At 38.2% G+C, this 126,903-nt stretch overlaps 11 protein-coding genes, 1 long non-coding RNA gene and 1 pseudogene across 18 annotated transcripts in view; 8 read left to right on the forward strand and 5 right to left on the reverse strand.

Moving 5' to 3' along the window:
• Positions 1-17,230: 17,230 nt before the first annotated feature.
• On the reverse strand, positions 17,231-21,534 carry LOC148911620 (uncharacterized). Of its 2 annotated transcripts, XR_016119553.1 has the most exons (3): positions 21,190-21,534; positions 17,860-18,206; positions 17,231-17,629 (listed from the first exon to the last, which is right to left on the reverse strand). It is a non-coding gene; the product is annotated as an uncharacterized LOC148911620 (long non-coding RNA). The 2 variants fall into 2 exon arrangements; XR_016119552.1 differs by lacking the exon at positions 21,190-21,534 and having other exon boundaries at positions 17,860-18,574.
• A 404-nt stretch (positions 21,535-21,938) lies between these two features.
• Positions 21,939-24,058, forward strand: LOC116307908 (N-acetyltransferase 8F1). Its single transcript, XM_031718235.2, has 2 exons — positions 21,939-22,093; positions 22,714-24,058. Exon 2 carries the CDS (start codon positions 22,719-22,721, stop codon positions 23,589-23,591), a length of 873 nt encoding a protein of 290 aa, XP_031574095.2. The 5' UTR covers positions 21,939-22,093; positions 22,714-22,718; the 3' UTR covers positions 23,592-24,058.
• A 1,178-nt stretch (positions 24,059-25,236) lies between these two features.
• On the reverse strand, positions 25,237-28,770 carry LOC116307913 (N-acetylaspartate synthetase). The gene is made up of 2 exons (XM_089028863.1): positions 28,701-28,770; positions 25,237-27,698 (listed from the first exon to the last, which is right to left on the reverse strand). Exon 2 carries the CDS (start codon positions 27,658-27,660, stop codon positions 26,995-26,997), a length of 666 nt encoding a protein of 221 aa, XP_088884989.1. The 5' UTR covers positions 27,661-27,698; positions 28,701-28,770; the 3' UTR covers positions 25,237-26,994.
• Positions 28,771-29,035: 265 nt separating this feature from the next.
• Positions 29,036-47,423, forward strand: LOC116307909 (replication factor C subunit 1). Of its 2 annotated transcripts, none has more exons than XM_089029070.1 (24): positions 29,036-29,110; positions 29,181-29,375; positions 31,535-31,616; positions 31,889-31,922; positions 32,295-32,365; positions 32,938-33,131; positions 34,335-34,442; positions 34,712-34,747; positions 36,014-36,152; positions 36,417-36,565; positions 37,348-37,527; positions 37,941-38,211; positions 38,670-38,816; positions 39,215-39,433; positions 40,173-40,267; positions 41,274-41,411; positions 42,137-42,232; positions 42,565-42,663; positions 43,173-43,324; positions 44,066-44,183; positions 45,021-45,166; positions 45,269-45,350; positions 45,818-45,955; positions 46,849-47,423. In XM_089029070.1, the coding sequence occupies exons 1-24, from the start codon at positions 29,105-29,107 to the stop codon at positions 47,122-47,124; spliced, it is 3,171 nt and encodes a 1,056-aa protein (XP_088885196.1). In that variant the 5' UTR covers positions 29,036-29,104; the 3' UTR covers positions 47,125-47,423. The 2 variants fall into 2 exon arrangements, with proteins under 2 accessions (XP_088885196.1, XP_088885197.1); XM_089029071.1 differs by having other exon boundaries at positions 38,673-38,816.
• Positions 47,424-47,642: 219 nt separating this feature from the next.
• On the reverse strand, positions 47,643-51,124 carry LOC116307910 (G2/mitotic-specific cyclin-B2). Its single transcript, XM_089028688.1, has 3 exons — positions 50,549-51,124; positions 48,655-49,202; positions 47,643-48,129 (listed from the first exon to the last, which is right to left on the reverse strand). The coding sequence occupies exons 1-3, from the start codon at positions 50,946-50,948 to the stop codon at positions 48,022-48,024; spliced, it is 1,056 nt and encodes a 351-aa protein (XP_088884814.1). The 5' UTR covers positions 50,949-51,124; the 3' UTR covers positions 47,643-48,021.
• Positions 51,125-53,957: 2,833 nt separating this feature from the next.
• Positions 53,958-59,279, forward strand: LOC116307907 (uncharacterized). The gene is made up of 5 exons (XM_031718233.2): positions 53,958-54,203; positions 56,079-56,144; positions 56,623-56,958; positions 57,433-57,573; positions 58,227-59,279. Exons 1-5 carry the CDS (start codon positions 54,057-54,059, stop codon positions 58,320-58,322), a joined length of 786 nt encoding a protein of 261 aa, XP_031574093.1. The 5' UTR covers positions 53,958-54,056; the 3' UTR covers positions 58,323-59,279.
• Positions 59,280-60,231: 952 nt separating this feature from the next.
• Positions 60,232-64,178, forward strand: LOC116307903 (uncharacterized). Of its 3 annotated transcripts, XR_016119506.1 has the most exons (4): positions 60,232-60,654; positions 62,176-62,487; positions 62,732-63,301; positions 63,538-64,178. XR_016119506.1 is itself a non-coding variant. In XM_031718229.2 (3 exons), the coding sequence occupies exons 1-3, from the start codon at positions 60,508-60,510 to the stop codon at positions 63,116-63,118; spliced, it is 846 nt and encodes a 281-aa protein (XP_031574089.2). In that variant the 5' UTR covers positions 60,232-60,507; the 3' UTR covers positions 63,119-64,178. The 3 variants fall into 3 exon arrangements, 2 of the variants coding, with proteins under 2 accessions (XP_031574089.2, XP_031574090.2); XM_031718229.2 differs by having other exon boundaries at positions 62,732-64,178; XM_031718230.2 differs by having other exon boundaries at positions 60,521-61,098; positions 62,732-64,178.
• Positions 64,179-64,396: 218 nt separating this feature from the next.
• Positions 64,397-73,351, forward strand: LOC116307905 (membrane-spanning 4-domains subfamily A member 8). 2 transcript variants are annotated; one of them, XM_089028596.1, is made up of 7 exons: positions 64,397-64,882; positions 66,251-66,316; positions 67,008-67,319; positions 68,379-68,531; positions 69,434-69,508; positions 71,525-71,619; positions 72,250-73,351. In XM_089028596.1, the coding sequence occupies exons 1-6, from the start codon at positions 64,736-64,738 to the stop codon at positions 71,573-71,575; spliced, it is 804 nt and encodes a 267-aa protein (XP_088884722.1). In that variant the 5' UTR covers positions 64,397-64,735; the 3' UTR covers positions 71,576-71,619; positions 72,250-73,351. The 2 variants fall into 2 exon arrangements, with proteins under 2 accessions (XP_088884722.1, XP_088884721.1); XM_089028595.1 differs by having other exon boundaries at positions 64,399-64,882; positions 71,522-71,619.
• Positions 73,352-73,818: 467 nt separating this feature from the next.
• LOC116307906 (uncharacterized) lies at positions 73,819-86,329 on the forward strand. Of its 2 annotated transcripts, XM_089028597.1 has the most exons (6): positions 73,819-74,064; positions 79,509-79,574; positions 80,489-80,833; positions 81,555-81,707; positions 83,402-83,530; positions 84,070-86,329. In XM_089028597.1, the coding sequence occupies exons 1-6, from the start codon at positions 73,918-73,920 to the stop codon at positions 84,121-84,123; spliced, it is 894 nt and encodes a 297-aa protein (XP_088884723.1). In that variant the 5' UTR covers positions 73,819-73,917; the 3' UTR covers positions 84,124-86,329. The 2 variants fall into 2 exon arrangements, 1 of the variants encoding a protein (XP_088884723.1); XR_016119507.1 differs by lacking the exons at positions 73,819-74,064; positions 80,489-80,833; positions 81,555-81,707; positions 83,402-83,530; positions 84,070-86,329 and adding an exon at positions 77,620-79,140.
• Positions 86,330-93,653: 7,324 nt separating this feature from the next.
• Positions 93,654-99,212, reverse strand: LOC116307914 (uncharacterized). The gene is made up of 7 exons (XM_089029285.1): positions 99,118-99,212; positions 98,254-98,340; positions 97,980-97,999; positions 96,258-96,339; positions 95,130-95,186; positions 94,189-94,408; positions 93,654-93,950 (listed from the first exon to the last, which is right to left on the reverse strand). Exons 2-7 carry the CDS (start codon positions 98,327-98,329, stop codon positions 93,941-93,943), a joined length of 465 nt encoding a protein of 154 aa, XP_088885411.1. The 5' UTR covers positions 98,330-98,340; positions 99,118-99,212; the 3' UTR covers positions 93,654-93,940.
• Positions 99,213-110,541: 11,329 nt separating this feature from the next.
• LOC148911621 (uncharacterized) lies at positions 110,542-113,144 on the forward strand. The gene has a single exon (XM_089028874.1). The coding sequence runs from the start codon at positions 110,659-110,661 to the stop codon at positions 112,246-112,248; it is 1,590 nt and encodes a 529-aa protein (XP_088885000.1). The 5' UTR covers positions 110,542-110,658; the 3' UTR covers positions 112,249-113,144.
• LOC148911622 (uncharacterized) lies at positions 112,379-116,022 on the reverse strand (annotated as a pseudogene).
• A 9,407-nt stretch (positions 116,023-125,429) lies between these two features.
• LOC148911623 (uncharacterized) overlaps positions 125,430-126,903 on the forward strand; it is a 2,352-nt gene continuing 878 nt past the window's right edge. Inside the window, exon 1 of the mRNA XM_089028877.1 lies at positions 125,430-126,903. This exon is cut by the window's right edge and continues 878 nt beyond it. Coding sequence (XP_088885003.1) covers positions 125,549-126,903 — 1,355 coding nt within the window. The 5' untranslated portion in view covers positions 125,430-125,548.

The following is a 126,903-nucleotide window of genomic DNA, read 5'->3' on the forward strand; positions in this document are numbered from 1 at the left end:
AACTTTTGAGTTGACCTTTTAGAATCAAATATCGCGACACTTCTTGTTAAAACAGTATTTGGAGTGGTGCGCCCGGAAGGAAAAATCCACTCCACTCCACTCCACTCCACTCCACTCCACTCCACTCCACTCCACTCCACTCCACTCCACTCCACTCCACTCCACTCCACTCCACTCCACTCCACTCCACTCCACTCCACTCCACTCCACTCCACTCCACTCCACTCCACTCCACTCCACTCCACTCCACTCCACTCCACTCCTTTGCGAAATGCTGCAATTTGTAAGAAAAAAATATAGTGACACAAAGTATAGTGTATTGATAATTTATTCATTCTCCATTGAACCCTTGCAGTGACACCCATCACAAGTTAGAATGACAATTATCAATTACAAGGAGCCTTAGGGTTTAATACACATGAGTACAAATAGACTAATGTAATATTGCAAAATCGTGCGTTCTGATTAGCTTATATATAAGTGTATAACTTTATTCATACCTCATGCTAGAGAAAACTTACTTTATCATCATCATGGTCATCATCATCATCATCATTATCATCATCAATGACATTATCATTATCATTTATTTTTGTTTTGTTTTGAAAAGCACATAATTATCTCAAGGAGAAAGATGAGTACATACATTTACAAAAGCTTTGCGTGGCATGATTTATCTTCCATAATTGATCTCCTGCCATCTCTTTCGTGTTACCTAGCCCTTATGGCCAAGAAATACTTCCTATATATGAAATTTTGCTCAATACCGATATAGGATCGTGAGCTATACCATCACACACTGCGCGTGTCACAATATACATACAAATAATATTTTTCAATTTAAGCTAGAGGTCAGCACACCCTTTCGTGCCAAAGATTGTCATAATTTGATTACGTTCTCGCCAATAATCGTCAAAACAACTCGTGCACTTTGGGAGATTCATTCTGGTGCACAGATTCTTTAATGAGGTAGTTGTCTTTATCCAATGCAATGTGTTTTAAATTCTGTCAGCTATTTTCGATTTTATACTTTATATGTCAGTATATTTTCGTTAGCATTTTACATTAAAACATTTGCTCTAAACCTAATCAAAGCGAAAACAACATTTTTAGATGAAACTATATATGCACTTGGGCATATCCCATGATCGTCTCGTCTGGCTCGAACGCTACTGCCTAGCTGATGCACAACTTAACGTTGCCTCTTCTGTCTATATTTTTGCGCGACGCCGCATTGCAGAAATCCAAGGGCTCAATGCTAACAAGTTTTGTCATACAGGCTTGGTTTCAAAAAAAATCAGCTAGACTAGATAACGGTGCAGTCAATTGACAGTATACTACTCAGGGTATCGGTATTATAACTTTAGCTTGGCTTGGTCCTTTGCCTTTGTCTGCCGTCTTCTAGGTGATCCAAGATGGCGAACCTCCTTTGTATCCTACCAGAAGCCATGACCCTCGATAGTCCACGGCAGTTGGGTTAACAGCACCAACCGATCTTAATGCTGCTGCTGCGTAGCTAACGTAAGTTGAACCGGTGTCTGCTATTGCGATAAGCACAATGCGTTCATTTGGAAGGTTGTTCAAGTAATTTCTCATGTCTACACCTGCATTCCTATCATCATGCGTGTCAAATGCCCTTTTCTCCTGATAAACACCAAACTTGTTCAGGACAACGACGTTGTGACCTCTCGTCTAGAAAAGACAGACAGAAAGTTACTGTACTGACACTCAAAATTACTGTAAGCTTGGTACTTGTTCATATTTTCACGCTAATAACACCAATTTTTTTTTTAATGGCCATTCTATGCTTTTCTGCTATAACTTCCTCGGTCGAAAATTGTATCAATATGTCACTGAAAGAGTATCCAAAAGGGAGTGAACGGATTTTTTCTTTCAAGTCTCTTTTCCATCGACATTTTTCCATTCTCAATTTCTCTTGAGAATTTCTCTCAAATTTAGAAAATATGTTTGTATGATGGGTTTTTGAGGAGAATGTAATTAAGGCACACATGTACAGCGGTATTTTAAGTCTACTTACATTAGGACAGTAATCCACATCATTAACTTTAATGATACACTTTCCATTTTCGCTGGAGACGTCTTCGACCCCTTGTGACAGGACGAAAATTTCCAGAGCAGCTGAAAGATCGAGAAAAAAATTGATTCACAAAAACCAACAATTGACAAGGACATTCTCTACTTTCACATCCCCATAATAAAGAAATATAATGACACCCAGCTTCAAGGCAATATTAGCAATTTATATTAAACTCTTCTAAAATTTCTTCTCGGTTTAGTCACCTTTTTCGCATTTCGCTCCTTCCCATCCAGGTTTGCATTGGCAGCGGTAGCTTCCCTCGTTATTTATGCATGTTCCTTGATTCTGACAGGGACTGGACAAGGCAGTACACTCGTTGATATCTCAAAATAAAAAAATATCGCAACCAAAAATATATGCGAGTCAGAAATTATGGAATAAAAGCAAGCTGAATAGCTGTTGCCAATTTGTAAACTATTCCCCCCTACCCCCCTCTTTTTGCCCAAAAATCGTTAATGTTTGTCGGTTGTTTTTTTTTTTTTGGGTCGGTCGATTGGTACTTAGTTCATGATTTGGTTTGGCTTGGGTTGATTGTTTTTTAAAGCTAGGAATGTTGGTTTGTATATGGTGGTTGGTCGGTTAGTAAGTTGGCTCATTTCTCAATTGACACGGTTTTCTTTGTTATTCACAAGGCTTTATTTTTGTTATAACCCTCATTATAAATGCGAGGTCAATTAACCCGGTTAATAACTATATATAGACCGTTCGCATTTATAATAAGCAACATCTGATAGAAAACCTTCTCAATTGATAAATAAAATACTTAATTACCTCGAACGTCGGCAATAAGCCTATACATCCCTCGGGCCTGCACTCGGTCACTCGGTCACTCGGTCACTCGGTCACTCGGTCACTCGGTCACTAGGCACTCGGTCACTCGGTCACTCGGTCACTCGGTCACTCGGTCACTCGGTCACTCGGTCACTCGGTCACTCGGTCACTCGGTCACTCGGTCACTCGGTCACTCGGTCACTCGGTCACTCGGTCACTCGGTCACTCGGTCACTCGGTCACTCGGTCACTCGGTCACTCGGTCACTCGGTCACTCGGTCACTCGACACTCGGTCACTCGGTCACTCGGTCACTCGGTCACTCGGTCACTCGTCACTCGGTCACTCGGTCACTCGGTCACTCGGTCACTCGGTCACTCGGTCACTCGGTCACTCGGTCACTCGGTCACTCGGTCACTCGGTCACTCGGTCACTCGGTCACTCGGTCACTCGGTCACTCGGTCACTCGGTCACTCGGTCACTCGGTCGTGTAAGTTGTTGTTTGTTTGTTTCTTACCTTCTTGGCACTGTTTTCCTGTCCACCCAGCTTTGCATGTGCAAGTATAGCTCTTTGCAGTACTCCAACACGTTCCGTTGTTTTACAAGGCCTTGAGAAACACATGTTTATATCTAGAAAGACAAAAACAAAACTATTAATTGTATTTTATTTTGCTTAGTATCTCCAATATATCTACAATAAATATTACTAGTCTATGCATGCTAGTAATATAGTAGTAAAATGAACGGACAAAGAACAAAATACAGTGAACTAACATATGAAGACTAATGGGAAATCATAGGAGCGCTCACACTTAGGCCTTGAACAGTACCAATTCATCATTCAATAAATGTTACAAAATAGTACAACTTACAATGACAGTGTTCCCCATAGTATTTTTGTGGACATTTGCAGGTGTACGTGTGGTTTTCATAGTTGGGCAAACAGGTTCCGTTATTTTGGCATGGATTGTTGTGACATTGGGACTGCAAAACAACAAATAACTTGATCGGCGATTGTTACTCCAAACTGTCAAGAATTAATCAAAACTAATAATTGATTTTTTTAGGTTCTTATATTATTCTTATGCTCACTAAGAATTGATTGGACTAATGTTGTAACCTAAAATGTTCTGTTTTGTTTGTTGTTTTTTTTTTTTACCTTCTTTATTTATTTTCAGAACACTTTCGTTTGAAGGCAGAATCTAGTCTACATGGTCTCGACAGTGGATTTCTGGACTCAGCCCAGCTATACCGGATTTGATTCTTGTACTCGGCATCAAAAGGTGAGTAGAGTTTGTTTAGTCTTTCCCTTCGAGGATATTTTTTTCTGGGAGGTTCTCCGGTGCCCTTTTTTCCGAAAAATCAAATGCATGCTGACTGGTCCCGAGTTAGCAACCCTGACTTTTGCTCTCACAATTTGAATGCACTCTTCTTAAAATTGTCTTGAATGCGGGGCTAACATGGAAATACAAAAGAAATGGCACCAATTCCACGATACTTTTGAGAAAGGTCCATTCTTTAGAATTGAAAGTCACCTAAGAAAACACCGATTTTCATTTTCCTTGAAATTATCCTTGTGCAGCTCTATTTATATGTAATTCGCGGGTCGCTGAAAATAAATGGTAGCCTACTAATGGTAGCAGTCTAATAAACAAAGCCCCGGCACTTTAAACTTATGTAAATATCAATCCTATGAATTGAAAACCTGCCGTACCAACCCAATCTTTATACTCTGCCTAGTTCAAAACTAAAAGAATACTTACATAGAAAGTGTAGTAATGATAGTCCAAACTCTTGACAAGGCTTATATTGGAGTGGTACTTATCCGTTGCTAGAAGCTCGCAGTCTCTGAACCCACGGGTGCAAGCCTGAGTTTTAACTTGAAAAGAAATGCAAGATGGCCTCTCGATGCAAAACACGACACAATCAAGCTCATGTCGAACAGATTTCGAAGTGATGGAACGCTCGTTTAGGTAGTGAAAACGGTCTTCCATGATGTTGGCATAGCTAAGATCGTTCGTCCTATCGATTCCTTTTTGGCCAAAAACTTCATCGTAAAAAACATTGAGGGATATTAAAAAGAGCTTCAGAAATAACGCCATCTTTTTATATAGACTACAGATTGTGCTACTAGTGCTACTGCTGTTTACACTATTTCTCCTCGATTCAAATGACCTTTTATAGGATCCCTAGAGAATGTAATCCTTATAACACTCTACAATAAGGAGATAAAAAAGAAGAGAAATAATTCAGTAATTAATTTTTCATTAAGTTTCATTTTATATTTAATAATTACTGGTTTTCAGCTGCAAGGACAACGGTTCATTAACTGTTCATTAACTACCGTTGAGCTATGGAGACATTAAAAACACATCACATCCAGGAGATATAATAAAAACAAATTGTTAATGGAAAACCACCGTACCAAAGTTGTTCTGCCGAATAAAGTGATTATGGGTTTCAACGCCTTCTATGTTTCGACGTCAAGTACTGTTGTTTTTTTATCGCTTGTCAAGGAACAGTAAGCATTTGAAGTCCAAACACCAAAAGTCTTTCCTCATGCGATGCATACCACTGTTTTTCCATTACCGTATAGGGTTGTTTATACCTTGTTAGAGATACCATTAAAAGTCCGTGGGATTCCAAACATTGGTAAAAACTATAAAATAATAGATAAATTATGGCACAGGTATTGTTCAAGTTGCATATTCTTCACATTTAGAATGATTCTGCACTTCAAATTAATTTGATATCAATTATTTATCATTTGAATTTCTTAAAATAAAAAAACCAAGTCGTTTATTTTTAATCCTTCATTATCAGGACTATTTTATGATTTCTTAATTCCAAAAATGATTTTTATCTTTATTATTAATTCAGTTTTACTTTGTCTTTTAATTTTATTGCTAGGAAGTTAAGTTTTACAATACTACTCTTACCTAAAGGTGCATATTTAGTTCAGTACAAAATTAAACAAATCTCACAAATGACTGTGACAAAGTAAGTTAAGGACGTCTGCGGCTCGTGCTTCTTACACTTCTTTCGTGCTTACGTCACTTCCTGCGTGCTTCCTTACCTAACGAGGCACCGAAAAAGCTGTTTTATTTTTTCAAATAATTTCTATAATTTTTAAACTTATGCCTAGAGTCAATAAACCTTATTCGTGGTGTGACAATGTTTTCCCAATTCAGCGTGACGAACCTCCAGAGAATTCATTTTCTTTTGTTTTTACTCTTCGAAAAATTCATGAGTATCCCAAAGTCTACGAAAGGAATAACGATGATATCCCGACGAGTTTCAAAACAATAGCTCTTCATTCCCCCAGAGGTTTGTCACGTTCAATTGGGAAAACATTGTCACACCACGAAAAAGGTCTATTCTAAGAAAACAGGGTAGTTTTCGAGTTAGGCTTGTTACGTGTGGGAAAATCTCTTGTTTCAGTCAATGGCTGGCGTATGCGTAAGGCCCATAGTTGAGGTTGGCAAAGCCTTCAGTTGTTTGTTGCATACCATGCCCGAAATGGATTATAGACAATGTGAATATAATAAGTAATATATTCCAACTGTGAACTCCCCAGCACAATATTACCTGGAGTGATACTAAGTTATGGAGAAATTACCTCTGGGGCGGAAGCGAGCAGGTAGCACGCACTGTAGGAAGCTCGTTCAATTCATCGCCGCGGGGAGGTGGGTGGGGCGTCGACCTGGTCTTTTACTCGAATTCCGAACTGGTTCAAAGAGTTTTATTTTGTGTACAAAAGATAGTTTGTAATCGTCTCAGGCACATGAGAGCCGTGTGAGATGTAATCCCATTGGACGCATTCCTCTAGAGAAATAAATTAACGTGTTATATTTGATCAGGCATCGTGCGCAGTGCTCCCAGTGAGAATAGCGAAGGGTTACAATGATATGGTCGTTTTCCGGTATATTTTGGATTTGCTGACATTGTTCACAAATGAATGTAGAATAGAAAATGATGCAATATGTAACACGCAACATGCAACAAAACCGTCGACGTCGTTTTTGAAATAGCTGTATATAAATGCAACTGCATATCTTTCTTGCATACTGACTAGCTGTATGGGATAACCTTAGGTACGCGGCATGGCACCGGAAAAGGAAAATATGAAGCAAATTTCTAATCGTAAGATAATATCCCTTTTTTCTTGGGGCTTTGATCCAAAAGATACTAGGCTCGATGCCAAGCCAATAACCTTGCGTCATGCCCATTACGAAGCACCATGCCATTTCCTTTAGTATGCTCTCTTTCTTTTTTTGATAATGACTGGCACACAGTTGAAACATATTCAAAACCACAGGCAGCAAGAGACAATGAACTAAGAGAAGGAATTCCCGCGCCCCATCATGAGCACTCTGATGTTATTTTTCTAGAATCATTGATGCAATTTTTCGAATCATTCGTTTGATCGTCTGTTTTTTTTACGCTCGCGCAGTATGCGCACGCAAAACAACGAACGATAAAATGAGTGATTCTAAAAATAGCACCAAAAATTAAACGGCTTCCAATGATTGTTACAAGCATGAATTTACCAGAGATTTCTTTTCTTGGTTCATTTTCTCTTGCAAGCAACATATTCCAACTCAGTTTTGCTTTGCTGAATCCACTTGTCAGAGTAGAGTTGCAAAGAATAGACCTGCATGCGTATGTTGCCTATGCTGATAAACGGATCAAATAACGTTTTCTTTCTTCTCGCAAACGACAAACCAAGTATATTTACAGCGCTTTGCAAAAATTCTGTAAATGAAATGAATATAGATATATCGGGTGCATTATGGGTAATTTTCAGTTTAAAAAACGTTTTAATAAAGGTTCAATACAATGTTTTCGGTGAAATATAATCATAGTGTACATTGTGAGCATTAATACAAGATATTTGGCTAACTTTTGGTTGAAAATCGTTATATCTTAAATCTGGAAATATGCAAATTAGTTTTTATATAGATATATAGATATACTTGACTTTTGCAATAGCGCAGCGCAGCCGTGACGTCATAAAAACGAAGACAAAGGCGAAATTCGGACAAACAAACTTACAAGTTTACTTTCAGCAGATAATTTTCACAGCCGATCGCAGTTGATCTCAGTTTACATGGGTTATTATTGTAACTTTAAGTAAAAATAATAAAATCGGTTCGTATAATCCTCGTAGCGGTTAAACAGAATGCAATGTTTGTCCGAATCTTTAAGCTATTTTTAGAATCAGTGCGCTGCGCTATTGCAGATCGCTATTACTCAAAATAGATAATTAAAACACGATCGAGTAATTGAATAGTCCCGTCGCATGGGTCAGTTAATCGTACTTTGAAAACAATTTCCTTTACGTACAAGTTTCATATCCTGCTTAACTTTTTAATAGAAAAATAAGGTCGTCAACAGTCAATAACTAGCTTTAAATTGGCTTTGGCTTGTAATGCTGATTGCAAAGAACACAGGTCAAAGTGCGTACGAAATATCTTAAAAACACATCAGCGCTGGCGATGTTTTCGGTGCTGCGCGCCATGTGGCAATTTGCTATTTCTGTGTTTTTGATAACCTTATGTCAATACATCTTTACGTTTTTTTGTCTTCCGTAGACCAAAAAATAATGATAATAGTAATAAACTCAATACATTTTTGATGAACCAACGGCAAACTTGCTTCAGAAGACCGTTTTGGAACGGGGTTGTCAATCTCGTAGAGCCGTCAAAAGTACAATAACGTTTCACATAACTAAAAAGGACAAATGTTCATGCCTCAAGACTACCAACTATATTGATCATTCTCTTCACTAAAAACAAGTTAATTAACATAAAAATAACTCAAAAAAAGAGAAAATAGTAAAATAACAGGGACAAAGTAAAACATAATACAAAATCGTATTTTGTAACATGATATCATTCGTCTTTGATTTCTGGATCCATCTTCCTTGAAACTTATGCTCCCAAAAAAATTGTTGACGTTAGAAAAAGCTTGCATTTGCATGGAAAAGGGTTAATTCTCTTAGTGATTATGACTAGATTTTTCCAATCTTTTTTCATTTTCTCAACAAGGAAATCTTCTTCAAGTCCAATAACAGTCAATAACATACTTAAGTTCCCCAGGGGAGAACAACACAACCTTAATTTTCTGAGAAAACAAAGTACTAAGTGCTTGAATGCTTGCCTCCATGAGCCAAGCATTTCTTATCTCAACTGAAAAATCAAGGGAACTTGCTTTTTGACCTCATGATTTGCCCATTTTTTTCACTCATATGTACACATCTTTATTGTTAGGGTCCAGCACCAGTGTCATCAACATGTGCCTGAAGACAGCCAGTACAACGTAGCATCCAATCATTACAATCATCAGACAATATTCTTCTTGACCTCATGATTTGCCAATTTTTTCACTCATATTTACACATCTTTATTGTCAGTGTCCAGCATCAGTGACATCAACATGTGCCTGAAGACAGCCAGTACAACGTAGCATCCAATCATTACAATCATCAGACAGTATTCTACATAGATGTCCTCTTTTGTTATTTTCTTGGACACTCTGGTTGGCCTTAAGGTACTGTGACTGTTGCCTTCGTGTGTTTCCATTGACGAGCAATCCAGTTGTCAGTTCTTCAAAGATATCACTTGTATTTCGATTGCGTTATCTTTCGGAACTGATAAACATCATTAGTCCTTCCTTGTTTTGACATCCGGGAACTCGGAGGTGGAGCACATGCAGGTTACTGGCATGCGTGTCGATTTAATTACGGTACTTGATCTTATTTTCTTTTCTCAGACCTCTAGCCATCCCCTTGAGGCATTCTCTCAATAGTATTCTCTAAATTAAAAGATAAAGTATTAAAACAGTTTTATTTCCATGACAGTCTGCAGGGGGTTATTTTTGCGCGATAGACAATCTTTCTTTCTTTCTTTTTTTCCTTCTTTCTTTCTTTCTTTCTTTCTTTCTTTCTTTCTTTCGTTCTTTCGTTCGTTCGTTCTTTCTTTCTTTCTTTCCTTCTTTCTTTCCTTCTTTCTTTCTTTCCTTCTTTCTTTCTCTCTTTCTTTCTTTCTTTCTTTCTTTCTTTCGTTCGTTCGTTCGTTCGTTTGTTCGTTCTTTTTTTCTTTCTTTCGTTCTTTCGTTCGTTCTTTCTTTCTTTCTTTCTTTCTTTCTTTCTTTCTTTCTTTCTTTCTTTCTTTCTTTCTTTCTTTCTTTCTTTCTTTCTTTCTTTCTTTCTTTCTTTCACCCGATTCAGTGGGATCCAAACAATTCCAAAAACATCATACTCTATATTAGACAAACATTATCAGAGATACCAAATACCTTGATTAATAATCCCCTGATACCAATATAGGGGTACTTTATTATTAGTTGAGTCAGTGGTACTCATTTCCCCCTCTCATTTCGTCCATGAGGTAACATCTCCATCTTTTCGTACAAGTGAAAACCACAAATGCGTCCCCTGTCAACGTCCTACATCATGACCGACATACACTTGCTTCCGCTAGCTGAATTACCTTCAACTTGGTAAGAATTATACTTAGGTGTTTATTCTAGCTACGAAAGAAGTGTTGGCACATGTTTTAGTGTATTATTTGGTATTATTGCTGACCTTTGAGTCTACAAGCGTCAACGCGTTATTAGGCAATCAGGTTCGCAAATGGTCATGGTACGGACAGGAACAATGAGGACTAAGGAATGTACGGAACCCTTTAAAGTGAAAAACTCATATAAAACCTTCTAATTAACCTCAGGACAACATGTGGGCTGATAAAAGCCACGGCACTAAATCGAGGTGTTTTATGTTTTGTGAAGGATGGAAATAAAACACGACAACCCGGCTTTCCCGTATGGTCGAGCAGATTTGCGCGCAAATCTATTTGCCAGGGCATTGCTACATGTCCACGAAGGAAGATGGCAAAAATAATCGGGTCCCTTCCTTCCTTCCTTCCGTCCTTCCTTCATTCGTTTATTCATTTTTTCCTTTCTTTCTTATTTCATTCATTCCTTCCTTCCTCTTCCTCTTCCTTTCCTTGTATATTGTTTTACATGTTTTACATTCATTTCTACCTTGGAACTTTAACAAAACCACGCGCACAGATACTCCAGACTCCATATTCCTTATTCAATGCTTTTATTTCACCGACTATCCAAAGACGCGAACGAGCTTGTTCAAAAATTGATTACATAAGAACACGTTCCGAGTGACTTTAAATACCACAGTATCGATTAATCAAATTATCCACATATTTTAAACACAAAATATACCAATATATACTAGCTCTATATCCTACACAAATTTACACTTCAAACTTAGTCATTCTTTAATCTTTTGATGCATATTTCTATTCCGGGTATTTTTTGTACATTAAGCTTTTTAAATTCCCTTGTGGATTCGAAATTTGCTCTTTTTTACTTTACATTATGGACCTGCAATGCCTATCGGGAAATACTATATACGTCATGTAAGGAGATTTACAAGTTAATCAGAAATATGATCAAAAAACAAGAATGGATCTTTTTGAATTTAATTTTCTGCTCTCTTGTGCAATATCTAACTCACCAGGGTGCCAGCAAAACTGATCCATTAATGAAATAACCCAAAAACTTAAACGATTCTTTTAATATTTGTACATAGTCATTGCATAGTCACGTGGCTAAATTCTTTGCTATCTAGTTCGGGGGTAGGGGAAAAGCAAACTCTTGCTAGGGCCGGGGGGTTCTAGCTTCTTTATCTCAGAACTTTGGCTAGCATACTTTATCCTAAAATTTTATGAAAACAAAAGGGTCTACCTAATATCATTTTTTATCTTTTCGCTACATTATTTTCCACTATTTTTTCACTGTAAGATTTTGACCTTGCACATTCTTTTAGCCATCAGGGCCCGGTTGTACGAAGCCTGGGTAGCGCTATCCGGCGGATAAATCCTTATCCATTGGATAAGTTGATGCTGTTATCCAATAAATTTATCCACTGGATAAGATTTATCCGTCGGATAGTGCTATCCAGGCTTCGTACAACCGGGCCCAGTTAGGTGCTGATGGCATACTCTCTAAGCATCTCTACCCTCCCTGAATATTTTAATCACGTATAGCCAATGCTGTTGAGTGGAATCTGTCCTACCTACGTAGGACCTATAGCCAAGCGTGCAGCTGATAAGGTCGATATCAAGCATATAGCGATATTAGATAACATATCTCATTACTTGAGTATAAAAGAGATGCGATTGTATAAAGTGGTCCAGTCCAAGTGGATATAGCCGTTATCGTCTTAACCATCTCAATTTCTTCTGATATTTTCATTTAACCACTTGTACGTGGAAGGAGTGAGGTGTACTATAAAAACGTTGGAAGGCAGCTGCAGAATCGTACAAAAATGCCTGGCAACCAAAATCAAGATCGAATGGGTAGTTCGCAGTTGCTTGGCTTTCCAGCAGACTCTCCTCGCATCACGATCATGCACACTAAGCACGAAATTCTGTTCGAGTATAGTGTCATCACCGTCGTCTTTGGATGCTTTTTGTTCCTCAGCATTTGCAAAAATCTTCTCTCTCAGCAATTTCCTGGCCAAACTATACATCAGTAACTGGAATATGAACGTAAAGTCTAGTTTATGCAGGACGCATTTGGCGTCAGCTCAAGTAGATTCTTTGGAAACATTTCACGCCGCTATGCCACGAGCACTTAAAAAGTCGTTTTCGAAAATTGGACACCTCATGTAAAGTTCCATCCGGATTATCAGCAAGTGTTGAAAACGCATGTGAAAAGCTTGTCAAAGTAGAAGATAAGGAGCAAAATATTTTTTAAGTCAAGACGTTGGCGACCGGCTTTTAAATTTCTTCTTCAATGAAATTCTGAAGAAGAAGAAGAAGAAGAAGAAGAAAAGCAAAATGAATACAAAAAAAAAAAAAAAAAAAGAAAAGAGTAGAGATCTGATTAACAAGGTGTACAAACATGTGCTTAAGGAGATTTCTCGATGACACCTAGCATATCAGAAAATTAAGGACTGAAAGCTAGGTCTGCACTGTAGTAGGTCTTCAGGCGCGTGGTTGAAAGACATACCCAGTGCCTGCTGCCCTAGGGAAAAGGGCGATCGGAACTCAGTTCTTAAATATCACGAAATTCATCTCTAGACTTCTACAAACTATCAATAGGTTGTGTGTAATTTTTTCAGTTCTAATACTGTTAATTTTTCAGATTTTCTAAAAAAAAAGTTGTGAATGTCTTAAAAATAACAGCGGATGGAAAATAAGTGTGTGACTTCTTTATGCACGATGTTGCCTCTATTAATGGTTTATTGATACTATTTCTTCAAATTGTTATTTAGTTCTATTTAAGTGATTATGAATTCGTTTGAAAAAAATGTTAAGAAAACGTGACTTGAAACAAAACAAAAGCAAACAAAGAAACTAATTGGTGTGGAATAGACCGTGGAATTTGGAAAGAACCTCTGGGTAAGTCTAAGTCAGTTCAAGGGTAAATCACAGACCTCACGTATCCCATGAATTGGGATTCGGCGGTTCAAATGAGCATTTTTTGCCCAAAGAGGCCATCTGGTACCCAAGGAGAAAACTTTCTCCAATATTCGTCAAATGAGATGCCAAGTCCAAGATTTGTGCAAGTGGTTTGCTATCACTACACCGCCCTTTGAGGTTAATACGCATTGCATGAGGTGGAACTTTACATCAATATAAGATTGAATGCCGTCACATAAATACCGCCCTAACAGCGCTAGACACTAGGTCAAACAAGAAAAATTAATCCTGAGATTGCTTGAAACCCGCAAAAGTGAAGTGAGGTTGACCTTTTCTTCGTTCTTTAAATAAAAAACATTTTTGCTAAGGAAAGGAAAGACAGTTCGGGCGAGCTTTTGAAGGAATGCATGATTTGGATAAGAAAAAGGCGTTTGGTTGTCTAGAAGGGTTAGATTTTAAAACTGAAGGGGCGTTTGGTAAGATTTAAATGATAGTCTATATAGACCATTTGCAGTAAATTCCCACTTGGGGACCAAAAGACAATAAAGAACTAATAGCAAAGAGATTTTCCAGTCCTCCGAAGAAGGGAAATTTTTCATCTTGAACCCCACATTGGTGATTGATTAATGCGAGGCATTATAAGCTAGGCTAGCTAGACATCTTAACTCTTAGACTTTAGTGGAATAAAACAGTAAAGATACCTGGAAAATACGAGGCTTCAAGACTGGGAAAAAACTGGGTCGAGTTGGCTGTGCAGTAATGTGGCACTAATCAGTAGATCGCCATCTTGAAAACAGACCCACAATACACTGCAAAGCCAACTTGGCTAACTACAAGAGAAAATGAACTAAGAGAAGGAATCTCCGTGCCCCATCATGTGCACACTTTGATGCTATTTTTAGAATCATTGATGCTATTTTTAACTCGTTACCATGCCGGCGCGATAATCATGCTTCCTTTTAATGACTCGTTTTAGGACACGAAAGGCGCCAAAAACACAGGCTTTTGTTTACTGCAAGACTAGAAGCCGCCTACCCTCCAGAAATCAACCAATCAGGTTCTTCGCTCAAAATATCTCCAAGCTAAAAATAGCATCAAACTGTGCACATGATGGTTACAAGGCTATATAAGTAGGATTCCTTCTCTTAGTTCATATTCTCTTGCTAAATATTTATGTTATAATTCTTAAATGTCCCTTTACAGGACTTAGTTATATACTTACTTACCAACGATATTTTAGATTGCAAAATCTCTATTGCGTGAAATACGAAATGAATCTTAAAGAAGACAAAAACAAAAAAACAAAACAAAAATAAACAAAAAGACAAAAAACAAAACAAAAAAACAAACAAAAAACAACAACAAACAAACAAACAAACAAACAAAATACCCACAATTTCATTTGCATTAAAAATAAAGAACCTTAGTCACAAAAACTACTCAGTACTTTTCTAATCGTGTATATATGCAGGCATATCAACTGTCAGTACGGAGATGGAACAAGATTTTGAGAATTATTGGTTTCTTTCTTACATCCATTTTTCAGAAGAATTGTTTTTAGTTATTCTTGAAGCTGTCACAGCGCGCAAGTTATGTATTACGCACAAGAGGTCGAAATTCACTTGAAGTGAGTGAGAGAGATGTTGTTATTACCTGGGGAACTGAGGGGAAGAGATGCTGTTATCACCTGGGGAACTGAGGGGAGGGGATGTTGTTATCACCTGGGGAACTGAGGGGAAGGGATGTTGTTATCACCTGGGGAACTGAGGGGAAGGGATGTTGTTAGTACCTGACGAACTGAGGGGAGGGGATGTTGTTATCACCTGGGGGACTGAGGGGGGGGGATGTTGTTATCACCTGGGGAACTGAGGGGAAGAGATGCTGTTATCACCTGGGGAACTGAGGGGAGGGGATGTTGTTATCACCTGGGGAACTGAGGGGAAGGGATGTTGTTGTCACCTGGGGAACTGAGGGGAGGGATGTTGTTATTACCTGACGAACTGAGGGGAGGGGATGTTGTTATCACCTGGGGGACTGAGGGGAGGGGATGCTGTTATCAGCTAGGGAACGGAGGGGAAGGGATGTTGTTATCACCTGGGGGACTTACGGGAGAAATGTTATCACCTGGGGGACTGAGGGGAGGGGATGTTGTTATCACCCGTGGGACTTACGGGAGGGATGTTGTTATCACCTGGGGGACTGTTTAGGAATGATATTGAATTGATATCGCTATGAACTAAACCTACGCGCTTTAACCAAATCAAGAATGATTCAAAACAGCTCCGTCTACCTCCTTGTTTGGAATTGTCATTCTGGCCGTAGCGCAGATAGCAATGCAAGAAAATTTATATAAATTTATCCTTGGGATCTAGAAATCCCATCTGGTACAGCTAGTGAGGTTTTCCTCCAATCTTCATTGTAGTCTCATTTTACTTTCTCAGTGGCTGACTTTCCATGTACTTCGATTCCTTCTCCGTTCACTACAGCTTACAATAAACGTCTACCGTAAATTATACGGCGTACTGCAAATCTCTTTTTCTATATAAGAGTTTGTATTTTTGTTTTCATAATTTATTTAATTTTTGTCTAGTTAAGAGTAAAGATTGATATTTGTCAAGTCCTTTCTATGCGGTTAACTCAAGCGGCCGGTCGATCCTCGAAGTGAGTATGATCTTGCAGTATAACGCTTTCTTACACGACGAAGGATTTTCTTTCTTTTTATTTATCTTTTATTGTATTCATACCGCATAGTAGTAAGGAACTGAGAACGCTTCCAATCGATTGGCTCAAGGGATGATTAACAGTATACATTTTAAAAAGTGACACTTGCTCATGCACACTATGCTCACTGTAAGATTAAAAGTTGTTTTTCAAGCTGGAGCTCATGACGATTCTTAGGGAAATCGAGGATAACGCCGAGCAGAAAAGTTGTGTGCACGTATGGCTAGGGTTATATTTATCTCAGGAGTATTTGCCGCCCTTGTTCATGTTCTGTGGATCGATCGAATGGAACATAGGCTCAGCGGCGCAGTTGTTTTGGTCAAGACCAACACGTACGATCATCCATTTAAGCTATAAAACATCTGACATACCCGCAGAGCAGAATTAGCTTGACTTCCTGTCTATTTTTAAACTGAGATAAATCGATTCGTGATAGAAAATAAAGTCTGCGTGTCTGTGAGGTGTACATACATGTTCATGGACTGAGCACTGTGGGATAGAGAACACGAGGGCTAGGAATATACTAGTCAATTGAAAACTCCACCTCAGACCCCTGGGACAGGGCGGGGGAATGTGTCTTCATGTCATATATCAGGGCTGTAACTAGGGGGGAAGCACAGGGTGCACGTTCCCCCCCCCCCCCCCCCCCATAAAAGCTTAAGGTCCGCTCATCCATCTCCTTTTTTCTTTATTGGTTCTGCTTTTTTTTGGTTACCTTTTTTTTTATTATTTTAATTGAATTGAATCGATTTTTTTTTTTTTGTTTTGGTTCTGCTTTCTTAAAAAAAACCATCAATGGTCCGATTTTATTCGATGTGCACCCTCCCTGTAAAAGTTCTGGTTACGGCCCTGTATATCTGTCTTCTCCATTTTATTTTGAAAAAATTGCCCCGCTAAACAAACAAATAATACTCTAGGGAAATGACACGTGGTCTGCAATTAGGAACATTACTTCCCAAGCAAAAATGGTCTGCAGACATTAGTAGTCAATATTTAGTCTTAGTAATTTGACCCTATATAATTTAGATTCACTTATATTGGACTCTTACCGGGACAAGGCAAGGGTTACCCTAGTTTATGGACAAGATCTTTTGTTACGTTGTCCCCAATATTCCAGTTAGCCCTAGAAAGGTTACTCTACTTCATTATTCTGGCTGCTTAGATTTTCTGCAATATTGAGCTTGGACCACACAGTCTTCTGGATTATCTACTTATCATGACACGAGTTACATGCCCTTAGGCAAAGTAAATTAAATAAATGGGGATTTTGTCTGGGCTTATCTTAACGTCACTAAACCCCAAGCCTAGACAAGTCTTGTGGGTCATTAGTAGGCGTAAGAACCCATAATGAATCTACTTTTTTAGTTGTTTACTTTACTACAAAACCAGTGACTATGAGATTTTCATTTACTGAATAAACTCTCAGTTTGGCTTAACCAGAAGGAACATAATCTGCAATGTACTTCTGGATTTTATAGGTTGGGTGTATTGTACGTTTTCCCACTTCAGCGGACATATTGTGCTATACACTGGAGAATAAGATTCTGTGTTTGTGTTTTATCCATATTCATATGTCTTGCTATCCACAACCTTTAAGCAAAGAAATGATACTCTAGAGAATGACATGTATTCTGAAATAATAAAAAAAATATCAGATGCCAACGAATAAGGTCTATAGACCCCTTGCAGCACGTCGGAATGCAGCTCAATTTGGTCGACATAACAAAGGTTTTCTAATTCTCAGGGGATTGAAATGCTTATGGTTTGTCCTTCAAATTGAGCTCTGACGTCACATAGGGGTCTATTGGCCGTCCAAATACCTCTTCCATGAGACGAGAAGTAAAGAATGTCAGCTGCGCTTCAGCACTTTGGACTTTGAGAAGTGATTAGGTCATCTCAACCAAGTGTCCATTACTAACATCTCCTTGCATAAAATACGCTAAGTTAAAGTCATCAGCTACCTACTAGGTCTTGTGTTATTCGACACGGAGAATGTGCACGATTCATGCTGGTTCATTTGGCACAAGTACTAACATATCTGACGATACTACCCCGCAAAAATAATTCAAATACTTGCTGCTGAAAATGCTTAGTAATGCTCGGACCTCGTGATTTGCCGTGGCTCAACTGTTATCCCAGACTGTCGCCGGCGATCTTGATGTTAATCCTGCAGATACCACATGTGACTAGAGTTAAAGTTGCCGATTTTTTTTCTCTCCCTTGTCACGAAGGCTTTTCTACGGGTCTCCGATTTTTCTTGGCCCTTGGTAAAAATTAACTTTTCAGTTGGGGGCTGTATGTATGAGACTGATGAGAATAGAGGTTTTGCACCACATTCTTTGGGAAGCATGGGTGGCGTAAGGCGGTGAGCTCGGGTTGTCGTATGTGAGTAGAGTTGTTTGTTAATTAATGGTTCTCTTGTGCTTCGAGGGTTTTCCGGGTTCCCCGGCTTTCCACCCTCCGCAAAAATCAACTTCTAAATTCCAATTGGAATTACAGTGGATGAAGAGCTACTCTGTAGAAATGCCACTGCTAAATCCCATCATCATTAGAGAGGAGGATGAGGAGCAGTAGGAGCAGGAGGAGGAGGAGCAGGAGGAGCAGGAGGAGCAGGAGGAGCAGGAGGAGCAGGAGGAGCAGGAGGAGCAGGAGGAGCAGGAGGAGCAGGAGGAGCAAGGAGGAGCAGGAGGAGCAGGAGGAGCAGGAGGAGCAGGAGGAGCAGGAGGAGCAGAGGAGCAGGAGGAGCAGGAGGAGCAGGAGGGCAGGAGGAGCAGGAGGAGCAGGAGGAGCAGGAGGAGCAGGAGGAGCAGGAGGAGCAGGAGGAGAGGAGGAGCAGGAGGAGCAGGAGTAGCAGGAGGAGCAGGAGGAGCAGGAGGAGCAGGAGGAGCAGGAGGCAGAGGAGCAGTGAGGAGCAGGAGGAGCAGGAGGAGCAGGAGGAGCAGGAGGAGCAGGAGGAGCAGGAGGAGCAGGAGGAGCAGGAGGAGCAGGAGGAGCAGGAGGAGCAGGAGGAGCATGGATGGAGCAGGAGGAGCAGGAGGAGCAGGAGGAGCAGGAGGAGCAGGAGGAGCAGGAGGAGCAGGAGGAGCAGGAGGAGCAGAGGAGCAGGAGGAGCAGGAGGAGCAGGAGAGCAGAGAGCAGGAGGAGCAGGAGGAGCAGGAGGAGCAGGAGGAGCAGGGAGCAGGATGAGCAGGAGAGCAGGAGGAGCAGTAGGAGCAGATAGCAGAGAGCAGGAGAGCAGAGAGAGGAGAGGAGGGAGGAGAGCAGGGAGACAGGAGGAGCAGAGGCAGGAGAGCAGTAGTAGCATGAGGGCAGGAGGAGCTAGGAGCATTAGGAAGATAGCAATGCAGGAGGAGCATAGGGCATGAGAGCAGTAGGAGCAGAGAGCATATGAGCAGAGGATAGGAGCAGGAGTCATAGATCAGATAGCAAATTATCATATATCAGATTATCATTAGGATCATAGTATCATATATTATGTATGTATCATTATTATCATTATATCATTATATCATTTATCATATATCATTATTATTTTCATTATTATCATTATTATCATTATTATCATTATTATCATTATTATCATTATTATCATTATTATCATTATTATCATTATTATCATTATTATCATTATTATCATTATTATTATTATTATTATTATTATAAGCGCAAAGGGACTATTGTTCCGATATCTAACCACAAGCAGCCAGAGCTGGATTATGGCGCCGACACGTGATGGTTCAAAACCTCTATATTCAATGCAGTTGTAGATTGAAAGTGGACCAAATTAATTGGTATTAGTATTCATACTAGTTTTCACTTCTAACTGAAGTACATATTACAACTGATCTGTCAGTAGAGAGTTTAAGATTCTCGTTTACGGCAAACGTGAAACGTCAGTTCAACCATTGAAAAATTCCTTAAAATTAGTGAAAGGGAATCGCAAAAATCTCCAAGTAGATAAAAATAAGAATATGTGTCTTTGTCGAGAAGGTTTGCAAAAGGTAAAGTGAAATGATAGGGAAACGATGAAAACGTGGTCACGTTTGCCGTTTGCGGTAAGGAAAAACGGAAATCTTAATCTGCCTAGAAGTAACCAAATATCTACGGCAGAATTAGGCCATGTAAATAATAATGCGCGTTGTCCCCAAATTGTTCAGATTTGTCAAAAGGATGGGCACGCGCAGTTAATGTTACGTATATTTTTTTAGTTTGGACTATGAAAGACGTCCAGGGAAATTCCCAACCTTTTAGGGATTTCTCTCGGCTTGGCCACCCGGGCATATGAAAACCAACTGAGCTTTCAAATAACCTACAATTTCCTGGCCTCCTAAAAGCTGCGTGCAACAGCTGATGAGTGTCACATACTTTGCCACAAAGTCCGACCAGGACGACCTGGCCTTTTATGAAAACCTCTTAGTCACGTAACATTTATGTATGCCTTGCACTTATTAGGCATAATCATGTAGCTGGAAACACGAGCAAGATGACGTCACCATGCACTTGCTCACTTGACCGTGAAACTGCTCTGGGCTAAGTAAATATACATTGTACTATCTAAAAAAAGTTTGGGCTAAATATGGAAGTTTGGAAGACGTCTGGACACGGTTGTTACACGTGAACTTAAACGTAAAGTTCCTTTAAAAATTAAGTCATTTCGATCTAGTTCGATTCATATTGATTTATGTGCCTGACTGGTCGTTTTGATACGAAGACATGGCGACATCATCACACGTGGCTGGTCTGAAGTGTCAATGTTTCCCAAACTATGAATGAATTCTTTGACCAGGAAATATTATTTTCATTATTGACTTTCCATTGTCTAGGCAATTCTTTCTTTCTTTCTTTCTCTCTTTCTTTCTTTTTTTCTTCCTACCTTCTATGTCAATTAGGTTGAAAAATTGTACATTGTTTGTCAACATAAAAATTGTCATGTGTTGAAAACTCAAACTAGACTAGGATGCACGTCCTCAAAGGGACTTTCTCCTCTTGTGTTTTCTTTCCTAATGGATTAAATTTCGTCAGTTTACCGTTAAAAACTAGCTCGAAAAATTTACATATCTATATTATGGCAAAATATTTGAGGTAACGCTTATAAATGTCCAAATCCCCTCCTGATACCTTGGCATGATTACATAATAGTTTGTACTCACGTTCTTGCTCACGCTGAATGGAATATTCATTTCCCTCCCCACACGCTTCAGGAACTATCTTTTGTTTGTAGTTGAATAGTGTACTACGACGTTTTCTTTGATGAATAGCCAAAGGGTATAGAAAATAGAATGATCGTGACACTCTGTGACTGTTAGATCCTGGTACGATTCTCATTTTCCTGCTCGCGGTAAAATGGCTCCCGCTGGCATGGTTTCTGACTTATCGTACATCAGCGTAAACAATCATTGACCATAAATACTTTGATGTTCTACCCTTTTGCTACTTCGGCTTATGACTCTATTACACATTTCTACGCCTATGCTGTTCCTTTTTTTAATCTTATATAATTTCATAATTCGAATATTCCCCCTCCCCGTCCCCTATCCTCCCTTATGTACCCTGTGCTCTTCTCTGCAAATTGCGAAAGACAGCAGAGAGCCACGAAAGGACGTTTCCCAGATTTACCAACGAAGGCTGCAATGTCGCTTTTCTTTTGTGTAATTTTTGTTTTTTTATGTATTTTTTTCAGTTGCAACAGAATAAAGATTGGTGTCGTTAATCAAAAATAATATTGTAGTATTCAAGCAATATCATTATACATGATAGAATATACATTCGTGCTTGTGTGATGCAAGGCAGTGCCAAATGTTCCTTCTTTCTTGTAGGGGTCCTAAAAAGTCGACCTCACGTATCCTTAATCATAAGAACGTGATGGCCCGCATGTGTGTGAGTCTGCGAACAACATGATATGCGGACATGGCACGTACTAATAGGGCACGAACCGATATAAATAGCCCATGGTGCGCTGATCTATCGCCAGATCCAGCCACAACACAGTGCAGTTAATATCAACTGAGCCAGAAAGTCAACAGCAGTACGAAACAGAGGACGAAACACTCAAAGGTAAATACACACGAAGAACGAGATAGTAACAATAAAGGCAACTGTTAAAAGTCGGGCATAAAAGTGTATTTTAAACTAGAGAGGCTTTGATTTTGAGTTCTGTCTTATTTCACGCATTTTTGCGCAATGAAAACCATTTTGGACCTGATTACATATTGAATAGCAACTCTATTATTCCGTAAGAATCGATATAAGCATGTACTAATGAAACGGATTTTATCGACGGGTGCTAAAATCTTGGGAAATTACGTTAGACAGACATGAATTGTGCAGTAAGGCTTGAGCACTGCTCATTGGCTTCCAAGTTCAACGCATTTGGAATCGTGGCATCGCTTTTAAACATACATAATCATTTTAGTTGTTTTCCTGTCGTTAATCGTGAGCGAGAAAAAAACTTAATGCGACCAACTGTGCATTTACATTCCTTTGCGAATCCTTTGAGAAACATAAGTAGAAGGATCAACACTCACCTTGAGGTTAGGTCGGCTGATATCAAATTCGTCATGTCCGCCACTAAAAACCTTTCTAAATTTAGATCAATGTTTTGCAGTTCTTCAGGGTACGGGTGATCTGATAGATTAGAAGACAAGTCATTTACCTTATGCTATTTACCTCTTCAGACAACATGGACGCCTTGAACAACAAAGACTCAAGTTTGTCACAAGAAGTGACGATACGCCCCTACAAGCAGGAGGACTACAGCAGATGCCGTGAAATCTTCACTGAAGGAATGCAACAGCTAGTTAATCCTGTAATGGATATTGTTTTTCCAAGATACTTGAAAATTGCAAGCGTGTTTTTGATCCTCGTTTTGGCTGTTGCCTTTCGCTGGTCGTTGTGGATCGTCGGATTGTACATCATACTTTGTGTCATCCTAACAGCTCTTCTTTACATAAACATTTACATTCAAGTCATGAAGTTTGTAAGCGGATGTTTAAACTCGGATTTGCTTGACATTTCTGATAGCTACAAAGGTGATTCCTGCATGTTCATAGCTGAATTTCACGGAGAAGTAGTAGGAATGGTAGGCATGATGCACAGTGACCAGCACAAGCCAGGAGCTGTAGAGTTGCAGCGTATGTCAGTGTCACGATCCGTACGAAGAAGAGGAATCGCTAATTCACTTTGCAAGGAACTCATTGCTGTTGCTAAACGAAAAGATTTCAATAAAATCATTTTGTCAACAACTGGAGCTCAATCTGGAGCCAAAGCATTGTACAAAAAGTGTGGTTTCCAAATAGTTACCCAATTTCCCTATCCACAAAAGGTTCTAGAGGAACTGTCTTTAGATTGCGCTTTGAGCTCGAGATTTAAGCTGCCCTCGATAACAGTTGATCAGATGTCGACAAGAAACTCAAGCGAATGTAATCTGCTCAATTGCAAGTATGGCGGAGATAATGCTGTGACCGAAATGCTTCAAAAAGACCAAAAGATCCAAAGTCCACTGGCCGTTGTTTTTCATACCAAACGTGGCAGTCATACAAACATCAGGTTTTGAATTGAAAAACAATCGAATGATGGCGTTGGCGATTTCAAACTTAGTTTGTCTTCTCTACCGAAGGCAAAGAAGATTGGATTCAAACATGGAACTCATACTGGCGCGGAGATATGAAGAAACAAGTCTTCGATATCCCATCAGAACTTGGTCAACCAAACCTAAGCTGACTTGGCTAACTATCTACAAAGTCTACCTAGACACTGTATTAATGTGATCGAATTTGAACTGTATTTGTTTTTGATTAAATGAAAACAGATGAAAATAAGATGAGTGCATATATTACATGAAACTTACGCTTTGTAAATATATGAGTAATTTAGCCGTCTCAGTATCAAACAATAAACCAATTAGATATAATAGATATATGATTAGATAAGATACAGATGTATATTAGATATAATGATAATTTATATTTAGTATGCTTATAATAGTTTTGAATTTCAAATTAAACCTGGACATGACAAAAACACTGCTTACGTTTCATCACAGACATTGACTGACATTAATCAGCAAAACATGTTGGTACAAGACCCCTGGGCAACTGAAACTTTTGGTTTTCCGTTTTGGGATCATTCTCCGCGAACATATACAGGGGCAATATTACATCCTTTAGTCAACATCCCACTCAGAAAAGATATAATTGTCTAAAGAAGAGTCGACTGGCCAAAACATTTACTGGACAATTTCTAATGAGTCCATAAGGACTTATACGGAAGAGAAAAATCACTTGAGTCCTAGGCCAGTTTAAAGTTTTAAATCCAGTTTTGTACATATTAGTACATATTAGTACAAATATATTAGAGAATAGACCCCCAGCATGATCAAATAAACCCAATTTGGAGGGAATTAAAACAAAAATTCAGCTGTATTCCGAAGTGTTGCAAGGGGTCTATTGTCGTGGTTTGGTACTTCTCACTCATCGCCCCCCCCCCCCCCCCCCCATAGTCCCAGTACTTAGCCTCTGAGGGACCAACGGATGTGTACTGCTAAGCTATTTTGTAGTTGTCTCAGTCTCAAAATCTCGTGCCGGGGCACGGATTTAATCTGAGTACATGAGCAGGAGGGATTTACAGACCGTGCAGTAGCACGAAAGTCACGTGATTAGTGCTCGGCATTACTAGAATAACTGAACTGTTTTTGGCAACCTTTTTCGCAACGGGTCACTGTACTGAATTTCGACAATTTTATGAAGCGTTCTGGAAGGATCTAACTGGTCATACTGAATGTAGGGACGATGGCAAATTAAACGGCAAGTGCCCCAGCATCCCATCTAACGTCTGATACTATTGGCTTGACATACAATCAGATTTGCCTTTTAGAGGAGGGCAGAGGAGAGATTCCAACCAACACTCAGGGTCTTAATAACTGAGGAGAAAGCCATGCTGCCTTTGTAATAAGGATGACAATTTTAAAAGGCGGTCCCGTCTTTCCACTTCGCCAATTCAAATTCATATATGGAACTATATGGAACTATATGGAACTTAAGGTGAATTTGATTAACCATATTAACTCTGGACAGTTGAATATTACTGACGTAAGGAGCATCGCGCGGTCGCGTTGTTGTTCTGAAATTCACGACTCAATGTGAAGCGTCTTTGATTATATCTATATAGAAAGGGCGGTATATAAATAATAAATCACCATCTTATTTCAGTGTAAGTGTATTGTTGTCATTTTATCAAAATTCTATTATTTGTTACGTAATAATCAAATGGATGATCTTTACCAATCTGGTTGTACGAAGGATGGATAGCGGTATCCGATGGATAGATCCTTATCCAGTGGATCAATTTATTGTAGAACAGCATCGTCTTATCCATTGGATAGCGCTATCCACCCTTCGTACAACCGGGCTCTGGTTGTCTACTTAACTGACCCTATCATAAAGCGAAATCCTTTTGTTATTAATGTACATGTCAATCATTTTTCGCCTCGAAACAGTTTAAAATTAGGTTAAAATAATTTATTTTTGCTTTGTTTTGGTTTTCAAAACCACTACTTTTCGCTACTAGTGGTCTATCCCTATTGGACCACTAGCTAGTAACTAAGCCAATCAGAGCGCTGGATTTGTGATAGACCATTAGTAGGTTTATATTAAAGAAATAATAGCCTTAGAGTGCAAAGACTATATCCATTAAACATTACTGTTATCATATAACTATCACTAAAGGCCCTGTTACACTGTACAATTTTCCTAGCAACTTGATTCGCAAAGCCTTGCGAGAAATTGCTGGCGAATTGCACAGTGTAACAGCGGTTGTCTCGCTTTTTTTTTTTTTTTTTTTATTGCGCGCAGCGTTGCACGAAGTAGAACTCAGGTTCTACTGCAACGAATCGCAGCAACGGGCCCCGGGGGGGGGGGGGGGGGTACTCCCATATATGGACTATACGGGGATGATCCGCTGAACAGGGTATGGTTTTTCAAGCTTCTTGTCATAAAGAGGGTATGCAATTTCACTCAAGTTCCAATTTTTTTCCTGAGTTTCTTGTCATATTCAGGGTTTCTACTTTCGTACTGACCGAAACTGGTTATTATGGTCGTAAAAAAACGATACGCGAGATGACATGATAATTGAAAAAGGAACCCAGTGCAATTAATCATATCTTTTGTCATTAACACGGTCTACAAATTTGAGTTTTTTTGTGATAAACAGGGTACCCCTTTTGGAATCCAAGCGGAACACCCCTACCCAAATCCTGGTGGAGCACCCCCCTCTCCCCCCCCCTCGGGCAACGGGCAACGCCATTGCACAGTGTATCACCCCTCTAACTTTTTATCACAAAAATTAAGGCATATTTTTCAAGAGTGCATGCGCAATTTTTCTTATTTCTTTTCAAGGAGCCAAAAATGTTTGCACTCTACTATTCGTTAATAATCCGATGGAACTCAGCAACTAAATTTTACAAAATTTTATCAAGATTGAGGCCACAAAAATAAGCCACCGACTCTCAAATGCTCAACACAGAATCTGTTATGCAAGTTGACCAATTATTTAGAAAATATTTTTACAAATTATGTATATATTTTTTTGTTCTAACCTAAAATTCAACACTTCCTCTTGTTTTCAAATAACATAAAACATAGAATATATTCCTCTTGATCACTACGACCTTTTCCAAAATAGTGGACATGGTGTTTTTTTAAGAAGAGTGTTTTTTATAAGAACAAATCATATATTTTTGTAGTTCAAATATTAAAACAATCTATAAGCATATTGGCTATTTTGAGGTTGAGCTAAAAAACCAGGTCGTGTTGACATTACAGTGTATTGCGGGAATGTTTTGGGGGCATTTCCAAGATGGTGGTTATTTTGTGCCCTAACACAGACCCACAATGCACTGCCTTGCCCATTTTCCCTTAACCTCAGAATGACTAACACCACAGATCCTAATACGTCCTTGTCTAAATATTTTTCTCAAAGTGCAAAAGAATTAGATTATAAAGAAAATAATGAGGAAAACGTTGACTCTTCACAACCTTGAAACCTTGTTTTTTGTACAAAGCAACAGCAGCATACTGAGCACTTGAGGTACTTAATATTATACTACCATACTTCTTTTCTTTACAATAGTCCATGACTTTATTCATGAGAATCCTTCCAATCCCTTTGCCACGAGCTGTTGAGGACACTGACATGCGCCGTAATTCTGCAACACCAGGCTTGTGATGCTCTTTAGTGGCCACACCTACCATGCCAATCACTCTGTCGTCACATTCTGCCACAAACATGCAGGAATCATGACCATCATAATACTTTTCAATGTCCAAGAGATCTGACTTTAGAGAGTGGTTTATATAGTTCATTACACATAGATAGACATAGACATATGCCGCTGCTGTTATTACGAACAACAATACGAAATAGAAAACCAGCAAAGTCCACACTGACCACTTTACAGCAATAGCACTAACCATTACCAGGAAGATGGCGGCAATCTTGAGGAAGTCTAGATAGAATGTCTTCATGACTGGAATGCATAACTCCTTCATTCCTTCAGTAAATAGGGTGCAACATCTGACACTGTCTTCTGGTTGGAAGCAACGCGTTGTAACCTCTGATTTTGTCATAGCAAATTTTGTTAGTAGCAACGTCTTTTTTGTGGTAGCTGAATTAAAAGATGGACAATTAGAAAAGTAATGGTGAAAGGGGGTCCGAGGGTTGGAGGGACATAAACATGAGTTCACCGACACTGCAAATTCCAGGCTACTTCCTTTAGAAAGCCAGAACTAAAGGGTGTTTCCACGCAATCAATTAATTGATCACCCCAACTTTATTTTGTGGCTCGAGTTATATATGTTCCAAGACCCCATTCGTAACGCCACACAGGAAGCCCAATAGTGCTCAATCCAAAACTGCATTCCGGACCAGAAGTCCAATTTTTATCATCTAACTCAACATGCACAGTCATCCCTCATCATTTCTATTTTTTATTTAATAGTCTTTATTGAGGATAGCAAACGTCCCAGAGTGACTTAAATAAGGGTCCTCCTCTTCTGTTCCGTTCCAAGCTGAGGCTGGAGTTTCCGCGCATGATAAAAAGTATAGTTTTGCTATGCGCGGAAACTGCATAGACTAGCAGCATCGGCTAGCAACTATTATTCGTGGTCACTCGAACGGAACTGTAAAATGGAGTATTAAAGTAAAATTCCTTAGCAATTGCAAAACCAGCACAAAATACCACCATGTGTGACTATTAACATCAGTACAAATGAACATTCGATTTCATAAACATTTGACTTCAGTCGATACTCTGCAGTATAGTGCATGCACCTCAAATAACACCAAGTACAAGAAAGTCATTTTAAAAAGTCTCTTGCATGGGTTATCTTAAGTTGATGATTTCGTCTATCGATATTTCTACAAAGGATATCGACAAAGGGACAACTCGAGAACGACGATTTGTTTATATAAAGGCTGTTGAAGCTGCTGTGATCGAAGGAAGTTAAGATATCAATTAGCCTCAAGAGCTCATTTTATTTAATACGATCTAAATATCAATCTGCTATATAAGATAGAAACCATAGTTTGAAAGACTTAAATATAAATTCAATTTAGCCATTATGATGGTACATTATCTATATGTAGGCAACGAAGAAACAAAACTTACCAAAACCAACTCGATCTCCACGTACTTTTTCAAGTGTGCAAACATTCAAGCGATGCAATAATATAAAGCTAAGGTGGAGGCGGTCGAAACAAACAACATGGGTGGTGCTGGGGGTGGAGGGGGAAGTAATGGCCAAGCCAAAGTCAAAAACTTTCAGCTGTGCGGAACATTCAAAACATTTGAATTAAAGATAAATTATAATTGTGCCTAATACTGTAATAAGGATTAGCTACTTCTTTAAAGGCTGCTTCGAGATCTCTATCATTTTGAAAAAGCATATCCCTACCCCTCCCCTGGTGTGATAGAGAGTATGGTCAGCTGACTGTGTTGCGGGCTCAGAATCAAGATGGCGGGAAGATGAGTAAGAGTGCATAACACATAAACAAGAATTGATACAACGAAAAATGGCGGTTAGTTGCTCAGTTTTCTCTTATTAAACGAGGTATGCATAAAATAGTTATTGATCATTTATATGCGCAGGATATAAGGGCTTTCTTCAGCCCTCAGGGAGGTAAACAGAAGAAAAGCACGAGTAGTAATGGCGCGAACGGGACACCATCTCGTGAAGACAAATCTAAACAGAGCGGGAAGAAACCGCGTCCCAGCTCGCCTGAGATCAAGAAATCAAAAAATAAAGACGGTAGAAAAGATGGAAAAACATCAGGAGCCAAAAGGGTAAGATGATTGTGTAAAAACATTAGGTGGTCACCCGACATGTTTAATATCCCTGCACACATGCGTTTAAGCGCACACCAAAAGATCCCCGAAAAATACCAAAAATTAAATTATGCGTACGATTATTTTAACTTTATACAAGTACCTCAGAACTTCTTGTTTATCAATAGTTCAGCGTTTAAAAAAGATATTTTTTGTTTCTTGTTTTGGCTTATATTTGTAAACATTAGTACAACTTACTAGTGAAGTGAACATACTAATTAGTATGTAAAGATCACACAGTGAAATTTACATTGCTTATACTACTTGTATAATAGTGTGCAAATTAGAATCTTGTAGTGCCTGAAACTTTACAGAGGTCAGGGTTTTGATTAAAGGTCGGAGATCTGTGAAGGCTATGGTAACTGAGCTATTTATTCTCTGGCTTAAAAAACCCAGCCAGGACTCTCTGGCTAGCTCATGATCTTCGCCTATTATTTCAAATCTTAATGAAAACCCTGCCAGGACTCTCCAGCTAGTTCATTATCTTCAACTATTATTTCAAAACATGATGAAGATCCTGGAGATTCTGACCATACAGTAATGATCAGATGAAATTGGGCCAGTTTTGAGAACAGATCCACAGACATGGATTGTTAACTGTCTTGGTTGATATTGAGCAGAAAACTGAAATAAACAAGCTTGAACTGTCTAGACGTAGGAGTGACAGTTATATTAGCCACTCCCATGTGGAATACAAGAGAGCTAGTTTGTGAAATACTCCAGTGTCAAGTTCTCTGTTGCACAGGGTTACCCTTCCTTTTGAATACTCATGTACTCCAATGAAGGCAGATCTCTGTAATTCCAAAGTATTCTTAAAGTTGTACATTAATTACTTCACTGTTGGTACTGTATTTGTTAATATTTTGATGCTGATACGAGGCTAACCCTGAGTAAATGAGTTTGTAAACAAGAAACAGCAGTATTGTACGAATTTGAAATTTATGGTCTATTTCATTATTTCACACTGCTTAGTTGAATTTATTGTGATGAATTTTACAGAGGCATTAACTTACTTGTACATATTACAAAGGAATATAACTTGTACTATATGTACTTATGTCTGCTAGGAAGATATAATAAGAAAAGGAGATATCATGCTTGGAATGAAGAAAGAGGATAGTTGTAGCAAAAAAATAAGTGTCCTAGGAGGGAAGGTTGGGTAAACTGGAATCAAATTTTTGCAAGCCATTGACAGTAACATGAATTTTACAATTTCAAGGCTTTGTATTGAAAAATATCTGCTACCAATAATTATATACAATTCTCAAGATTTCAAAAATATATTTATAAGTACAATACACATACTAAAGGTTGAGACATCAGCCTATGTCTGGTGCATTGCATTGGGTTCATGGAGCGGTTTTCGTATGACTGAAAAGTGTGGGGTACAGATGCAGCCATGACACAGAAAGGCATACGCAGACCAGCTTACTCTCCATCCAATCAAAGATCTGAAACACTGCATTGACATAGAGTTGAAACAGTCACAACTAGGTCATTGTACTGCCTTAGTACACAAGACCAATCACAATACATGAAAAAAAATTAGCCAATCAAAATTCAAAAAAAACATCCTGGTAATGGCACTGAGCTTTTTGCAGTCATACAACAACTGCTCTATGCCTTTCCATTTAGATGTATAAATGGGTGCAAACGAACAGCTGGGGAATCCTGGAAAATAGCTTAATTTATGAGATGGACCAGACCCCACCTCAGGGTGGGGGGGGGTCAAGGACAGGGATCAGGAGAGAGAATACTATTTATTTATTTGATTAGCTTAGCAAAACAAATTTAAGGTGACTAATTATGTAATATTATATAAAATTGAACAAAAAAGTACCAGGCAGCTGGTAACTACAACAGCCATAACAAGTCCATAGTAATTACTGTACAGTAATTGCTAATTGCCTAAAGACACTCTTTCAAGAGTAAAAATCTCTTCATGATACAGGAAATTAAAAAAGACACTTGCACTAAATTACACTAACCTGGTAAAGACACTCTTTCAAGAGTAAAAATCTCTTCATGATACAGGAAATTAAAAAGACACTTGCACTAATGCTCTTGTTGGTTCTTTAGCTTGTGACTGAAACAGTTATCCTTGTTTTTACCCACAGGCTATTGTCATCTCAGAGAGTGATGAGGATGATGATTTCGTCAGAAAGAAGCAAAAGAAGCCAAAGAAAAGTTATACATCAGGTAAGCAGGTTTTTATTAGTACATGTACTTCAGTAACTAATAAATTTTACATCACACAGTCATCATAAATGTGCATCATGAAAATTCAAATGATTTTTCTAAAACAACAACAACAAAATCTCAAATGCATTTACCAATATAACTTTTTATCAAAAACTAAAATGTTTCTTCTATTTGTGATTAGATATTTTTTGTATCCAAACTTTTGGGCCACATGGCCCATCATCAGGGATTGAATGAAATTATCAATATCACTATTGTTTTTACTGTAGATTCAGATGAAGATCCAATCCCCAAAGACATAAGGTTAGTGATTAATGATAATTGATGATGATTAATGATGAAGGAATGAATGAATGGGTGAATGGTGAGTTAATGATGAAGGAATGAATTAAGGAATGAACAAGCGAATGAGTGATCGAGTGAACGAACAAAGGAACTAACGAATGAATGAATGATTGAACGAACGGATGGAGAAATGGATGGACGGACAGAGGGAGGGAGGGAGGGAGGGAGAGAGGAAGGAAGGAAGGAAGGAAGGAAGGAACCAACAACAGACCAATAGACAATGAAAAGAAATTAAATGAATGAAAAACCAGTGAGTCAAAATTCAATCTTTCAATGATTTTATTTTTTTACTGAATAGTTTTGCTTGCATTATGTATTTTTCTTATCTAGGAAAAGTGCAACAAAGGCTAAAAAGCAGAAATCAGGAAAAAATAAGCAATCTTCATATTTTGATGAATCAGGTAAGCATTACTAACTACCTTGGGGTACAACAGCTGTATGTAAGGAATATAAAGCGTTTTATTTTGCTGTTATTAAATATTTTTGAATGATTATGCGGAAGCACGTTTCTACAGGTCATCTGATATGAACACCGTAGCCAGCCAATGATTGCGCAATTGTTATATTGTAATTCAAATATTTTATTGATGGATGTATGTTTCCAACTCATGTTGTTCGATAGCATTTACTGTACATTCCTTACTATACAATGGACCATAATAAACAAAACAACACATTGGCACACCATCAAGGCTAAAGTCCAGCAAAGGCAAACTCGAAATGGTGGTAGCATGTTGAACTGTGTTTTGTGCAGGACAGAAAAAAAATCCTCTTGGAAAGGGGTTTACAAACTCTCATGTGATGCCAAATCCATGAATCAAACCCAAGTCCCCAGAGGCAAGAGGCGAGTGCACTACTTCTACCCCGTCCTTGATTCCCAAAGTATCAAAGGGGAAGGGAGGGCTGATGGGTGTGTGGGCACTGGGGTAGTAGGGCTGTGTAAAATTTAATAGTGAATATTTTTAATTACTAGATGATGAAGAAGCACCAATAAAAATTCCGAAATCAGCAGAAAAGGCAACCAAACCACCAATAGTCAAAAGTACGAAAGAAACACCCCCAAAACAAGAAACACCTGTTAAGCAATTCACTAGTGTGGATGCTTTCTTTGGTTCTGTCCCTGTGCATCGGTCTGCAGGGAAATCACTCTCAACCAAGAGAAAACAGGTATGCCAACGACCTAGGGACTGATGTTTGTACTGACCACTAACCAACCATTACCAACAACTTACTGACCACTTACCAACCATTACCAACAACTTACTGACCACTTACCAACCATTACCAACAACTTACTGACCACTTACCAACCATTACCAACAATGTACTGACCACTTACCAAGCAATACCATCAACTACTGTAACTGACCATTTACAAACCTTTACCAACAACTTACTGGCCACTTACCAACCATTACCAACAATGTACTGACCACTTACCAAGCAATACCATCAACTACTGTAACTGACCATTTACAAACCTTTACCAACAACTTACTGGCCACTTACCAACCATTACCATCAACTACTGTAACTGACCATTTACAAACCTTTACCAACTACTTACTGACCACTTTCCAACCATTACCAGTGACCTACTGACCATTTATCATCCATGACCAACAACTTATTGACCACTTACAGTACCAACCATGACCAACAACTTATTGACCACTTACCAACCATGACTAATAACTTACATGTATTGACCACTTACCAACCATGACTAACAACTTAATGACCACTTGCCAAACATGACCAACAACTCATTGACCACTTACCAACCATGACCAACAACTTATCGACCACTTACCAACCATGACCAACAACTTATTGACCACTTACCAACCATGACTAACAACTTATTGACCACTTACCAACCATGACCAACAACTTATTGACCAACCAACCATGACTAACAACTTATTGACCACTTACCAACCATGACCAACAACTTATTGACCACTTACCAACCATGACCAACAACTCATTGACCACTTACCAACCATGACTAATAACTTATTGACCACTTACCAACCATGACCAACAAATTATTGACCAACCAACCATGACTAACAACTTATTGACCACTTACCAACCATGACCAACAATTTATTGACCACTACCAACCATGACCAACAACTTATTGACCACTTACCAACCATAAACATTAACTTACTGACCACTAAGTAAGTAAGTAAGTAAACAGGGATAACCATAAGTCTTATCAAATGCAACCATTACCAACAAATTGCAGTACTGACCACATAACAACTATGACCAACAACATACTGACAACACCACCACTTACTTGTACCTATACCAAGAACAAGATTTCTTTTTTATGATTTTCTTTATGGGTTTTATCAGCCAACAGAGGATACTCCAGAGAAAAAAGACTTGATTTCTGAGTCACCCATAAAAACAGTTGCTGGATTTGATAGGCTTAAAAAAGATGATGAACAGCCATTAAAAAAGGTATGCCAGTTTTGTATATGCTACACAACCGTTGATTGACACAACCCAATATCAACATCAGTATCAATAGAAAAAATGACTTCACTGCAAGATATGGGTATTCTACACAAAATCAGGGCTAACCATGAGTAAAAGAGAACTCGAAGCAGGGGTATTTTTGCAGGACATTTTCTGTTGATCAGGCATTATTTTTTTAAACCCTGCACCAGTGTTAGACATTTACACACATTTACTAATTATAATTTCGTTTTGTGTGTTTGTTTTACCAGAGAAAAGAAGAGTCACCAAAGAAGACTCCAAAAAAAGTATGTTGATAAATACATGTACCATAAAGTGTTATTATTTGTTGTTATTCAGATATTAGTAAAAATATGCAGGTGATTATAGAAAATCTCGCGTGCTGATTGGTCAAGAAACTCACACTATCACACGATAATCACTTTGAGCGAAAATCCAAAATGGCGGCCAGCCGCTTTGTTGCTGTTACCGGGAAAAAATGCCTTTTATCTTCTTTTTCTTCTTCTTTTGAAAGAATCACCTGTGTATTTATACTAAAACAATTATTTGCCTCAGGCTCATATTCCCCGATAATCACTTCACCTTCGGCGAATAATTGTTAAATGAATGCTATATTCCAAAATCAGTGTTGCTAGAGTAGGATACCATTATTTTGTCGGTAGGATGCTAGTAGGTCCATACTAGTAGGGTGTCCATAGGATATCCGTAGGATGTCTGTAGAGTATTGGTACAGTGTCAGTAGGATAATGGTAGGATGTCAGTAGCTTGTCAGTAGGATGTTGTTAGGTCCATGTTAGTAAGGTGTCTGTAGGATGCCTGTAGAGTATTGGTACAGTGTCAGTAGGATAATGGTAGGACGTCAGTAGCTTGTCAGTAGGATGTTGGTAGGTCCATGTTAGTAGGGTGTACCTAGGATACTTGTAGGATGTCTGTAGAGTATTGGTACGGTGTCAGTAGGATAATGGTAGGCAGTCAGTAGCTTGTCAGTAGGATGTTGGTAGGTCCATGTTAGTAGGGTGTCTGTAGGAAGTCAGTAGGGTACTGGTACAGTGTCAGTAGGATAATGGTAGGACGTCAGTAGCTTGTCAGTAGGATGTTTGTAGGTCCATGTTAGTAGGGTGTACCTAGGATACTTGTAGGATGTCTGTAGAGTATTGGTACGGTGTCAGTAGGATAATGGTAGGCAGTCAGTAGCTTGTCAGTAGGATGTTGGTAGGTCCATGTCAGTAGGGTGTCTGTAGGATGTCAGTAGTGTACTAGTAGAGTGTCAGTAGGATAATGGTATGACATCAGTAGCTTGTCAGTAGGATGTTGGTAGATCCAGGGTATCAGTATAATGTCAGGAGGGTATCAGTACTGTGTCAATAGCCACATTTTCTACTATGACCCTGTTATTAGTAACATTGGTCTTGCATTTTGGCCATTTGTAGACTTCTGATTTAACAGTAATCACTACTACTCTTAATTGTTTGTATCACCATGTAACTTTATCTCAGAGTCTAAACTGGTTTTGTTGATGTAATTTGTCATAATGCAGTAATCTATTTTTCAAGTCACCAGCAAAGGAGAAGAAAACCTTAGCAGGAAAGCTATCCAAGGCTGCAGCTACGTACCTTGTTCCAGAAACACCACCACCAGTACCTGCTGAAAAGCAAGAGAAGCCTCAGCCTACTCCTAGTCCTGTGAAAACTGGTGAGATTGAGATGAACATACAAGTTAGTTAGCAAGCAAATGTTTTATTTCTTTTGTAACATACAAATTACTATCAACAATAACTGTTATTTTGGATAGTGTGCGTGCGTGCATGCTGCTGGCTCTCATATAGCATGCGCTCCTAACTAATCAGTAGATTTATAACACTTTTTTTTATAAAAGCAATAAATACATTTATCATACGATATAAATAAATGCCCCAACATTATTTTAAAACCCTCCTATTTAACCAATATTCTCAAGTTAAAGAATCCCCCAAGAAGAAGACTCCAGAAAAACCAAAAGAGAAAACTGATGAAGAACCTCCTTCTCTGGAAAAAAAGAAATCAAGCTTCAGAAGCTTCATGCAGAGGGATGGTCCAAGGGCTCTTGGTACCAAAGAGATACCACAGGCAAGTGTCTCTTCCTACACTCATTCAAAATAATACTATATAGTTTTTCCTCCATCCACAAAAATCAACTTCTGAATTCTAATTCCATCTATCAGTAGCCTTATCAAGTGGGTTGCAAAAAGGGTTAGGCTTTCCATTCCCCATGGAGTAGGTAAAACCAATTATTTTTTGTTTAGAAATTTAAATTCAGCTGATTAGGTTTTGTTGAGGTGAAAGATAAGGGAAGCCTCCAGGGGCAAAAATTATTGTCTCATGAGAGAGACTTAAGGAAAAGTCACACTTGTAGTATTTATTGGCCAAATGGCCAAGACTAAGAACGATTCAGGTGCTTCTAACAACCTTTTATTCAGACACCATGAGGCATGAAAACAAACACAGGTAACCAACAAGGGAGTATAGACTACACAGGTAGCCCAATACTACAACACTTGGGTCATGAAGGCCAAAAATGGCTAGTGCTTAACCAGGTTTTCCATAGCATGAATGTGTCTTGCTACTCCCCCTTGATGGGATGCTAGTCCATCAGGTCACCCATCAACAAGTCAGGTTACCCTAACGATTTGTTGGTACCCATTTATACACCTGGGTGAAGTGAAGCAAGGTGGAAGTAAAGCTTCTTGCCCAAGGACATAATGCAACTGCCAGGGCCAGGAATCGAACCCAGGCCTGTTGACCCAGAGTCCGACTCACCAACCACTCGGCCACCATGTCTTCAAAATGAGATAGACTACAGGAGCTCTGACATTATTGGCTCATGCTTGTAATGTATATATGATTTTCAGGGTGCAGAGAACTGCTTTGAAGGAATGGTATTTGTAATTAGTGGAGTCCTGGAGACCATTGAAAGAGAGGATGCTCAAGATATCATCCAAAGATATGGAGGAAAAGTTACTCAAGCTGTCAGTAAAAAGACTAGTTATTTGATTGTGGGCAGAGATCCAGGAGCCAGTAAAACATCCAAGGTATGGTAATATGCCTCTCAGTTGAGTTTAGTGTAAAAAACGTTTTGTCACAAAGTTTTTTTTAAATGAAATGTCAAAAGTACGGTATCTAATAGTTATACTAACTAATACTAATAATACCGACACATGTCACCGGTGGTTAAGGTCGATTATCAGTGCTTTCTTCTGAATTCACTAGTATCATATACTTCTGATGTAAGTACCCCTGACAACATGCACAATTCACTGACACCACTCGGTGACAAAACGATTTGTCTTATACATGTATTGACATATTCCTGTCATGCACGACTGTTAAAGAAATGATACTTTAGGGAATGACACATGTTTAAAATGGGAAAACATTTTATTCAAACTAAATTGGTCTATTATGTTGATACTGATTCTAAATTTTCGACAATTTTCTCCTCTAGGCAGAGACAGTAGGGACTAAAATAATAAACGAAGATGAATTCTATGAACTAATAAAAAGCACTCCAGGAAAGAAGAGCTCTTATGAAACTGCTGCAGAACAACCGCCTGCAAAGAAGACAAAAACGTCTGTGCCTGAGTCTCCCCTGAAGACAACTTCAAAAACAAAGGCTCCATTTGAGTCACCTTGCTCAAGTCAGGGGGAGGCTGCTGCTTCTCAAAAGTCTGTCGTATCTCCTGCTACTCAGTCACCTTCAGGAACAAATGTAAAAGGTAAAGCATGAAGAGGTTTGAAAGTATTAGTAATGAAATTATTTCACTACGCTTAAAAAAACTAACTGCAGAGAGAGAAAGGTGAGCAGATCTACAGGCAAATATGCAGGCATATGGGCAGGCATATGGGCAGGCAGACCGACAGCCAAGCAGACAGACGCAGGACAGACAAATAGACAGGCAGACAGACAAACAAAAGGACAGACAGACAAACAGACAGGCAGACAAACAAACAGACAGACAGATATGCAGACATCTGGACAAACAGACGGACAGGCAAGCAAGCAAGTAGACAGACAGACAGACATACAAACCAACATATGGACAAATAGAGACAGGCAAGCAGGTAGAGACGGACAGACAGACAGATAGACAGTCAGACAGAAAGACAGGCAGGCATTCAGAGAGGAAGACAGATATTTAAACCGCAAGATTGAATGAATATTGTTATTTTGAAGCAGCTGAAAGTTTGATGTGGGTGGATAAATACAAGCCAAGCACCATAAAACAAATCATTGGTCAACAAGGAGACAAGAGTAACATGAGAAAATTGATAAACTGGATTAAAAACTGGAACAAAAATAGAACAAAAACCCACCCTAAAAGTAAGTAGCAGTGCTTTTTTATGCCTGGGAAAATAATTGTAGTAAAGGCACGGTTACACGGAGCAATTGTCTCTGCAACTTGTTGCAACTAACCAACGACTGCAGAGCATTATAAAAAGTGTGTGTTGGGGTGACCAAGCTGTTTTCTAGAATTTTGATTGGCTGATTTGTTTCTCGCGCAAAGTGATTGGTCAGGCTGTACTGTGACCATGGCGTGACCATGACCTCCCAGTGTTTGAACCGTGCTTTGGGTATTTGATTGAATGGAGAGCGAATCATGCCTTGGCGTGTCACGTCCGTGTTCGTGCCGCGAGTTTTTCACAGTCATATGAGTACTGCTCTATTCATTAGTTTCTCTCCATTAGTTTGTCTCATTCCTGTATGGCTTGTTGTTTTAGATTCCTTCTTTCAAAAAGATCAGGACGGTGCAATCTTCAAGGCGGCGCTGCTGTCTGGTCCGCCAGGTGTTGGCAAGACAACCACAGCTGTTCTGGTCTGCCAGGAACTGGGCTACAGCTATGTGGAAATGAACGCAAGTGATTCCAGGAATAAGAAGTGCTTGGATGAACATGTGTCCGAATTACTGTCCAACAAAAGTATTGATGCGTTTGTAGGAGGTGGGTGATGTGTATCTGTTAGAGGATTGCAGGACGGTGACCATGTTAGGTGGCAGGAACAATGTAATCGTTTAACATAAGAAAAATATCAGTTCCCCAGAATAAAGGGATTCTGTTGTTCTGTCATTTGTCATGGCCGCGCTGCGAGAGATCGTGGTTCGAGTCCCGGCCGAAGCAACACTAAGGGTCTTAAAATAACTGAGGAGAAAGTGCTGCCTTTGTAATTACATCTGCAAATGGTTAGACTTTCAAGTGGCTCGGATGACAACTTTAAATGGCGGCCCCTTCTTCCCACACTCCATCATTATTAACCAACATCGGAGGGACGTAAAAGAACCACTGAGGACGTAAAGAAACCCTGACAGTGACCACCCTCAGTGCCTACAATTCATACTAACCGTCTCTCATGCTTGTAAATTGTATAAAAAAAACAATCTGTCATTCACAACTTAATGTAAAGCGCTTACTTAATGTAATGATTATATCTATATAGAAAGGGCGCTATATAAATATAGCATATAAAATAATATACAGTAGTATATAAATTAATTCATCAACAGTACTTCATACTTTCTCCATATGTTCTATTTGTTTTTTTGTTTGTTTTTTTTTTTTTTTGTTTGTTTGTTTGTTTGTTTTGTTTTCATTTAACCATATTTTTTTCCTCAATGTTTTCACCAAGAGCCAATAAGCGGCTCATCAAGTGGCATTACACTAAGTTCTATTTGTTACTGTTCAGGTTCTAAGGGATCCCCTAAAGACTCATCCAAACATGTCCTTATCATGGATGAAGTTGACGGTATGGCGGGTAACGAAGACAGGGGTGGAATGCAGGTAAATGCAGTGCAATAATACATTCATCATAGGTGCATTTAATAAAGCCACGTTGCAATTCCACCTCTCTTAAAAATGTTAAGCATAATGGGTCACAAGGTTATCATTGCTTGGTCGCAAATCCTTTGTTTTTTGTTTTTTGTTTTTTGTTTTCAAATCCTTCAACAAACTTTGCTAGATCAAAATCTAAGTCAGGGCACAGCTAACTCACAGATCCAATAAACAGTTTTCTCAAGGCTGCGTGCGCATCCAACTTGACGGGCCACAAAACTGAAAAACGCAAATTTAATAAAATTGAGAAGCCAGTTTTATATTTAAAGAGGAGAATAATTGATTTTATAAGTTCTAATCGGAAAAAATTGCATAGCAATGCATGATAATACTCGTGTTCTGGTATCGTGGCCCGTCAAGTTCCTTAAATTTGAATGCGCACGCAACCTTGAGAAAACGTTCAATTGGAATGGACCAATCCACTTGGGTGTATTGTTTTTCCCATTTCAGACCACGTGTCACTCTTGTGAAAATAAGATTCTTCGTTTGAGTTTTATCCATATTAATGTGCCTTTTCACGTGCAACCGTTAAACAAAGAAATAATACTTCAGGGAATGACACGCGGTCTGAAATGGGAAAGCAGTGGATGAGTTCTATTTAGAGTGTATTGCTGGGGGAGGAAAACATGAAAAGCCGGTGTAAAACCCTCGAATCAAGATGGAGAGACCTAACAAACTCTACTCATTCGTGATAACAAGTCCCAGGAATCAAACTCGAGACCCCAGAAATGAAAGTCGGTTGCACTACCACTACACATTACCTATGAAGTATCACCCTGTCTTAAAAGATAAAAATAAACTCGTTACCGCTATAATCACGACCGCAACTACAGCTGTGGCACAGCTCAACGAGGTCGAACTGAAAGCACGTGAAGGCGCCTCTGGCAGCCGCTATACAGTCCATGTATGACCCCGGAGCACAGCTCTAACAAAGTTGTACCTTTGATTTTTGCAGGAGTTAATCTCATTGATTAAAGGAAGCAAGATCCCTATCATCTGTATGTGTAATGATCGTAACAGTCAAAAAATAAGAAGTCTGGTCAATCATTGCTTTGATCTAAGGTTTCAACGACCTCGAGTCGAACAAATTAAGGTATTTCAACAATCAATTAATATCAATAATAATGAATAATAAATCAATGGGTTTTAACAGTGGCATTTCTAGTGGCTCTTCTTCCACTGAATATCCCAATTGGCAGTTAGACTAAGAACGGTAGAGAATCAACCAGCATCTTTACTCATTCATACAACACTGTATATTGAGGTTTTTGTGTTTACATAGCCTCTGACTTTTACTTCTTAGTTTGGATTATTTGTTTGTTCTTGTCTGTCTGTCTTTGTTTTTGTTGTTGCTGTCCTTGCTGTTGGTGCTGCTGTTGCTCCTGTTGCTGTTGCTGTTGATGTCGCTGTGGTTGTTGCTGTTGCTGTTGCTGTTGTTGCTGTTGCTCCTGTTTCTGATGCTGTTGATGTTGCTGTGGTTGTTGCTGTTGCTGTTGTCGCTGTTGTTGCTGTTGATGTAACTGTGGTTGTTGCGGTTGTTGTTGTTGTTGTTGCTGCTTTCAATCAAATTTACCACCACGTATAGGCTCTTACTTATGTGATAACTGTACCAAATATGTGCGTCGAGTTTGTGTTCTCTCCCTTGCCACGAGGGTTTTCCTCCTTCCGTAAAAATCCACATGTGAGTTGAGACTGAGTTATGTTATGTAATTAAACATAGTGGTAGTGTACCGCAGACTAAATCTCACGGAAGAGTCCCTCACAGGGAAGGATGGTTGTAAAATAATATTATATTTACCATCCCATTTCTTGTTGCAGGGTGCGATGATGAGCATCGCTTTTAAAGAAGGTCTAAAGATTCCAGCGCCTGCTATGGAACAAATTATCGTAGGAGCTAATCAAGATGTGCGACAGGTAAAGCATTTCAAATCCCTCCTTCCTCAATCCCAAACACACGTGCGTGCGTTTAAACACCCATACATAAGACTCCCGTTTTGTAGACACGTATGGACTGACATACGGATATCGCGTTAGCACACGAGCCGTTCAGTTTACATACATGGGACCATTCATATACTGGTACGTGACAACCAGGAAATAAATGCTTGGCAACCTAGTTCTTTACAATTAGGATGAAAAAATTCTAAAAAAAAAAACCAACTTAACGTCATCCCTGGTTTGCACGGTTGTCTCCAGTGCGCATTATCAGATCATATCGATTTCAACTTCTGGTCGTGTCTTCTTAGGTGCTACATAATATGTCCATGTGGACATCGACCAACAAGACTATGACGTACGACCAGGCAAAAGGCGATGCCAACAAAGCACACAAAGATATTAAAATGGTAAGGTAAAATTGTCAATTCGACATTTTGGATGGTAAATAATCCAGTGGTACAGCATTTTAAATTTTTTCCATAATGATGGCTATGTTGTTATGTATGTGCACATTATAAACATCACATCAATGTTTATAGAGGATGAAACTTGACAGTACTTCAACTGATAAACTCGTGATCCTCTTATGAACGTCTCTAGTTGATTAGGGACAGGACCACCATTATTAACGTGGTTATCCGAGCCATGTGAAGGTCTAACCATTTGCAGATGTAATTACAAAGGCAGCACCTTCTCAGTTATTTTAAGACCTTGAGTGTTGGTCCGGCCGAGGCTTGAACCACGACCTCCCGCACAACACACCATCGCTCTTATCAACTAAGCTAACCTTGAGCACTTTAATTAGCACCACTGTTATACAACTTCATTACTACCGCCATTCTGCATGCAAACATTTAATAGCTTATTTTAAATAAGCAGACATTTTTTTGACTGCAAATTACTCGATTTCTTGCAGGGTCCGTTTGATGCCATCAGGAAGTTACTTTCATCCTCGGAGAGTTCCAAGTTGAGCCTTATCGACAAGTCACATCTGTTTTTCTGTGACTATTCCCTGATGCCGTTGTTCGTACAGCAGAACTATCTGGATGTCAGACCAGCCAAGGGAGAGTGAGTTTTAGTTCCATTGGGGTTTTGTGTGTGACACTTTGTGTGTAATCAGCCCAGAGGTTTCTTCAAGATTCCACGATATAGAGGCTTTGCACCATCACATGGCGGCAGCCATGACAGGGGGCATAACATTAGAGTCTTTTCCCCCTGGGAAACTGAATCCTTTCTCATGTAAATCAGATTAGACCAGAATCAATTGTTCCTGCCTCCTGTCGTGGCTGCCATCACGTGATGGTGCAAAACCTCTATTGAGGGTCTACCCGTGAAATGCCCTGAATTGCCCTAAATGTTTTCCATCCCGTCATTGGTATAGCAGGTTGCGTGTCCAGAATCATTTTCAACAAAAACGCGAGTCACGTTTTATCCTTCCTTTCTTTTTTTACCTTTCTTTATTTCATTTCATTTCATTTCATTTCATTTCATTTCCTTCCTTTCCTTTCCTTTCCTTTCCTTTCCTTTCCTTTCCTTTCCTTTCCTTTCCTTTCCTTTCCTTCCTTTCCTTTCCTTTCCTTTCCTTTCCTTTCCTTTCCTTTCCTTTCCTTTCATTTCATTTTAATTTAATTTAATTTATTTTATTTTTGGTAACTGCATTTTAGCAGTCCAGTGATTTCTTAGTAGCTTTTGCATTAAAAAGCTTTCTTCTAGACCTTTCCTTTTCACTATCCCCCACCCTCCCCCCTCCCTCCCCAACTCTTATTCTAATTAAAAATAAGAAACAAAATTAAAATTAACAAAACACAGAGGGAATATCAAGAAGATCCTCGATCTTGTCAGCAAGACTGCGGACTCGATCAGTGATGGTGATCTTGTTGAGCGTCAAATCCGATCAAATGGACAATGGTCGCTGTTACCAACACAGGTAGGTAGGCCAATGATAGTGCGTCGCTAATGGGACTAGTCATAGATGATAGGGGAAGAAACTATGGAAGGGTCGTCAATTTTTGAACCCGTGAGGATAGTGTACATTTAATGCATAGAAAGAGTATTTGATAAACTTGGGACGAAGTGTTAAGAGGAAATTTTTCAATAACGAGCAATAATGACAAAAAGCGCCAAAAACTAGACCTTCGCATGAGTTTTGATCCCAATTTTCGTTTTGGGTTAACACTCAAAACCTTTTTTAAACAGTTAGAAACTGATGCACTATGATAAAATGCTTGTTTGAAGCGGTATTTTCAATTGTACAATGATGTTTTGTTGCATTTGTGTTAGAATGTTGCTTTGTCAGGCTTTTTTTATAGAATAAATATATGGGAAATAAGCAAATGAAGGCCTAAACCTCATTTTCGATTCAAATTTTTGCTTTGGGTTAACACTTTGATTCCACTTTCATCGGTCATCTCCACTTCCTAACAAATTAAACTTTCTGAATAACAAGATTTTAGCCTTGTACAACAGCCGTTCTTCAAGAAAATAGTTTTTGCCGCTCGCCGCTTGAATACGAAAAGAATTCTCTCTTGTTTCAAAAATTTGAAGTCTCAATGCGTTTATTGTAGTAAGGGAACGTCCATTTTTTACGAGCATGGGGGGGGGGGGGGTGACTGTTAGTGGAATTTTGTAAATTATAAGTAAGAAAATGTATGACCCCTTTCCAACCCTGCTATAGTTTTTTTACAAGCCCCCCCCCCCCCCCCCCCCTCCATGCCTGTAAAAAATGAACGGTCACTGACTCATCTACCAACTTTCCCTCGTCCAGGCAATCTATTCCAGTGTCATCCCATCTCACTTCATTAGCGGTGTGATGGGTCAAAGAATAGAATTTCCTCAATGGCTTGGGAAAAACTCGAAGAAAGGTAGACTGGATCGAATATTACAAGAACTACAGACGCACATGAGAGTAAGGTCTGTATGCCATTAAAATATCCATGTTGCATTGCCAGACAAATGATACAAGCGTATTCCATCGTGTTATTGAATCTGTTTTTGTTTTGTTTTTTTCTACAGAGCGTCAGCAGGCAAGGCTTGTATAAATCTCGATTATATACCACAATTAAGAAAAGCCCTTACAGTACCCTTAATGGATGAGGTAACACTATCAGTCAATATGTCCTATTTTATAAAATAACTGTTATAAATCTCGCGTTCTGATTGGTTGGGAGCGCGTGCATTATAAGAACACACAGCACGCTCGCGCACTTTCTATTTTGTCATTCGTGTGCAAAATATTAACAGGCTACTCTAATGTGTATTTTTTTAATTTAAAAAGAAAACAAACTTGCCGTGCTGTGCTGTGCTGTGCTGTGCTGTGTTGTGCTGTGCACAGTTTTAAAGTAAAAGGAGGATTGGCAGAACACTCGAGAAGTGTTGACAAGCACTCCGCTACGTGACATGCTTCTCCTAACACTTCTCTCATGTTCTGCCAATCCTCGTGTGCTTTATAACTGCACACAGCACGCGCAGGCGTTTTCTATTTCTTCAGTAATGGGACTAGTACAGACAGCATCGGTTATGTAAAAAAATCTTACCAATAATAATAATGTTGAATGATTCCAGGTGAATGCCAAAGAAGGCGTTGCTAGCGTTATCAAGTTGCTAGAAGCCTACGATTTGACTCGAGAAGACTGGGACTCTATTATGGAGGCAGGGTTGTTCGAAGGGCAAAAGGATCCCATGTCGAAGATTCCTTCCAAGGTAATACCTGTCCGTGTTAGAGTTCGTTTCTGCCATACAGGAAATTTTAGATGTGGCTTCGAGGGCTTTCCGGGTTCTCCGGTTTTCCTCCCTCCCCAAAAATCAACTCCTAAATTCCAATTCGATCACGGAATGAGGGCCACAGGTTTGTTAGCCACTGGCTATTAGGTGCTACCCTCGTGAAAAAAAGGACGACATGGCAATGTGTCACGTATGCACTGAGTAGTACTTTTTTGTTGGTGGATACCAAAAGAGCGCTTTTGAAAAAATTCTGATAAAATGATAATGACTAGTGGTTGCAACATTGCGCTAAACAGGAATTTTGCAACGTTTATCCACCCCTGTAACTACATTTCAGGAGTTGAATCATGCTCTACTGCAGCAACATCGTGCGGTGAAAAATTTCATCTTTGCAATAACAAGGCTTGCAGTATCTTAAGATGTTTAGCTAATCACATTGCAGTAAAATGAAAACCGCTGACCAAAAGTCTTAGTATGACAGGTGTTATCAAATTAGAATGATGTTGCAACGTGTCAACAGCCGATTCAAATTTTTTGCGCGCAACAAATTTCATATTGGCTGCAACATTGCTTGCAATATTTTGAAGTTCTTAGCCAATTAGGTTGCACTAAAACGAGAACGGCTGACCAAAATTCTTAGTATAGCAGGTGTTGTTATCGAAAGAAGCCGCCATATTAAAATCCTGTTGCAACGTGTCACCCCCGTTTCAAATTTGTTGCACGCAATGTTGCCCAGTGTGTCCACCGCTTTATTACAGCTAAACAGAAGTTTTTTTCCTACACTGGAGCACGCGCCATTATGTTTGGTCTGCATTACTCTCGATAGAAAATTCCTAATCTTTACTTTACTAACTAAAGCTATTTTATTTCAGGTTAAATCTGCTTTCACCAGGGCGTACAACAAAGAACAACACAAGACTCCATACGTGCTTAAAGGGGCCCCTTCAAAATCAAGAGGCAAGAGCAGTGGCTTAGATTATGAAGGTGAAGAAGAGCAAGACGACGAAGAAGAAGATAGCATCGAAAACAGTGCTATGATCGTCAAGGATAAAAAACCCGCAGCAAGTAAAGCGAAAGGCGATAAAAAAGAACAGGAATCGAAAGGAAAGGGAAAAGGAAGAGGAAAAGGAAAAGGTGCCAGATCCTAACAGCGTCTTATCCCATTCAAGCAATGTAAATTGAGTTTCTGAAGCTGCTAGAGCCAAAGGCGTTCACTAGAAAGGAAAGCCAAGAACAAAGAATATCAAAGCTTATCTCCATTTTCTAGCGAAAACGTCATTGAAAAGGCCAAAGTTTTTAGGAATAACCCAACGCTCATTCTGATGCTCTGTTTGTCGTACCGCACTCTTTCGTCACTCGATGTTCTTGGTAGATTACTGAAGTAGATTGTCTTCAGATATGCGTGTAATATTCTGTGTATTAGCAATAAAATCAAAAGTAACATTCACTACATTCAAAACTTCAGATTTATTTTTCTTCGGAAAATGTACATGAACCGATAGAGTGATTTTCCTTAACCTTAAAACAGTTTCTAGTAGATAGTGTTAGGTCTCATGTCATCATGTTTTTTGTTTGTTTGTTTGTTGTTGTTTTTTTTTGGTTGTTGTTGTTGTTTTTTGTTTTTGTTTGTTTTTTGTTCTTTTTGTATTTTTTGTTTTTGTTTGTTTTGTTTTTCGGGTTTTTTTCGTTTTTTTTTGTTTGTTTTTGTTTTTGTTTTTGCTTTGTGGGTTTTTTTTTCTTCCGATCCTTACTGTATAATCTATTCCGTTGCAAAAACCAAAAACGTCACCAAATCGTAAAAAGACTATCGAATATATACAAAAAGCAGGAAAAACTGGAAAACCCCAAAAAGCATCTAGAAAAATCAAGGAAAACCGGGTTTTGAATTGAGAGTGAACTTAACGCATGACGAATGCTTTACAAAAAATATGTTTGCCGGACCCTGGATGCTTAAGCGCGAAGCATGACTTTAATTCGGGTACCCTGTCTCTACTTGACGCCAACTAATGAAGAACGTATAACCGCTCACTCCATCCTCTTCTTATTCAGTGGGCTATATTAGTCGCCAACAGATCCTTGATTATCGGGTTGACTGACAAGCTGTCTATTATAGTGTTATCAATACCAAGTCTACAGTACTTATGAATGACACCCTGCAATTGTAAGCAGAAAAATCGTTAGAAAGAGTGAAAATACATCATACATCGTAGAAGAGAGCAAATCCCTAAAATGTTGAATAGGTGAAATCAAGAATAGTTCCCTTCACAGTTCCATGCGCGCGCTATCTTGAATGGTAACGGTACCTGTGCATGAATGGCAATGATAGAGACGTGAATAATTGCTATAAAAAGGTCTTTATCATTCACCATTTTCCATACATCGGTTCGCTGGTCAAACACAATGCGCTCAAGCGAGGCGCCAAGGTACTTTCAAAGGATTATTCAAATTTGAACCTTGCAACCTCGACTGAATGCTTTGTGTTTGACCAGTGAACCGATGTATGGAAAATGGTGAATTGCAAGGTTACCGCTGTCCTTGCTTCGAGTTACAGGCACGGTCACCTTTCAAGATGGCGCAGGAAACTGTGAAGGCGGCTATTTTCTCATTGTGCTTTCGTAATGGGGTAACATTACCCAAATTCCTTACAACTTTTAAAAAAAGTTGCTACTATACAGTACCTTGCAGCCTAACGAGGTTAAGAACTTGATGAGTTTAGCTATACCAACCAGGCATGGCATGAGCTGATCCAATGTATAACAAGACCCAGGAACCAACGACAGCCTTCCATTCTCCCAAACAAGTCCGCTGGCGAGACAGAATGCCGACGCAGCAATCAGTGACGGTTTATACGTCACGAGAACCAAATCAAGCTTAGTGATTTCCATAAGAAACTTCGATAAGACGTACGTTTCCGCATCGATCCCAGCAGTCCTTGCGATACGCCGAAGAAAGTGACTTGGCAGTGGTTGTGAGAGGTCAAAATTCAACGTCTCAAGAAGACCTTTCTCCATCTTGTTGAGTTCATCGGCAGTAAAAGCCTTATCCGCCATGTTAACGAGTTCTTGGTGGCTAGGAACAAAACGGTCTTCGTATTTACAGGCGACTAGCAAACACGACATGCCGAGCAACTGGAAATGGGCCAGTGGTACGTAGTGCAGGCTCATATAGCGGTCTAATAGACTGATCATTAGATATAGGCAGTCTTGGGGAAAGTTATAGAACTCGTGTACCTGAAAACAGAGGCAGGATGTTAGTTTGATGAATTGTTTATTAAAATACTGTACATTTACAAAGGTTGCATTTGGATTTCCTTTATCAGTCTTACTTCTGACTGTGACGCATCCGAGTCATCAAAGATGTCGTCTAACTGATAAACTGATAAACAGGATGCATTGTGGTCTACTTTTGGTACAAACAATAACATTTAAGGCATGAGTCTTTGAAGAGACCTCAATGCACCAATCTCGCTACCTCAGAAGTGGACTATGATATAATGAAAGACAAACAAGAAATAGTAGGATGGGTTTTTTTCTTCTTCTTCCTTATTTATTGGAGCAGCATCGCCGCCTATAGGATATTTTAACTACAAAAACAGTGTTTATCTTTAAAGTCATCCAAAACCGCCACCCGTATTACTTTAACGACGTCCCATTAATGTGCTTAAAAGCAAAACACGAAAAGCAAAGTATTCAAATGAACAACAGTCACACCTATTCAGTGTTAAAGGGGGAGAGGATAGGCCTACGCGAATCGATGGATTGTCATAAAATTTAATCTGGATAATGGTTTTATAATAACATCTTAACAGATTGGCGGTCCTGCAAATGCCAGCGGATGCATTGCGGATTTATCCCGATCCTGAGTTCAACGTAGACTAGATCTTTCCGTCATCATACTATAGCTAGGCCTGTTCACTGTACTCGTTACACTACTCGTTTAACATTCATAATTAGATTGTATTTTTGTTTTTTTCGATATTCTCTCGTTTTTTTTGTGTGTGTTTCCTTGTAATCTAAACGATCTTATATTTTTTATCTATGGGTCCACAGTAATTTGCTAACGCTGTTGGGGTATCCCTGCCATATTTTAACTTTTTTATATTTGATTTCCTCTATGTGTGTATGTAATATTATGTGAGAAAATACTGTAACTGGCATCTGCTGTAGTGGTTTCCCAGCCATTGAGTCAGTTCTTCGTGTAAACCTTTTTTTAATGCTTTATTGCTGTATGTTTGTAGTAGTTTTTAATGGCGAAGCTGAATAAAATCAAATCAAATATATTAACGATAGATCAGCGCGCAGATGACGTCATAAAAACTAAGACAAAGGCGAAACTCGATCAGACAACCAAACATATACTTTACTTTCAGCAGATTATTTTCATAGCCATTCGCTGTAAATCTTTGTTTAAGTTATTACATTCTAACCTAAGTAAAAATAATAAAATCGCTTGGTATAACACTCGACACGATTAAACGGATTGCAACTGTTTCTCTAAGTCTTGAAGCTATTTTTTAGAATCTGTGAGCAGCGTTATTGAATGATTCAGGTAATATATATATATATAGATGAGGTACCTGTATCAGCCAGTCCACCAGAACAGCTCTTGATTGATACGTCACCTCTTCCTGATGCTTCAGAAAGTCTCTTGGAAGAAGGAACTTGGTCTCCAGTTTATACAAATAACAAAATATTTCCTCAGTATAGGAACTCATCACAGTCCAATCTTCGATCATCTCTTGGCAGTCCGTTGATTGTGATTTGTCAGTCTCTGCGCCATTACTTGCAATAATATTGGTATCTTGCTGGAAGAATCCGCTATCGTTTAACCTGCTTCGAGCCCTTGGTCTTGGAGCACAAAGGAGATCGAATTTCCAATCGCAGTTTGTAGACGGACAGGGTTTTTCCAAAGCGCTGTCAACTTGATAACTGTTAGTGTCGAAATCTGAATCAGTGCTCGGAGTATGTTCCATCGTTTCATCTAGAGATCTAGAACCTTTACTCCGAAGAAAATCGGTCCGAAAAAAAGTGCCTCGAAATTCCTGGAAAAACGTCTAACGAGAAGTTATTCAGTGTGAGTCAAACATTTTCTCGACGCGAGTCGAAGTTTATTGACCAATCAGCAAAGTGTTTAAGACATTGAATTAATTAGGATGCGAATTCGCGCCATATTGACGAGTGTTAAAAAATAGCGCACTTTGTGATCAATAGAATTGAAATGAGGTAGAGAGGGAAGAGACAATAGATGTTGCTTTACACCTTGCTAGTCGTTGTTTTTCAACCAATGAGGATTGTCATGATAGGCGCCATATTGACGAGTGTTAAAAAATAGCCGCACTTTGTGTCCAATAGAATCGAAATGAGGTAGAGAGAGAAAAAACAATAGATGTTGCTTTACACCTTGCTAGTCGTTGTTTTTCAACCAATGAGAATTGTCATGATAGGCGCCATATTGACGAGTGTTAAAAAATAGCCGCACTTTGTGTCCAATAGAATCGAAATGAGGTAGAGAGAGAAAAAACAATAGATGTTGATTTACTCCTTGCTAGTCCTTGTTTAGCAACCAATGAGGATTGTCATGATAGGTGCTCTTTAAATGACGCCTATTGGCAATGATGCAAATAAAGAAAGATGGGAATGTAACTTTTGTTAAAAGACTTGTTTTTGTTGACTTTGTCGGATCACGTACATCTTGTAATCGCAGGGATTTCATGGCAGGGACATGGAAATAATAATCAATAAGATTTTTACCTGTGAAGCAAGTAAATCCCTAACGTTTTGAAGGCTTCTCTTGAAGCACATCGCAAATATTTCGTGCAACCATAAAGTAATATTTTCTGAAGCGTACGAGATGCAACAATTAATGACAGAGTTACTTACAGCTTTACTTTCGAACCATAAACTATAGCCTTTTGAATCGGAATATCTAGATTTTTATGAAAGTAGTATTCATAATCTACAGAGTTATTCTATCCTAGTATTGCATTCATCGATGCTTATTGCCATTCCATTCATTTGTCCGTCTTCCCATTCATTCATTTATCCATCCTATCATTCCCACCCAGCCACCCTTCGTCTCCATCATCGATATCGTGATTTTATTGAATTTCATTCCATTTAATCCAAGGAGGTAAAAAGGACCGTGAATATATTGGGACGAAGCTCATGCACGTTACTTAGCTTGAGAGAGACTATTTTAGCAAGCAGTTGCCATGTAATGTTTTTGAAATACAATGAGTCACACTTAATACAATAGATAGAACGACAATATAAATACAATAGATAGAGTGCTATATGTAGGTTCTTCCTACTTTGGATTGGTCTCATCCTACGCACGTTAATAATACAGCTTGCATGGGATGCCTGTGGTTAGATGGCAGAACTAAATCCCTTTGCTCTCGGGAACTGAATTCTTATGTAAACCGCTGTATCGTTCCTGCCATCTAATATGGCTGCCGTCACGTGGTGGTGCATATGTAGGACAATTGTATGACTAAAATTGATGTATGATTCATTATCAAGCATAGAAGCATGCCATTCATCAATGTTAAGTCATTTTATTTATTATTATTATCATTATTATTATTATTATTATTTTATTATTATTATTTTTATTATTATCATTATTATTATTATTATTTCATCATCATTATTATTATTATTATTATTATTTCATCATCATCATTATTATTATTATTATTATTATTATATGTTTATTTCAACTTCAGACATTTTTGCTACATGAATACAGAATATTGCGGGCATGAATAGTCTAAGCAAATATCTGCATGACTGGTTTTACAAAGATGTATACAAATTTAACAATTGTACAGACGTTTCACAATCTCACAGTTCTGTGAAATAACCCATTTCTGACACTTTCTAAATATTTAAATCCCCCACATATATAAATACATATATAAATGTTTGCTATTATCATTTTTTTAAACATATATTATTAGGATTAGTTTTTACTAAATAGATTTTATGGTTATACATTAGTAGATATATTTTTATTATAGTATATTTTATTATAGTTTTTCTTTTTCTCTTTTTCTCTTTTTTTTTTAATTTTTTAAATTTTTTTTATTATAAATAGATATATTTTTTATTGTAGGATATGTGAAGAGATAATCTATACGTCGTTTATATCTATATAGATACAAAATACAATTGTTTTTTCTTTCTTAGTGAGAAATTAATGTAGAAGTATTATTATTATTACTGATTGTATCTTGGAGATTTATTATTGTCAATTATTATTATCATTATTATTATAATGGCAGTTCATTATGGCAGTTCATTATGTAATATTTCAAAGCCTCCAATATCGGACTGGACGGGATTTCAAGTCCAGTCCGATATTGGAGGCTTTGAAATGACTTCTCATCTCATTAATTATTCGACTTGGAGTAACTGGAACAAAATTAATTCAGTCCTAGGACTATATAGGACCTATAGTCCTAGGACTGAATTAATTTTGTTCCAGTTACTCCAGACTGAATGCATTCCTTTCACAGCACTTTACCAGGTTTCCAGTAACATTTGTTTAAGTTTCAAGACCCAAAAATAGCCCATTGATTGGCTGGTTTACTCATGCATTATTAATGAGTATGAGAAGGCAGTTTATTATCCTACCTGATTTGACACGTTCGTAATGCGTACCTTACTTTCTTTCTGAAATTTTGTTTAGCCATTTTGACCTCATTTTCATTGACTTTTTACTGGCTTCCTTTGATGACTTCATCATTTTGTAAATTCAATACTGAATATCCGGCTCGGCTGATATCTATCGAGAGATATCCAAGGATAGGAAAGACCATTCTTATTTATTTTATAAGGGCTTTTTAATCACGTTGGCATTCATCATTCATGTACTTTAATTTGTATTTTTAGTCAAGTGTTTCCTGTAGTTTAGGAATTCCGAACCAACCAATCACAGTTAGCTTTATATTTAACAATGACGTAATTATATAAAGGATAACAAACGTCAAATATCGATCGATCACGAACGAAGCCAACGAAGACCAAGCTTGGAAAGACATTTTCATAAATAATCTGAAAATTTTTGTAAAGGCGCTATGGTTTATCATCCAAAAAGTTTGAGATTGCTGGGGATAGGACAGATGATTATTGGAAGTGCTATGTTTATTTTTGGAGTGCTAAATATCGCTTTTGTGCCGTATTGGAACTCTTATGTCGCTTGTGGAATATGGGTTGGGATATGGGTAAGTGATCGAGTGTTCATAGAAATACCACTGTGTTTCATATTTACCATAGTTAGTAGAAAGATAGTTAGTACTAACTATGTATTTACAGAGTAATTTACTTAATTTAATTTAATTTAATTTACTTACTCCGACGAAGGTCAAGGTAAAGAAAAACTTTAATATGCTCAAATTCAACAAGACAAACAACAATTTAGAATTCCACGAAGCTTCACTGCAACACGTAAATATTCTTCACAAATTCTATGCCTACTCTGAGCAACCGACTTATTCAAAACGAAGAGTTAGAGTGAGTCGACAAGGGTCATTTTATGGCACTCAATTCAACCTTGGATATGGCGAATGGTCGACTGATCAGTGTAAAGAAATGCGTGTGTACGTTGCGGTTGGTCGTTCCACTTGTCTTATTTTTTCGTGTCAAGTTTTGGTATCTCTTAGAAGTCAAAAAGTAAATAAAGTAGCTTTAAAAATTGTCTATTTTCTCACCCATGACTCTTACATTTGCCAAATTGCTATACTTTATTACTATATTCTATTATTGAAACTCCTGCTTTCTAGATGTTTCACTTATTTCAATTGTAACTTTATTGGTAATTTAAGTTTTTACATAAGCAAATATTTTCAGCATTTAACTGCCTTCTATGAAATTTATTATATTACCAATGAAAAGGGTTTCTGGCAAATGGTATTAGCATTTTTAAAGTTTTTTTTCGCAATTAGCATTTAACTGCATTTAATTCTGAAAAAAAGGTATTCATTATAAATGGGTAGCTTCCTGTCAGCTGTCATCAGCATTTGATTGGGTTTCTGTCAGCTGTTATCAGCAGTTAATTGGAATTCTGTCAGCTGTCATCAGCAGTTGATTGGGATTGTGACAGCTAATACATCAGCATTTGATTGGGTTTCTGTCAGCTTACATCAGCAGCTGATTGGCATTCTGTCAGCTGTCATCAGCATTTGATTGGGTTTCTGTCAGCTGTCATCAGCAGTTAATTGAATTTCTGTCAGCTGTCATCAGCAGTTGATTGGGATTCTGACAGCTTACATCAGCATTTGATTGGGTTGCTGTCAGCTGTCATCAGCATATAATTGGACTTCTGTCAGCTTTCATCAGCATTTTATTGTGTTTCTGTTAACTGTCATCAGCATTTGATTGGGTTTCTGTCAGCTGAAAAAGACACATGGTCATATTGATATATTGATATTACAAAGGAGGCAAATATACAAATGGTAATTTTGTTTAAAAAATATTACAAGTACTAGCATTAATTATTGGTTTTCCATTCAATATGGCTAATAATATTACACCCTTTGCTGTTCATTAACCACAAAGGAATATTCATCGAAGCGAAGAAGCATTGTCATTAGAGCGAACAGGCATACAATATTGTACTGCATAAATAAATGTCCAAAACACTGTATTGAATGTGTGTTGTGGTTTATTGTCTGCACCAAAACGCTAATGAAAGTTTGAAAACGTTAATGAACCCACGCAAGAAGCATATTCATGATTGTCAAATTCAATGCTAAATTTCTTAATGAACGTTCCATCGCACTATTGAGACTCTGTTTGCCTTATTGTATGCCTGTTCGCTCTAATGACAATGCTTCTTCGCTTCCATGAATATTCCTTTGCGGTTAATGAACAGCAAAAGGTGTACTATATATTGTTATGAGGCTAACTTAAGAAATAGAATTTATAAGAAAAACTTAGTGAAAAAATCTTACGATATTTCAATGATTCTTTAAACTTTACTTGGTAATGATGACAAGATGTCTTAGTAATTATAATGTGGTAACTTTTTGTTACTAGTTTTTCTTATAAAATATTACTATTAGGAGCCTTAACTGTAGGTTACCTTTGATTGATTTCAGGTTTGTCTGACAGGAATGTTTGGTTATTTTGGAGCAAAGTCCAATGATAATCCTAATAACTGCTTGGTAAGAAATGATTTATGTAGGAGCTTGTAGGGCAAAAGTAGTCTCATCTAAGGCTGAGTTCATAATGTAGGAGGGAGGGGGGGGGGGAGGAGGCAGGTGAAAATTTGAAATGTCCAGCATAATTCTTAACACCCCCCCCCTTAAAGTCATGCAAAAAATACGATCCCCCCCCTAAGCAAGGCTTGTAACTTCTTCCAAAAAGTGTGCATCCCCCCCATTTTTCTGATAAAAATTTTCCCATCCCCTTTTTTTCATACCAAAGAAATTCAATGGCATTAGTGATTGCATGATCAAGCAATTACTCATTTTTACTGAAAAGGCCATGTGATTGACTCATGCAACTGTCCAATTTCACTTTCCAATTAATGATAAAAGAAGATAACCTGTTACATTGTATATGTTAATTGCACTTACCATATTATTATTAATCATGTTTTGGTATACCACTGAAACTTAATGGTTTCTTTCTATTTTCCAGATTGGGTTAATGATTGGTTTTGCTATTACTTCAATTGTCTTGGCTTGCACAATGCTTATCATTCAATCCGTTGCTTTGGCTGCTTTTTCAGCAAGACTCCGTTGCCCAAAAGATCAAAGCGAGAGATCTACCCCTAATTACTGGGAATATGATGAATGTGAAGAATACAGTAGTCAGTACCACAGAAGAAGTTTCCTATCCTATTTTACTGCACAGAAAGGGGTGGCAATTGGTACTGTTTTGCTTATTCTTGCTTTGGTTGAGCTCTTTGTGGGCTTCATATCGTCAATTTATGGCTGTATTTCATGCACTTGCTGTCCTCAGACTCCTAATCAAGTATGTATATTTTACAAAAATGAATATCTCTAATAGTTTTAAGATTATGGATGGACAGATGGATTGGACAGATGGATTTTGATGAATGGACTCAAAGATGAATAGAAGGAATATAGATGGATGATTTATTAATGATTTTGTCCATTCAATTTCAGTAAAAAACAATGAAGTCAGTTATAGACGGATTATTATTATTATTATCATTATTATTATCATTATTATTACTAAGCATTGCCAAGGACTTGAGGTGCAAAAGTGTGACTGATGATAATGTACATGCATATTTTTTTGCACCGCCTTTAGTTCATCAAAAAAACACATTTTGATAAGCATGCAGCCCGGCTGTTTTTTTAAAGAAAAGTTGTGTAAAGCTCGTTTCCCAGCAAAAAGTATTCGAATACGTTAAATGTGGGCATACTTTTTATATCCTGCTGTAATTCGTACGTGTATAAATTTTTGTTATTTTTTCCCTAGCCTGTGAATCAGTTGGCCTACATTCAGCAACCAGATGGCAGTTTGATTCTTATCAGAGTAGGTGGTAGCATTCCTCCTGGAGCTACTCTGCAGACCCCCGGTGCCCAACCAGGACAGGTGGTACCATGTGTACAACCTCAGGTCAGAACAAATGATCTTTATATTGACTGGTTTTTATTCTGTGTACCCTGTAGCACAAAAACAAAAAATTAAAATGATGAGATGAAAGAAAAAATGAATGAATAAATGAAGGTACATTTAGGAACGAACGAACGAACGAACGAACGAACGAACGAACGAACGAACGAACGAACGAACGAACGAACGAACGAACGAACGAACGAACGAACGAACGAACGAAAGAAAGAAGAAAGAAAGTACGAAAGAACGAACAAAAGAACGAAAAAACGAAAGAATGAACGAACAAATGAACCAACCAACCAACCAACCAACCAACCATAGAGCGAACGAACGAAAGAAAGTACGAAAGAACGAGCAACCATGCGGCTCAGGCTGTGTGCAAGCCAATCGGAAAGCGAGATACAGGATGCCAATTGCCAATTGCAATTTGCCAATTGTGAATTAAATGATAAAATACCTTTATTATGTTAGCCGTTGTGTTGGTTAAAGATAACAAAGCAATCCTCATTAACTTCTCTTGGACTTCTTTTCTTTCGTTAAATCCACCAACATGGCGGCTGTTTTGATATTATCTCAAGAGATTTTGATTCATATGGATTCACCACAAGAAAAAAGTATGACCCTAAAATTCACTTCCAAATTTATCGTTATAGCAAGGATATGCTGCCTCGGCACAAGAATATTCAGTGCAAGGTTATCAAGGAGATCCTGGTCGTGGTAGTGGTGGTACACAGATGAAACCAGAATAAGACTTACCTCCGCCCTATAACAACGTTGTGCAGTCATGAATAAATTACAATGCTTTTGTAGTCTACCAAGCGTTTATGTTCAAAAAACAAATATAGCAGAGGTAGAGAATAGCCTGCGTTAATAAGTTAAACGTAGACGACCTAGAACACATAGAACACTGAAGACTAGTGCGCTTAAGTGCCGAAAAGGTAAAGGAGAAGAAAGAACGAAAGAAAGAACAGAAAAAGAAGACAACAAAATAGCAAAACAGCAGCAGCAGTAGCAGCATTCAGTATCATGTTCACTAGACACAAATAGGATACTGATAGAAAAGATATACATATAACCAGAACAAGACTAGTACTAGTACGCAAGAGGATTGAAAACAGGAGAAAAGATCTAAGAATTGCAATGACAGCAGACTAGTACTATAATTGCACAAGAAGAAAGAAGATAAGTCGATAAAATAGCTTAATTGCACGACAGCGACAAGAAAGAAGTGATTCAAATGCAAGAAAGAAAGAAAAGTGCCCTTAAAGCCTTTATTAGGGACCTTAAAGACCCATTACCACTTACCGTGATGCATTACAATTTGTTTACATTTTGAATCGTGTCACCACTGAAAAAACAATTCTAACCTTTTGAATAAACTCTTAAAAGAATGTAAAAGAATCATTATTGTGCCTTAGTGCTATGTCGGAAAAGGATTTAATATGAAGTTATTATTCAATATATGAATCTTTGAATTTCATGGACCACGAAATTCATCTGTGACCGCGGTGCATCACGGTAAGTGGCAATGGGTCTTTAAGATTTGCAAAATCTACGCCAACGCACCAGAAGTTTTTAAAGTAATTTAAAAATAAATTTACTTTGAAGTTTCTTACCTTAAAAGCTTATCTTCCCTGTGCATGAGTTAACATTGCTGACAATGTTTTGAATGAAATATTCAATAAACAGAACATTCAGTTAAATAATATTTTTAAGTTTTTGGTTGACGTTGACGTCGTACATTTTTTTTTTTAAGCCCTGTAGGTAGGGTGTGACATAACTAAACTAATTAACAGTTATTATTCTTTTTAATTTTTTGTTTGTTTTTATTTTCGATTGATACAATAACTTGCAACAGCAACAAAAAAATGAAGTGCAATTTTCAAACCATAAAAACCACTGAAATGGCGGGTTAATAAGGAACTGCATTTATTTCCGGCAACTCCCTATCACATCAGATAGTTTTGATGTGCATTCATTAGTACTTTTTTCAAGACCCCGTTATATATAATAGATACCCGAAAATGCCTTATTTTCCGAGTTTAACGGCAAATTTGTCATTTCTCGATTTTTTCTTTTTTTGTTACTTTTTTACCCCTTGGTTACTGAAAAAGATATATAAAAAGAATACATTTGGAGTCCAACGCGTAGAAAAAGCATCGTGGATTTTATTAAAAAGGTATATCAAGGTTCGTGGAACTCATTAAGGAAAATCCAATCGTCAAAATTCCAATTGGAATCCAGTGGAAGAAGAGCCACTCTGAAATTCCACTACTATTATTATATGTTATAACTATCATTAAAGAGACGTGCCCTGTAACATGCATCCAAGCGAAATCATTCGGAAATGTCAAGGACAACTCTATATTGAAATTTTGACATTTTAGAAAACCAAAAATATGACTACTCAGATCGTTCAATTATCTTTTTGTTCACTACCTTTTCTGTGGATTTGCACTTTAGTGGCCAACTTAGTTGCACTGTATACTGACTTGGAAATACGAACTTAAAAGCTCCATCTTATTTTCAATAATTTGAATGTATGTGTTGCTATTATTGGTTGAGATATTGGCTGTAAGTTTTTCTTAAGAGCCTGTGTCATAAAATATGCTGCGCGCTGATTGGCTGGCTACTGTGTTATTAATCGTGGCCGATCGCGCAAAATCGTCGAAAGAAGACTTTTATATAAACCCTAAACGCAGCATCGTGTATATATCGTAAATATACACTGTCAGAGCAAGAAAGAAGCAAACGTATGAACACGGATCGTAGCCTCATCGCTTCAGTGCCTTCAATATACAACTTACAACCGGCAGACGAAATATAAATCTTGTCTGATTGCGTAGTTCCTTAACAAAGAAAAGCGGTCAAAGAAGCAAAACAACCCAGGATCGGAAGACATTTTGAATTCACCCACAAAGCATTGCATCCGCCATGATCTTAGAGCCTAAAACTGTTAGAATTTTCGGATTTCTTCAAATTATTATTGCTCTTTGCATGTATGTTCTGGCCTTTGTGAAACTGGCTCTCGTTCCTTCCTGGAGTTTGATTTTTGTTGGAGGAATATGGTGCGGATCATTTGTAAGTGAGCCTAAAAGACTTGCATGAGTTTGAATGAGCGTTGTATTTTATTGAAAGTCGTAGAGCATGGAGATCATGACATGACTTTCAGTACAGCATGAAGTGAATCCATCGACAATATTAAAAGATGATTGAAAAAAAAACTCAGTTTAGTACTACATCAAATTTACTTTATTTTAGTCCACTAAATCTGAATGGGCGATTTTAATTGTATCTTTGAAAGACGTAGAGGAGACTATGTCATGATACTGAAGAGTTTGCATCACATAAACCTATATACGACAGTACTTTCATGTACAGCAAGTGAATCCAGCGAAAATTAAACCAGTGCTGATTGAAAAAAACTCTGACTTTTATCATTGGTGGCGATCTCTGCCGAGCCATTTCGCATTTGTTTTCCTTCAATAATTTCCCTGTACCATAGTCTTAGGAATAATGGATACGGTGAGTGTTGAAGTTGTCTTTGGAAGGATATAATATAACTATTGTGTCTGATTACAGGCTATAGTCACTGGTTTTTATGGATACCGTGGAGCTCGAGAACGGACGAATGGAAACTCAAATAAATATACTGTAAGAAAGAAAGTCAAACTCCTCTAAACTCACATAATTTGATTGATTGGCAGGAAGAGCCGGAGTAGGCACTTTCGGCCAAAATCGGTAAACATTAAATATGGCATGAGTGTCGTCATTGTGATTCGTTGATGCCGACTGCCAATAAAACTATGCAGAAGAGACCCCTGCATGTGACGTCAAAGCAGCTCAATTTGGAGGACAAAACAAAAGAATTTTCATGCGCTCGAATTGTTGCGCTCGTGGTTCCACTTGATGTAGCATCATATGCTGATGCCATTCCATGTTCGATAAGAATACAGACCATAGTAAAGAGACTTCGATTTGATAAAGAGACAAATAAAAATAGTCGGCCCGTATCGCCATGGGAAAATGACTCTAGCAAACTTGAGTCATATCCAGTCATATCCGTATCGTTACGTCATGTACTGATTATGTACTGTGATGTATTCTTGGTTTGCAATCAATCCCAAGAGAGTACAATAACAAAAGGGATATCCGCCATGTTGGAAGATATAACAAAAGAATTCATTGAAAAATCTTTTGTGAAATTCTTCCAACATGGCGGCTATGACGTCTATTACAAACGAAGAATTAGTGCAGTTTTTGTATGACCGTGAAAAGTTCACGGCACAAACACGGTCGTGACACAGCAAGGGATACGCCAGACCAATCACATTGCACGATAATTTACTCTCCATCCAATCAAATACCCGGAACACGGCATAAACACGGTGCGGACACGGTCACGCCAAGGTCAAGTCAATGCAAGACCAATCATATTGCGCGTGAAAAAAATCAGCCAATAAAAAATCTAGAAAGTATCACGGTCACGGCACGTCACGCTTGCGGCACTGAGCTTTTCACAGTCATAAGAAAACTGTTCTATGTACTGATTATGTCATGTACTATGTCATGTGTACTGATTAATTCTCGTGTTATGTTTAGATTGGAGCAATGATTGGTCTTGCTGTGTGCAGTGCGATTTTTTCAGGCATTGTCATGGTCTTTTATATTATGGCGTTGTCTGAATTTTCGGAAAGACTTCGATGCCCGGAAGATGATTACCCCACTCACTCTCCCTCCTCCTCGTCGTATTTTCTGTGTAGCCGTTATAATCAGAATAGAAGATGGCATGTTACCTTCTATCAAGCTGAAGTAGGTGCGGTATCTTGCTGTTTTCTGATCATAGCTGCTGGCTTTGAATTCTTTCTTGCCCTTATGACAGCCATGTATGGCTGCAATGCATGTTACATTCGGGTAAGTGAGTTTCAGCTGAATTCGTTGAAATGTTAAACCTTTTCCAAATTCGCTTGAGTGAACACAAAATAAAGTTTCCAACTCGAGGTTTGACCAACTCGAGGTTTTGAAGTTGGTTTCATGACTCCAAATAACTTTTTTTAAGCGAATCAAAAGCCAATTAAAATGCTCCGTGCAGCCAATCACAGGCGAAAAAAGCCTTTCCGGCATTTGCTCTAACCAGAGACTTTGTTTATCTTTCAAGACACGACATCGGCGAGTCTCTGACGAACGACAGGCAGTTGGTGGTTATGACAATTTCACCATTCCATATAGTAGTGTCCCTTCCAGATATGGTGCCCAGACAGTTGGTAACCAGCAGTTTATCTCCACTGGATTCAGTGACCAGGCAGCTATTGCCCAACCACAAGGTGCCCCTCCCAGATATAGTGCCCAACCACAGGACGTACCCACTGGATTCATTGCCCAGACAGCTGATACCCAATCACAGGATGTTCCCACTGCATTTAGTGCCCAGACATCTGAAAACCAACCACAGGATGTCACCACTGCATTTAGTGCCCAGACAGCTGATAACCAACCACAGGATGTCCCCACTGCATTTAGTGCCCAGCCAGCTGGTACCCAATGACAGGATATCCCCACTGGATTTAGTGCCCAGACAGCTGGTACCCAATGACAGGATATCCCCACTGGATTTAGTACCCAGCAAGCTGGTACCCAATGACAGGATATCCCCACTTCATTTAAGGCCCAGACAGCTGGTAACGGTTCGGTACCAAGTGCACCAGCCATTGAATGTGAGCTACCCTAGGTCAGATTTATTTTCTGTTCCAGTTGCAGTAATATTTACACAGTCGCACTTAATAAAGCTAGCAGAAGACGTTACTGAAAAATGTTTGCGTTTTGTTGCAATACAATTCTAATTCGATCTATCGGCCGGCTGCCTTATCAAATATCTTGCAAAACCTGTTAGGCACCGCATGCACTCACTTCGTTCCCTATTCTTTATGCATGTGATAGATCGTTCAGTTGTTTAATCTTTTGCAGCAGACCCAAAAAAGCGAGTCAGATGACATTCATCCTCTATATGACAATATATTGTGAAAAGGAGAAAACAAGTTGAAATCACACTTGGCTAATGTTATCTAAATACACACCAATGCACACCAATTGTCACATGCATCAGGCATCGGGTAATTTTGTAATTTATCTCAAAAGTTAACTGGTATACAGGCATAGTCACATTGATCTATGTTGGTGTGACGACTGAAAGGTTTAGGAGAGGATCAAAAGGAAGAGGACAATCGAGAAGGAGAAATTCCCGCCGCGGGGAGAAATTAAAGCATGAAGAGCAAGAAGAAGAAGAAGAAGAAGAAGAAAAGAAGAGGAAGAAAACGAAAAAGGTGAAAGAAGCTAGAAAGGATGAAATAGAAGATAAATAAATAACAATAAAATGCGTTTTTAAGACACAAACACGTACATAATATGATTCGGTCTGTCCTCTCTACATTATCCTTTGGTTTCAACGCCCCAAAGCCATTAAAATCGAATAATTTTCTTGGCACCTTTGAAAGTGAATACAGTGAAACCTCTGTAAGGCGGACACTCTCGGGACCGGCGCCAAGTGTCCGTCTTAGAGAGGTGTCAGTCTTATACATACATTACATAATATGATACCTGATATAAACTTGCACAATTATGCGAGCCGCACTGTACAAATGACAACAACTCTACTGTGGATTGTTGTTAAAATAACGTTCATTGTACATAACGTATCCAAATTTATTTACACCGTTTACTGTACACATAGAGTGAAGGCCTTTAACCCGTGAAATAAAAATTATTAAATATAGATAGTCATTTCAGTGCTATAGATACTTCGACCGAGTAGTTAGCGGGAACAAAATGCCACACCATACTGCCCAATCAGGTGCTGCATACAGAGGAACAGGGACGGGCATAGAAACAAAAAAGAATAAAATATTAATTAGAGGAAATATAATAAAATAAAATAATTCTTATTGGATGATAATTATTATTTACTCCCATCTACACTTTAAGCTGGCTTTTCCTTCTTCGTAAGCCGTTGGTCCCCATACTAAGTGGCTCCTTGTTGGGCTCCCTGTACTAGTGACCCCCCGGGGACCACCTTGGTTACGCAGAACGCAAACGAACGAGGTCACCTCAGAGTAAAAATCGATCGCCATCTTGTTTTCATTATCGCCATCGTCATTAAGCAGCAGCTATGGTGTACCGTCCCAGTGGCCTTCGATCTCTTGGCCTGATACAGATTTTTATAGGGGTACTGATGGTGGTGTTCGGAATTTGTGCTATGGCCGCGGTACATCACTGGAGTTCTTTTAGTGCTTGTGGGCTGTGGATCGGAACTTGGGTGCGTATATATACCACGATTATATCATCTCTATATATATAAGTTAATATACTGCCATCTATATCTAAAAGTGTATGTAAATGTTGAAGTGCCAGATAAAGTGTAAACAAGGGTAATTGTATCCTATGAAAAATATTAATATAACTCTCCATCATAGCACTCGTTTTTGAACGACGTTTTCAATTAGTGATGTAATGATGCCAAAAATAATCTTTGGCTTACTTTGCGAATGATAGCTTATGATTTACGCATAAGAACAAATGAAACTCTCAACATTTCAGATTTGTATTTGTTATCTTTTTTTTTAAATACTTTACTTACAATTTGTTTTTGGGAAATTATAATCCTTCAACATATTAGGCATTGGCTATTCGAACGGTAACCGTACGCCGACTTGCAAATTCTATTCTTACGGATATTTTCGAGACTTTTTCGAGAATTTTGGTTCTCCTCACTTAGAAACAAAATTCAAAGGCAGGCTAGATTGAACTCTTGACACCAAATGTTATTACAATGCCTAGATCCCAAACCTAACCCTGAACCTAATCACTCAGCCACGAAGTGAATTCGCTGGGATGCTGTGCGATATTTGTCATATTTAAAACAATATCAAAATATTGAAATATCCGCACGAATAGAAATTTTAAGTCGGCGTACGGTTACCAGAAAAATAGCCACTGTGACATAGTAAAGCTATCTATTTAGTGCAATTTTATATAACGTTTGAATGGTTAAAATTATTGTAGTCAACCTACCCGCCTAACTCATCACCTGGTAGGGCAAAATTGTGTTAGGTATTCAGATGTAATGTAACAAAAAAAAAGTTGTTTTTAGCACTTGTATGCTAGTTTTTATTTTTATTGGTATGTAGTATCATGCAAAGAAGTTTATAAAACAACTAGGAGAAGTCATGAATCTTATTCAAAATTTTGGTCAATTGAAACAATACCCCTAGCCTCGAGTTGCAGCTGCTATTAGTCACACAAGTAGAGTGACCACAGTAAATCCGTGAAACTTTAGTAATACTCAATAGCACAATTTCAATGCAAATTCCATTATTTTCTATTGTTTAACTAGCACTATTTTGTACTATTTAGTAATTAGTGTTTCATGGATTTACTGTGGATCACTCTACTCTCTACACTTAATTAAAGTAGGTATAGTGAGCGTTGTGTGACGGACTATACTAACAGCCAATGCCTAGGAAACTAATCATTCCTCGTGTAAATGAGGACTACCGTAAGTAACAAAATATAAAGTCCTCATGCCAATCTGTGACAGCAGCGTAATACAATTATTATTATGGACGAATCCAAGTAATTTATGCATTTGTATTCGTGATAAAACTATTTGGTCTGGTGATTTCAGGTCATCTTGACTGGTGTATTTGGTTATCTTGGATCAAAGTCTGATGACAGGCCCAACACTTGTTTGGTAAGATATGACAATATTATTTTGTTGTGGTTGAAGGGACATATTATATGAAAATTTCACAAACCATTTCTCATATTTTATTGTATTTTATTTCGCTTCACTTCACTTCACTTCACTTCACTTCACTTCACTTCACTTCACTTCACTTCACTTCACTTCACTTCACTTCACTTCACTTCACTTCACTTCACTTCACTTCACTTCACTTCACTTCACTTCACTTCACTTCACTTCACTTCACTTCACTTCACTTCACTTCACTTCACTTCATTTTATTTTATTTTATTTTATTTTATTTTATTTTTAACTTTTTTTTTAAATATTAAGAGGTTATTCAAGTTATTATTCTTTTTATACCATAAATTAAATAACATATTTCAGGAACTGAAGTTTCTTAAATTGTTGGGGGGGCCTGTACAGAGAGGCACATGCCCCTTCAACCCACCCCTCCCCCCTTCAGCAATTGCTTTGAAGTTAACCGCCAGCTACTTTTTCTTTTCTATAAAATACCTTCTTTTCCTTGTATCGGATCAAAGTCAGCTATATGAGACTTATGGACCGCCTACTCCAAAAAATTCAGAAATCCAATCAGAGTACAGTAGTTTAGGTTTCATTAATCCGTGTCAGCAAGGTGACTACAGTGTGCATTATATAAAATGTTACATTTTTAATTCATTGTTTTGTCTTGCAGATTGGATTAATGATTGGTTTCAGTGCAACAGCCTGTGTCTTTACCGGCATCATGTTTATCATATATTGCATTGCATTGTCTGAATTTTCTCAACGAATTCGCTGCGGAGAACATGGAAAAGGGACTGACCTTGATTGCCGTCTCTATGGTTATGAGGAAAACATTTCCTATAGCTTAGCTAAAGTCGGGGCAGGAGTTGGTGCTATACTCCTCATCCTTGCTTTAGTCGAGTTCTTTGTTGCTCTCACTTCATCAGTTTATGGCTGTAATGCTAGCTGTTGTGGTACTACTACTACAGCTGGTGTTGTCCAGGTAATAATAAATTGCAATTTGGTGTAATTTTAGACTTGAATATAGAGTTTCATGCACTGTGATTGGTCTAGCAGCCAGTGATTCTGAGACAATAATCACTGCTCGAGTGGCGATCATGAGGCTTTACAAGGTTTGCCAGAGCAGCAAGAAGTAATATAATACTAAAACCTTTTTTATCCTGAATTTCATCTTTGCTCAGAATTTCAAGTCTAAAATTATACTATTAAACACAATTATTCCACTTGGGTTCAGCGATTATCATTTAATATTTACCTCACCGCTCGAAGACTTAAATATTCATTGATAATCACTTTGCCTTTGTTGAATAATTGTTAATTAAAGACTTCACCATCAAATAACATCAGGGAAATTTAATTAAAGCTGGGCCTGTTTATTGTTAATTAACTCTGTAAGAGGCAGTGGCATAGCAAGGTCTGAGCATAGGGGGCACCATATCCACAGGTTTAGTTAAACATACGTTTTGGAGATACTGTAACACCCCAGCTTGCTATGCTATTGTCTGTCTAGGAATAGACAACTTGCACTAACAGGTTACATGACCCTACCTCCCTTTAAAGGAGCAGTTTTGTCAAGATATAAAACAGAAATGAAAAGAGCATCTCAGCATTAGTAGGGAGGTGGAGTCTTAGCTCAAAATAAGCAAAACAGGAGAAATGATATTAGATATGAAATTGAATGTTTTATAAGGATTTGTATGGGAAAATGTGCTGGATGGCAACAGATTACCAGTCAACATGCACTTTTCCCATACAAATCCTTGTAAAAGGTTTGATTTTATAAGTAATGTCATTTCTTTAACAGTCAATATTTCGAGCTGAAACTTCACCTCTTGCTAAATTTGAGGTGATCTTTTCATTTCTGGAGTTCATTTTGACTCATTTCCTCATTTTAAGGTGGATTGGGGTTACGTGACCTGTTAGTGCAAGTCGTCTCTTATTAAGAGTTAATCTTAAGGATTGACACTAATAATTTATGCTTTGAACAACTGGGCGCAGGCTGTTAAAAGCTGTACAACTGATATTTCTTTTTTCCATCTAGGCAAACCAGCAAGTGACTTACCTGAACCAACCAGGGCAGAATGTTACAGTCCTCAGTTCTTCACATGGTACGGTTTTACCACCTGGTAGTACTGTCCAGACATTTACTACTTATCCTGGACAGCCAATGGTCTTGCAAACTGGAAATCCACAGGTTTGAAATTTATAAAATATTATCTGCTTCTCCAGCATTCCTCCCTCCACAAACATCAACTTCTAAATTCCAATTGGAATCCAGTGGAAGAAGAGCCACTCTGTGGAATCCACTGTTAATCCGCATTGTTTAACATTTATTCGCCGAAGGCATTGTGAATATCGGGAAATATTTACTGAGACGTAAGTCTTCAAGTGGCAAGGTAAATATTCCCTGATATTCACTGAGGCTGAGGCAAATAACTGTTTCAGTATAATTACATACACAGGTGATTCTTTCAAAAAAAGAAAAAAAAAGAACACAAGAGAGATTTTTTTCTGGTTAAGCAACAAAGTGGCTGGCCGCCATTTTGGATTATCGCTGGAGGTGATTATCATATGATAGTGTGAGTTTCTCGACCAATCAGGGCGCGAGATTTTCAATAATCACCTGTGTATTTTTACTAAATTTTATTATCAAGAAGAAACCAGCCATTCCAGCTATTCTTGGATCTTGTAATGACCTAGCTCAGGACTTGATGCATCCTTATTGTGGGAGTCAGGATGGTGGCATGGTAAAATAATGACCTCTCGCATCTGAAGTCCGGGGTTTGAATTCCAGTCACCACATGTTAGCTGAGTTGGTTGCTTTTCTCTAACTCTGAGAGTTTTTTCAATTTTTCCTTCCTTCTCTGAAACTGACTACTAACTAATTCAAACTGGATAGAGCTTTGCTCCGGGATCATACATGGACTGTATATATGACGGCTGGCAGAGGTGCCTTCTCATTGCTTTCAGCTCAACCCTGTTACCTGCGCCACTACTGTACTAGTTTTTTTTACTGCCTTTAGCAATCTTTTCTGAAATAGGAAGACTGTAAATGTTTGTGTTTATACTGTAAATGTAATTTACTGATTATTGCAGATGATTCCTTCTGGTGGGGTGCAGACCTTCCAGAACAGCTACCCAGTACAGCCTGGCATACAAACTGTGCAACATGTAAGACTATGTTCATAAGTTGTATTTACCTTATGTACATGTACTTAAAAATTTGTATTTACCTAGTTCGTCTTACTAATTTTTGTGTAGAGTACTCATTTTCCCAATTTTCGCTTAAACATTTTAGTACTCTAATTGGTAACCAGTCATTTCGCCCACGGACCATTTCGCCCACGCCAATTCGCCCACGTGTAGAATCACTTTAAGAAATGTTACCATGACTAAAAAAAAGTAGTTCGTGATTTACCAACCGGTACCTACCAACCCTACTTGACGCTTAAGCTCAAGACTTCAAAACGCGAACTTTTTATACGAATACCGGTCGTTTCGCTACCACGCACTTTCACTACCGCCGGTTCGCTACCACCCGGAGTCCTTTCGCTACCATCATGAAGTCCTTTCGCTACCATAGGAAATTACCAAAACAAAACTTCGATGAGACTTGTTAAAAAGAAACATAGCCTCTTGAAAAACATTTGTAAATGATTTTGAAGCATATTTGGAGCGATCATTTCACGATACGATCATTGAAAGTAGAGATCTAAACGCGACCAAGGACAGCGTTCACTTAGCTGCCATATCGAGTCCGTTTCTACCAACTTATGAGTCGGATGACTTTATTTCCCTATTTTCCTATACTCTAATCTATGAAATGTGTGTTTTGGGTAGCTTTATCATTCTTTATTATTTTTTACTTGCCAAAGTTCGAGAAAAATACAAAATACCTTATGCGCGAAACATCGATCGACAAGCGACGCCATATTGTTTTCGTGTAATCAACAAGCTTTTCCTAGTCGTTTACTGACACTTTCTTTTCTTGAAATCCATTAGACTTTATTATTTGCACTAAAAAACTAAGACGAAATGATCTAGTGACTTTATCTGCAATAAATTTGAGGCCATTTAATATCTGATGTGAACGCCAAAAACTTAACGATTGAGTGGAACGATCGAGCTCAGTTTACGGTGTTTCATAGGCCGGAGTCTTTTCGCTACCAATAGGTTTTTAGTCTCCGTAGAGTAGTTTGTTGAAAACATTACAATATCCTTCTTCTTCATCGAAAAATCGAATGTTTAGGACATATTTAATATTATTGCTTCTGACTTGCCAAGGTTAGAGTGAGAAAAACCAAAATACCTTCCGCGAAACATCGATCGACAAACGACGCCATATTGTTTTCGTGAGCTTGTCTAAAAGCTTGTCTAATATTTTTTGTAGATGTCAGATTCAGCAACACACGACATCTCCCATCTCAAAGCACCATATCTTTTCCTTTAACTTTATTAGTGAAAAGAATAAAGTCTAATGGATTCTAGGTAAAGAAAGCGTCAGTAAACGACTAGAAAGCTTGTTGCTTACACGAAAACAATATGGCGTCGCTTGTCGATCGATGTTTCGCGCATAAGGTATTTTGTATTTTTCTCGAACTTTGGCAAGTTAAAAAATGATAAAGAATGATAAAGCTACCCAAAGCACACAGTTCATAGATTAGAGTATGGGGAAATAAAGTCATCCGAGTCATAAGTTGGTAGAAACGGACTCAATATGGTAGCTATTAAGTGAACGCTGTCCTTGGTCGCGTTTAGATCTCCACTTTCACTGATCGTATCATGAAATGATCGCTCCAAATATGCTTCAAAATCATATACAAATGTCTTTCAAGAGACTATGCTTCTTTTTAACAAGTCTCATCGAAGTTCTGTTTTGGTAATTTCCAAGTGGTAGCGATGATTTTATGCGTGGGCGAATTGGCGTGGGCGAAATGGTCCGTGTGTGAAATGACTGTAAACCCTCTAATTAATACACTTTTACTTAAATTTTGAAATTAATACTGGCGAAATTCAGCTCCCAAATTTGCAAAATTAAGAACCCACAAAATTTAGTAAGAATTAGGTAGTTAATATGCACGCCCAACCTTTCCAATCAGAAAATCTAAGATGATGCAAATTTATTATTCAAACTTTGATTGAGTCATGAATTTATCAATCTATTCTTTTCATTTTTATTTTTAGCAGGGATATTTCCCCCCTCCTCCATATGCGGGTGGCACGACACCACAGCAGTAGTTATCATGATGGCAATGTGTTGAGCATGCATGTCTGTCAATGTGGTATGTAGTATACTACCTGTGAATATGGCTAAGTCTGATGTAACAAATGAAACTATTTTAACTAAAAGTACCAGACTTGTATATGCATGTTTCCTTTCCCTTTCCCTTTCCCTTTCCCTTTCCTCTTCACTTCTCCCTCCTCTCCTCTCCTCTCCTCTCCTCTCCTCTTCTCCTCTCCTCTCCTCTTCCCTTCCCTTCCTTTCCCTTCCCTTCCCTTCCCTTCGCTCCTCTCCTCTTTTTTTTTTTCTCCACTTCACTTCTCTTCACTTCTTTTCCCTTCTCTCCTCTTCTCTTCTCTTCTCTTCTTAATCTCTCTTTCTCTTTCTCCACTCCCTCTCTTTTCTTTCCTCTTTTCTCTATTCTTCTCTTTTCCTCTCTTCTGTCTTTCTCTTCTCTTCTCTTCTCATTCTCTTCTCTTCTCTCTCTTCTCTATCGGTGGTCTCTGCTCTCTCTCTTCTTTTCCCTGTTCCCCTCTCCTTCCTTTTCTCTTCCTTTCTCTTCTCTTCTCTTTCCTTATTACTTGTCTCATAGTAATGTTATGTTTCATCACTTTTGATTTAATCAATTATTATAATAATTTGCTCGTTGTCCATACTTTATTAACTTTTTCTTTCTTTTTTCTTTCCACAGTGAATTATTTATGGATCATGTTATTGGTTATTTATTTATTGAATTATGTATTTTTTTAGATTTGAGTTATTACTGACAAAGCACATTTTTTTACTCAAATACACAATGAATATAATAATTGCACATATGCACCTTATAGCCTCCTCCACAAGCATCTCCTTTAGACTCCTAGGGCTTCCTGTGGAGAGGAGAATAAACTGAGGGGGAAGGGGAGAGAAAAAAGAAAACAAAAAGAAGATCCACAGTTCTTCTCTGCCATATACTTGACACAGGAACCCCAATTACTTTCTGGAGAATAAAATTAATATGGAGTAGCCTGTGGGGAGGCTATAACTAGGAGATAATGACTATTAAAGTCGAAAAGGTCTATTATAATGTAATAACAATACTGCAATTTAAAATGTTGTTCACAACCCAAATTTGTAGGGATCTTCCATATTTATACATTTATAATGTTTTTCATTATAAGCATACTGATGCAGTCGTATTTAGCACATTTTCAGAGCTGGAATTCTGATTTTCCTGTCCATGTGTCCTAGCTAACTAAGGGACTTCTTTATCCCCAATTTTAAATTTTTGAGACTCGGCAAGGGGGCTGGGGTTGGGGGGTGGGTTGGGAGAGGGTGTCAAAATACCACTTATTTTCAATTTTTTTCCATCTATACCAATATACCCCAAAGTTCTAGCCTGGGTTGCTGTGCTCCTGGGGGATTGAGCCCCACTATATGAAGGCTACAAAAGGTCAGGAATGCTTGGGATCTCAAAAACTCCTAAAACAAGAAACCTTTATACCTACTGTATAAATAAGAGAAAAAGTATTGTAGGTGGTATGTACCTGAAATCCCTGGCTGGGGATCCTGGTTCCCCAGATTAGCCCCACCCCACCACACTTCCCGACTCAGAGCTATGCTATGCTGTTCCTGTAGCCAACTTTTAGTTAATATTCATATATTTAATTGCGTGTGGTCACTACTTGGACTCACTTTCCTAGCTTGGATCCCTCGGCACATATCTCTATTAATGAATTACTTTTTATACTTTGAAGTTTTATTTTGTGAATTTTTTACTTGGTGACTTTTTATTAAAATTAATTTAAAATTTATTAATTTACTTTTTTTAATGTTTGTATATATTTTACATAATGAATTACTCAGTTACTTCTTGTTTCAAAATCTCTCCCTCCCTCTCTCCCTCCCTCCCTTCCTTCCTTCATTCCTTCCTTTCTCTCTCTCTCTCTTTTCTTTTTCTTTTTCTTTTTTATTGCCAACGGGCTCCCTGCGTTAGATTATTCCAAAAGTATACCGAACGGCAACTGATTAACACTCGTGTAACCACAGGGATCCCAATTCAGATTAAAGTAATTGTGAAAATAAAATCGGAAAATCTAAGTATATAAATATATTTTTATATTCGAGTTCAATTCGAGAATTTTGACTTCGAATTAAAAAAAAAATCTATTTAGTTTTTCCGATTTTATTTTAACCATTCACTTTAATGTAAATTGGTCTCCCTATGGCGTAACTAAGCCGAAATCGTTCCGAATCGTTCCGAGTTGGAGCCGATCGGAGACATCAAAACAAACGTCAAATTAAAAGAGAAGCTAAAACGTAGTTTGAGCAAGACGTCTCCATTTTCTTTTGTTTGCGGAAGTAAAATTCGAACATCACCATGGCTTATCGAGCAATGGGGATCCGAGTACTCGGAGTAACGCAGTTTATTGTGGGAATTCTCATGATTCTACTGGCCATCGCTAGTTATGCGGCACTTCACCACTGGATTTCGTATGTTTCCTGTGGAATATGGGTTGGGATATGGGTAAGTACTGTTCGCTCGTTAAACCTCGCGAAGAGGTCGAAAGAATATCCTTATTTTTGTCGATACATCGTTATAAGATTGCCGACAAACAAAAGTTTGAGATATACTATACTCTCTTAGTCCATTTTAATCGGCCGTGCGAAAGGTTTTTCGAGCAATTTTTAGGCCAAAATTTTAATCATGTTGTTGCAAAGGTACCGCTAGTTTCGCCCCGTTGCACTTTCGACCCGGTAATATTCGACCCGCAATACAATCAAGTTCGACCCGTTACATGCCTTATACATAAACCTCCGCTCTTTCAATCACTAATACTTTCTTTTTTTTTCGTCGAGTTTTTTCGATTGTCCATGTAGTTATATTTTTCCTGAAACTTGAAGTAATTTCAATGAGAAATAGTAAGTAAATACTCGTTCAGTTCTGCCTACACGGTCAGCGTGTTCACAAAGGTTCGTTCACAAAATGGGTAAATATATTTAAATAGCAGACTTCTACATCATTTGAAAACACATCTCAACCTCATGATAAGTGTCATATCCTGTCTATGGATGACGTCATGATTCTACATACGGGACATGACAGAGAGGATTGAGTGTAATGGCGGACCGCCATGTGTTCCTTGTTGTGTTAAGTGAAAGCAGTAGTTAATCCTTATTTTCGACTCTAAGTTACAACATAAATTGGCGACGAGGACGGGATCCGAAGAGGAACCAGGGTAGTGATCTGTAAGGGAAATTACAGCGCTAAGGAATTTAAAATCCAGAGGAAATTCGTCGAGGGAAGTCATGGCGGCGGTGTACGGTAGCCTAAACAAGTTCGATCCCAACGCACAGACATGGGAGGATTATATCGAAGTAATGGGCCATTATTTCAGAGCCAACGACATCAAGGATGAAGATAAAAAGAGGGCTATATTGCTGACAACAGCAGGAGAAAAAACCTACGCCTTGATAAAAAGTCTTTGTCATCCAACATCTCCTGCCGAGAAGTCATTCAAGGAAATAGTCAAACTGGTCCAGGACCATCGCACGCCGAAACCGTCAGAGATTGTACAGAGGTACAAGTTTCACACTCGGATGAGGAAAGAAGGGGAAACAGTACACGAATATGTGGCAGAATTGCGAAGCCTGAGTAAGTACTGTAATTTCGGTGATACCCTTAATACCATGTTGAGAGACAAACTAGTAGTGGGGGTGAATGATGACCAGATCCAAAAGAAACTCCTGGGGGAGACAACTCTATCCTTCGAAAAGGCCATGAGCATAGCTATAGCTATGGAGACCACGAGCAGAGATTTACAGGAGTTACATAAGGTTAGCCTTAATACCCCAGGTGCTACCCCAAGTGTTAATGTCAATAAAATGTATGGTAGGGGTGCCAAAGGTCAGGATTCTCCTCAAGGCAAGAAAGAAAAACCTAGTAGTAGAGATGAGAAATCAAGTAAAGAATGTTTCCGGTGTGGGGGCTCACATCCCCCCTTTAAATGCCCATTTAAGAATGAACAGTGTTTTTCCTGTAAAAGGAGGGGGCACACAAAGGCCATGTGTCGGGAGAGACACAGATCCAGGAACTGTAACCTAGTAGAAGAAGATGACCTAGAGTTTGAGGACCCAGGAATTGAGAAAAACATGAATCACATTAGTGATACCAAGGGGAAACCCATCATAGTTGTGGTAGAAGTGAAGGGAAATGCAACCCCTTTTGCACCCTTGGAGTTTGAGCTAGACACTGGGTGCCCGGTCACCTTGATAGATGAAGAAACAATCAAGGGCATGTTTGGAGGGAAGGTACCTAAATTACAGCCATCGCCATTAAGGCTCAAGTCGTACACAGGTCAGAGAGTAAAGGTATTGGGAACAGTTGCCCTAGAGCTAAAGTACAATGGTCAAGTAAGAAAAGCAGAAGTTCATGTTACCAAGGGGGGAGGCCCACTGCTTTTAGGAAGAGACATTATACAGGGTCTTTCAGTCATGACTGTGAACCAGATAAAAGAACAGCCCTTGCCAGAATCCCTAGGAGGGGTATTAAAAAAACATGGTGACCTCTTCAAGGAGGAACTGGGTACCATAAAAGGGGTTACTGCTAAGATAAATGTGGACCCCACTGCCATGCCCAAGTTTTTCAAACCCAGGTCCTTGCCCTATGCAATGAAGGGGAAGGTAGAGGCCGAAATTGACAGGCTTGTGTCAACAGACATCCTCAAACCAGTCCAGTTTTCTGACTGGGCTGCCCCAGTGGTTCCTGTGTTAAAGCCAGATGGGTCCATAAGGTTGTGCGGGGACTATAAGGTTACAGTAAACCAAGCCTCAAAGCTTGATCAGTTCCCACTTCCCACGTTTGATGATATCGCAGCCAAATTGGCTGGAGGGCAGAAATTTTCCAAGTTAGATCTAAGCCATGCTTATCAACAGTTACTGTTAAATGAAGAGTCATCACAGTACGTAACAATCAATACCCATCGAGGATTGTTCACCTATACCCGACTTCCTTTTGGGGTGTCCAGTGCCCCAGCCATATTCCAGAGGACCATTGAGGGTATCCTACGAGGAATTCCCCGGGTGGCAGTCTACATTGATGATATCTTGGTCACAGGAGCCAATGATGCAGAACATTTGCAAATCCTAGAACAAGTGTTATTCAAGCTGGAGGAAGCAGGCTTAAGGCTAAAGGAAAGTAAGTGTGTTTACCTGGCTGAGAGTGTCACATACCTTGGTCATGTGATAGACGCACAGGGAATCCACCCTGTGAAAGACAAGGTGCAAGCACTGACAGAAGCAAGGGCACCTAATGATGTCTCTGAGCTGAAAGCCTACTTGGGACTGCTGAACTACTACAATCGGTTCCTACCGAGGTTAGCAACCACCCTAGCACCGTTGCATAAGTTATTGCGAAGCGAGGAACTTTGGAAATGGGGAAGGGAACAACAGGAGAGTTTTGAGAAGTCTAAGGAGCTGATCATGTCTGCAGATGTGTTAGTCCATTATGACCCAGATCAAGAGCTTGTATTACAGTGCGATGCTTCCCCTTACGGCGTCGGAGCGGTGCTGTCACACCGCATGGCTGACGGTGCTGATAAACCTATTGCATTTGCATCCAGAACCCTTAACGCAGCTGAGAAGAACTACTCACAATTAGATCGAGAAGGACTGGGCGTCATATTCGGCCTGAAGAAATTCCACAAGTATTTGTATGGACGCCATTTTAGGATCTTGACAGACCACAAGCCCCTCGAGACATTGTTCAATGAAAAAAAGCAGGTGCCAACCACCGCCTCACCAAGAGTCCAAAGATGGGCTGTGACCCTAAGAGGTTATGATTACACCATCCAGTACTGAGCGGGAAAAGAGAACGGAAATGCGGATGCTTTCAGCAGATTACCCTTACCAGTAAGTCGGCAAGTGCAGGAAGAGGACAGAGTACTTCTCATTCAAGAGCTGGAGGGGTTCCCCTTAACAGCGGAGCAGATACGTACCTGGACCCAACGTGACCCGGTGCTAGCACATGTAAAGGAATACCTTTTACGAGGATGGCCTGACGATAGCACCTTGGATGATCCATTGATGAGGCCATACCAGACAAAGAAGTTGGAGTTGAGCGTGCACGAGGGATGTGTGCTTTGGGGTGCGCGAGTCGTGATTCCACCAGTAGGGAGAGAGCAGGTGTTGAAGGAGCTGCATCAAGCACATCCAGGTATTAACCGTATGAAAGGATTAGCACATAGCTATGTGTGGTGGCCGTCTATGGATAAGGACTTAGAGAACTTAGTCCAACAATGTGAAACCTGTCAAGTACACCGTAAGGCACTGGCGGCAGCTCCCTTGCACCCCTGGGAGTGGCCGGACCAACCATGGAAACGACTACACATGGATTACGCAGGTCCATTTATGGGCCAAATGTTCTTGGTTGTTGTTGATGCCCATTCCAAATGGATTAATGCAGAGATTATGAGCTCCACCACCTCGGCTGCCACCATATCTAAGCTTCGGGCGATGTTTGCAACTCACGGGCTACCGGAGGTGGTTGTCTCTGATAACGGGTCTAACTTCACTAGTCAAGAGATGGAGGAATTCTTGACTCAGAACGGTATAGTGCATGTCACGTCCGCACCTTACCATCCCGCAACTAATGGCTTAGCCGAAAGAGCAGTACAGACCATAAAGGAAGGACTAAAGAAAGTGCGAGGAGATAGCATTGAGACTCGACTTCAGAAGTTGTTATTCAACTACAGGATAACACCTCAGACAACAACTGGGAAGTCTCCAGTGGAAGCATTGATGGGACGCAAGTTGCGATGTAGACTAGACTTGCTACATCCAAACCTACAAGGAAAGGTTCAACAAAAACAGAGCAAGATGAAGGAAGTACATGACCGTCAAGCCCACCCACGCGTGTTCACAGTTGGCAACCCAGTGTATGTCCGGAATTTTGGAAGCGGGTTACGCTGGATCCCCGGGGTAATTCAGGAAACTACAGGCCCGTTGTCCTACACAGTTACCCTAGTGGATGGCCAGGGAGTACGCAGACACATAGACCATGTGCGTAGTCGGCATCCCGAGAAAGCCACCGGATCGCCTCCACAGGGGGACTCGGTGGTTATAACCCAAGAGGTTGTCAAGGATGGAGAACAGAAGGTGATAGAAGAAGAAGGACAGGATAACCATGTCATGCTGCAGTCACCAAGGGATGTTGTCACTCTAGCTACAGAGCCCCTTCCAAGCAACGTCGAAGAGCGGCCTACCACAAGTTGTGATGCGGTTGCCTGTACAGGGGCGGTAGCTGTGCCACATGAACGATACCCCAGAAGAGAGAGAAGGCAGCCAGCATACCTACGGGATTATGAACAATAGGACTGGGAAGATAAAAGACAGTGACATTGTAGTTTGTTGTTTTTGTTTGGGTTTGGGCATGGCATCGAGCCTGAGGGGGAGGGAGTGTCATATCCTGTCTATGGATGACGTCATGATTCTACATACGGGACATGACAGAGAGGATTGAGTGTAATGGCGGACCGCCATGTGTTCCTTGTTGTGTTAAATGAAAGCAGTAGTTAATCCTTATTTTCGACTCTAAGTTACAACAGTAAGCAAGAAAGAAACATTTTGATGCTAGTCGAAATTGTACCGGGTCGAACTTGATTATGTTGCGGGTCGAACTTACCGGGTCGAAAGTGCAACGGGGCGAAACTGGCGCAATTCGTTGCAAAACTTTAGATTTTGTATCCTGAAAGTATTTATTTATCGCCATAACAACGCTTATTGTTCGATTGACATGAGCTTACAGTATATTAAGTCCATGAAACCTATAGATATTATCGTTAGAAATATATAAGAGGTCATATAAGCTTTAAGCTTACATTTAGCTAGAAATTTTGATATACGACATGCAGATCATACACCGAATCGAACTCCAATTTGGTATTTTATATGGTATTTTGCTTTAATGTTTAGGTTGGACTGACTGGTTTATTTGCTTTCCTTGGGGCAAAATCGAATAACAGTCCTAACAACTGCCTGGTAAGAATGTATTGCTCATGTATATGATTATATAGCTCAACCACGACGACGATGATTATCATTATTATTATATATATATCAACAAAATTACTTGATCCGGATTGGACAACAGGACAATTTTTTTTTTTTTAAATTTTTATTTTATTTTATTTTACTTTACTTTACTTTACTTTACTTTACTTTACTTTACTTTACTTTACTTTACTTTACTTTACTTTACTTTACTTTACTTTACTTTACTTTACTTTACTTTACTTTACTTTACTTTACTTTACTTTACTTTACTTTACTTTACTTTACTTTACTTTACTTTACTTTACTTTACTTTACTTTATTTTATTTTGTTTAATTTAATTTAATTCAATTTAACAAATTTAATTTGATTTAATTTTACTTCATTTAATTTTATTTTATTTTGTTTAATTTAATTTAATTTTAATTTTTTACAATTTTAATTCAAAAATCCCAAACTGTACTCTGTAGAGTCCCAATTATGTTGCAGAATGTTGTTGAATGTAAATATTATAAACAAGAAATTACGCAACCTTCTTGCCGATTCAGAATTGATAGATCTATATGTTTTGAAAGTTCTCAAATTTGAACATGCCTTTTTTACTCTTACCTATAAATTCCAAATGTAGTCGAGATCATGCAACTTCCTACACGAATTGCACTCTGGGAGCTGTATCTATCAGCACTGAGAAGCAAGAGAATCATGAGGCATGGCTGAGTGTTTTGGGAGCTGATTGGTTATTGATTCTCAATATACCTTTAGATATTTATTTTAATCAATTTAATGAATAAATTGTATAAACTTAAACCTACATTTTTATTAAAAGATTGATTAAGTAGTTATCGATTCTCAAAATGGCGTAATAGATGATTCATACTGTTTTTTATATTATTTCTTTCAGATTGGAATAATGATTGGTTTTGCCGTGACAGCCTGTGTGGAGGCTGGTGTGATGGTGATCCTATATTCTGTTGTCCTGAATGAGTTTGCACAACGCCTTCGTTGCCCTCAGTATATAGACAGGAACCCTCATAGGTATGCGACCTATGGTTATAATAATGATGACTGTTACTACCGTTACTATGGCTATAGCTATGGCTATTACGGAATGAGCTACTCCACTGCTCAAACTGGTGCAGCAATCTGTTCTCTTATGCTAATTCTTGCTGTGGTGGAGTTCTTTGTGGCTCTTGCATCTTCCATTTATGGCTGCAATGCCTGCTGCTGTACTGGCCCTACGATTCAGGTGATGACCATAATATCAAGTGCATATATACATGTACTGACTGATATGATATGAGGGCTGCCATTAGACTATATGTATTAGTGTTGCGAATGTGTGATTATGCTAAGAATATTTGCATAGGAAAGTAGCTAGTCATTAGGCTTTTTGCACAAAAGTTATTTTATTATTCAACTTTTAAATAATTCATCCCATAGGAATTTTGAGTATTTAAAGAAATAATGAGTCTCAATCATGACGAATTACGGCATTTCTTTCTTTATATTAATACATTTTGTTCCGTTTCTTGTATCATTGTATCATGCTATCTGTTTCCTTTTCATCTTTCCTGTACATTGTATAGCTTGCATAGCCTGGCGTTCCTTGTAGGGTCGGAGAAAAATTGGCTTTAATCTTCCCTGGCCCCAAGATAAACACTTGGCTATGCACATGCTATTTTGGTCATTTTTTTACTCCTAGCCTTGCACTAACTATAAACTCTGCTATTTTTCTGTTCATTTTTCTCTTTTACTCCATTGACAGACCAATGTCCAAAACATCAGCAAAGTTTTTAATAAACATTATTTTTATAGGACTGTATGAAGGTTAATACTGTTATCATATGATAGGTTTAATACTGTTATAGTATGATAAGTTAATACGGTTATTATATGAAAGGTTAATACTGTTATCACATGATCATATGATGACTTATACTACAATCTTATGATGAATATTTTTGCAGGCTCGACAGCAAGTTGCCTACATTCAGCAGCCAGGTGGTAATGTCCTTGTTGTGAACCCTCATGGTGGTATGATCTCTGCTGGAACTACTGTTCAGACAGTCAGTACCTATCCAGGACAGGTTCTGCCAGTCATGCAGAATACACAACCCCAGGTCAGCTTTTAGAAATAAAAATGTGATTTACTATATTCTGCAAACTGAGACATTTCAATGGCTTGTTTAGAATTTGTTTTTTACTGCCACTAGTCATGAAGAACAGAACTATATTCTGTGATAACTGAGACATTTCAATGGCTTGTTTAGAATTTGTTTTTTACTGCCACTAGTCATGAAGAACAGAACTATATTCTGTGAACTGAGACATTTCAATGGCTTGTTTAGAATTTGTTTTTTACTGCCACTAGTCATGAAGAACAGAACTATATTCTGTGATAACTAAGACATTTCAACGGTTGTTTTGAATTTGTTTTTTACTGCCACTAGTCATGAAGAACAGAACTATATTCTGTGAACTGAGACATTTCAACGGTTGTTTTGAATTTTTTTACTGCCACATAGTCATGAAGGACAGAACTATATTCTGTGAACTAAGTCATTTCAACGGTTGTTTTGAATTTTTTTTACTGCCACTAGTCATGAAGAACAGAACTATATTTATTATATAATTACCAATGAAATATCTATTTTTCTCTATTTCGAAAAATTGATATCTTCACACGTGAAATTAACATGTTATTTTCACGTGTGAAGATAACACCATTGTGATGGCTATTCAAAAATACACGGAAAGAATTGCCTGAAAAAGCCAAAACATACTTCATTGATAATTATATGATAAACAGAATATTACATGGCCGCTTGGAGATACGAATTTTATCTTCTCGTGTTGAAAATCTCTCACTCGTTCGCTACGCTCACTCGTGAGAGATCTTTTCAACACTCGAAGATAAAATTCGTATCTCCGCGCGCCCATGTAATATCCTCTATATATTCTGCCAACTATGACATTTCAACAGCTTGTTGTGAATTTTTTTTTACTGCCACCGCAGTCATGAAGAACAGAACTATATTCTGCAAACTTAGACATTTCAACGGCTTGTTGTGAATTTTTTTTTTACTGCCACTAGTCATGAAGAACAGAACTATATTCTGCAAACTGAGACATTTCAACGGCTTGTTGTGAATTTTTTACTGCCACTAGTCATGAAGAACATAAAAGGTACTGACTGATTATATTTGACTGACGGCAGTGAAAAACCAAATTTAGCATGTAGCTAGCTAGTGTAGCTAGTATCTACTGAGTTCGCAGAATGCTGAAAATCTTAATAATTTAGCTTATTAAGCTTTTTGATTTTAAAATTCTCAATAATGATAAATATACAAAGGAAAATCTCTACAGAGTGGATATTCATCTAATAAAATATTAATTGGAATTTAAAAGTTTTTTTTGTGGAGGGAGGAAAAACTGGTATTAACCTACAGATAAAACCCTGGAGAGAATAATACACTATGAAAAGCTTTTCTTTTCACTTACTCAAAACAAGTTCACTTGTATACTAATATTTAAAAAAACATATTTTACGACCATCGCTTCCTGTTTATTGTATAAGTCTCTTGCGAGAGGTTCGCTTCACTTGCACTGCCAACTACATTCATTATTTAGAACACACAACACTCAACACAACGCAGAAAAAACCCTAGTTGCAAGGGAGACAATATTTATCAAACTCAACTCACACACACACCCTCTCAGCTCAAAGCTACTCCTACCTTCCTAAAGCTATCATGGATCAATTTGATATTAAGGTTCAAATTGCAATTTAGATGTATCCCTTTTTTTCTGGCAGACATTTGTCACATCTCCTCAGGGGATACCCCAACATGGACAGCCAATGCAGGCCTTCCAGGCTTACCCTGCAAGTAGTCAAGGTGGTGCAGGAGCTTATGGTGTGCAACAACCCCAACAAGCTTTCCAGGTATTCAATTTAAATGTCACGAGTAGCTGATTGGATCTTGGTAATGATAAAAGGGTAAATTTTACACCCAAAGTGTACCTTTGAAAATAACTTTATCAATAATGAGCTTAAAGTTTTTATTAGGTTCTCTACTAGCTAGCTTCCATCTTTATTGCCAGTTAATTATTTTTTACTCTCTCGGAGCAAAGTATGAATACTCAATAGACCCCTGGCATGTGACTTTGGATGACCCCCCTTGTATCTAAAATCAAAGCAGCTCAATTTGGAGGACAAAACAAAAGAATTTCAATCTCATGAGAATTGGAAACCTATTGTCATGTCGTCCAAATTGACCTGCATTCCGGCCGACTTCATGGGATCTATACTCTCTATAATCACATACAGTCAGGCCTGAAGGAGTGTGAGTCATACTACATGTAGATTTGTGACACTAAATCCCAGATCCGAAATCCTAAAAGGCGAAGTACTTGTGATTGTTATAACGATGGTCATCTGTCTGTTTATTGTCAATGTTTGGTAATTCTTTGTATGTTTTACAGGGTCCTGTGAACAAGCAGGGAGATCAGCCTCCTCCTTATAACTCCAATGAATAGTTCGTTAGCAAAGGCCTTTAGTTTCTATGTATATATGCTGGGTAAACTTCCTGGGGGAGGGGTGTGCCGCCAGAACCTTAAAACCCTGACCCTATCCCAGACCTAAAATTTTGATTTTGCATACCCTACCCAAGACTAAAACTAAGAATTATACACCCTATCCCAGACGGAAAAGATGGAAAAGGCGGTTTTTCAACAGATTGCAATCAATATTTACTAACTTTTTTATTGTTTTTGTGCCGGAAGAAAGCGTCAGACAAAATTAAAAATGACCAAATCGTTAACCCTATCCCAGATTAAATGATACCCTATCCCAGACAAAATGTCCAAAAATGATACCCTACCCCAGACCCAAAAGCCGAAAAATCATACCCTATAGGGCGGCACATACCCGTATAGCAAATATAGGGGAGTACCCCCCCCCCCCCCCCCCGGGGTAAACTTATGTTACTATATTTACATGGAGTACCACTTATACAGTAGGTATAGTGAATGCCAAAGTTAAGCTTAATAATCTAATTATAGTCAAATCCAACTAGCGGTCTATCATCAATACTGCATTCTGATTGGATGAGCTACTGTACTACTTATCTATAAGTTATAGCCTACTAGTAGCGAACAGTGCCTGTTTTTAAAGCCAAAACATTGATGTTACTTTCGTTCAAAACTTGTTTGCATCTATGTATCGACCGACTAGCTGGATTTGACTAAGACAATTAGTCATCTCGCCTTCATGACCTATGAGTCAATAGCCTGTTCAGCCACCTTTGGCCTCCTATAGCTAGGCTATTGACTCATAGTCCATTCGGGCTTGAGGACTAATTGCTAAATAGTATAATGCCGCCGCTGTGCACAGCAAAATACCAACTAAGTATTTTAGTTAGAGAACGTTTCCTGCATTTTTATAACTGGACTATAATTTCGTTCCATTTTAATATTCCTCCCGAAATGGCATCACATCCAGGACTGGCCATGTGGTGCTATATCCTTCACTTCCCTTAATTGTCCCTTTCACAGTTCCCAGCGCCATCTTGAAAGTTAGCCATGACATTACATCGAAGCGAGACGTGAGCTTGTGAGCTTGCAATGTTAAAGGCCATTTTTTTGTCTATATCGTTTCAAGTTCACCATTCGTCTTGCTTTGATGCAAAGACACGATTCTTCCAGTCACTCCCATAGTCCAGATCAACCTCAACATCAATGGTTATAAAAGACTGGTCTTAAATATTTTTTATTTTTTTAATATTTGTCATAAAATCTAACAATATATTACAGTCAAAACACCTCAAGCGTGAACACGTAGAGGTCATTAATGACTTTATTTTTGGATTCTTGATTTCATTATTCGATTCGAACATGCATTATTGAAAACGAATCTTCAAAGCCTGGCATTTACAAAAGCCAAGCATATATGCAACTGAAATGCAAAAACAACTAGGAACATGTAATATTAATGACTTACCTTCTGTTTGCGCTATAAACAAGAACCTACAAGCCAAGTTAATCGAATTTTCAATTTTTTTTATTTATTTTTTTAATTTTTTTTTGGATATTGAAGATTCGTTTTCATTAATGAATCTTCGAATCGAATAATGAAATCAAGAATCCAAAAACAAAGTCATTAATGACCTCTACGTGTTCACGCTATAGGTGGTTTAACTGTAATATTGGTACAGCGCAACGCGCAAAAGTATGGTCACATTTAATGTATTCGCATTTTATGCACCCGCTTTTGTACGTTGGTTTCACCAATTAAGAAAAAAAACACAATTTGGTAGTGGGTAACTAGAATTAAACAGAGTAATTTTCATCTGGGCCCTTCTAGGTTGAATAAGAATTTAAATATTGATTTTTGCGGAGGGAGGAAAACCGGAGAACCTGGAGAAAAACCCTCGAAGCACAGGAGAGAACCAACAAACTCTACTCACTACGACCTACGACGATTCCGAGGATCAAACCCAGGTTGCATTGGTGAGAGGCGAGCGCTCTCACTGCTACGCTACCCGTGCTCCTCAGACTTTTAAAAGCTTGTTTCACAGCAAAAAGCCTGTGCATAGAAGTATACGAATACATTGAACGTGGTCATACTTTACGCATTGCACTTTAATTTGATTTCTTAATATGTATTCGTGTTTAATGGCCCGTTAGGGCGGCGCCATCTTCAAAAATGATTCACATGGTTAGCATTAAATGCAATGTATCACGATATTCTTGTTTTTATAGTTTTTGTTGGATTGTTAATGTGAAACCAAGAATTTATATTTTACTTTTCTTTATCAGACTATTAGTCATAGTTGATTTGCGGTGTGTTTGATCTGTGGATCGTGGCTAATTCAAGGTTGTATTTGCTCTAGGATCATTGTTAGTTCAGGGTCAGAGCCACTTGATGAAGGGTATAAGTTGAATCGGGTTTATGTTTCATCAGGAGTCATTGATTGATCCAGGGTCAGGGTTGATCCAGGGTCATGGTTGATCTAGGGTCATGGTTGATCTAGGGTCATGGTTGATTCAGGGTCATGGTTGATACAGGTTCATGGTTGATTCAGGATCATTGTTAATCCAGGGTCATGGATAATCCAGGGTCATGATTGATCCAGGATCATGGTTGATCCAGGGTCATGGTTGATCAAGGGTCATGGTTGATCCAGGGTCATGGATGATCCACGGTCATGCTTGATCCACGGTCATGATTGATCCAGGGTCATGGATGATCCAGGGTCATGAATGATCCAGCGTCATGGTTGATCCAGGGTCATGAATGATCATGGGTCATTGTTGATCCAGGGTCATGGATGATCCAGGGTCATGGATGATCCAGGGTCATGGATGATCCAGGTTCATGGTTGATCCAGGGTCATGGTTGATCCAGGGTCATGGTTGATCCAGGGTCATGGTTGATCCACGGTCATGCTTGATCCACGGTCATTGCATATTACAGAATCACTGATAAGGCCTACCTTTAATTTTGTAAGAATCCATCAAGATCCATCACAGATCATTAATTAGAAACACTTTATCAAGCAGGCACCAGCATTTTTAAGTTCAGATTCCCATATTTACAGGGGAAAAACTATTTCTAGCATAGGTTTTTCCACCTTAAGAATTTTACCCCTTAGTCAGGGTTCAATTTTAAACTGCTGATGAATTGGGAGTTACTAAAGTCGGAAGCACTTACCACTGTGCCACCGAGCCGTTTAAGTTATTTACATTATTACAGTTAAATACAGTGAGTATAACTGGCCAACATAAATAATTGGGCATACCTATCAAAATAAGTATTGGAGAACTCGAATGAGTAGTCGAGTCAGCCGAGACTGGCTTTACGTAACAAGCATGATCATTTCATTCGATTTTGACATTTACCGGTGCTTTTGTTGTTACATTTCGTGGTCGAATTACCAATTTAATCGCACTGAAAATAGGCGTTGAAATTAATATCGCAAAAGGGCTAATACTCCCACCAAAGGGTGTCTCATCGTATCTTTACACTTGCATTTTGGAAAACTTTGGAAAAAGATTATTTGTGAAAGTCGGAGAATTGTTGTCTGTACTATATTGTCCCTTATTGTTTTTTGAGACAAAACCCAGGGTTGAACCCTATTTTAGCGTCAAAATATTCACAAGTACCGACTGTAAAATTTAAAATGTATACGTACAACTTCATGAATACCATCACTTTGAAATTAAATTCAAAGTACCTTCACTGAAACACGTAAATATTCTACACAAAATTGAAGCTAGCCCTGAGCAACATGCAGATACTGAACTCGTAACTGAAGTCTCCTCTCTTTGCCTGTCTCACGCAAAGCTTTCCTTTTCATGCATCTTTGATTTTGACCCATTCTCGTACCCAGGCTTTGGGTACGAGAATGATTTTTGTCCATGCTTTCCAAGCTTTGCTCAAGACGACGAAGTGTTATTATAAGTTATATCTACAGTCTTTTGAGGAACCGAAAAATATGGCTCATTTCTTTTTTTCTATCTTTGGACTTTGTATTGGAATTGAAAGGTCGTTCCATTGAACCATTTGTCTCATCAGTGCCTTCTCTCAAGAACTCGTAGACGTCGAGCTTCTGGGTGCTTTCACGATGGTTGCGAACTGTGTCTTTTTCTGAGGCCAGAGCGGGTTCTGTGCTGCAGGAACGTATCTGGGATACGGATGATTGTCCACATGTAAGGTATGCAAGTTGGGCTGATGTGCTTCGTTGGGGTACTGCTGTATAGGACGATACTGGTCTGACCCGGGTTGATGAGGTAATTCTTCTAAAGCAATGTATTGACTGCTTTCTTGGCTTAATTTCTGGAAGTCTCGTTCTTTTTGCCTCGTTCTGATCTGGCACATCAAGAAACGATGCTCGAAAACACTGATTCGCTCCATGGCAGGCTGGATAGTTGTCTTCTTCGATACTTACTCTTGTAAGCTCGTTTTGAGCTCGGCACAGTTTTCTGATACGCTGTCTCTCCCTTTCCAAGTCACTGTCCCTCTCTGCCGCGGCCACAGAGTTATATCCATTTTGACTAGGAGATTTGTTCGCATCCCATTCAGGACGACTGATGCGAGGAGTAAGATATTCTGGTGGTCCGTCTCTGATCTCATACTGCAGCAAACTAGGAAACTGGACGCTTGATTTTGGCTTGATGACAGGCAGAACAGGGTTATTTCGTTGAAGCTGTAAGTTGTTCAACAGTGGATCGCTGGTACGCGGTCTTCGTAATGGACGGCGAAATTCATTTGTGGTCAAATCCGTTGAGCCATGTCCCGTTCTACCATTCGATTCGCACTCTCTTCTTATTTGGTGTTCTTTGACACTCGCAATTATAGGTAACTTCATTTGTTTAAATTCAGATGGCTTCTCAGTCTTTTGCACACTGCTTGCTCGAGAGCTTGTGATTTCCCCAGATGGCGACTCATCGGATTTGGCTTTGACTCGGTATGATATCTGGATATTGTCCTCTCCTGAGCTTGGACTCTTTTTTCTGATAAGATCTGAGTTGTTCTTGCCCTGGAAATCTGAAAGGTCAACTTCCTTTTGCTCGTCATCCTGTTCACTATCTTCGTTTGGCTCCCATTCCAGCTCAAACGATTTCCCGGCTTTCCCTAAAAGAACAAGATAATCCAAGCTTATTACTTTTTCACAGTCTTTCTTGATAACTTTGTGTTACCCGTCCTTTGATCAAACATCCGTGGAATCGATGCATGTCCTGACCCCAGTCAATTCAACAAACACTTTGCATGACGCCAATCAAAGCCTATCATGTTGCGAAGATGATTTCGCAAGTGACATTGCGCAATGCCACTAATAGTTTTTTGTCGAACAAAAATCAACAAAATAGTCTAATAGTAAGGCACTCAAATAATATGACAACATATGATTACTGACAACATTGAACACTGCCAGCCAGTTTTGTGTACAGCTCCTGAACTTGGCCGTTACGTTTTGGGTACATTTTTGAACGTTATATGGTCACACTAAGAATAATAAACCTTAAGTATCGAAAATATCAATTTTTCGAAATAATTTCTGGAGAATCCGGAGCAAATTTTTACCTTTTTTATCTTCATAGATCTTCTCATCTTCCTCCAGCAATTTGTAACCATCTGCCTTGACTTGACGCTTTCTTCGTAAGCTTTTATGGGATTGTACCTTGGAGGTCGCCTGAACTTCGATTCCTTTTTCAGTGTTTTGAGCGTGCACTTTAGAACTCTTTTTGAGAAAAGAGGCTTTTTTTTCGCCTAACTTCTCTTTTGTCTTCCTTTTTCTCTGCTGTCGTGGACTGAATTGGCGGTAGCCTGGTTGGCCTTCGCTTCCTTTGTTGAAGGCTGCACATTGTATCGAATGAAGTTACCTCAGCGCTAAAACTGTTAGATAACGAATGAGGGCTACGAAGAATGCCATCGTTTTTTCCACAAGGTAGCTCTTTGGACCGCCGAACCTCGATCACCTGATAACGTTCTGTAAAAACAGAGGACATATGGATTCTGTTCGGCATTGGTAACGGCGATGAATTGCGTCTTTTCTGTAGCGAGGCGACGAAATTTTTAGTTGCAAGGAAGGCCATCTTACTTCAACAACTCTACCTATGTTGTAGCTCCAAATACTTGGTCTAAATACCTTAGATACAATTGCCATTCGACTTAAATAGGCTTTAGATTAATTAAAAACCGTTGCAGAGGCGCTAATCGAGAACCTACTTTAAGATCATGGGGAGACCAATAATTGGCCAATTAATTATCTACATTAATTAAGCAGTGACCATTTTTTTAATGGGAGACGCCCAACAACCTCAAAAGAAGGCGTCTTATTCACTGATTAATCTTTGTCGTTGTCTTCCTATCATCGAACTCGTGAAATTTGTATTGTTTAGATGAAGAAAGCAACGCCACGAAGTAATAAGAAATCAATTTTCTAGTTTTTTCTTCACAACGTCAATGAAATCTTGACTTAGAGCTTAGTTTTGGAAAACTATGTCATTCTGCGTGCATTTTTTAAAGTTCGTTAAGATTTTTGTTTTTCCAGATCTGCTTTTAATAGATAACCAACGTCATCTATTAAAAGTAGAGTAACTTCTGGTCTTCTATCGAACAGGATTTTATCAACATCACTGTTATTAGTTTTTCTCAGGGTATTTGCTTTTATTTTTTACTCTAGTTTTAGTTTTCACTAAAGTGATACAAAATGTCGGGAGCTACTTCGATGGAATCCCCCCTCCCCACTCCGGAGCTCGTGATATGATATCTTCATAGGTCCTCGAGCATTATAAACTAATCACCACTGTTCATAACAGCTAGTATTGACCAACATCTACAACTTAACACCAAGGCTTTTCTAGTAAAAGAAAAAGAATTTGTTCAACTTTTGGAAATAGTTGGAACGAAGTTAATTGCTTGATAGGCTTTGTTCTTCATAAGTATTGGTTTCAGTTGGGCAATTACACAGATTTCTAAAATTTTCTGCCTGTTAACATTTCCTTACAGTATTATCAAATATTGTAATTGCGTATATACTTTGCGTGCAGATGCCGTTTGTTTTCTTAGCTTTATTAATTTTTTTGTACCTAGTTAATTAGAAATTGCCAATCAAGCCCCTTGTGGAAACCGCGTCGAGCATTGGTTTTTCTCCGTCACGTGGCAGCGGCCCCTTGCATCAGTTATGTAAGTTTTAAAGCTATTCATGGTTTCCACTCTCCTTAGTTACCATTGCCCACAATATGAGCTTAACAAATTACGTAGAACATATCTCAGTGTTTAAAAATCTGATCTCCAAAAACACTGACTAGATATTTTTCTATTGTTTCTTGCCCTGTGAAAAAAAAGAAAATTGTCTCGTAATCCTCGTAGTATACTCTTTACTGTGCGGATACTCCAACCGGGGACACTAGAGAAAAACGTTTGCGCATGCGTGCATTTCAGCGCGTTTTCTAAAAATTTTAAAGAGTTTGAGTGAGAAAGTATGTTTGTTTTCTCAAAGTATACAAAAGAGTTCGAGAGTATACTTTTGTCAGACCAAGATACTGTTTCAACAAACACAATATGAAAGAATTAGCCTTAAGTTTCAAGCATGGACACTAAGTTTTGGCATTTTGTGAAGTCCAATTTATCAGGCATGTTTAAAAGTCAAATTTACTTATGTTTTGACCAATTTGCATACGGATTCAGAGCATGCGCAGACGTTTTTCACTGGTGTTCCTAACCCGGACCACTTCGATAAACTAGTATCATTAACCAATCATAATGAGACATAATCAATATTTTTAACCAGCCAATCAGATATAGCGCATCGATAGCGTGAGAACATGATAATCTGATTGGCTAACACTGTTATCAGTTCAATCTCTGTCTAGTTTACTGTTATCTGATTGGTCAGTTTTATTCAAGTGGTCCCTGTTAGTGTGTCCGCACAGTAAAACAGATAGAGTGCAAACCATATATCCGTGAAATAGTACTCACTGATTAGTGCAAAATAGCACCAATGAAACAATTGAAAAAAATAGAAGCGTGTTTAGTACTATTTAGCTTTTGTGCTATCTTAAGGAAACAGCTTTTTCAAAAAAGGCTGAATACTGAATACTGCATACTTAATAATTAGTTCCAAGACCAAAGTGCATTGTGGGTCATAGTGACATTGTCTATTGTATATTTTTAGTGTATTCCATCTGAAACGATATATACTAACTACATGTAGAGAGTTAATTGCTGTATATTTACTTTTTTATTTCAAATTAACGAGACCGACAATGCCCTCTTGTCTTGGAATGCACTATTCAGTATGCAGTATTCAGTATTCAACCTCTTTTGAAATAGCTGTATATGGTTTGCACTCTACTGTATACAGTGATTTGTTTGCTGTTCTCTAAGTGGTAACCATGTATTAAACAGGCCTTGTGCGTATATATAATCCTTATAAAATCATGAATAATGAGGAAAACACAATAGGAATCATTGTCCGTGGAGGAGGTTGTATATCTGATACAAAATCGTCCTGATTTGCATAAACTTTAACTCCAATTTTCTTAGCCAAATTCAATTTTATCTTTAAAATTATAACAGTAATGATGAAAAAGTAAATTATACACCGTGAAAAGATGAAAAAACTTACTGACGTTTCGGACGCTAGTTTTTAGCTAGTTATATCTTCTTTAAAATTATAGTAGAACATGAATGTATACACCTAGACGTTTTATAAGTAATACACAATATTCGTGTCCGTGTTGTATCAGATAGAATCACTCGCCTTCGGCTCGTGGTTGTATATCTGATACAACACGGCCAGTCCCATTGTATATATTACTTAACTAATACAGTCAGGCCCAGACGGTCAGATTCAAGTCAAAATGGTTAGTAACTTGAGATTTCAAAGTATATCAATAATGAATGTTTGTATTAAAGGGATTTCGTATAATACTCCTGAATTTGGCATTCTAAATTTTGACTTTTTTCTCAGGGACGTACGTACCTGGAATGCAACTTGAAAAATAAAGTATTTCCTTGACAAAGATTGGGTTGTTTCCTTGTAAAATGAACAGAATTTCCGCGACCATAGCTTCCCACATACTTTAATTACTTGGTTTTAGATTTTTTATATGAATACCTTTGAAAGAATCTCAATAGTACCAAACTTATTTATCATTCAAAGAACGTTTTGGTTTCGAGAAAGGTTCTGCAATATAGCTGTGCATTGCATCGTTACACGTACGAATCTTGCTAACTTCTCATGTATCAAGTAGTCTCCCTCGTAGGAGAATGGAACGAGACTAAAACGGCTGCGAGGGAGACTAGGGAGCAAGGAGAAGGAGGTAAATCAGGGAAGGATGTATTGGAGGGAGGGGAGGGGAGGGGAGGGGGGAGTTGGGTTGAGTTTGGGGGATCATATTTATAGCATAATTATATGTTTGTATTATACTAGTGCTTGTCATATGAAGTACACTTCATATTCTCTTGTGGTTCAGTGTATATTAGTTGTTTTGGGAATGTCTTTTTCATCTTTTTTCTTTTTGTTTGTATTTATTTTATAAGAGGAATCCTCTGTCAAACAACTACATAACGTCGGTAGCCTCAAAAGTTGTTCTTTTGTTTCACTAACAGTTTTGGTGAAGTTAATTAGTTTATCACCTTGACGGCCATAAAGTGGTACTTTTATAAATTTCAATTTAATGGACTACAATGTACATTAACTAAGATCATTAGGAAAGTACAGAAGATTTGATAACTTTGGCACTTTTAATTGACAAAGAAAAACAGCGCCAAAAAGTAAACAAAAATAGCGATAATGCAAGTGAATGATTAGAGATCCACTGTAATGGTAATCGTCTTCCAGCATCAGAAAGCTCTGAAATGAAAAAAAAACACATACGTACATCTATTTCAAATTTGTTGTCGGTCGTCAGACTCTGAAATCTGCTGAGACAACTCGCCAGCGCAAGCGCAAATTGTTGCGAACTACTAATTGTCTTTTTAAAAAGGGGAAATATTTGAATTGCTGTTCCTCATTGCTCAAACCATCACCAAGAGTATTCGTGACAATACGAAATTCAGAATTAAATTGTTATTTAGAGTACTATACTCACGGGTTAGGCTGAAGGTTGCTGTTGTTGTCGTTGCTGTTGTTGTTGTTGTTGTTGTTGTTAGTATCTTGTAAAGATACACCTGGAGTCGCGTTCCGATCAAAATTTTGATATCGGTTCTGTCTTCGTCGCCACACGAAAATAATGGCGATGATAACGAGGGCGATACCCACTGCAATCCCAACGCCGACCAGAATGTATGGATCCACTCGAATTCTACTACCTATGTAGTATATGGAAAAGAGAGTCATAAAGAGAGTCCAAAAAAATGAAGAAGAAGCAACCTCGACTCACTTAAGAATGCACACAAAAATGATTTTCCTTGACCCATGAAAACTGATAGTAAGCATAACACAAAGTAGGAGACAATGAATTGTTCTTTTTATTTCGTTTTTAAGGCAATTAGAGAGATTTTATTTGGCCCGTGAAACAAAAGTCATTTGTATAACTAGTGACTAACAGTCAAAGCAAAACATGAACGCATTGCTGAGAGTCAGTTGACATTTTTTTCTTTTTTGCCCCCTTTGTTTGTTAGAGTTGTTCTTTTGTCTCTGACGTCAATGAAGAGGACTTAAATTTTGTGGAGTGATCAAAAGCGCGGAACTGAAGAAACAATTAACATTCCAAGGTTGAGGGGAAAACTGGGTCGAGTTGGCATCGCAGTGCATTCTGGGGCTGCTTTAGGGGACGAAATAGACGCCAACTTGGAAATATCTTCCCTAAAACAGGCCCACAATGCACTGCAATGCCAACTCCATCCAGTCTTTTCCTCAGCCTTGGATTGGCTAATTTTATCCACATGATTAGCCCGTCAACAACACAGGCACACTGCATATCAGTTAGTTGGAATCCTTTTATTATTGTAGGAAATGGTGGATAGACATATATAAGGGCATGATAATATGTCGAGAATGCATGATGATTGGATGAAAACATGTACTTGCCTCTGGAGCGTGGTATCTTTCTTTTCAGCATGTCTGTTTGAGGCGGTCCTTGAGTACCTAGGAAAAAAACAGGGTTGACTAAAGGAACAGACAGACGACAGACAGACAGACGACAGACCGGCAGACCAACAGATGGATAGAAAGATAGCCTACATACAGACAGACAGACAGACAGACAGACACATAGGTACAGACAAATATAGGCGGGCGGACAGACAGGCAAATGAAGGAACGGAAACAGACAGCAACATATAAAGACTTACATTCAGATGACAGCTTATCACAAAGGACAGAGTGACGTCATGCAAATCCAAATCAAACTTTTTACCCACACGCAAACAATTTATTTAATTCGCAAGCATCTCGTGTGTTCATATTTTCATAATTTCTATAAGCTCTAAATTTCTAACTGGAAAGCTGTCAAATCTTCAAAGTTAAAAAAAGACGTCTTTCTGGAGACACGTTTCCTAATACAGATTAGACCCTTACCAAACTGTCATAGTTTTGGGTACACGCTCAGTTCATGAGGCTGGCATTTCAATGACAAAACTATTTAAATAGGATTACTTCCACTACACAGAGTGAGTCTTCATCCACTGAAATTCCAATAGGAATTTGTAGAAGTTGATTTTTGCAAAGGGAGGGAGGAAAACCGAAAAAAGCAGGGAAAAAACCTTCGAAGCACAGGAGAGAACCAACAAGCAACTCACTAACATACGAAACCGAGCTGGGCGGTACGCACCCGTGCTTCCCGAAAAAAGATACATAGAAAATAGTAAACTGTAATTCGAAGAAGTTTTTCATACTTCTACAAGATATATTGAACGTAATATCATAGCTAACCCCAAACAACTGAGAAGAGGCCGTTTACATGATGGCGCGGTACGACTAAAATGCTTCGCGAATTTTCTTTCTTATTCAAATTTGTATTTCCTCATGAGAATAGTAAGACAACTGTTGCTAATTAACTGAAAAAAAGAAAGTGTGCAAGGGAGTCTGCTAGGGGTAGTAAATGACGCTACAATGCAAGTGACTTATATAGTGATAGTGAAAAAGCTGTAAATTTCTAGGCAAGGGTATTGAGTCCGTCGATCGATCTTCACGATGTTAATATGCTTCATTATTTACCTCCAGGTTTGCAAGGTGACGTTACTGATGTTGTCATCAGCGTGTTGTAAGAAGCTGTAGGATTGATGGTGTTCAAATTTGCCTGAAACAAGACAATCATCAAGACATTCATGTCATGGCAATGACATGGTCACCATGTTGGGTGTTATAACAAAAGACAGGACCACCATGTTGAATGATATAACAAAAGACATGGACACCATGTTGAATGATATAACAAAAGACATGGACACCATGTTGGATGATATGACAAAAGACATGGACAACATGTTGGATGATATAACAAAAGACATGACCATCATGTTGGATGATATAACAAAAGACATGGTCACCATGTTGGATGATATAACAAAAGACATGGTCACCATGTTGGATGATATAACAAAAGACATAATCGCCATGTTGGATGATATAACAAAATACATGGTCACCATGTTGGATGATATGACAAAAGACATGACCACCATGTTGGATGATATGACAAAAGACATGACCACCATGTTGGATGATATAACAAAAGACATAGCCACCATGTTGGATGATATAACAAAATACATGGTCACCATGTTGGATGACATAACAAAAGACATGACCACCATGTTGGATGATATAACAAAAGACATGGACACCATGTTGGATGATATAACAAAAGACATGGTCACCATGTTGGATGATATAACAAAAGACATGACCACCATGTTGAATGATATGACAAAAGACATGGACAACATGTTGAATGATATGACAAAAGACATGGACAACATGTTGGATGATATAACAAAAGACATGGTCACCATGTTGGATGATATAACAAAAGACATGGTCACCATGTTGGATGATATAACAAAAGACATAATCGCCATGTTGGATGATATAACAAAATACATGGTCACCATGTTGGATGATATGACAAAAGACATGACCACCATGTTGGATGATATGACAAAAGACATGCCCACCATGTTGGATGATATGACAAAAGACATAGCCACCATGTTGGATGATATAACAAAATACATGGTCACCATGTTGGATGGTATAACAAAATACATGGTCACCATGTTGGATGACATAACAAAAGACATGACCACCATGTTAAATGATATAACAAAAGACATGGACACCATGTTGGATGATATAACAAAAGACATGACCACCATGTTGGATGATATAACAAAAGACATGGTCACCATGTTGGATGATATAACAAAAGACATGACCACCATGTTGGATGATATAACAAAAGACATGGTCACCATGTTGGATGATATAACAAAAGACATGACCACCATGTTGGATGATATAACAAAAGACATGGTCACCATGTTGGTTGATATAACAAAAGACATGACCACCATGTTGGATGATATAACAAAAGACATGCTCACCATGTTGGATGATATAACAAAAGACATGACCACCATGTTGGATGATATAACAAAAGGCATGACCACCATGTTGGATGATATAACAAAAGACATGACCACCATGTTGGATGATATAACAAAAGACATGACCACCATGTTGGATGATATAACAAAAGACATGACCACCATGCTGGATGATATAACAAAAGACATGACCACCATGTTGTCCACAATATGACAAGAAAACCAACAAAACTGCACTATGTTTTACTTCAATATTCACGGCGTATCTCATTTGGACACAATATAATAATAATAAAAAAAACGAAAATAATACAGAAAACGTTTTACTCACAGGCTGAATAGGTTCCGAGCCTAAAACCAATCAAATAAAAAATAAAGGAAAGGCAATAGAGTAGAAATATAGAACTTTATACTCCGTGTCTTAATCAAAGGCTTATCACAAAGGATGGCAAAAATTCGACCGGTTGTCTCTCAAAGAAAATTGTCAAGCCTTTTTCTTTTACTTTCAACCTCTGCACTATTTCAGAACTGAAAGTTGTCAAAATCTAGAAATCTAGAAATATAAATTGTGACCGTTTTGAATTGAATAGGCAACTTGTACATACATGACTCCATTGAAGCAAAGGCCATTGAGGTGACGAGACACAGTAGAATAGCAATCATTTTGTACAGCAGCATCATTGAAAAAAGAGCTGGAAGAGACGAAATAAATTCAGAAAACTAAGAGGGGTGGGGTAGGTAATTTTATACGGGTTATAATAAAAAATAAAACAAGATCTCGTGATTGCAATAAACTACGACGTACACAAAACCTTGTCAAATATGTGTTGCAGTTTCAAAGATTCTGAATATTCTTCGATCAACAATCAAAATTAAATTTATTGCTATGATGAAGGCGATTTCGACACTTGCAATTCGCAGGTGTAAAATCTAATGCTGCAATTCTGTCATATTTTTAAATAACTCTTTTGAATTTATTTTGTAGTAATGTAATCATGAATCCTTGACTTCGTTGAATATTTTGTTATGAGTCTTATACAGAACTGCAGTGTTGTGACTAACAGAATTCCTAAATCAGAATTATCCGTGTTATATAAGTTAACTTTTCATGAAAATGCTTTCAAAGTGAAAATCCTTTTACCTCAAGCAGTATGTAACTCAATGAAAGTACTCAAATAAAATTGAAAATAAATTGATTTGCTTTTGTAAAATTTATTGCAGGACATCCTCACAAATTCATAACTGAATACTGAGTGAGCAACCTCAATAGCAGAGAAAATTCTGTAGCCAACCGTTTCAGGATTTGATTTGACTTTGAATAATTTTCGTTTATAAACAAAAACATAAAAAATAACTTTAGAGAATGATTCTTTAGACGAAAGATAAAGACTAAAAACCGTGAACATGAACAGTTTCAGCGTTTGCTACCGAAAACATGTCATACTTTCATCAATTGATGTAAAACTTACATTTTCAAAGATGCTTCAAAACAAACTGAGAAGGACCCAAATGTTTGAAGAGCTAAGAGTTTCGCTTCGTTCGGGTCCTATGACAGAGTTAAAAGCAGGTTAGTGGCTAAAAGTTCAAATGAACAGCTGTCCGAGCAACTTGGCTTTGATTTGCATCTTTAATAACTTTTTGCGTAACAATCTACTACGTCAAGATAGTTCACCATTGTATTTTTTTCAATTTACAAAGATAAATTCACTATTCTTCACTCCTCCATCGTTTCAAAGATAATTGAAAATTCAACACATTTTTGGTTTCTCTGTTGGATGTTTTTTTTCTTTTTGTTTAAACTTTCATTTGAATTGAAATAGAGCTCTATGGATGCGCTTTATTTTCACTGGCGTTTATTTTTATTTTTCTTATATGAACTGTTGTATTGAATTTAAAAAATCCTTTTCTTTATATCTTTTCTTCACTTCTGCATCTTTTTTATATCTTATATATGCATTTATTTTCTTCTTAAAACCATCAATATATTTTCAACAACTCAGGTCATCAATACTTTATGATTCTATAGTCGATGCTTTTTTTCTGTCTTTCTTTATACTTTTACTTTCCTAAGCTTGCTTTAGATTAAAATATAAAAATATTTCTTTTTTAACCACAATTTTGGTTTCTCTACATGTTTTAATCTTCAACATTCTTCTTTTATTATTACCATATGGGACAATGCCCTCCCACATCATCTTCAAGACTATCAATCATCATCACCATTATCAGATTTAACTTCATCATTAAAATCATTATCATCATCATCTTTACAATCATCATCATCATCAATACGATAATCATCATCCTCAATACCAACATTATCATCACCACCATCATCATCATCATCATCAATATCATAATCATCATCATCATCTTCACCATCATCATCATCATCACCAGCACCATCATCATCAGCATTCTCATCATCATCATCATCGTCACCATCATCATCAGCATTCTCATCATCATCATCATCACGATCATCATGATCACGAACACCATCATCATCACGATCATCATCATCACGATCATCATCATCATCACGATCATCATCATCACGATCATCATCATCACGATCATCATCATCACAATAATCATCATCATCACGATCATCATCATCACGATCATCATCATCACGATCATCATCATCAATATTAACATTATCACGATCATCATCATCATCACGATCATCATCATCAATATCAACATTATCACGATCATCATCATCATCACGATCATCATCATCAATATCAAAATTATCATGATCATCATCATCATCACGATCATCATCATCACGATCATCATCATCACGATCATCATCATCACGATCATCATCATCACGATCATCATCATCACGATCATCATCATCATGATCATCATCATCATCATCATCATCATCATCATCATCATCATCATCATCATCATCACGATCATCATCATCACGATCATCATCATCACGATCATCATCATCACGATCATCATAATTATCACGATCATCATCATCATCACGATAATCATCATCATCACGATCATCATCATCAATATCAAAATTATAACGATCATCATCATCATCACGATCATCATCATCACGATCATCATCATCACGATCATCATAATTATCACGATCATCATCATCATCACGATCATCATCATCACCACGATCATCATCATCAATATCAAAATTATCACGATAGTCATCATCATCACGATCATCATCATCACGATCATCATCATCATCATCATCATCACGATCATCATCATCATCACGATCATCATCATCATCACGATCATCATCATCACGATAATCATCATCATCACGATCATCATCATCACGATCATCATCATCATCACGATCATCATCATCATCACGATCATCATCATCATCACGATCTTCATCATCATCACGATCATCATCATCACGATCATCCCACGATCATCATCATCAAGATCATCATTATCACGATCATCATCATCATCACGATCATCATCATCACGATCATCATCATCATCACGATCATCATCATCAATATCAACATTATCACGATCATCATCATCATCACGATCATCATCATCATCACGATCATCATCATCATCACGATCATCATCATCATCAACGATCATCATCATCATCACGATCATCATCATCAATATCAACATTATCACGATCATCATCATCATCACGATCATCATCATCACGATCATCATCATCATCACGATCATCATCATCATCACGATCATCATCATCATCACGATCATCATCATCATTATCAACATTATCACGATCATCATCATCAACACGATCATCATCATCACGATCATCATCATCATGATCATCATTATCAATATCAACATTATCACGATCATCATCATCATCACGATCATAATCATCATCACGATCATCATCATCATCACGATCATCATCATCATCACGATATCATCATCATCACGATCATCATCATCACGATCATCATTATCATTACGATCATCATCATCATCACGATCATCATCATCATCACGATCATCATCATCAACATCATACATGCATCACGATCATCATCATCATCACGATCATCATCATCATCATGATCATCATCATCACATCATCATCATCATGATCATCATCATCATCATCATCATCATCATCGATCATCATCATCATCACGATCATCATCATCATCACGATCATCATCATCATCACGATCATCATCATCACGATCATCATCATCATCACGATCATCATCATCATCACGATCATCATCATCACGATCATCATCATCATCACGATCATCTCATCATCACGATCATCATCATCCACGATCATCATCATCATCACGATCACATCATCATCACGATCATCATCATCACGATCATCATCATCACGATCATCATCATCATCACGATCATCATCATCACCTATCATCATCATCACGAATCATCATCATCACCATCATATCATCATCACGATCATCATCATCATGATCATCATCATCACATCATACGATCATCATCATCATCATCCATCACATCATCATCATCATCATAACCAGATCATCAAGTCAATCATCACAGATCATCATCATCATCACGATCATCATCAATCACGATCATCATCATCACAATCATCACATCATCACGATCATCATCATCACACGATCATCATCATCATCACGATCATCATCATCACCATCATCATCATCATCACGATCATCATCATCACGATCATCATCATCATCACGTATCATCATATCATCGATCACCATCATCACGATCATCATACATCATCATCATCATCACGTATCATCATCCACGATCCTCATCATCACGATCATCATCATCACCATCATCATCATCATCACGATCATCATCATCACGATCATCATCATCATCACATCATCATAATCACGATCAGCAACATCATCACATCATCATCATCATCACGTATCATCATCACGATCATCATCAGTCACGATCATCATCATCATCATCACTATCATCATATTATCACGATCATCATCATCATGATCAATCATCATCATCACGATCATCATCATCAATATCATCATCATCACGTTTATCATCATCACGATCACCATCATTACGATCCTCATCATCATCACGATCATCATCAAGCATCACGAATCATCATCATCCCAACCGATCTCATCATCACCATCATCACATCATCACGATCATCATCATCCATCACGGATCATATCATCATCACGATCATCATCATCACGATCATCATCATCACGATCATCATCATCAACCAGCATCATCATCCACCATCATCAATCATCATCACGATCAGCTTCATCACGATCATCATCTATCACGATCATCATCATCAACACGATCATCATCATCATCACGATCATCATCATCATCACGATCATCATAATCACGATCATCATCATCACGATCATCATCATGCCACATCTCATCATCATCACGATCATCAACGATCACGATCAATCATCTCACGAATCATCATCAATCATCACGATCATCATCAATCATCACGATCAATCATCATCATCATCACGATCATCATAATTATCACGGATCATCATCATCAAGATTCATCACCACGATCATCATCATCAATATCAAATTCACGATGTCATCATCATCATCACGATCATCATCATCATCACCATCATCATCATCATCACGATCATCATCATCCATCATCTATCATATCACGATCATCATCATCACGATCATCATCATCATCATGATCATCATCATCACGATCATCATCATCACGATCATCATCATCACGATCATCATCATCATCACGATCATCATCATCATCACGATCATCATCATCACGATCATCATCATCATCATCATCATCATCACATCATCATCATCATCACGATCATCATCATCATCACGATCATCATCATCACGATCATCATCATCACGATCATCATCATCACGATCATCATCATCATCATCACGATCATCATCATCACGATCATCATCATCATCACGATCATCATCATCACGATCATCATCATCATCACGATATCATCATCACGATCATCATCATCATCATCACGATCATCACATCATCATCATCACGATCATCATCATCATCATGATCATCATCATCATCATCATCATCATCATCATCATCACGATCATCATCATCATCACGATCATCATCATCATCATCACGATCATCATCATCATCATCATCACGATCATCATCATCATCATCATCAGCGATCATCATTCTATCATATAACATTATCACGATCATCATCATCATCACGATCATCATCATCACGATCATCATCATCATCACGATCATCATCATCATATCACGATCATCATCATCATCATCGATCATCATCGATCTCACATCATCAGCGATCCATCATCATCATCACGATCATCATCATCCAGATCATCATCATCATCACGATCATAGCATCATCACGATCACATCATCAGCACGATCATCATCATCAGATACATCATCAATCACGATCATCATCGATCACTTCATCATCATCACGATCATCATCATCTAACGATCATCATCATCAATCACCATTAATCACGATCATCAGCATCATCACGATCATCATCATCAAGAATCACATCATCACGATCATCGATCATCACGATTATACAGCGACATCATCATCATCACGATCATCATCATCACGATCTCATCATCATCACGATCATCAGCATCAGCACGATCATCATCATCATCATCGATCATCATCATCACGATCATCATCATCACGATCATCATCATCACGATTCATCATCAGACGATCACTCATCATACGATCCTCATCATGCATCCAGCATCATCATCAGCACGATCATCATCATCATCACGATCATCATCATCATCACGATCTCATCATCTCACATCATCATCATCATACGATCATCATCATCATCACGATCATCATCATCATCACGATCATCATCATCATCACGATCATCATCATCATCACGATCATCATCATCACGATCATCATCATCATCACGATCATCATCATCATCACGATCATCATCATCATCACGATCATCATCATCATCACGATCATCATCATCACGATCATCATCATCATCAACATCATCACGATCATCATCATCATCACGATCATCATCATCATCACGATCATCATCATCATCACGATCATCATCATCATCACGATCATCATCATCATCACGATCATCATCATCATCACGATCATCATCATCACGATCATCATCATCATCACGATCATCATCATCATCACGATCATCATCATCATCACGATCATCATCATCACGATCATCATCATCATCACGATCATCATCATCATCACGATCATCATCATCATCACGATCATCATCATCGATCTCATCATCACGATCATCATCATCATCACGATCATCATCATCACGATCATCATCATCATCACGATCATCATCATCATCACGATCATCATCATCATCACGATCATCATCATCATCATCATCATCATCATCATCATCACGATCATCATCATCATCATCATCATCACGATCATCATCATCACGATCATCATCATCATCACGATCATCATCATCATCACGATCATCATCATCATCACGATCATCATCATCACGATCATCATCATCAAGATCATCATCATGATCATCATCATCATCATCATCATCACGATCATCATCATCACGATCATCATCATCATCATCATCATCATCATCACGATCATCATCATCATCATCACGATCATCATCATCATCACGATCATCATCATCATCACGATCATCATCATCATCACGATCATCATCATCATCACGATCATCATCATCATCACGATCATCATCATCATCACGATCATCATCATCATCACGATCATCATCATCATCACGATCATCATCATCATCACGATCATCATCATCATCACGATCATCATCATCATCACGATCATCATCATCATCACGATCATCATCATCATCATCATCACGATCATCATCATCAATATCAACATTATCACGATCATCATCATCATCACGATCATCATCATCACGATCATCATCATCATCACGATCATCATCATCATCACGATCATCATCATCATCATCACGATCATCATCATCATCACGATCATCATCATCATCATCATCATCATCACGATCATCATCATCATCACGATCATCATCATCACGATCATCATCATCATCACGATCATCATCACGATCATCATCATCACGATCATCATCATCATCATCATCACGATCATCATCATCACGATCATCATCATCATCACGATCATCATCATCATCACGATCATCATCATCACGATCATCATCATCACGATCATCATCATCACGATCATCATCATCACGATCATCATCATCATCATCATCATCACGATCATCATCATCATCACGATCATCATCATCAACAATCATCATCATCATCACGATCATCATCATCATCATCACATCACGATCATCATCATCATCACGATCATCATCATCACGATCATCATCATCATGATCATCATCATCATCATCATCATCACGATCATCATCATCATCACGATCATCATCATCATCACGATCATCATCATCATCATCATCATCACGATCATCATCATCATCACGATCATCATCATCACGATCATCATCATCACGATCATCATCATCATCACGATCATCATCATCATCACGATCATCATCATCATCATCATCATCACGATCATCATCATCATCACGATCATCATCATCACGATCATCATCATCAATCATCATCATCAATCATCATCATCACGATCATCATCATCATCACGATCATCATCATCACGATCATCATCATCACGATCATCATCATCATCACGATCATCATCATCACGATCATCATCATCACGATCATCATCATCATCATCATCATCACGATCATCATCATCATCACGATCATCATCATCACGATCATCATCATCATCATCATCATCATCATCATCACGATCATCATCATCATCACGATCATCATCATCACGATCATCATCATCATCACGATCATCATCATCACGATCATCATCATCATCGATCATCATCATCATCACGATCATCATCATCATCACGATCATCATCATCACGATCATCATCATCATCACGATCATCATCATCATCACGATCATCATCATCATCACGATCATCATCATCACGATCATCATCATCACGATCATCATCATCATCACGATCATCATCATCATCACGATCATCATCATCACGATCATCATCATCATCACATCATCATCATCATCACGATCATCATCATCATCACGATCATCATCATCATCACGATCATCATCATCATCACGATCATCATCATCATCACGATCATCATCATCATCACGATCATCATCATCACGATCATCAAGATCACGATCATCATCAAGATCATCATCATCATCACGATCATCATCATCATCATCATCACATCATCATCATCATCATCATCATCATCATCACGATCATCATCATCATCACGATCATCATCATCATCACGATCATCATCATCACGATCATCATCATCATCACGATCATCATCATCATCACGATCATCATCATCACCACATCATCATCATCAACAAGATCATCATCATCATATCATCATCATCACGATCATCATCACGATCATCATCATCACGATCATCATCATCATCACGATCATCACGATCATCATCATCACGATCATCATCATCACGATCATCATCATCACCATCATCATCATCATCACGATCATCATCATCATCACGATCATCATCATCATCACGATCATCATCATCACGATCATCATCATCATCATCATCATCATCATCATCACGATCATCATCATCACGATCATCATCATCACGATCATCATCATCACGATCATCATCATCATCATCATATCACGATCATCATCATCATCATCATCATCATCATCATCATCACGTCATCATCATCATCACGATCATCATTCATCATCATCACGATCATCATCATCACGATCATCATCACATCATCACGATCATCATCATCATCACGATCATTATCATCATCATCACGATCATCATCATCACGATCATCATCATCATCATCATCACGATCATCATCATCACGATCATCATCATCACGATCATCATCATCACGATCATCATCATCACGATCATCATCATCACGATCATCATCATCATCACGATCATCATCATCATCACGATCATCATCATCACGATCATCATCATCATCACCATCATCATCATCACGATCATCATCATCATCATCATCATCATCATCACGATCATCATCATGACGATCATCATCATCACGATCATCATCATCACGATCATCATCATCATCATCATCATCATCATCACGATCATCATCATCATCATCACGATCATCATCATCACGATCATCATCATCACGATCATCATCATCATCACGATCATCATCATCAATATCATCATCATCACGATCATCATCATCATCACGATCATCATCATCACGATCATCATCATCATCATCATGATCATCATCATCATCATCATCATCATCATCATCATCATCACGATCATCATCATCACGATCATCATCATCACCATCATCATCATCATCACGATCATCATCATAACGATCATCATCATCCTCACGATCATCATCATCATCAAAGATCTACTCATCATCACGAGCAATCATGCATTATCACGATATCCATCATCATCAACGATCATCATCAATCATCACGATCATCATCTTCACGACATCATACCTCATCACGATCATCATCATCATCACCGATCATCATCATCACGATCCATCATAATCAAGATCATCATCAACACCATCATCATCATCACGATCATCATGCATCATCACGATTCATATCATCACGATCGATCATCATCACGAGCATCATCGCACGATCATCATCCATCAACGATCATCATCATCACGTCATCCATCATCCGCCATCATCATCACAATATCAATATTATCACGTATCATCATCATCATCACGATCATCATCATCAATTCACAATTATCACGATCATCATCATCATCACGATCATCATCATCATCACGCAATCATCATCAGTCATCCACGATCTTCATCATCATCACGATCATTATCATCACAGCATGATCATTATCATCACGATCATCATCATCATCACGAATCATCCATCATCACGATCATCACATCATCACGATCATCATCATCAATCTCAAATTATCACGATCATCATCTTCACGATCATCATCCTCATCACGATCATCATCATCAATATTAACATTATCACGATCATCATCATCATAACGATCATCATCATCACGATCATCATCATCATCACGATCATCATCATCATCATGATCATCATCATCATCACGATCATCATCATTATCACGATCATCATCATCATCACGATCATCATCATCATCACGATCATCATCATCACGATCATCATCATAACGATCATCAACATCAACACGATCATCATCATCACGATCATCATCATCATCAAGATCATCATCATCAAGATCATCATCATCACGATCATCATCGTCACGATCATCATCGTCACGATCATCATCATCACGATCATCATCATCATCACGATCATGATCATCAATATCAACATTATCACGATCATCATCATCATCACGATCATCATCATCAATATCAACATTATAACGATCATCATCATCATCACGATCATCATCATCATCACGATCATCATCATCATCACGATCATCATCATCATCACGATCATCATCATCACGATCATCATTATCATCAAGATCATCAGCATCATCACGATCATCATCATCACGATCATCATCATCACAATCGTCATCATCATCACCATCATCATCAATCATCACGATCATCATCATCACGATCATCATCATCATCACGATCATCATGATCACGATCATCATCATCACGATCATCATCATCACGATCATCATCATCATCACGATCATCATCATCACGATCATCATCATCACGATCATCATCATCACGATCATCATCATCACGATCATCATCATCATCACGATCATCATCATCACGATCATCAACATCAACACGATCATCATCATCACAATCATCATCATCATCACGATCATCATCATCACGATCATCATCATCACGATAATCAACATCACGATCATCATCATCACGATCATCATCATCACGATCATCATCATCACGATCATCATCATCAATATCAAAATTATCACGATCATCATCATCATCACGATCATCATCATCACGATCATCAACATCATCACGATCATCATCATCAATATCAACATTATCACGATCATCATCATCATCACGATCATCATCATCATCACGATAATCATCATCATCACGATCATCATAATCACGATCATCATCATCAATATCATTAACATCACGACCATCATCATCATTATCATAGTCAGCATCATTATCCACCTCATCATCATCATCATAACCATCATCATAATGAGGGCCGTAACTAGGGGAGAGAGAGCACAGGGGGCACGTGCACCCACCCCCCCCCCCCCCCCGCCCCACACCCACCACAAAAGCTTAAGTTCCACTTATCCATCTCTTTTTTCTTTTCTTTTTCTTTTCTTTTTTTTTTTTTTTTTTGGTTCTGCTTTCTTAATTGAAACGATCAATGGCCCGATTTTATTCGATGTGCACCCTCCCTGTGCAAGTTCTGGTTACGTCCCTGATCATTCTCGCTATCAATAGCAATAACCCTATCCGCAATAAATTTCACAATCAGGAAATCATCATCATCCACGTCATAATAACAATCATCATCCTCAATATTACAATTGACCACTTTCGAAAACTATATGCATATTTAAAGTATTTTCTATTCTTGGCTTTCACCCACGTGACACCGGTCTTGACAACGGTTGCTATCCGCCATCTTTGTGCCCCTCGATAGTAAACAAACAGACGCGACAGAGAGATATGTGTGAACTTTTCACTGAACATGGTGCATTGTATCGTAGTTGGTTGCGGTTCAAAGAGCGGTAAGAAAAAAGTTTCCTTTTCTTCAATACCTAAAGTGATATCGAATCAAGGCGAAGAGCACGAAGAGTTGACACGAGAGCGGAGAAGGCTTTGGATTTCGGCCATCAGTCGAGGCGATACTGACGCGAAGAGGGTTCTTGAAACCGAACGTGTTTGTGGTCTTCACTTTGTCTCTGGAAAGCCTGCAAAAGTCTGGGACAGATATAATATTGATTGGGTTCCAACTATTAACCTTGGCAAAAAGGAAAGTCAGGAAGAAGATCTGAAGGAAGCAGCGAAAGCTAAGACAGAACGAGCTGAAAGGGCAAGAGAGCGCAGGAAGCGAATCATAGAACATCAGCAACTTGGAGTCGAGAGGAAAAAGAAGGACTTGAATCAAACTGGGAATGCTGTCCAAGATATAGAGTTTTCTACCGAAACACAGAGTAATTCATGTTTTAATATTGAGCCTTCTTGCAGCAGTGCGAATGATGAGCGTGAAGAAATACTCGACAAGAGCACCCAGACACCCGTAGTGACTTTCAAGGACGAGTCAACACAGATGGACTTAGACTTAACTTATTGTGAAGGTTCACAGAACGCTGACACACAGACAGATGAATTTGAATACATGTTTTTAAAATCTGCATATCAAGCTCCGGACAGAGAATTCTTCGATACAGCTGATAAAGTTCGATTTTACACAGGACTACCTTCCTATGAAGTCCTGATGGTGGTGTTTGAGCATGTCGCGCCACATGTTCAACGGAAATCTACAGTTCTTAATAGATTTCAAGAATTTGTGCTGGTACTGATGAAGCTGAGACTAAACGTTCCCTTTCAAGACCTAGCGTATCGTTTCGTGGTGTCCCTGTCAAGTGTATCAAGAATATTTACCTCTTGGATATTGGCAATGGATTCTAGGTTGTCCTGCTTTATCCATTGGCCTGAAAGGGAACAGTTGTGGAAAACTATGCCAATGTGCTTTCAATATACATTTAGGCGCAAAGTAACTGTCATAATCGATTGCTTTGAAGTTTTTATTGAAAAACCAACAAATCTTATGGCCAGAGCTCAAACGTTCTCATCTTATAAGCACCACAACACCATAAAGATCCTTATTGGTATCACTCCCCAAGGTACAATTTGCTTTGTTTCTGAAGCTTGGGGTGGCCGCACCTCAGATAAATATTTAACTGAGAATTGTGGATTCTTAGATAAGTTGACCCCAGGGGATACAGTCATGGCTGATCGGGGATTTACCATCACAGAAAGTGTTGGTTTAAAGCATGGAAAACTGGTAATTCCAGCATTTACCAAAGGGAAAGCCCAGTTAGATCCCATTGACGTTGAACATTCAAGGAGGATAGCCAGTGTTAGGATACACGTCGAAAGAGTGATTGGTCTACTGCAGCGAAAATACACTATTCTGGAAGGAACACTGCCCACAAACTTTGTAAGCAGCAACCAGAATGGGTCACCTGAATTCCAGGTACCAATCGTTGACCGCATTTTGAGGGTTTGCTCTGCACTTGTTAATTTTTGTCCTTCCATAGTGCCATTTGAGTAGTACATTTTTCATAAAAAGCAGGGGTGGTAACAATGTTTAAAGTTTTTTCTATAATAACATTATACCAGGAGAAATCATTATTACATTGCGACAGGCACAAAACACAAAAAAATCACAATTACTATTTCACTAGAAATAAAGCAACAATTTTATTCACGTTCTTCAACAAGTCCAAATATGGAGGGGACAAACAATCTTAAAAATTAAATTTTGATATGAAAAAGGGCATGAAGGAAAAAGAAAGTGAAAATAACTCTTTACCTATGGCCTAATTTTTCATCTGAGATTATGTGCTAAGAAGATAACTGTGGCTAACACATGAATACTGATTTTGATTCAACTAACAATTTTTTAGCCAGAGAGAAATTGAAAAATATTATGCCAAAGGTAAACAGAGGTCTAATAATATTCAATAGCAACTGAAATGTTTATTAATTAATTTTATTGCTAGAAATATTGCTCTATGCATATGACTCATTGTCATGTTACTGTTTCTTCCCTGATACACCATTTCCCTGAACATGGGTTCCTGCTTATTTTAATATTGTCACTAGATTTCATAATAAGAGATGTAGATTGAATCTCGAAAGAAAAGATTTTAATATGTTGGTGTATTTCTCAAAGCAGAATTAATCTGTTTTGACTGAGCCTAAAGTAAGAAGCTGATAATGCTGGACAGTTCAGACACAAACATTTTTACATTTTATTCACTGAGTTCCAATGAAAAGATGTCTGATTTAAATCGCTTAAATGAAGTATTTATTTTGATTATCAGCTTTTTGCTTTTGGTTATTTATTAAAAATTATTTATTATAATATTTATGTCATATTACTGACTATTACTTATCACTAATAATTTTCTTTGCTAAAGAATGAATTAAAAAGTTGGAAACATGCTTATTTGTCCACCTTTAAGGGAAGCTAATAAATGGGGACGCATTTTAGCAACATCAAAAGTTACATGACTGGGGTTAGTACCAAAAGCCAAACACGTAGCAAAAGCAACTGAAAAAAACTCCGCAGTCGCTACCATTACTTTGTTGCTGAACTGGTACAAATTCTAAATTAACTAGTCTTCCACCGATTAAGTCATTTGCTTGCTCCTCTATTTCCTGGCTAATTGCATGATGGTAGAGACTATCATAAAGATTTACAACACCAGGTAAGCATCCTATATTGCTAATACATACCCAGTGATCAGTCCCTGTATGCAAAATCTGAATAAATTCTCCCGAAACTACATCAAAGTTCCTTACTCTTCCTAGGGTTGGGCGCTGAAATCCCTCAATTGACTGGTTTACATTCTGCAATAATACTTGGGTAGCTTGAATTATATCACCATTAAGCCATCCAGCAGGATCACTGATGAGGTCATAATCAGCATTGTTTAGTGTTGCAAGGGCACTATACTTGTCAACAACACCGGTTGTAACCTGTGTGATTTCAATATCATCTTCACTGTCACTATTACAATCATCTGTTTGTGATTCTGAAGTTTCTGGTGATGGTGAATTGCTTGGCTTGGCAGAGGTTGTCTTTGAAGAAGTAGAAGTGGTAGGTGTGGATGATTTGTTTTCTTTAGCTTTACAGGCACCACACACCCACGTTGACTGGTGATTCTTTGGCATTCTTTTCAATCCCAAACAGCTAAGATGAAAAAAATGACCATTTGTACAGTTGGCATTGTGGCACTCGACCAGTTTATCACTTATGAGTGCCTTTGCATTACAAACACAGATAGCATTGCATTGCATTGCAGCTTGGTTGACAGTAGATGGTTTCGGCTTGGCTTTTGAAGCCCCAATTCCTCTCTTAAACTGTGGCAGCCTGCTGCAGTGAGGACAATACCATCTTTTAGGTATGGACTTCCCACCTACAGCCAAACATTCTATGTGAAATTGGCCATAAGGACAGTCAGCATTACTGCAGGAGACCATCTCATCACTGCACTGTCCTCTACAAAAGCAGACTGCTTGATCACCTGGAACTTTAATGATAACATTGCACTTTCTTGTGTACCACCGTCCCAAGATCTCAGGGAGTATGCCAATCCTCCAAAATGCTTCAAGCTTTTTCACGACAGTTTTGAAGTGGTGGGGGTCTGGGTAAATTCTCTCACACACAATGTGTGCATTTCCATCTGAATCCACAGCACAAACAACAAAGTCAGCATATTTTCTTTCTGGCAGAGTAAACAACTGTTGTTGAACCTGTAAGTAATAATTGTGGCTCTTCTTTAGCTTCATTAGGCCATTTACCACCTCAAGACAAGAGTTTTTTTGTAGAACATACTGCTTAAAGTCACAGTTGGGGATGGAAATGGGACATTTCACCTCTCCACATCCCAATCCGCAGCAATTGCAAGAAACTAAAAAGTCTGGGGTTGCATGGATGAAAGGAAATTCCCTGTTGATGAACAAACCATATCTCTTAAGTTCAAAGTTAATATGCTTTGTTTTCATTAAGCTTTCATATGCATTAATGGCATACTGTTCGTACTTGATGCCATGTCGAATGGCCTTGTTATCCAGCTTGTACAAGTGGGGGTAGCAGATAGATTGGATCAGTGACTGGGAGGGCTGAGCTAGGTTGGTGTTGTAGGCAGCACCACATACAGAGGCTCCAATTCTGCCAGCACGATGTCTAAAAAAACCTGGGCCCTTAGCTTGATCTCTTGTGTCTTGCTCAACCGCTTTTATCTCCTCGTCTGAAATGTTCAGCTTGACATCTAAGCACTTTCGCAACAGTTCTAGATAATCTAGATCTAAATTACAAGGCTCGTAAAGATCACATAAAACTGGAACATTCCGACTTTTGGAAATGAAATGGTCAGCGAAGGGGTCGATTAAACTTAACAAAGCAGCTTTTGTTTGGCAGTTGTAGAGTTTTGTGTAAAATTCCTCCTTTTCCGCTGCTGAAACTTGGGCTGAAGGGTTCGGGTCTCGTCCAGGTCCAGCTTGATTTTTACGAGACTGTCCTAAATTTTCATCATTCAATTTATCAATGTTACTGTCTAGAATCTCTTTGAGTTTTTTCGCAGAAGAGAAATCTATGTCCTTGGCCCTTGCGTAAGATACTTGGTTGACATACGTGGGAAGAAGCCACGTGCACTTAACTTGGGTACAGGCTAATTTCCCGTTGATTCTTGTCCAACATTCGATGTAAAATAAGACGCTGGCAACATGCGAACAAGATTCTGCTAGGCCTGCTTTACAACCCAAACAATGAGCAGAAAAAATCGTGCCATCCTTGCCGGCAATGATCCAAATATCGGCCAGAGGGTCATTCATGCGTTGGGAATGGCGAACTTTCGCCACGACCACATGCTTGCTTGAGATAATTCGTCCTCTTACTGAAGCCACAAATCCAGACACCACTTGATTATATGCTTCCAAACTCTTGTAATTTTTAAACTGATCGTTCGTATAATAGCTCGTCTGCAAAACCAAGTAACTAAACAAATCTGACTGCTCTATTGGAGGCAAACATTCAGGATCAAACTGCTCACTTGGTATGGTGACTGGATCAACGCCTACTGCCTCGATCTTCTTCAAATAACGTTCCTTTACATGACTTTCAAGACCTGATCCATATTTCGAGAGCACTGGCACAGCCATTTTCCAAAGTTTTGAGACGTCATTTGTCTCTGAAGCGAGCTAAAACTCTAAACACTATAAAAATGGCCTACTATTATCACAACATTTCACACTCGGAGGGGCACAAAGATGGCGGACGCCCATATTTGGATAGGTCGAAATAGGTCAGTGACGTCACGTGAAAGCCAAGAATATTAGTTTATTTTAGAACATTTTAAGAAAAAAAGAATAAGTTATAGCCCTTAACCGATTTTGGACCATTTGGACCATTTTCACACCTTTTGAAGCTATACATATTATTTATGAAGAATGAAAATTAGGTCATTTTTGGGTTTTTTTCTGGAAAATAGCATTAGCTATAGCCCATGGTTTTGACCAATTTTGGACCATTTTCACACCTTTTAAAAAAATATGCATTATTTATAAAGGATGAAGAATAGGTCATTTTTGGCCATTTTCGGGCAAAAAGCATGGGCTATAGCCTATGGTTTTGACCGATTTTGGACCATTTTCACATCTTTTGAAACTATACATATTATTTAAGAAGGATGAAAAATAGGTCATTTTTGGCTATTTTCGGGCTAAAAGCATGGGCTATAGCCCATGGTTTTGACCGATTTTGGACCATTTTCACACCTTTTGAAACTATACATATTATTTATGAAGGATGAAAAATAGGTCATTTTTGGCCATTTTCGGGCAAAAAGCATAGGCTATAGCCCTTGGATTTGACCGATTTTCGACCATTTTCACACCTTTTACAACTATACATATTATATATGAAGGATGAAAAATAGGTCATTTTTGGCCATTTTCGTCCAAAAAGCATGGGCTATAATCCATGGTTTTTACCGATTTTAAACCATTTTCACACCGTTTAAAAAAATATGCATTATTTATGAAGAATGAAAAATAGGTCATTTTTAGCCATTTTCGGGCAAAAAGGATGGGCTATAGTCCATGGTTTTCACCGATTTTAAACCATTTTCACACCTTTTAAAAAAATATGCATTATTTATGAAGGATGAAAAATAGGTCATTTTTAGCCGTTTTCGGGCAAAAAGCATGTGCTATAGCCCATGATTTTAACCGATTTTAGACCATTTTCACACCTTTTAAAAAAATATGCATTATTTATGAAGGTTGAAAAATAGGTCAATTTTGGCCAATTTCGGGAAAAAAGCTTGGGCTATAGCCCATGGTTTGACCGATTTTGGACCATTTTCACACTTTTTGAAACTATACATATTATCTTTGAAGGATGAAAAATAGGTCATTTTTGGCCATTTTTGGGCAAAAAGCATGGGCCATAGCCCATGGATTTGACCGATTTTGGACCATTTTCACACCTTTTGAAACTATACATATTATCTTTGAAGGATGAAAAATAGGTCATTTTTGGCCATTTTTGGGCAAAAAGCATGGGCCATAGCCCATGGATTTGACCGATTTTGGACGATTTTCACACCTTTTAAAAAAATATGCATTATTTATGAAGGATGAAGAATAGGTCATTTTTGGCTAATTTCGGCCAAAAAGCATGGGCTATAGCCCATGATTTTAACCGATTTTAGACCATTTTCACACCTTTTAAAAAAGATGCATTATATATGAAGGTTGAAAAATAGGTCAATTTTGGCCAATTTCGGGAAAAAAGCTTGGGCTATAGCCCATGGTTTGACCGATTTTGGACCATTTTCACACTTTTTGAAACTATACATATTATCTTTGAAGGATGAAAAATAGGTCATTTTTGGCCATTTTTGGGCAAAAAGCATGGGCCATAGCCCATGGATTTGACCGATTTTGGACCATTTTCACACCTTTTGAAACTATACATATTATCTTTGAAGGATGAAAAATAGGTCATTTTTGGCCATTTTTGGGCAAAAAGCATGGGCCATAGCCCATGGATTTGACCGATTTTGGACGATTTTCACGCCTTTTAAAAAATATGCATTATTTATGAAGGATGAAGAATAGGTCATTTTTGGCTAATTTCGGCCAAAAAGCATGGGCTATAGCCCATGGTTTTAACCGATTTTGTATCTTTTTCACACCTTTTAAAAAAATATGCATTATTTGCGAAGGATGAAAAATAGGTCATGCTTGGCTATTTTCGGGAAAAAAGCATAGTCTTCAGCCCATGGTTTCAACCCATTTTGGACCATTTTCACACCTTTTGAAACTATACATATTATTTTTGAAGGATGAAAAATAGGTCATTTTTGGCCATTTTCGGGCAAAAAGCATAGGCTATAGCCCATGGATTTGACCGATTTTAGACCATTTTCACACCTTTTACAACTATACATATTATTTATGAAGTATGAAAAATAGGTCATTTTTGGCCATTTTCGGGCAAAAACCATGGGCTATAGCCCATAGTTTGACCGATTTTGTACAATTTTTACACCTTTTGAAACTATACATATTATCTATGAAGGATGAAAAATAGGTCATTTTTGTCCAATTTTGGGCAAAAAGCATGGGCTATAGCCCATGGTTTTGACCGATTTTGGACCATTTTCACACCTTTTAAAAAAATATACATTATTTATGAAGGATGAATAATAGGTCATTTTTGGCTAATTTCGGCCACAAAGCATGGGCTATAGCCCATGGTTTTAACCGATGTTAGACCATTTTCACACCTTTTAAAAAAATATGCATTATTTACGAAGGATGAAGAATAGGTCATTTTTGGCCAATTTCGGGCGAAAAGCTTGGGCTATAGCCCATGGTTTGATCGATTTTGGACCATTTTCACACCTTTTGAAACTATACATATTATCTTTGAAGGATTAAAAATAGGTCATTTTTGGCCATTTTTGGGCAAAAAGCATGGGCCATAGCCTATGGATTTGACCGATTTTGGACCATTTTCACACCTTTTAAAAAATATGCATTATTTATGAAGGATGAAGAATAGGTCATTTTTGGCTAATTTCGGCCAAAAAGCATGGGCTATAGCCCATGGTTTTAACCGATTTTAGACCATTTTTACACCTTTTAAAAAAATATGCATTATTTATGAAGGATGAAGAATAGGTCATTTTTGGCTAATTTCGGCCAAAAAGCATGGGCTATAGCCCATGGTTTTAACCGATTATAGACCATTTTCACACCTTTTAAAAAAATATGCATTATTTATGAAGGTTGAAAAATAGGTCATTTTTGGCCAATTTCGGGCAAAAAGCATGGGCCATAGCCCATGGATTTGACCGATTTTGGACGATTTTCACACCTTTTAAAAAAATATGCATTATTTATGAAGGATGAAGAATAGGTCATTTTTGGCTAATTTCGGCCAAAAAGCATGGGCTATAGCCCATGATTTTAACCGATTTTAGACCATTTTCACACCTTTTAAAAAAAGATGCATTATATATGAAGGTTGAAAAATAGGTCAATTTTGGCCAATTTCGGGAAAAAAGCTTGGGCTATAGCCCATGGTTTGACCGATTTTGGACCATTTTCACACTTTTTGAAACTATACATATTATCTTTGAAGGATGAAAAATAGGTCATTTTTGGCCATTTTTGGGCAAAAAGCATGGGCCATAGCCCATGGATTTGACCGATTTTGGACCATTTTCACACCTTTTGAAACTATACATATTATCTTTGAAGGATGAAAAATAGGTCATTTTTGGCCATTTTTGGGCAAAAAGCATGGGCCATAGCCCATGGATTTGACCGATTTTGGACGATTTTCACACCTTTTAAAAAAATATGCATTATTTATGAAGGATGAAGAATAGGTCATTTTTGGCTAATTTCGGCCAAAAAGCATGGGCTATAGCCCATGATTTTAACCGATTTTAGACCATTTTCACACCTTTTAAAAAAAGATGCATTATATATGAAGGTTGAAAAATAGGTCAATTTTGGCCAATTTCGGGAAAAAAGCTTGGGCTATAGCCCATGGTTTGACCGATTTTGGACCATTTTCACACTTTTTGAAACTATACATATTATCTTTGAAGGATGAAAAATAGGTCATTTTTGGCCATTTTTGGGCAAAAAGCATGGGCCATAGCCCATGGATTTGACCGATTTTGGACCATTTTCACACCTTTTGAAACTATACATATTATCTTTGAAGGATGAAAAATAGGTCATTTTTGGCCATTTTTGGGCAAAAAGCATGGGCCATAGCCCATGGATTTGACCGATTTTGGACGATTTTCACGCCTTTTAAAAAAATATGCATTATTTATGAAGGATGAAGAATAGGTCATTTTTGGCTAATTTCGGCCAAAAAGCATGGGCTATAGCCCATGGTTTTAACCGATTTTGTATCTTTTTCACACCTTTTAAAAAAATATGCATTATTTGCGAAGGATGAAAAATAGGTCATGCTTGGCTATTTTCGGGAAAAAAGCATAGTCTTCAGCCCATGGTTTCAACCCATTTTGGACCATTTTCACACCTTTTGAAACTATACATATTATTTTTGAAGGATGAAAAATAGGTCATTTTTGGCCATTTCCGGGCAAAAAGCATAGGCTATAGCCCATGGATTTGACCGATTTTCGACCATTTTCACACCTTTTACAACTATACATATTATTTATGAAGTATGAAAAATAGGTCATTTTTGGCCATTTTCGGGCAAAAACCATGGGCTATAGCCCATAGTTTGACCGATTTTGTACAATTTTTACACCTTTTGAAACTATACATATTATCTATGAAGGATGAAAAATAGGTCATTTTTGTCCAATTTTGGGCAAAAAGCATGGGCCATAGCCCATGGATTTGACCGATTTTGGACGATTTTCACACCTTTTAAAAAAATATGCATTATTTATGAAGGATGAAGAATAGGTCATTTTTGGCTAATTTCGGCCAAAAAGCATGGGCTATAGCCCATGATTTTAACCGATTTTAGACCATTTTCACACCTTTTAAAAAAAGATGCATTATATATGAAGGTTGAAAAATAGGTCAATTTTGGCCAATTTCGGGAAAAAAGCTTGGGCTATAGCCCATGGTTTGACCGATTTTGGACCATTTTCACACTTTTTGAAACTATACATATTATCTTTGAAGGATGAAAAATAGGTCATTTTTGGCCATTTTTGGGCAAAAAGCATGGGCCATAGCCCATGGATTTGACCGATTTTGGACCATTTTCACACCTTTTGAAACTATACATATTATATTTGAAGGATGAAAAATAGGTCATTTTTGGCCATTTTTGGGCAAAAAGCATGGGCCATAGCCCATGGATTTGACCGATTTTGGACGATTTTCACGCCTTTTAAAAAAATATGCATTATTTATGAAGGATGAAGAATAGGTCATTTTTGGCTAATTTCGGCCAAAAAGCATGGGCTATAGCCCATGGTTTTAACCGATTTTGTATCTTTTTCACACCTTTTAAAAAAATATGCATTATTTGCGAAGGATGAAAAATAGGTCATGCTTGGCTATTTTCGGGAAAAAAGCATAGTCTTCAGCCCATGGTTTCAACCGATTTTGGACCATTTTCACACCTTTTGAAACTATACATATTATTTTTGAAGGATGAAAAATAGGTCATTTTTGGCCATTTTCGGGCAAAAAGCATAGGCTATAGCCCATGGATTTGACCGATTTTCGACCATTTTCACACCTTTTACAACTATACATATTATTTATGAAGTATGAAAAATAGGTCATTTTTGGCCATTTTCGGGCAAAAACCATGGGCTATAGCCCATAGTTTGACCGATTTTGTACAATTTTTACACCTTTTGAAACTATACATATTATCTATGAAGGATGAAAAATAGGTCATTTTTGTCCAATTTTGGGCAAAAAGCATGGGCTATAGCCCATGGTTTTGACCGATTTTGGACCATTTTCACACCTTTTAAAAAAATATACATTATTTATGAAGGATGAAGAATAGGTCATTTTTGGCTAATTTCGGCCACAAAGCATGGGCTATAGCCCATGGTTTTAACCGATGTTAGACCATTTTCACACCTTTTAAAAAAATATGCATTATTTACGAAGGATGAAGAATAGGTCATTTTTGGCCAATTTCGGGCGAAAAGCTTGGGCTATAGCCCATGGTTTGATCGATTTTGGACCATTTTCACACCTTTTGAAACTATACATATTATCTTTGAAGGATTAAAAATAGGTCATTTTTGGCCATTTTTGGGCAAAAAGCATGGGCCATAGCCTATGGATTTGACCGATTTTGGACCATTTTCACACCTTTTAAAAAAATATGCATTATTTATGAAGGATGAAGAATAGGTCATTTTTGGCTAATTTCGGCCAAAAAGCATGGGCTATAGCCCATGGTTTTAACCGATTTTAGACCATTTTTACACCTTTTAAAAAAATATGCATTATTTATGAAGGATGAAGAATAGGTCATTTTTGGCTAATTTCGGCCAAAAAGCATGGGCTATAGCCCATGGTTTTAACCGATTATAGACCATTTTCACACCTTTTAAAAAAATATGCATTATTTATGAAGGATGAAGAATAGGTCATTTTTGGCCAATTTCGGGCAAACAGCTTGGGCTATAGCCCATGGTTTGACCGATTTTGGACCATTTTCACACTTTTTGAAACTATACATATTATCTTTGAAGGATGAAAAATAGATCATTTTTGGCCATTTTTGGGCAAAAAGCATGGGCCATAGCCCATGGATTTGACCGATTTTGGACCATTTTCACACCTTTTGAAACTATACATATTATTTTTGAAGGATGAAAAATAGGTCATTTTTGGCCATTTTCGGGCAAAAAGCATAGGCTATAGCCCATGGATTTGACCGATTTTCGACCATTTTCACACCTTTTACAACTATACATATTATTTATGAAGTATGAAAAATAGGTCATTGTTGGCCATTTTCGGGCAAAAACCATGGGCTATAGCCCATAGTTTGACCGATTTTGTACAATTTTTACACCTTTTGAAACTATACATATTATCTATGAAGGATGAAAAATAGGTCATTTTTGGCCAATTTTGGGCAAAAAGCATGGGCTATAGCCCATGGTTTTGACCGATTTTGTACCATTTTCACACCTTTTAAAAAAATATGCATTATTTATGAAGGATGAAGAATAGGTCATTTTTGGCTAATTTTGGCCGCAAAGCATGGGCTATAGCCCATGGTTTTAACCGATAGTAGACCATTTTCACACAACTTAAAAAAATATGCATTATTTACGAAGGATGAAGAATAGGTCATTTTTGGCCAATTTCGGGCAAGAAGCTTGGGCTGTAGCCCATGGTTTGATCGATTTTGGACCATTTTCACACCTTTTGAAACTATACATATTATCTTTGAAGGATTAAAAATAGGTCATTTTTGGCCATTTTTGGGCAAAAAGCATGGGCCATAGCCCATGGATTTGACCGATTTTGGACCATTTTCACACCTTTTAAAAAAATATGCATTATTTATGAAGAATGAAGAATAGGTCATTTTTGGCTAATTTTGGGCAAAAAGCATGGCCTATAGCCCATGGATTTGACCGATTTTGGACCATTTTCACACCTTTTGAAACTATACATATTATTTTTGAAGGATGAAAAATAGGTCATTTTTGGCCATTTTCGGGCAAAAAGCATAGGCTATAGCCCATGGATTTGACCCATTTTCGACCATTTTCACACCTTTTACAACTATACATATTATTTATGAAGTATGAAAAATAGGTCATTGTTGGCCATTTTCGGGCAAAAACCATGGGCTATAGCCCATAGTTTGACCGATTTTGTAAAATTTTTACACCTTTTGAAACTATACATATTATCTATGAAGGATGAAAAATAGGTCATTTTTGGCCAATTTTGGGCAAAAAGCATGGGCTATAGCCCATGGTTTTGACCGATTTTGTACCATTTTCACACCTTTTAAAAAAATATGCATTATTTATGAAGGATGAAGAATAGGTCATTTTTGGCTAATTTTGGCCGCAAAGCATGGGCTATAGCCCATGGTTTTAACCGATGTTAGACCATTTTCACACAACTTAAAAAAATATGCATTATTTACGAAGGATGAAGAATAGGTCATTTTTGGCCAAATTCGGGCAAAAAGCTTGGGCTATAGCCCATGGTTTGATCGATTTTGGACCATTTTCACACCTTTTGAAACTATACATATTATCTTTGAAGGATTAAAAATAGGTCATTTTTGGCCATTTTTGGGCAAAAAGCATGGGCCATAGCCCATGGATTTGACCGATTTTGGACCATTTTCACACCTTTTAAAAAAATATGCATTATTTATGAAGAATGAAGAATAGGTCATTTTTGGCTAATTTTGGGCAAAAAGCATGGGCTATAGCCCATGGTTTTAACCGATTTTAGACCATTTTCACACCTTTTAAAAAAATATGCATTATTTATAAAGGATGAAGAATAGGTCATTTTTGGCCAATTTCGGGCAAAAAGCTTCGGCTATAGCCCATGGTTTGACCGATTTTGGACCATTTTCACACTTTTTGAAACTATACATATTATCTTTGAAGGATGAAAAATAGGTCATTTTTGGCCATTTTTGGGCAAGGAGCATGGGCCATAGCCCATGGATTTGACCGATTTTGGACCATTTTCACACCTTTTGAAACTATAGATATTATTTTTGAAGGATGAAAAATAGGTCATTTTTGGCCATTTTCGGGCAAAAAGCATAGGCTATAGCCCATGGATTTGACCGATTTTCGACCATTTTCACACCTTTTACAACTATACATATTAGTTATGAAGAATGAAAAATAGGTCATTTTTGGCCATTTTCGGCCAAAAAGCATGGGCTATAATCCATGGTTTTAACCGATTTTAAACCATTTTCACACCGTTTAAAAAAATAGGCATTATATATGAAGGATGAAAAATAGGTCATTTTTGGCCATTTTCGGCCAAAAAGCATAGGCTATAGCCCATGGTTTTAACCGATTTTAGACCATTTTCACACCTTTTAAAAAAAGATGCATTATTTATGAAGGTTGAAAAATAGGTCAATTTTGGCCAATTTCGGGAAAAAAGCTTGGGCTATAGCCCATGGGTTTACCGATTTTGGACCATTTTCACGCCTTTTGAAACTATACATATTATCTTTGAAGGATGAAAAATAGATCATTTTTGGCCATTTTTGGGCAAAAAGCATGGGCTATAGCCCATGGTTTTAACCGATTTTAGACCATTTTCACACCTTTTAAAAAAATATGCATTATTTATGAAGGATGAAAAATAGATCAATTTTGGCCAATTGCGGGAAAAAAGCTTGGGCTATAGCCCATGGTTTTACCGATTTTGGACCATTTTCACGCCTTTTGAAACTATACATATTATCTTTGAAGGATGAAAAATAGGTCATTTTTGGCCATTTTTGGGCAAAAAGCATGGGCCATAGCCCATGGATTTGACCGATTTTGGACCATTTTCACACCTTTTGAAACTATACATATTATTTTCGAAGGATGAAAAATAGGTCATTTTTGGCCATTTCCGGGCAAAAAGCATAGGCTATAGCCCATGGATTTGACCGATTTTCGACCATTTTCACACCTTTTAAAAAAATATGCATTATTTCTGAAGGATGAACAATTCTTGGTTTTCACTCACGTGACTAACTGCTTGACGACGGTTGCTATCCGCCATGTTGGTGTCGCATATATATAAACAAAGCGTATCGAACCACGTCATTTCACGGGTGTATAGCAACTTTTGTCATGGTTCACTGTATTATTGTAGGCTGTTCAAGTAATAGCAGAAAAGATACGGCTATAGGATTCTTCAGGATACCTTCTGTTGTTGATAAACAAGGAGAAGAAGCTGAAGAACTGAGCAGAGAGAGACGAGAAAGATGGATTATGGCGATAAGTCGCGACGACATACAATGGAAGAATGTTCTGAAAAACGAGAGAGTTTGTGGAAGGCATTTCGAGTCAGGAAGGCCGGCAGCAGCGTGGGATAGATTCAACAACGACTGGGTGCCTACCTTGAATCTTGGTAAAACTAAATATCGCCAAGTAAATAATGAAGCCGTGGAAGCGAGAGCTGCCCGATCAAAGGAAAGACGAAAGAGGTCTCTTGAACAGCTCGAGTATGAGGCTGCTGTTAAACGCCAACAATTAGATGCTAGTGGATTGCCCCTCGAAAATATCGACTTTGCAGAGGGTCCATCTACTGAAGAAGCTGTAGAAGAAGAAGGCCAAGCTTTAAATCTGTGTTCGAGCTGTGATCATGATGATTCCATGTCCTGCTCTGTAAGTCAAACCAACTCATGCCGCGTCCATAGCGTCTTCGTCCAGACTGAAAACGAAAACTGCCAGACTACATCTTCTATGTCTCAAACTGAGGAGTTCGAGTATATGTTTTCGGTAAATGGATATCAGCCTCCAACTAAAGATTATTTTAACACAGACGATAAAGTTCGGTTTTATACTGGATTGCCTTCCACTGAAATTCTGTTGACTATCTTTGACCACGTTTCTACAAGCATCACTCGGCGTAGTCAAACTCTTAGCAAATTTCAGGAATTTGTCATGGTTCTGATAAAGCTTAGACTTAATATACCGTTTCAAGAACTGGCATACCGTTTCCAAGTATCTCTACCAACAGTATCCAGGATTTTTTCTTTGTGGTTGATTGTAATGGATTCTCGTTTGTCGCCACTCATTTGCTGGCCAGACAGAAATCAGCTATGGGAAACTATGCCAATGTGTTTCCAGCAAGCGTTTGGCAAAAAAGTGACTGTGGTCATAGACTGCTTTGAAGTTTTTATTGATCGACCAACTAATCTTCTAGCCCGGGCACAAACTTTTTCGTCTTATAAACACCACAACACAATAAAAGTATTGATTGGGATTACCCCACAAGGAACCATTTCCTATATATCACAAGCTTGGGGAGGTAGAACCTCAGACAAATATTTGACTGAAAATTGTGGATTACTGGACAAACTAGTGCCTGGTGACATGATAATGGCAGACAGGGGGTTCACAATAGCAGAAAGTGTTGGCCTCAAGCAAGCAAAGCTGGTTATTCCAGCATTCACTAAAGGCAAGACCCAACTGGACCCAGT

Source organism: Actinia tenebrosa, unplaced genomic scaffold (genome assembly GCF_029948245.1).
Source record: "Actinia tenebrosa isolate PJP-AT-01 unplaced genomic scaffold, QUT_ActTen_1.0 PGA_scaffold13__45_contigs__length_12533684, whole genome shotgun sequence".
In the NCBI taxonomy this organism is placed as follows: Eukaryota; Metazoa; Cnidaria; class Anthozoa; order Actiniaria; family Actiniidae; genus Actinia; species Actinia tenebrosa.

Bases quoted from the DNA above. Each gene is read 5' to 3' on its own strand.
- LOC116307903 (XM_031718229.2), top strand. From the start codon at position 60,508: ATGATCTTAGAGCCTAAAACTGTTAGAATTTTCGGATTTCTTCAAATT. The intron at 60,655-62,175 runs GTAAGTGAGCCT...TGTTATGTTTAG, and splicing joins GAATATGGTGCGGATCATTT to ATTGGAGCAATGATTGGTCT. The intron at 62,488-62,731 runs GTAAGTGAGTTT...TTATCTTTCAAG, and splicing joins GCAATGCATGTTACATTCGG to ACACGACATCGGCGAGTCTC.
- LOC116307914 (XM_089029285.1), bottom strand. From the start codon at position 98,329: ATGATGCTGCTGTACAAAATGATTGCTATTCTACTGTGTCTCGTCACC. The intron at 96,340-97,979 runs GTGAGTAAAACG...GTCTTGTTTCAG, and splicing joins GCTCGGAACCTATTCAGCCT to GCAAATTTGAACACCATCAA. The intron at 94,409-95,129 runs GCAAGTACATGT...TATACTACATAG, and splicing joins AAAGATACCACGCTCCAGAG to GTAGTAGAATTCGAGTGGAT.
- LOC116307906 (XM_089028597.1), top strand. From the start codon at position 73,918: ATGGCTTATCGAGCAATGGGGATCCGAGTACTCGGAGTAACGCAGTTT. The intron at 74,065-79,508 runs GTAAGTACTGTT...TTTAATGTTTAG, and splicing joins GAATATGGGTTGGGATATGG to GTTGGACTGACTGGTTTATT. The intron at 79,575-80,488 runs GTAAGAATGTAT...TATTTCTTTCAG, and splicing joins ACAGTCCTAACAACTGCCTG to ATTGGAATAATGATTGGTTT.
- LOC116307909 (XM_089029070.1), top strand. The intron at 36,153-36,416 runs GTGAGATTGAGA...AATATTCTCAAG, and splicing joins TCCTAGTCCTGTGAAAACTG to TTAAAGAATCCCCCAAGAAG. The intron at 41,412-42,136 runs GTATTTCAACAA...TTCTTGTTGCAG, and splicing joins CTCGAGTCGAACAAATTAAG to GGTGCGATGATGAGCATCGC.
- LOC116307908 (XM_031718235.2), top strand. From the start codon at position 22,719: ATGGACGCCTTGAACAACAAAGACTCAAGTTTGTCACAAGAAGTGACG.
- LOC116307910 (XM_089028688.1), bottom strand. From the start codon at position 50,948: ATGGAACATACTCCGAGCACTGATTCAGATTTCGACACTAACAGTTAT. The intron at 49,203-50,548 runs CTCATCTATATA...GTTTTCAGGTAC, and splicing joins GGACTGGCTGATACAGGTAC to ACGAGTTCTATAACTTTCCC. The intron at 48,130-48,654 runs GTACTGTATAGT...TTACAATTGCAG, and splicing joins TAACCTCGTTAGGCTGCAAG to GGTGTCATTCATAAGTACTG.
- LOC148911621 (XM_089028874.1), top strand. From the start codon at position 110,659: ATGGTGCATTGTATCGTAGTTGGTTGCGGTTCAAAGAGCGGTAAGAAA.
- LOC116307907 (XM_031718233.2), top strand. From the start codon at position 54,057: ATGGTTTATCATCCAAAAAGTTTGAGATTGCTGGGGATAGGACAGATG. The intron at 56,145-56,622 runs GTAAGAAATGAT...TCTATTTTCCAG, and splicing joins ATAATCCTAATAACTGCTTG to ATTGGGTTAATGATTGGTTT. The intron at 56,959-57,432 runs GTATGTATATTT...TTTTTTCCCTAG, and splicing joins GTCCTCAGACTCCTAATCAA to CCTGTGAATCAGTTGGCCTA.
- LOC116307913 (XM_089028863.1), bottom strand. From the start codon at position 27,660: ATGACAAAATCAGAGGTTACAACGCGTTGCTTCCAACCAGAAGACAGT.
- LOC116307905 (XM_089028595.1), top strand. From the start codon at position 64,736: ATGGTGTACCGTCCCAGTGGCCTTCGATCTCTTGGCCTGATACAGATT. The intron at 68,532-69,433 runs GTTTGAAATTTA...TGATTATTGCAG, and splicing joins TGCAAACTGGAAATCCACAG to ATGATTCCTTCTGGTGGGGT. The intron at 69,509-71,521 runs GTAAGACTATGT...TTTTATTTTTAG, and splicing joins GCATACAAACTGTGCAACAT to CAGGGATATTTCCCCCCTCC.